Genomic DNA, 121,896 nt, shown 5'->3' on the forward strand with positions numbered 1-121,896 from the left:
ATAAGACAGATATTCCCATTCCAAAATGAACAAATAGAAAAGAAGGAAGAACTGATGAATCCCAAGTAAGTCGAAAACCCACCAAAACAAACTTCATGAGAAATCAAGACTAAAGAGTAATCTTTGATTCAGTGTTCTGCTCTCCAGTGCCCCTGGGGTGGGGGTCCTGTCTGAGTAAGCCCATTGAGGTGGCAGTCTTGCCCATGCAATTTTGTTAGCAGAGGTTGGTTCCCCATAGCTTTGTGTGGCACTTCGGTACAGCTTTGGGCAGAGGCCATCTGGTCTGCTAAAACCCAAGTAATTGGTCCCACTTTGTACATTAAATAAGCAATCCTGAGGACCTCTGAATACCTTTGGGGTCTTTCTTCCTTTGTTTTGAAGAACATGCATATTTGCAGCCAAATAGTTCTATGAGAGTACCTCAAAAAATTTATAGATTTCAAAAATGTTTTACCTAAATAAACTTATCTACTAATTCCATTTTTCCTTGAACTTTTTGAAGTACCATAATATGGTCCCATCCTGTATAATCTAAGAAGTCTAACAGTCTGTCTTCATTCTTTCCCATCTCCTTTCCTTTCAGTTCAAACTGGCAGTTTTCCTGCTGTGATGGCTCGTTGAATCTATTGTTTATATCCACACAAATAGCCTTATTAAAGGATCACTTTGTGTTTTCTTTTGAATTACTCTCTTTTTTGTGATATAGGTAGGCTTAAAAGTTTCTCAAAAGTTTTAATACATTTTTCCATAATAATTTCATCTTCAAGTCATTTCTCTCTTTTCATATTTTACATAAGCAATCAATAAGATGCAAGCTGTTCTTTCAACATTTTACTTAGAAATCTTGTCAGCAAAATATCTAATTTCATCACTCACAAGTTATAAATTCCACAAAACACAAGAATATGAATACAATTCAGCCAAGTTCTCTACCACTTCATAATAAGGATGTCCTTCTCTCCAATTTCAAATAACACCTTCCTCATTTCCATCTGGGACCTCACCAGAATTGCTTTTACTTTGCATGTTTCTATCAACATTCTTTCAGGATTACTTAGGTATTCTCTAAGAAGACTGAGCCTTTTCCACAGCTCCACTATTTTCTTTCTGAGCTCTTATCAAAATGGTCCCCAACATCCCATTCACGACCATGTGTACTTTTTCTAGCATGTACCTAAAAACTCTTCTAGCCTCTACTCATCACCCACTTCTTAAACTTCCCAGGGGCTAGCGTTGTGGCACAGCATGTAAAGCTATTGCCTGTGATGCCAGCATCCTATATGGGCATTGGTTCGAGTCCCAGCTGCTCCATTTCTGATCCAGCTCTTGGCTGATGGCCTGGGAAAGCAGTGGAAGATGGCCCACGTGCTTGGGCCTCTGCATCCATGTGGGAGACCTGGAAGAAGCTCTGGGTTCCTGGCTTTGGCCTGGCCTAGCCCCAGCCATTACAGCCATTTGGGGAATGAACTAGAGGATAGTAGATCTTTGTCTCTCTCTCTCTCTCTCTCTCTGTCTCTCCCTCTCTCTATATATAACTCTGAATTTTAAATAAATAAATCTTTAATAAAATAAAACTTTTTACACATCTGTAAGTATTTTTTGAATAGTCACAGCACACTTCTCAATGCCAATTTGGTTTTAGTGTAAGCTGTTTCAACAAACCCTCAGTTTTTCTTTCATATGTAAAATGTGTCTCTTCTTTACTCATCTCATCAAATTCTCTCAACACTGCTATAGTAAAACTGAAATTTTGAAAGATAAAAAGCATTACATATATGCAAAATTATATGTGTATTATATAGTTGTTATCTATATCATATTAATCATACTAATATTAGTATTATTAATTATACTAATATAGTTTATTATAAATCATTATTAATCATAGTAATATTATAGATAATAGTATATAGATAGCATTAGAATTTCTATATTTGAATATAGAACACTGTGTATATCGATTGAACTGAGTAAATATTTGATAAATGCAGGGAAAAAGAAAGGAAGAAATAGATGAGTAAATGTACAAAACAAACTATAGAGTTACATCGATCATCAAAATGTTCCTAAAATACAGATTGCCAATATTACTTAAAAGAATTACCAACCACAGTTAGAGGAAGGCATTTGGTGCAGCAATTGGGATGCTGCTTGGGATACCCACATGCCACATCAGAGTGCCTGGTTGAAGTCTTGGCTCCACTTCAGATTCCAGCTTCCTTATAATGCTACTCTGTATGTATGGCAGTGGTGTTGGCTCAAGTACTTAGGTGCCTGACACCCAAATGGGAGTCCCAGATTCAGTTCCCCATTCCTGAATTTAACATGGCCTAGCCATGGCTGTCAGTCTTTTGGGTAGTAAGCCAGTAGATGAGACTTTCTCTGTCTCTGTTTCATTCTGTATCTCTTCATTCAAATAATATGAAATTAAATTTTAAAAAATAATACAGCTAAAATACTGATATTTCTACTTCTGACATGAATGACTATTTCAACAAGGACATTTAATATGTTAAAATGTCATGGCTTCAGTATCTTATCAAATTTAGAACCATCCTTCCCATTCATCCATTTTTAGTGGCAAAAAGCAGCCAGTAGAAACTATTATTCAGAGTCCAGTTTGTGGGCAGTCGGATATGCCCTCTCAGATACCAAGATTAATGTAAAATCATAGAAATTAAGACAGTGAGATATTAACATAAAGAAAGGTAAGTAGGTCAATAGGCTTCTATAAAGTGCACAGAAACAGACCAATGCATATGTGGAAACTTGATATATGTTAGAGACAACATTACATGATGCTGAAGGAAAAACCTGTTTCCTAAGTCTTGCTAGGATAATGTGTTTTACATATGGGTGAAAAAAATGAAATTGGACTTCTACCTCATGCCATATAAAAATCAATTCCTGATGCTTTAATTGTAAAAGGTCTAACTTTAACACTTTAAAAAATAACAGAGAAAATATATTTATGATGTTCAGGTAAGGTAAGATTCACTAAAGAAGATACAAAAAAAAACCCTAAAAACTAAAAAACTAAACCATACATGATTAGCATATTTGGCAATTTTATATTAAGATTGTCTAGCTAAAAATAAAAAAAATATTATAAAGACATCAACTAAACAACCCATAACCTGGAGGAAAATATTTCCTGTTCATATAGCTGAAAATGGTTGGAATGGGGAGGGGTGGTGAAGCTTAAAATTAGCAAAGGAATACACTCACATACATTAGTAATCAGGGTAATACAAATTAAATTCACAGTGATATACAATTTCTTCCCATCATAATGGTCAAAACTAAAGTGTTTTCTTATGCTAAGAGACAATTGCTATGTAGAACCAGTGGGATTCTCCTACATCACAGGTAGAAATAAAAACTGCTATAATTTGGAAAACAATTCGACAATGCCTAGTTACATATGGGCATACTTTGTAAGCCAACAATTCCTCACCTAGATATATTTATAGGTAACATTCAGTTATTTAAATAACAGCAAGTCGTGGGCATTTAGTCCATTTTCTCTTGTTATAACAAAATACCTGAGGCTGGATGATTTATAATGAAAAGGGGTTTATTTAGCGCACAGTTCTAGAAGTTCAAGAGTATTAGACTGGCATCTGCTCTCTCTGGTAGGGACATCATGGAGGATGGCATCACAATGGCAGGAGCATGTGTGAGTAGCAAGGCAAACATGCAGAAGAGGGATTTAGAGGAAGTGCTAGGTTCCCTTATAACAACTCATTCTCATTGGAATTAATCCAGTTCCAGGAACCTGTATGAATCCCTTCCAAGGGTTATGCCTCCAAGAACTAATTACCTTCCACTAGGTAGCATCTCTTAAAGGTTCCACCACCTCAACACCACCATACTGGGGATCAAGCCTCTAGCATGTGAACCTATTTGGGACAATCTCAAACTATATCCAAATAATACTAGATACCAACCAGTTAAAGTGGACATCAGCTTGTATCCAATACTAGTGCAGATGAATTGACTATCTGTCTTAATATTCTTGATAGAAATTCTTGGACATGAGTACTGAAAGACATTTAAAAGTTATTTCCAACATCATTTTTGTAGTGTCCATCAACAATTAAAGGATGACTACTTGGCAAGGTATAAAAATGAATAAATTACAGGCACATGCATTAATATGGATTAATTTCAAAAACATGAAATCAGTTTAAAGAGGTCACTCTCAGAAGATAGATAGATAGATAAAAGTATTCTATTTATTTAAAGACCAAAACCAGGGAAAACTTCATTTCAACCCCTGTTTCCCAGGAAACAAGATCTAGTACTTGACCTCTGCAATGAGAGGGTAAAAACTTATAGACTTGGGGCTGGCGCTGTGACACAGTGGGTTAAAGCCCTGGCCTGAAGTGCCAGCATCCCATATGGGCACCCTATCCAGTCCCTGCTTCTCCTCTTCCAATCCAGCCCTCTGCTATGGCCTGGGAAAGCAGTAGAAGATGGCCCAAGTGCTTGGGCCCCTGCACCCATATGGGAGACCCAGGGGAGGCTCCTGGCTCCTGGCTTCAGATTGGCTCAGCTCCAGCTGTTGTAGCCATCTGGGGAGTGAACCAGCAGATGGAAGACATTTCTCTCTTTCTCTGCCTCTCTCTGTAGCTCTTTCAAATAAATAAAATAAATCTTTAAAAAAAACTTAAAGACTAGGAGTTTCCAACTTATCCATGGAACAGGGGTTGTAGATGAGGAGGAAAATGGGTTAAGGAAAGTATTTGGGATTAAGGAATGAGTTTCAGACTTTAAGTCATAAAACTTGGATTCTAGCCTTTGCTTTCTTTTTTTTTTTTTCTTTCTTTTTTTTTTTTTTTTTTTGGACAGACAGAGTGGACAGTGAGAGAGAGAGAGAGACAGAGAGAAAGGTCTTCCTTTGCCATTGGTTCACCCTCCAATGGCCGCCGCAGCTGGCGCACTGCGGCCGGCGCACCACACTGATCCGATGGCAGGAGCCAGGTACTTATCCTGGTCTCCCATGGGGTGCAGGGCCCAAGCACTTGGGCCATCCTCCACTGCACTCCCTGGCCACAGCAGAGAGCTGGCCTGGAAGAGGGGCAAACGGGACAGAATCCGGCGCCCCGACCGGGACTAGAACCCGGTGTGCCGGCGCCGCAAGGTGGAGGATTAGCCTAGTGAGCCGCGGCGCCGGCTTAGCCTTTGCTTTCAATGTTAATAACTTATGATACTGGAAAAGCTACTTGAATTCAGAGGCTAAAAATAACTATCTTCCTTATAACTACAATTATAAATATGAGATAATGCTATAAAGGAGATATTATTGACTGTGATTATTTTTAAATTTTATTAAATATTTAGTAACTTCTTTGATATTATAAAGACATCAGTAATTACAGTAAATTAAATGTATGTATTTACAGATCCAAAATGTACACATGGGTCAAGCCTTTCATGCAGTGGCTAAGATACCACTTAGGAAGCCAACATCCCATATCAAAGTGCCTGAATTTCAGTTATTGCTCTGGTCCTGATTCCAGCTTTCTGCTAATGCATACTCTGGGAAGCAACAGGTGATGGTTCAAGAACTTGTGTCCAGTCTCCTACATAGGAGACCCAGATTGAGTCCTGGGCTCTTGGCTTCAGCCTGGCCCATCCCTGGCTGTTGTTGGCGTTTGGGAGTAAACTAGCAGATGGAAGATCTTTGTCTGTATCTGTCTCTCTGCCTTTCAAATAAATAAATAAATAAATGTTGTGAAAAAGGTGTCCGCATTGTGACTTCGCGGGTAAAGCCGCCACTCTGATGCCAGCATCCCATATGGATGCTGGTTCATGTCCTGGCTGCTCCATTTCCCATCCAGCTCCCTGCTAATGACTCGAGAAAAGCAATGGAAGATGGCCCACATGTTTGGATCTCCATCACCCTTGAAAGAGACCTGGATGAAGCTCGTGGCTCCAGGCTTCAGCCTGGCCCAACACTGGCCATTGTGGCCATCTCAGGAATGAACCAGTGGAGGGAAAATTCTCTCTCTCTCTCTCTCTCTCTCACTAATTCTGACTTTAAAATAAATACATACATCTTTACAAAGTTTTTAAAAAGATAAAATTCACACATGACCAATTTTGAAGGTATAGGCAAAGAAATATCTTTATAAATGAGTTAAAATGAATTCATGGACATTCTGATGGCAGAGCTGTTTGATCTCAGACAATTCTTGCTAACAGATGAGGAAGGCAGAAGCACTGCTGAGAAGAGGTAATATTCGGTAAGAAGATGGTATATCAAAATAGGAAAGGTCTTCATCTAAGGCATGCTAAGGGGGAAAAAACAAGGGGTAAGGTCAAGGCCACAACAAAGAAAATGGCATCAAGCAGCAAACTCTAAAGTTTACAGCTCTCATTTCCACGAGAATTTGATCCTAGACAGACATAGGTACATGGAAGGAGGCAAAGAAAATTATTCTAACCTAAGCTAGGAAGAACAAGTGTAGATTGGAGCCAGGCAGTGTTGTATCCCTCAGACACATAACATAGTCACTTCTTGTACTAGTTAATACACAGCTGTATAAAAGTCTTCCTGTCACTACTTTCACAGAAGTAACACTAGCAACTGGCAGGCTTAAAGCTGTGTTGTTTTCCCACCAAAGAAATGTCCTAAATCTAGAGAAGATTCAGTCATTAACAACCAACAACCATAATAATACATAGTACCTGGCCTATATGACTTCACACCCCATGCTTTTTTTTTTTCTTTTTTGACAGGCAGAGTGGACAGTGAGAGAGAGAGAGACAGAGAGAAAGGTCTTCCTTTTGCCATTGGTTCACCCTCCAATGGCCACTGTGGCTGGTGCGCTGCAGCCGGCACACCGCGCTGATCCGATGGCAGGAGCCAGGTACTTCTCCTGGTCTCCCATGGGGTGCAGGGCCCAAGCACTTGGGCCATCCTCCACTGCACTCCCTGGCCACAGCAGAGAGCTATCCTGGAAGAGGGGCAACCGGGACAGAATCCAGCACCCCTACCGGGACTAGAACCGGGTGTGTCGGCGCCGCAAGGCGGAGGATTAGCCTAGTGAGCCGTCACCCCATGCTCTTAACTACTATATGCCACCTCCTAATTCTTGCCAAAATGTTACTTTTTGTAGCCTCACACTACCACTAACAGCCCCCTTACCATGTGCTAATTTTAAATTGGATCAAAATCAGTTACCTTTTTCAATTTCAACTGAGGCAAATGCAAGAATATTAATACTGACAGTGAGATGTTTTGCTAATTATGCTTTAGCTTAATAGAGTAAGCATGGCGAAAATGTGAGCTCAACTTGTCTTTGCAGGTCCTCTTGTGGTACAACTCAACTACTGCACTTTGGATCTACTAGGTACCTTATAATTTTGGAGATTTTTTAACAGTGAATTCTAGAAGATTTTTTTAAAGTGTCAGCATTCAAAGGCCAGAGAACTTTAGTCTGAGAATTATATTTTCGAAAGAGTATTTTGTTGATTTCCTTTTAAGTGATTAATGGCATGAAATATTTCATAACAGACCTGTCTTCCAGATAACATTTATATCTGACTTGCAGTTATAAATACCATGTCATAAAGCCAGCACCATCGAATACAGTAACCATGAGTCACGTGTGTATATTGAGCACTTGAAATGGGCTTGGTGTGACAGAGAAACTGGATTTTAAATTTTATTCCAATGTAATTCATTTTAATTAATTTACCTTTAAAAACTGAGGTAGGGTAAAATATTTTTCAATTTTTTATTAATCTAATAGGACTACTTTTTCACTTTAATCTTTGAAAATTTTACATCTGAAATAAGATGTTCTATATATATATTAAATGTACCCTAGATCTCAAATATTTAATATACAAAGAATATCAATATCTCATTAGTAGCTTAATATTGACTGCACATTAATACATTCCAAATACATTTCTTTAAATGAAGTAAAATGATAAAATTAATTTTACCTATTTTGTCTTTCTTTGTTAAGCTAGTTTGTAGAAAATTTAAAATTATATTTGTGCCTCACATTATACTTCTACTGGACAAGGCTACTATAGAGCCTTTAAATGTTAATGCATTCTAGCAGAGATGCTGTTTTGCAGAGACAATCTATAAATGGGTTATTATACATGCAGTAATGGTCATAGGCCTAACCTTTCTTTTTTTTAAGATTTATTTATTTACTTGATAGTCAGAGTTATGCAGAGAGAGAAGAGGCAGAGGGAGAAAGGTCTTCCATCTGTTGGTTCATTCCCCAGTTGGCCACAATGGCCAGAGCTGCGCCAATCAGAAGCCAGGAGCCAGAGCTTCTTCCATGTCTCCACACAGGTACAGGGGCCCAAGGACTTGGGCCATCTTCTACTGTTTTTCCAGGCCATAGCAGAGAGCTGGATTGGAAATGGAACAGCTGGGATTCGAACCAGGGCGCATATGGGATGCCAGCACTCAGGCAGTAGGTTTATCCACTATGCCACAGCACCGGCCCCAAGGACTAATCTTCATTTCAGCACAAGCAGCAGCTCTTACAGACCACATTACAACTGGTGGGCAGCTGAACACAGTGTGTAATGGCATGTATTGTCAGGATAGGAGCAGAGCAGCCTCCAGGCAGAGGTTTCTGGCTAGCATATCTGCACTCACTGGTCCCAATTTCTGTCATCACATGTATTAAATGTTTTTATTCATTTGTGACTGACATGACATTTTAGGGTTGTCTAAGCTAGCTGCATATTGATTGCTCTCAGAATGCCTAGATGATCAGCATTACTTTAATAATTTCATAATGAAAATATCCAACTGAATAGCAAAATATACTCATTACAAAAGTCAGTATTACATTTGTCAATGAAATAAACGAGGTGTTAAAATACTTATATAGTTTCAGTTATTGTACATTTCAGTTAATGTAAGCAATGATTTTGCATTCTAAGTGGTTTCTCAATGGTAACTAACAAGAACTTAAGGAGATTATCTATTTAAAAGTTTTGGTCAGGAGTTGGAAGGAGCTGTTCAACCTTAAAAACTTCTTTACTCCTACCTTCCTTTAACAAATATTTATTGTGTACCTACTCTTTACTCTGAGCTATTCTAATGCATGGACTCTATCTGTGAACAAAACCAAACCCCCTGCCTTAAGAATATCAAAGGTTGTAGGCTCAGGGACTATAGGCCACCTCTTGTAAATGCACTTCTGAACAGCAAACTCACTCTTTTATAATATATTCTACTCATTCTAGAAGCAAGGGGACTGAACTCTATTTGCCATTTGGTGAAGATTCATCTCATTACGACTTAATATTCCCTAGAATTAGGATATTTGTTTCATTGCTCCTGGATCTCCACCTAGGGATCTGGTTTTCTTCCCCCACTCCTCTACCCCGGGCACCCAGCACCCATACATCCCTCAATGAAAAATAATCAATTCTTATTCATAAATGCCATTACATTGGGAATTACCTACCCTGGATTAGGAAAAGCTGGCAATTTGATGGTAATGACATATTGTTCCGGAAAGATGCTGGATTATGCTTATTTATATGAAAACACTTTTATAATCTCAAGTCACTGTTTGTGCACTGCTCCTCAGTCATAATGGTGAGTTTTCTGTCTTCCCCAGGGCACCTTTTCTGAATGTTGTGCTCGAGCCATCACTGCTCCCTTACAAAGTCTGCATTGGCCAAAGCTGGAGTCAGGAGCAGAGCTGGGAATTAAACCCAGATGTTCCACTGGGTTAAAGTTGAGGGCACTGGGGACATTAAAAGACAATTGTTTAAAAATATACCCCTTGGGTCCAGCACTGTGTAATAGCAGGTAAAGCCGCCATCTGCAGTGCCAGCATTCCATATGGGCGCCTGCTCAAGTCCCAGTTTATCAGCTTATCCACTTCCTATCCAGCTCTCTGCTATGGCCTGGGAAAGCAGTAGAAGATGGCCCAAGTCCTTGGGTCCCTGCACCCACATGGGGGACCTGGAAGAAGCTCCTGGCTCCTGGTTTCGGATCAGCGCTGCTCTGGCTGTTGTGGCCATCTGGGGAGTGAACCAGCGGATGGAAGACCTCTCTCTCTCTGCCTCTCCTTCGTTCTCTGTGTAGCTCTGACTTTCAAGTAAATAAATAAATCTTTAAAAAAATATATACGCTATATTTATGTTATAAAATCATGAAAATATATTTAGAAAAATAAAATAAAATAAATAAAAATAAAATCCCAAGCATTACAGAAGAAATTAAATATTGAATTTGAGGGAGATAATGAGAATGCTAACCTCTTTTGTAAATATCATTTTGCATCTTCTTTGCAGCAAAATTGGTCAAAAGAGTTGTCATTACTCTCCTCAATGGCTCCACTTTTGATTCTAATTCCTCTTCTTTCCTAAGTTTGTTATATTTTGTCTGTCCCATCTATTCAGATCCCAATGCCTCCCCACACTGCCCATAGGCAGCTATGTGCGTTGTTTTCTTTTTTAACCTTTCAGTGTTTTCTTAGAAAATAAAACACAAATAAATGAGGACTATTCAAAAAAGTCATGATAATGTGTATCATGAAAAATCTATGCGTGGATTTCAATTTTTTTTGCACTAAAATAGACTTATGTTTTAGTTCCATTTTCTACAAAGCTTTTGAAGTTCCCTCATATAGTCTTATCCTCCTCCACTATTTCTTATTTTCTTACACCAAAGATAGCATGCACTGTTTTGTACATTTCTCCATACACTTAGAAAAATATCCTAGAAATCTGAGATTTTTTAATATAACCACACAGATATCATCCTCATTGTTTTTTCAGCTGCATCCTATTCTAGCTTGTGGGTGTTTTACAGTTTATTTAAGTAGCCTACAATGGCAGAACTCGGTGCTCTTTCACTACTATACATTTATGCATATATATACATATATATAATCATAAGGGGTATGACTGTACATGCGGTGTTGTAATTGATGAAAAGATATCGAGTACAGAAATCTGATTGGGATACCCCATACACTGTTACGCATCACACTAGCAACCTATGACATTATCTATTTTCCCATAGCCTTTTTATTATTCCTGAACTCTTCTCAGACAAGAGTCTATGTGAAAGAATAGCATTTAAAAATGTTCAGAGGCAACAGTAAACTTAATGTAATAAAATCCTTAAAATAATGCAATATAGTTATAGTATGGGAGACAGGGAAGCAGATGTAAACATGAGCGGAGAGATGGGATTAAAAGCAAGAAATTGGGCAGCAGAAATATGCAAACACAAAGGTACATATAGGGCAACCTCAGATAATTGAATATAACCAGGGCCGGCGCCGCAGCTCACTAGGCTAATCCTCCGCCTTGCGGCGCCGGCACACCGGGTTCTAGTCCCGGTCGGGGCGCCGGATTCTGTCCCGGTTGCCCCTCTTCCAGGCCAGCCCTCTGCTGTGGCCAGGGAGTGCAGTGGAGGATGGCCCAGGTGCTTGGGCCCTGCACCCCATGGGAGACCAGGAAAAGCACCTGGCTCCTGGCTCCTGCCATTGGATCAGCGCGGTGCGCCGGCCACGGCGGCCATTGGAGGGTGAACCAACGGCAAAGGAAGACCTTTCTCTCTGTCTCTCTCTCCCACTGTCCACTCTGCCTGTCAAAAAAAAAAAAAAAAGAATATAACCAGAATATATGTGTAAGGTAGAGGAGGGCAGGGAAACAGATGCAAACACATATGTGAGGATGAGGTAAAACCTGAGTAGACATAATGCATTTTTAAATGAAGGTATGAACCAGAGAGAAATACGAAAATGGTTATGTGTGAGGATAAAAGCTCACTACTCTGAATATACCTTGCTTTGTAGATTAGATTTTGGAACTGCAGTACTGTTTTTATGTAATTATCAGTCAAAATCAAATTTTTTAAAAAGGCAACTTGTAAAATTCTAAAGCAAAACAAAGCAAATGAATACAACTGTTTTACTGAGTTGGTGGCATAACTTCACAAAGATGAACTATACTATTCTATTCTCGTCTACATTGAAATTTTCCAGGAGAGGGAGATGGAGAGGGAGATGGAGTACATCAGCCAGAAAGATAGGAAGAAAACAAAATTTGTAGAGTCACAGAAACCGTTCTTTAAGCAAAAGAAAATAATCGAAACAGTCAAATGCTACTTAGAGGTCAAATAAAATAAAGACTGTGAAGCATCTATTGTATTCATTATCACTCAGAGAGTTGATTAGAAAAACATTACATATGGTTTGAAAAGGGCAAATGTGCTTACAGAGACAAATGACCAAAGGTGAAATCAAGACTAACCTGCATAATCCAGGATGTGTGGATGTGGTTCTCCCACTTGTGGCTTTCCATATATTTATTAAACTAATGAATGAATGAAAAATCAAATTATCCTAGCCTTCATTTCTTAGAGACTGCTACATCATTTTTCCATGCAGAGAAGCACTGAAATGTTGGCTAACGGTATGTGTGGGTGTGTGCGCACATGTGGCTGTATACATATGCCCATGTATGCATTTTTAAAGCCATGCTGCATTCCTGTCTACATTCTTTTTACACAAGAAAAAGATTGTTGCATCCATTTAAAAGCTTTCAGTAAAGAGTTTTTTCTGCAGCAAAAAAATAAAATCAAGGTCAGATACTGAAGGAACAGATTTTTGGGAGCAGTCAGAATTGGCTTGAGGCTCTTAAGAAAGTTGACTAAATAGTCCAAACACTAAAGAGAAAGCTACATGTCAAGCTCTGCTGTTGATGGATTCAATTAAATAGCTATTCCTCCAGGCTGTACATGAGTTTGTTAAAGCATTCTTATACACATTTGCTTCTGGATCAATCAACAAATAATTAAAACTTGAATGTCCCCTCTTTAAAAATTCTCCTATTAAATTATTGAGGTCAAAGAAAAACATAGGAGCATCATGGCTTAAGTAAACTGAAATTCAGAAAACATATATATTTGGAGATTATTCATGTTATAAAAAATGTGCAATGAATGCAGAGTTCCTTTAAATAGCTTGCTCCCTCAGTGCCCTTAAGATGTGACTGGATTTTCCAAAACTGTATCTACACAAAGCTTTTCAGGAAAACACACATTTTGTAAAGTGAGGTTCCTCTGTATTTAATATCAGTTTTAAGCTGCCACTGTGTGTTCATTAATTTTAATGGTTATTTAGACTAAAACATCACTTTAAAGAAGTAAAAAGCAAAATATTCCCATTGGAAGCTTTCCAGGAAACACACTACAGGAAGTTCATATAACCTAGGGGAGGGGGGCATTCCAAAGTCAGTTGCATTGAATACTTGTTAATGTTATTATAGAAGAATTGAATTTTATTCACAGCCATCTATTAGTTTCTGGGTGATATTCTCCATGAGTACAGTTTGGTACAACTACTTCTAGTTTCTATAAGGAAACTCTTGGAAAATCCTCTTTGTTCTTCATTAGTTAATTCACTTTTAAAAAATTTTACCCAAAGCAGCAGTCATTATTCTTAATATATCGTGGGATTTCCCCCCTTTGTTGTATATGTGTACTACCTAGTTTCTGTTACAGATTTCTCACAGAAAAGGAGTTCTGAATTTAACCTGTGTGCAGTAGTGGGGAAGAGAAAGAGGATTTAAAGCAGGAACATTTGAAAATCAGAAGCAGAAAAAGTGGTGCTCCTGAGGGAATAGTCTTTCTTGTGGCACACTGCCCAGAAGCTGCTTTGCTTCCTGGCTAAAGCCACAGGGAAGATAAAAAGCGAGTCCAACAAACAGAGCCGAATTGTGGTGGGAAACAGAGCTTCATGGAAGTCAGCAATTTGCAAAGCTGGGATGTGCAGTGTGAAAGCAAGTGCTATACTGCTCAGTCGGTGGCACCTGGACAGAGTCGCCTGAGAGTCAGGGCTGTCATCCAAGCCGAAAGCAGTGTTCCCCATGGGCTGGGGGGATCTCTGCGGTCATGCAGCCAAGGGTGGGGCTTCTCAGGAAGATCATGAGATCTAAAGCTCGCCTTTAGGGGAGACAGTGTAACAGTAAGAGTATGTAGACAAAAGGTGGAAACAATAAAATTTGAATGGAAAAGACAGTACAAGCTACAGATGTGCAGAGGCCCAAATAGTGCAAACAGCAAGAGCAGAACTGATACATAAAGATTAGGATTTTGTACCTGGACTAGGACACTGGAAAAATGCAGAGGAAATCTGGACGACCCAGATGTCCACTAGTAAGTATTAGCGAGATCCAAAAGAGGGATAGCACATGCCCACAAGGGGGGAAAAAAAAAGGATAAAAAGCAGAATTGAGAGCCAGCCTACCATTTTAATATTTCATGATGTGAAAGAATACGAAAAAATTAAGTCCAGTGAGATCAGGTAGAATAGACAGAGCCAGAACCTAGAACAAGGTGTGCCTGCTGCAGTGGGGGCATGGACTTCCTTACCAAACACATTCCCAAATAATTTTTCAAAGGAGAAATTCTCCAACAGATACTGACTGCTCCCTTAAACTAGCCCCACCCCAGCTGGCTGTGCTGGGTCAGGATTCCAGCTGAGGGGCCACTTCAGGCATCTCCTGCCAGCAGTTGAACTCACTCCAGGCAAGTTGGTGCCAGCAATTAACCCTAGAGGTCACAATTCTTCCCCAACTCCCCTGAGGGAGTGACACCTGGCTCTGCAGTTTAGCAAGATTCCAGAATGAGTTCCCCTACATTCTGCTGACTTGCTTATTAAGCCTCCCATTTACTAAACTGTCAATCTTCAAGCTCATTTCTCATGACTAAAAACATAATCTTCTAATCCTTGAAAAATATTCTGCACAGATAACTCAGTATGGTATAGTATCTGACACAGCCAGGCACCTGCAGGACGGCCCATCCCCCAAAAAAGCACAAACTTCCTCACAGCAGTCCAGTCTAGTTAGTGCCACCCTCCCACACACACACCCTGCCTGTAGTTAACCCTTTCATGCCATTAGAATCCTGATCATCCCTTGAAACTATAATGTCTTTAAATCTTTCAAGCGTTCAGGTTACATGCAAAGAAAGAATAAATAAATAATGTTGGATGGAATCACTATTAATTTTCAATCAAGAATATTCTCAGTTTATATAAGTGCCTTAACAATGTACTTTGAAAGTGATATTTGCTTTTGTTATTAACGTTGTATTTATGAAATGCATAAAGTTTTTATACTTAAATAAAAGGTTTTTAGGTAAAAAAAATAATAAATCTTTAAAAGTCTAAAAAAAGAAAAAAGCCTAAATGACTTATTTTTGGATAACTAAAAGTTTAATTCAAGAGTCTGAATTTTAAAAAATAATCTTGTATTTAGCAGATAGCTTGGGGGTCTGTCTAGGTGAATTTAAAAAAAATAAAGTATTCAAATTTGATCCTATGTGGTTTTGAAAGTTCACACATTTCCCTGAAGGAATATTACTGAGGAAGCAAAATTTATAATTTAATATGGAATTAGGAAAATATGCCTATTGCCTGAGAGTAAAATGTTCAGAAACTTTAACAGAAACTTGAAGTGGGGGGGGGGGGGCAGTGTCGTGGCTTAGCAAGTTGGGTTGGGCTGACACCTTCAGTGCCGGCATCCCATATGGACACCAGTTCCAGTCCTGGCTGCTCCACTTCCAATCCAGATCCCAGCTAATGTGCCTGGGAATACAGTAGAGGATGGCCCAAGTACTTGGGCCGCTGCACCCACATGGGAGACCCAGATGAAACTTCTGGCTCCTGGTTTTGGACCAGTCCAGCTTTGGCCATTGCAGCCATTTGGGGAGTGAATCAGCAGATGGAAGACCTCTCTGTTTCTCCCTTTCTCCCTTTCTCTCTAACTCTATGAAATAAAAATAAAATAAATCTTAACAAAAAAAAAAAAACTTGAACTTGACCTTGAAAGTAAGAGCTGACGCCGTGGCCAGCGCTGTGGCTCACTTGGCTAATCCTCCACTTGCAATGCCAGCACCCTGGGTTCTAGTCCCAGTTGGGGCACCGGATTCTGTCCCGGTTGCTCCTCTTCCAGTCCAGCTCTCTGCTGTGGCCTGGGAGTGCAGTGGAGGATGGCCCAAGTGCTTGGGCCCTGCACCCGCATGGGAGACTAGGAGGAAGCACCTAGCTCCTGGCTTCAGGTCAGCGCAGCCCGCAGGCCCTAGCAGCCATTTGGGGGGTGAACCAATGGAAGGAAGACCTTTCTCTCTGTCTCTCTCTCACTGTCTATAACTCTCTCTCTGTCTCTCTCTCTCACTGTCTAACTCTGCCTGGCAAAAAAAAAAAAGTGAGTGAGAATATCCCTGAGTTTCTAATAAAACAGTTGTTAAAAAATGCCATGCACTTTACTAGGTAGAAGGTGAGAAAGATACTCTTTGGCTTTTGAACCATGAACAATTATTTTTGAATTCTGTGTGATATTTAACCAGTCTCCTTATCTGATAACCTTCCATTCTTCTGAAAATTGCAGTCACAATAGGAAGACCAATGGGTGGAGGAAGAACATTCTAAGAAATGGATTCCCTGAAAAATGAACCCCAGAGAGAGAAAACAGGGAAAAAGCACTATAGGAGTCATTCATGCCTAAGCCAACAACTCTCCATACCTCACCGGGCTTTGAGTCTCCTGAAAGGGCTACAAATACAATACAATCCAGGATGTTCTAAGGAGCCACCAAGAAAGGCTTTAGTCAAGTTTGAATAAAGCTCAGAAAGTACTGGAGGTATTTTAGAAATGTTCCAACTTTTGGTCAAAAGAATAAACTATGGAAGTATGTAGTCACAGAAAATATCCCATCCCTTCACAAAGAATGCCCATTTCTATAGAGAATCTCCTATTTGTTCATATAGAATAGATATCCCACCCTGTAGAGCCCAGAGATTAACAACAATAATGGTTCTCACTTATTGAACACCTTCACTCAGTTTGTGCCTGAGCTTGTTGAAATCCAGAATTGTCAGACTCCAAACCCTTCTCAGTAACCAACAACCCAAAAAGGAGAAAATCTGATCAAAAATGAGCAAATGGGGGCTGGAGCCATGGTGCAGCAGGTTAAGCTGCCATCTGCAGTGCCAGCATGCCATTTGGGTGCTACTTCGAGACCTGGCCGCTCAACTTCTGATCTAGCTCCCTGCTGATGCACCTGGAATGCAGCAGACAATGGCCCAAGGGTTTGGCCCCTTGTACTCACGTGGGAAACCTGGATGAAACTCCTGGCTCCTGGCTTCTGTCTGGCCCAGCTCTGGTCATTGTGGCCATCTGGGGAGTGAACCAGTGGATGGAAGACCTCTCTGTTTCTCCCTCTCTCTGTGTAATTCTGACTTATAAATAAATAAATAAATAAATAAATATTTTTTAAATGGGCAAATTATTTAATTAGACATTTCTCCAAAGAAGATACAGAAATGACCAAGGGGCTAGTAAAAAATGGCTCAACTTCCTTAGTTATCATAGGAATACAAATCAAAACCACAATGATACGTGACTTTATACCTAAGAGTCTCCATTTATATTTAAAACCTCCTCTGCAAAAATGAAATTGAAGTTTCTGTAGTATTTATTCATTCTATGTAACCCTAAAAGAGAAAGAGTTATAATCAAAAAGATAGATAATGAGGTGGGGGTTGGTGAGCTGCCACCTGCTGCTTCCCAGGCTGTATATTAGCAGAAAGTTGGAATTGGAAGAGGAGCCAGAACACAAATGTTGGGGGAGGGGGTACTACAGTGGTTGAGAGGTTGCATCCCATATCCAAGGGCCTGGGTTCAAGTCCCTGCTCGGCTTCCAATACAACTCCTTAATAAGCACCCTGGGAGACAGCAGGAGATGGCTCAGGTGCTTGGGTCCCTGCCATCCACTTTGGAGACTCAGATTGAGTTCCAGGCTCCTGGCTTTGACTTGGCCCAGCCATAGCAGTTAGAGGCATTTGGGGAGTGAAGTAGCAGATTAAATATCTGATCTCTCCTCTCCACTCCTCTCCCCTCCTGTACACCTCTGTTTTCAAATAAACATAAAAGTAATTTTTAAAATAACAAGTTTTGATGAAGATGTGGATAAAGTGGAACCCTCATGCATTACTACTGTTGGGAAAATCTAAAACAGTGCAACTGTTTTGTATAATAGTGCTGCAGTTCTATAAAATATTAAACATAGAGTCACTGTATGACTCAGAAACTCTACCCCTTCATAGGAATTGTAGAGTAGTGAAAATAACTATCTAGGTAAAAACTTGTACATAAATGTTCAGAAATATTATTCATAGCCAAAAAGTGGAAATAATTCAAATGTTCACCCACCAACTGATGAATGGATAAACAAAATGTAGTATATATAAATGCCAGAATAATATTCAGCCATAAGAAGAATGAAATACTGATATATGCTACAATAGGAACCTCAAAAACATCATGCTAAGTAAAGTCAGTTAGTCACAACAAGCTTTTTGTTGTATAATTCCATTGATAAGAAAACCCATAAGAAAAAAATTTGTAAAACCAGAAAGATCAGTGGTTACTGGGGCTGGAGAAGTTGGGAGGTGGGAGATAGAAAATGGTGGGTAAGTGGCACACAAGTTCTTCTGTGGATGTTGAAAATGTTCTAAAATTTATTGTAGTTATGGTTTTGCAAATCTCTGAATACACTGAAACCCACTGAATTTTACACTTTATTTTTTTACAGGCAGAGTGGACAGTGAGAGAGAGAGAGAGAGAGAGAAAGGTCTTCCTTTTGCCGTTGGTTCACCCTCCAATGGCCGCTGTGGCCAGCGCGCTGCGGCCGGCGCACCGCGCCTATCGAAGGCAGGAGCCAGGAGCCAGGTACTTCTCCTGGTCTCCCATGGGGTGCAGGGCCCAAGCACTTGGGCCATCCTCCACTGCACTCCCGGGCCACAGCAGAGAGCTGGCCTGGAAGAGGGGCAACCGGGACAGAATCCGGTGCCCTGACCGGGACTAGAACCTGGTGTGCCGGCGCTGCTAGGTGGAGGATTAGCCTATTGAACCGCGGCGCCGGCCAGAATTTTACACTTTAAATGGGTGAACTATGTGATATGTGAATTACATCTCAATAAGGTTGCTTATGTAGAGGCTTGAAAACATGAACAGAATATGGAATGAAAAGATAAATCATTTTGGCGAAAAAATATGCTAACATTTCCAAGTACAGCTTTTTAATAACATGTATTTCCATGAGTTTTTTGAAGATCTTTCATACATGAAGATATGATTTTTTCTTCAGCCAGTATATATGAAGGACCCCTCTAAATTTTATTTATCTATTTATGACACAGAAGGTGCAAGACAGAGTTCCTATCTACTGGCCAACCCCACAAACACCCACAACAGCTGGAGCTGAGCCAGGTCAAGGCCAGGATCAAGTAATCTAATCCAAGTGTCATTCATGGCTGGCAGGTACTCAAGCATTTGAGCTGCCACCTGCTGCTTCCCAGGCTGTGCATTTGCACAAAGCTGGAATTGGAAGAGGAGCCAGAACACAACACAAACTCAGGCACTCTGATATGGGATACGCACATCCAAAGTGGTATCATAACTGCTATGCCAAATACCTGTCCCTGAAGGACTCTTTTTAAAAAGAATTTACTTATTTATTTATTTGGAAGGTCAAGTGACACCCACTCACACCCACACCCACAGAGAGAGTGAGAGAGAAGAAGGAAGGAAGGAAGGAAGGAAGGAAGGAAGGAAGGAAGGAAGGAAGGAAGGAAGGAAGGAAGGAAGGAAGGAAGGAAGGAAGGAAGGAAGGAAGGAAGGAAGGAAGGGAAGAAAAAATCTTTCATCCACTGGTTCATACTCCAAATACAATAGCCAGGGCTGAACTAGATTGAAGACAGAAGCCAGGAACTCCATCCGGTCTCCTACATGTGTGACAGGAACTCAAGGACTCAAATCACCATCTGCTGCCCTCCAGGGCGTATATCAGCAGAAGCTGGATCAGAAGTGTAGTAACTAGTGCTCAAATCAGCACTCCAACATGAGATACAGGCATCTCCCTGAAGGATTCTTAACATTCAGTTTATTTACCACTGAATTTTTAAAATTTCTTATGAAATACTCTTGGTTTTGGAGCTGCAATTAGCAATGTACTTTTGCTTCTTTGTGTTGTACATGCTCTTCTAAATGTTCTGAGTAAGAGTCAAAAAATATTTAGCAATTATAGTTCACAGTATAATGTGTTTATACTAAGGTAAGAAGGAAAATATATCTTGGCATGTGGATTTTTATTTATAATTTATAAAATTATTTCCCCAATATAAAATAATATGTAATCAGCATAAAAATAAGGAAAATGCAAAAATCAGAGGAAGAAAGTCAATCAACTCTTTTCCCACATACAATATCACAGCTGTTAATAGTTTGGATTATGTTTTCTCTTGTTTTGTGATGAACTTTTTTCATATAATTGTGATCATGTGGTATACTTCAGCATTTCTCCACTATCTACTATCACTATTGCTTTGAGGAATGAACCTAGTGAAACTTGGACCAGAACACTGATCTGTTTTTCAAGCTTCCTAATCCCTCCCCTTTTCTTTTTCCTAGAGCTCGGAACCATCCTCAACTGAGCCTGAAGACAATGAAGCCATTAAGAATAAATGCTACAAAACAAAGCTTGAAGTGCCCATCATCTTGAAGTACCCATCCATCACCAGGAAGCTTACTGTTGTCTCTCCCAATGTTACATAGAATGAATCAATACCACAGCAACAATTCAATGTCATCTTTGAAAAGAGGGTCATGAATACAAATGGATACTCTAAGGAGACTCAGCTCTCTTCTAATCAAATATTTGACTCCTTTGCCATCTCACAAGGGATCTACCATGCTATTACATTCTTCACAATAGATGACCATTTATTGTCATTAATAGAATGACACACAGAGTGACCAGTTCTCTTTAAAGTGGAATGATGCTTTTCTATCATTAGGGAATGGTTATTAATAGTGTAATGTAATCCCAGGTCAAATATTGTATTTTAAAAGCCAAAGATATAAATTGCACCTATAAGTCACATGGAACCTGCTTAAAGCATCAGAAAACAAATTCCATCTACCAAGTCCTCAGCTGACAAAAGACAGATAAGTCCAGAGCTTGTAGATATAGAGATATAAAAGAATTCTTGTAAAACGAATGTTCATCAAAGATGCTGTGCCTGGAGAATGTGCACTCACTGCACAGATGTTCTCAGTTGCAGGAAGCATCATTTGATCCAACAAAACCCAGAGCCACATAATTGAAAATGCTTGGTTCACTGTAAGATATATCAAGGCAGCACCTAGAGAAGCTGCTGAGATATTTGGTAGACACTAGACAAAAGGAAACCTGTTGCTAATACCCTTGTGAATCATAAATCTTATTTTTCTCTATTATGTGCTCATTATTAAAGTGTCCTCTTGTATACAGATGGAAATAACATATTAAAAGTTACCTTAAACCAATTGTTGTTTGTATCTAGCTGTGATAGAAAGGACTATTATCATAAAAGCAGAAAGAAACAAATTATGCAAAACTTGTAACATGCAAAGAAAGCCTGTTACTAATAGCATCCCGTGGGAGAACTAAATGTAATAAGATGGGTACATAGTAATGTCAAATTAACCTATCTTTTCACGGACTATTGTGCTAAGAAAAGCAAAGTGAAAATGTGTGTATTTGTGAATCCAAAGATTAAAAAATTATAAACAAATTTGTCAATTCACACAATTTACTGAACTGACCTAAAGTTAAAATAGCCAGTCCAATAGACTGGAAAATAGCAGATTTCAAACATCTGAGGAAGGAAGTAGTGAGTATTATGAAATACCAGTTTGGGAAGAAATAATTACTTAAATGCCTCTTTTTGCAGCTTTCTACCTTTATCTTGATGATCAAGTCCCTCAGAAATGAACTGAAGTCTTAATGAACAGGCAGCATGTGCAACAAATGATGACTACAGTTCAGTAAACAAGTTATTGAACTCAAAGTTATCTTTTAAGGCTAATATTCATCAAATACCCTTCTACTGCTTATCTATTAATTTATGTCAAAGTAAAAGTACACTATAATAGATCCAACAAAGTAAAAACAATTTGAAGATAGAGAAATATCATGTTATCATATAATTATTTTCCCACAGTAAGTCTTGCAGTTTCAGAATAAATGTAAAACACCACAGTCACACTGTTTTTTTTTTTTTTTTATACTAGGGGATGGAGATATACAGGTCATTCTTTAGTCTACTCTGTAGTTTTCATTTGGTATACAGAAAAAATAATTTGGTAAATTAATTATCAATTTCAGTTTGTCATTTTCTATATCAAAGACGATGGGATTGGATGCAAACATATGGGAAGATTTTTTAAAAAACTAAAATTTCTTGTATATTGTATATTTTCTCACTATTATATGGGACTGGGCTGTTACTTGGCTTTCACCTTAAAGTAATTTCATCTGGAACATAGAGAGCACTCAGCCCTAAGTTAATCTCACTGTAGGAAAAAAGCAGAATATAGAATACAGTTTCACTAAACAGCCTGATTTTTCTCTACCCTTCATAAAAACAACTTTTAATGAATGTGCTGAGGGCAGTTCCTACTACATTTTCCTGGTGCCTTTCTCTCAGCAATCTTTGGACTCTATATCACATTTACAGTGCTTTCCATTGGATCAATTGTTTGCAAAATCAATCTCTTCTGTTTTCTTTTCATTTGTATGTTCATATTAACCTCTTATATTTTAAATTGAACTTGTATATTTGTTTTATATTCTGTCCCATCAGCATTTGAGCTTTGTTTTCCACAAAACATTTAATGCAGAGTCTACCTCATTCAGCAGCCACCACTACCTACCAGTAAACATTTTAGCAAGAGATCATTTCTTACTTGGTTGGCAGTTCTGGCTTGTTTTTCCCATGTTCAAGTACATATTAAATGTGTTCCCTGTTTTTCCTTTGCACTCACTTCCCAGAATCATTCCTTTACCATTAGATGTAAGAAGACAAAACAGGTACCATTTCAGCTATTTTAAAAAAATAAAATGAAACAACGAAAGATCAAAAAGAAAATGAGAGAGAATATATTTTTTTCTGAATGAACTAAGCTTCTACAAACACAAGAACAAAAGAAGAAACCACAAAATGAAAGCTCTATGAACATAATTTAACAATGTAAATGTTCTGTATGTTGAAACAAAATTAGTTTGCAAATGAGAAACTGGGAAAATGTGTTTGCCAAACATATGTGACATAAAAAGGTCAATAGATAAAAAGATAACTGTGAGTTAGCCAATCCAGAGTGCATGGTTATTTCCCTATTTATCTATTAGAATGTTTGTCTTTTTAATATTTATTTGTAAAAGTTCTTTGTATATTAACTATATTAACCCTTTTTCTCTGTCACTGGCAAAATGATTGAGTGGAAGTGGGTAGAAATATTACACAATCTTATAACAAAGAACCTGCTGAAGGAGAAGACTATTCTAGGAAGCCTTATTTCCTGAATTGAAAGTACAGATGTCACATATATTCCTTCATTATTGCTGCCTTGGACAAGGATGGGATAGCTGAAATTGGAGCAGTCATCTTGTAAACATTATATCGTTCAGCAGTTGAGCCAATATCAGCAGCTGCTGCTTACTTCAAGACACCCAGTAAGAAAAATTCTTATGGAAGATGGCGGAATAGGGAGAGAGCTTACTGATAGTCCAGGAGAAGATAATTTCATAAAAGTGGAGACAATGTAGTCTCAGGGAAGAGTTAGGGGGAAAATGGCAGAGGAAACTCTTCCTTAATTAGAGGGACACGGTGGAACTATGTGGAGGGCATGTCCGCCCACCGCTCAGGACTCTAGCTGCCAAGCGCCTCCGCACCACCGCTGGAAAGTGAGGCAGTGCTTCGGCGATTGGGTTCCTTGTGCATGAGGCATGTCCAGCTGTGAGTGGTGAGCCGGCTCACAAGGTGGAAGAGGGCCTGGAGCTGCAGCCATTTCTGTGGGGTTCGTGTGGCTTCCCTGGGCGTGGGGGCTCCAACACACTCCTGAATCCACTGTCTCTTCTTCTCTCCTTCACTGTCTCTCTTGCTAATTTTGTATGGCTTTATTGAGGTATTATCGATATACAGTGAGCAATGGAAAATGTAGGTTGGTGAGTCAGCCACCACCCTCATCACAATGAGAATACTGAGCACAGGCACCACCTACCCAAGCTTCCTCATTTCTTAGTTAGCCACTCTCTCCCTGCCACGCCCACCTCCACCCTCTCTCCAGGTAGCCACAGATCTGTTTTCTCATCACAAGACTAGTTTGCACGTTCTAGAGCTTTCTGTAAGTGGAATGATACAGCACGTCCTGTTTTCGGCCTGGCTTCTTTCCGCACAGTTATTCTGCGGTGCATCTACTTTCTGTGTGTGTCAGTAGCCATTCCTGTTTATTGCTTGGAGATACTCACATTTATAGCCTATGCTGATCTACAATGTATTTATCTACTCACTGTTTATAGACTTTAGGTTGTTTCCAGTTTTTCAATATTACAAATAAAGCTACTATAAATACTGGTAAAAAATATTCTTATGAGTCTAAGCCACTGATAATTAGGTTTTCTCACTATTTGAACGCAAGACACTTCTCATGGATACTCTTCATGTGATTAAGCAAGACACAGATGGACAATAAGCATAAATACTGTTTCAGTTCTGTGATGGTTAATTTTATGTGTCGTCATAATTGGGCCAAGGGAAGCCCAGATGAGTGGCAAAACATTATTTCTGGGTGTGTCTATGAAAATGTTTCTGGATGAGATTAGAATTTTGAATCAGTATGTTGAGTAAAGGTCACCCTCACCCATGCAAATAGGCATGATACAATCCTGTTGAGGCAAAGGAAGAGTGACTTTGATTCTGTTTGAGCTGGGACATTCATCCTCTCCTGCTCTGGGACATTGGTGCTCCTGGTTCTAAAGCCTTTGACTTTCATATGTCTCCAGTTTGTATAAGGCAGACCACGAGAATTCTAGCCTCTGTAATTATGTGAGCCAATACCTACAATAAATTTCTTTATATATACTCTGATATAGATTTCTATGTATTAACATGGAACACACACACACACACACACACACCCCACAACTTAAACATTGAAAATAAGACAGAACTCTTGAAAACATGCTAAGTGAAAAGTCATTCACCAAAGGACAAATACTGTCATTCAAAAAAGAACACTGTATGATTCCACTTATATGAGCCTGAAGTAGTCCACTTCATAAAGACACAAAGTAGAATGGTGGAACTAGGGACTGAGCGAAAGAGTTGTGATGGTGGCATAACAATATGAGAATAATTCATTCCACTGAATTGTACACTCAAAAATGGCTATTATAGTAAATTGTGTGTATATGAACACACAAAACCACAATAAAAATCAGGGGCATATATTTATTCTATGATTACGAAGCCAATCAAAATGTCCACATTCCATACTAGAGTACCTGGGTTCAACTCCCAACTCTGACTCCTAACTTTAGCTTCCTGTTAATGTAGACCCTGGGAGACAGTAGGTGATTGCACAAGTAGTTTGGTCCCTGCCACCCACATGCGAGATTGTGGACTGAGTTCCTAACTCCTGGCTTCAGCCTCTGTTCCACCCTGGTTGTTGGAGATGTTTGGAGAATAAACAAGCAGATGGGAGTGCTCAATCTCTCCATCTCTGTCTCTCTCTCTCTTTCTCAAGTAAATAAATTATTTTAAAAAATATTATTACATTGTTTTTTTCCAACTTTAAAATTCACTGTATTTTAATGCTTTATTAATTTTGCTAATGATGGTCAACAGTATTTATGAATGCAAGAAAACAGATTCTAACATGATACTGGAGGATTCTAAATTGGCCAAGTCATGTTAAAGGGACATATAGGCAACTGTCCAAAATTCTTACAAATATTCATATACTTTAACATAGTGATCCAGAATCTAGGAATATAGTCAATAAAATAGAAATGTAGACAGTAATTTTGTACAAAGATATTCATAACAGCATTGTTTATAATAACAAACAATTTGTAACAACTTATGTGTCCTGAAAGGGGTTGATTTGAATTCATTTCTGCCCATTCCTTCCAAGGAATACTAGATTGGCAAGAAGAACAATGGGATAGTTTGGTATCTCTTAAATTTTGTTGCATATTTGGATCACCTAGGGAGATTTTATAATTTCTAGTTCCAGCCTTACCTCATACCCATTAAATCAGGACTTCTGGAGGTGGGGCCCAGGCATCAGTACTTTTTAAAGCTCCCCCTACCCCCACCACCTACTGTTTTCAATGTGCAGCCAAGTTTAAGAATCACTTGTGTAGATTTCTATTTATTAACATGGAAAAATATAAATATTCACTAGAATTTGATGACAAAAGTAGATTATAGAACAGTCTATAAAATGAGCTCATTTAAAAATAAGAACGTGTGGGACTTCTGAGTAAAGATGATGGATTGAACACCCACATTTGCTTTTACTTCCTCCTGAAACTCCACTAAAACAAGAGTAAGGAGTTTTTAAAAGATGCAAACTGACAAGGAAAAAATAACTGGAGGGGGAGAAAACACCAACACAATTTTGGAAACTGGAAAGCATTTGAGTGGTAACTTAGCAGAACCAAGAAGGCTAAATCCTAAAACTGAGAAATAACTCAATATACAATGCAGAACCTTGACTCCTGTTGACAAACTAATTAGTGGAGGGTAGTACCTCTAGAAGGGATGAAAGAACAAGCCCCTTGAAAGTTTACTTTGGAAGCAGTTAACACCTTAAATGCCTTTGCCAACTCTAGCAGTAGTTGGAGGTTTATTTTCTGGAGAAGGTAAAACAGAGAATCAATAAACAGGCGAGCATCAACACTGTTGTGGGTTGAGGGTATTCTACTGAGTGTATGTATTCACTTAATGTTGAGAGTCCCAGTTGCTTTCTGCTACTCAGTGCCCAGAGTTTTGGCAGCCAGGTTATACTTCCCAGGAGGTGATTTGGAAGGAGTGGATGGGCTCAAGAAGAGATACCTGAAGGTATTTGTTATGGGCTGTTGGATCCCCTGAAACTTACATGTTGAAGTACCAAGTACTCAGAATGTGACTGCATTTTGAAAGTGACTCTTTAAAGAATTAAGGTAAAATGACAGGGCCGGCACTGTGGCGTTGCAGGTAAAGCCGCCGCCTGCAGTGCCAGCATCCCATATGGGCGCTGGTTCAAGACCCAGCTGCTCCACTTCTGATCCAGCTCTCTGCTATGGCCTGGGAAAGCAGTAGAAGATGGCCCAAGGCGTTAGGCCCCTGCACCCACATGGGAGACACAGAAGAAGCTCCTGGCTCCTGGCTTCGGATCTGCGCAGCTCTGGCCACTGCGGCCATCTGGGGAGTGAACCAGGGGATGGAAGACCTCTCTCTCTCTCTCTCTCTCTCTCTCTCTCTGCCTCTCCTTCTCTCTGTGTGTAATTGTGACTTTCAAGGAAAATAAATAAATCTTTATAAAAAAAAAGAATTAAGGTAAAATGAAATCCTCAGGAGAGATCCCCCTGTTCCATATGGCTGGCGTCCTTGTAAGAATAGGATTACACACATACATATACATTGGGAAGATGATGTGAAGATACAGGAGGACAATCATCTAAAAACCAAGGAAAGAGGTCAAACTTGTTGACAACTTGCCTTGGAATTCTCACCCCAGAATAGTGAAAAAATGCATCTGTTATTTTAGTCACCCAGTCTGTGCAACTTTGTTATGGCAGCTCTAACTAATACAATACTAATACAAGAATCACCTCCAAAACAGCCCACAAACTACTCTGCAATGAAACACTAAGTTAACAAAACTCACACATATTCACTTTCCAATTAATATTTGGTGCCCCAATCTTAAATGTTAGCTCACACATAAGTTTATCAGACATCTGTGCAACATCTCTAGCATGAAATATAGAATCCAAAGCAAATAAATACTTGGAGAAATCAGGGGTTCTTCATAAAGAATTGATCATTCCATTTCTAAAGTACAAAGGTGCTAGAAAAGGTTCATGGACAAGTGGAACTAAAGCATAAGTTTATCTTGATGCAAAAAAAATGAAATTCTTCCATACTTTACTCATAATACACATTTTCCATGACCTTTGAAGACCCATCATATGCAATAGATTTAAAAATATTTTGTAGTAAAATAAACTTAGCTTTTAATTCCATTTTCCATGAATTTTTTGAAGTAACTTACTACTGATGCATACTACAATAAGGGTAAGCATTGAAAACATGTTAAGTGAAAGAAACTAGACACAGAAGGACACATATTGAAATGTTCCACTGATGTGAAATGTCCAGAAAAGGCAAGTCCAGAAAAACAACAACAGATTAATATCAAAGGGATACAAATTGGGAAGGCGAAAGTCAAACTATCCCTATTTGCAGAGGACATGATTCTATATGTAAGGGATCCAAAAGACTCCACTAAGAGACTATTGGAACTCATAGAAGAGTTTAGTAAAGTGGCAGGATATAAAATCAACACATAAAAACCAATAGGCTTTATATACACAGACAATGCCAAAGCTCAGAAAGAACTTTCAAGATCAATCCAATTCACAATAGCTACACAAAATACCTTAGAATAAATTTAACCAAGGATAACCAAGTTCTCTATGATGAAAATTAAAAAAACACTAAAGAGGGCCGGCGCCGCAGCTCACAAGGCTAATCCTCTACCTTGCGGCGCCGACACACCCGGTTCTAGTCCCGGTTGGGGCGCCGGATTCTGTCCCGGTTGCCCCTCTTCTAGGCCAGCTCTCTGCTGTGGCCCGGGAGTGCAGTGGAGGATGGCCCAAGTGCTTGGGCCCTGCACCCCATGGGAGACCAGGAGAAGTACCTGGCTCCTGCCATCGGATCAGCGCGGTGCGCCGGCCGCAGCACACCGGCCATGGCGGCCATTGGAGGGTGAACCAACAGCAAAGGAAGACCTTTCTCTCTGTCTCTCTCTCTCACTGTCCACTCTGCCTGTCAAAAAATAAAAATAAAAAATAAAAAAATTTAAAAAAAAAGCACTAAAGAAAGAAATAAAAGAGGACACCAAAAAATTAAAACATTTTCCAGGTTCATGGATTGGAAGAATCAATATCATCCGAAAGTCCATACTACTGAAAGTAATTAACACAGTCAATGCAATACCAATCAAAATATCAAGGACAATCTTCTCAGATGTAGAAAAAGTGATGCTGAAATTCATATGGAAACACAGGAGACCCCGAATCGTTAAAGCAATCTTATACAAGAAAAACAAAGCCATAGGCATCACAATACCAGATTTCAAGACATATTACAGGGCAGTTATCATCAAAACAGTACCAGGTACAAAAACAGATGGATAGACCAATGGAACAGAGTAGTAATGCCAGAAATCAACCCATGCATCTACAACCAACTTGTCTTTGACAAAGGAGCTAAAATCAATCTCTGGAACAAGGACAGTCTCATCAACAAATGGTGCTGGAAAAACTGGATATCCACATGCAGAAGTATGAAGCAAGACCCTACCTTATACCTTACACAAAGTCCACTCAAAATGCATCAAAGATGTAAATGTATGACCCAATACCATTAAATTATTAGAGAAAATTGGGGAAACCCAGCAAGACATTGGCATATGCAAAGAGTTCTTGGAAAAGACACCAGAGGCACATGCAATCAAAGCTAAAATATTCAAAGGGGATTGTATCAAATTGAGAAGTTCTACACCGCCAAAGAAACACTCAGCAAAGTGAAGAGGCAACTGACAGAATGGGAGAAATTTTTTGCAAACTATACAACTGATAAAGATTTATAGCCAGAACATATAAAGAGATCAACAACAACAAAACAAGCAACCCAGTTAAGAAATTGGCAAAGGACTTAAACACACAATTTTCAAAGGAGGAGGAAATCCAAACAGCCAACAGACACATGAAAAAATGTTCAGGATCACTAGCCATCAGGGAAATGCAAATCAAAACCACAATGAGGTTTTACCTCACCCGAGTTAGAATGGCTTACATACAGAAATCTACCAACAAGAGATGCTGGCAAGGATGTGGGGGAAAAGGGACACTAACCCACTGCTGATGGGGATGTAAACTGGTACAGCCACTGTGGAAGATGGTATGGAGATACCTCAGATATCTGAATACAGACCCACCATATGACCCAACCATCCAACTCCTTTGAATTTATCAAAGGGAAATAAAATCAGCATATGAAAACATTATCTGGACCTCCATGTTTATTGCAGCTCAATTCACAATAGCTAAGATATGGATGCCCATCACCTGAAGACTGGATAAAGAAATTATGGGATATGTACACCATGGAATACTACACTGTGGTAAAAAATGAAATCCTATCATTTGCAACAAAATGGATGAACCTGGAAAACATAATACTTAGTAAAATAAGTCAATCTCAAAAGGACAAATAACATATGTCCTCCCTTATCTGTGGTACCTAATAGAGCACCTAAAAGGTAATCTACAGAAGTGAAATTGACACTTTGAGATGCAATGACTTTGAATAGCCCATCTTATTGTTGAGGAACTTTTTTTTCCATACAATTTTGAACTCTTTATTTAGTATAGAGTTATTCGTATGTGTAAAAAGTTAATTGAAAATAGATCTTAGTAAAAAATAAAAATGGGACTAGTAAGGGAGAAGGAGGAGGGCTGGGAGTATAGGTGGGAAGGTGGGTACAGCGGGAAGAATCACTATATTCTTAAAGCTGTATTTATGAAATGCATGAAGTTTGTGCTCTATAAATAATTTCTGAGAAAAAACAGCTACTTACTTGATAATTATAACATAATTTAAGATTTGCATGTGAAAAAATAGAAGGCAGAAAATTTTGTGTAATTATGATTCTTTTGTAAAATTTATTTATTTATTTATTTTTAAAGATTTATTTATTCATTAGAAAGAGTTATAGAGAGGCAGAAAGAGAGAGGGAGAGAGAGAGACAGAGATAGAGAGACAGAGAGACAGAGAGAATGAATCTTCCATCCACTGGTTCATTCCAAATGGTTGCAACAGTGAAGGCTGGGCCAGGCCAAAGCCAGGAGCCAGAACTCCATCTGGGTCTCGTGGGTGTGTGCAGGGGCACAAACACTTGGGCTATCTTGTGTTTCTTTCCCAGGTACATTATCAGGGAGTTGGACTGAAAGTGGAGCAGCCAGAACAAGAACTGGTGCCCATATGGGATGCTGGTGTCACAGGCTAAGGCTGAATGTGCTTTGCCACAATGCCAGCACAATTAAGATACTTTCCAGTTCGGTTCACAATTGGATATGTTCTAATTTTGGTATAAATAAACAGTACCCCAGGAGTATATATTATCTCACTACAGTACTTCAGAGGAAAGAAAGTTTTCAAAATCTGTTAGATTTACCTTTGTAGTTTAATGTTATTGTGTCAGTTAAAAAGGATTTAGAGCCATCAAAATGCTTAATCAAGATTTTAAGTTTTTTTAATCTATAACAGTATTTCAAGTTTATGGAAAATGGAGTTAAAATTATTTTATTTTTGTGCAAAAATTTGGTGCAAAATGTTTTTCATAATATGTGAAAATGTGTAGTATGAAAAATATGCATGGATTTCAAATTTTTGCACCAAAATAAGCCTATACTGCTAATTCCATTTTTCCATGAACTCTAGAGTGTTATTCATCATTGAGAATTTAGGCTCAATAGGGTTCTTCAGGGGAGTTAAAAAATATATAGTAGTCTAATCCCCAGATCATGATTTTCCAGAATTAACATTCAAAGGAAATAAAATACATGAAATGTATTGGTTTCTGTCACTATTTTATAAGTTAAAAGAAATATCTGAAAGGATAGTTTCCGATGATCTATATAAGAACTATACATTTTTCATCTCAGATGCTGCTTAAGTGCTTTAAATATTCCGACACACTTAGTTATCATAAAATACCATGTCATAACAGTTATTACAATTCGCATTTTTGAAGAAAGAAAACAGAGGCACAGAGTTAAGTAATTTGCCAAAGGCCTTACAGTTAGTAAGTAGAAGAACCAGAATTGAACCCTCTAGCACTATGACTCCACAGTCTTAGCCATCCCTCACTAGTGCCTACAGCTCAGAAGACTGGTTTGAAAATGCCCCCTGGAAATAGCTGATCAGTCTTCAGGAAAAAAAAAAGCTTAATTCCATACTGTCTGAAAACCACAGATACTTAATATGAAGTTTGGAAACACGAGCCACCTTACAAAATAAAAATTCCCTCTGGTCAGTAAACAAATGTTCAGATCACTCTGAAGAATGCAAACTATGGGGAAATTTTATTGTTATAAACATCCAATCGATGAAAATACTAGTATCTATAAAAATAATTTGTATGTTCATCTTCAAAAAGCAATCAAATGTACTCTGCCCACATTCTGCTAAGAATGAACTATGGTAATTTAGGCATATTGGATTATCAAAACACGTAACAAAAAGCAGCTGTCCCTACTTTCATTTTTATCACAGGAATGTGTAAATGGTAACAAACCAAAAGGTACAGAAAATCCTATGACAAAAGCCTACAGACTTTCCCACCTCACTGTTCCCCAACTCTGAATCTGCTCCTCAAATATAAACTTTTTTTTTTTTTTTTTTTTTTTTTTTTTTTACAGGCAGAGTGGACAGTGAGAGAGAGAGACAGAGAGAAAGGTCTTCCTTTGCCGTTGGTTCACTCTCCAATGGCCGCCGCGGCTGATCCGATGGCAGGAGCCAGGAGCCAGGTGCTTTTCCTGGTCTCCCATGGGGTGCAGGGCCCAAGCACCTGGGCCATCCTCCACTGCACTCCCTGGCCACAGCAGAGGGCTGGCCTGGAAGAGGGGCAACCGGGACAGAATCCGGCGCCCCGACCGGGACTAGAACCCGGTGTGCCGGCGCCGCTAGGCGGAGGATTAGCCTAGTGAGCCGCGGCGCCGGCCCAAATATAAACTATTTTTATTGTTTCTCTCTTTTTTAAAAAATGTATTTATCCTCATTTATTTGAAAGGCAGACAGAGACAGACAGACAGTTTCCATCTACTGGTTCACCAACATTCCCCTGTACCCATGCCTGCAACAGCTGGGACTAGGTTGGGGCCTAAGTTGTGAGTTGGGAACTCATGTGATAGACAGGAACCCAATTACTTGAGCTGCTGCCTCTCGAGGTCTTCATTAGCAGAAAGCTAGAGTCAGGAGCCAAAGCCAGCAATCAAACCCAGGCACTCTGATACAGTATATCAGGCTTCCAAGGAGCATCTTAACTGCTCTTTCTCTTTTTGAACTCTGGAAGTATAGATGACATGTTTCTTGATTTCTATCTGTTGACATCCTCATGTCCTTGATATGAAAGACAAGCCCATAATTCACACAATTTCTCTGGTCTTCTTTCATACTTCCTGATTTTGATCTTTGTTATTTTTAGTTCTCTCCTAGTTACCTAGGTAACTTTAAATACTGTACTTAAAGCTCTGTTTCGAGTTCTATCAGTTTTTGATACTATCTCTTCAATAGAATGTAATTGTGAGCAATATTGACAACATACAAGATGGGATGTAGACACAGTCAACTTCCTAGCTGTGAGACATACGCAGTAATACAGAGCCATATGCTTGGAACGGCAAAACATTTGTATTAATGCCGTGTTATCATTGTGTTGAAATCCTTAAGACATTCAAGACATTTTAAAATGGAATGGGATGTCTTGTTCATGGATAAGTAATCCCTAATTCAATGTACTTCCAACTATAACCTGAATAGATATTTTTAAAGGACTCAACAAGTGCCTTCTTAAATTTATATTCTTGAGAATATCCAAGGTTTGCCTTTGCTGCACCAGATGTCAAAACTTATTATAAAGCAATGTTAATGTGATATCGGGATATGGATAAAGAGTTGAAAAATGAAACAGAATAAAGTATGGAAAATCAGATCCATGAATATTTTGAAATCATGTATTCCAGAAGTGGTATTGGCAGAGATAGGTTAGCTTTTTCAATAAATAATTTTGGGACAATCGCCATATGCCCTACTCAAAAATCAGTTGCTGGTAGATTAAATCTTCAATATGAAAACAGAAAACTTTAAAAAATCAAAATATATTATAGGATAATATTAAACTCAATACTTAAGTATTTCTTAAATAAGACAAAAATAAATTAAATAATATTGATAAAATTATAAATAATATTAAAATAATTATTAAAAGTTTTAACTTTTCTTCATCAAAAAAGAAAAAGACAAACCATCAACTGGGAGAGGATATGTACAACAAATATGCCTGAAAAATATTAATACCTATAACACATGAAGAACTACAAACCAATATGACAATCAAACCAAACAGAAAACTGACCAGAAGACATGAACAACCATCACAGAAGACCAAATGTTTTTCAGAATGCAGATCATTGTGAACAGCTTGGTGGGAATATGAAGTTATAAACACTTTGGAAAACAATTTGCCACTATGTTGTGAAATTTCATTCACATACTCTGTGAACTAACAATCCTACTCATAGGAATATAGAACAGGGTATACATGCATAATGTTCTAACATACATGAAACATGATCACAGTTTATAATAGAAATAATAACAGAAAAAAATGTCCAACAAGTGATTATAGAAAAATGGGGGCATGTTAAGATAACTAAATGTTGTAACGTACAGAAAATGAATTCACTGTGACTATCTCCAACAATATGAATTAATCTTGTAAACAAAATATTGAGTGAAAAAAAGTCGTAAGACTACTTCAGTATTACATTTCTTTAAAGCTCAAAAATAAGCAGAACCTTGTGTAAACAAAAATACAAAATTTGGGGATAATAGTTACTCCTAGGACCAGTGCCGTGGTGTAGTGAGTTGGGCCGCCGCCCATGGCAACAGCATCCCATATGGGCACCAGTTAGTTCCCGGCTGCTCCTCTTTTGATCCAGCTCTCTGCTGGTAGCCTGGGAGAACAATGGAGGATGGCCTGTGTGCCTGGACCCCTGGACCCATGTGGAAGACCTGGGGAAAGCTACTGGCTTCTATCGGCCCAGCTCTGGCTGTTGTGGATGAAGGACCTTTTTCTCTGTCTCTCCTCTCTCTGTAACTGCCTTTAGAATGGGTAAGTAAAATCTTGGAGAAAAAAAGATAGTTACTCCTGTGGAAAGGCTAAAGGATGGGAAAGAGAAGGAGTATATAGGTGGCTTCACAAGACACTTGCTGTACAAACAAATGTTTTTGTTCTCTCCATTTCCAGGAAGATGAAATTTTTCTAGTTCAACTTTTATTTAAAGTGCCCCAATTTTATGTACTATTCCATAGACTATCACCTGCCCGGCTACAGTCATTGTATTTTAAACCATTTCTTACTGAGATTGGCAGGCATGACAGCCATAGCTTGACCCTCAGCTCCAGCTCACCCCAGTGATCTTCAGCTTCATTAGGTTTTTCTGTCTAGGAATTGCCTTTACTTTCTTTTGTGCTCAGAAATGCTTTTGAGAGGATACTTATAATATTTTGTCAACACTGCCCAGTTTTTGCCATGGTATACATTAAATCAGTTTTCTAATTTCTTCTATGAAATTGATATTTTCCAGTTTTTAACTTCCACTTTGGTCAATATTTGTCAACTCATACTAAAAGGAAATCAGGATTCCCTCTACAGTTTCAGATCTGCTGTCAAACACATGCTTGTGATATTCACTTATAATTCTATCACCATATAACTTATATAAGTTTATGTCTCTTTCGACACAGAAATTTTGATTTTTGCTTTCTGTACACTTTTAAAGGTTTATTTATTTATTTGAAAGTTAGAGTTACACAGAGAGAGAAGGAGAGGAAGAGAGAGAGGTCTTCCATCTGCTGGTTCACTCCCCCAATTGACTGCAATGTCCAGAGCTGCGCCAATCCGAAGCCAGGAGTCAGGAGCTTCCTCCGGATCTCCCACGTGGGTGCAGGGGCATTAGGACTTGGGCCATCTTTCACTGCTTTCTTAGGCCATAGCAGAGAGCTAGATTGGAAGTAGAGCAGCCAGGACTCAAACCAGCGCCCATATTAGATGCAGGTGGTAGCTTTATCGCCTATGCCACAGTGCTGGCCCCTATAGCTTTTTCCTTAATCAATCTTACAAAGAGGTTACCTAACTTAAAGTTATTTTCAAAGAATGAGCTTTGGGGATTTTATTCTATCCACTACAATTTTTGTTTCCTAATTTATTAATTTTACCTTTCGCTTTTCTTAATTGTTTTCTCCTAGTTTCTTGGTTCCTCTCGTTGTACTTTTTCAAAACAATTTCAGATGAATACTTAATTTCTTTAACATTCATAGTATTTTTAAAATAATTTTTAAAAAGATTTATTTAGTTATCCACTTATATATTTTAAAAGCAGAGTTAGAGAGAGAAGGAGAGACAGAGAGAGAGAGAGAGAGAGAGAGAGAGAGAGAGAGAGATCTTATATCTGTTAGTTCACTCACCAAATGTCACAACGGCTAGGACTGGGCCAGATCAAAGCTAGGAGCTTCTTTCAGGTCTCCCACATGGGTAGAGAGAGGCACAAGGACTTGAGCCATCTTCTGCTGCTTTTCCAGGCACATTAGCAAGGAGCTGGATTGGAAGTCAAGCAACCAAGACTTGAAGCTCTGCCCATATGGGATTCTGGCATCTCAGGAGGCAGCTTTATCCACCATGTCACCATGCTGGCCCTCAAAATAAAGATATTTATGACCACAAATTTTCCTCTGACAAAGTATATTTTGGTTTCAGTAATTGTTATTGCTTGCTAGTTTTCCATTTTCTCTTTTTCTTTTATCTAAAGGATATTTAGAAATTTAATAACTAAATATATGTCACTTTAACATTAGTTATTTCTAATTTTATTTAAATTGGATCAGTAAATATAACGTTTAAAGGAACTAACTTTAAAATCCTCTTTCAACTTTCTTTTTGAAGCAACTCATAAATTCTGGGTGTTTCCTCCCTTCTCCCCACAAGGTGGTATGCTCATGAATCCAGACATAGTTTATTGATTAAGTGTATTGACTATAATATTGAAGTTTTCTGTGTGTCAAACAGGAATTGTGTTGAGCTGCTAGAAAGAAAAACAGCACAACAGTACCTTAGACAAAAGAGGGCTTATTTTCTCTTACTCAAAAATAGTAAATCTGACAATAGACAGTTCAAGACTGATATACAAGATTTCTGATGTCATTAATTTTATGGGTTCCTTATATCTTTCTGCTTGTAATTTTGAATTCTTTCCATTTTCAAAGTTGCTTCATGGTCACAAGATAGCTGTTACTGTTTCAGTGATTATATCCAACATTCCAGGCAAAAGAACTAAGGGAAGCAGGAAAAATATTTTCCAATTGAGTCAGCTTCTTTAAAGAGCTTACCTAGAACCTCCACCAAAAGCCTGTGTTCATAAATCACTATTTTATGTATTCAGCTTCTATGTTTTTTACTGCATGTAGGTTTATGCTTGTTTATTATGGCCTTGTCTTATAATTACATAATGTACTTATCTGTCCTCCTTAGTGCTTTTAACTTTAAATCTTTAAATTCCTCTTTGGTTATTTTAAATTTGCATTCACCTAATTTTTTTAATTCTCTTTTGTATATGTGAGTGTGTGTCTCAGGTTTCTTTATTTTTTTTGAGTATTTTTTTAAAAATTTATTTGACAGGTAGAGTTACAGACAGTGAGAGGGAGAGACCGAGAGAAAGGTCTTCCTTCCGTTGGTTCACTCCCCAAATGGCTGCTACTGCTGGCGCTGCGCGGACCCGAAACCAGGAGCCAGGTGCTTCCTCCTGGTCTCCCACGTGGGTGCAGGGTCCAAGCACTTGGGTCATCCTCCACTGCCTTCCCGGGCCACAGCAGAGAGCTGGACTGGAAGAGGAGCAACCGGGACTAGAATCCGGTGCCCATCAAGCTTCTTTATTTAAAAACAAAGTGATGTGGGGATTAGAATCAAGAGGGTCATTGAACTTCACCTTCCTTCCAACTAGTCCGCCCAAAACTCCTTACCCTACCCTTTGTGTTTCCAATTCCTTCCTTAGTGAATGAAGAACTTAATCCTTAAAAACCCTAGTGTAGACTCCACGTTCCCTTTCCCTGGCCTCTCCTCTGGCCTCTGCGCACCCCTACCTTCCCCTCATCCCTGGGAAGGGCAGGCCCTGTTTGAAGGTATGGCAGAGCAGTGACAGGAACAAAGAAAGCTTCTCCCTTAGGGAAAGGGACACCGTACAGAAATGAGAGCTGCCACAGCCTGGGGTATGGAAATGGGGTCCAGGTACCAGAGGAAAAGATGCAGATCCCCCTGAGAAAGGAGATGTGGTAGCCTCCAAGTCCTCTCATTAGGAACAGTTACCGGTTGCTCATTTGCCTTCTGGTTACAGCCCTAGCAGCTGGGTGACGTGGCTGATCTGCTGCAACGTGGGTTCTGGGCACTGCAGGAATATGCTCTTTAAGTTGCTTCTCACTTGGTTCTCCATACTCGTCCACTCTCTCTTCCAGGCCTGCACAGGGTCTCTGCTTTGCTAATCTCCTGAAGGTTCTTCTTGTTTTCACTTTCTTCCACCCACTTCTGCCCCAGGGGCCGCAGCTTACGCAAGTTCTTGAAACTGAGCTGCAAGGTCTTGAATCGGCAGAGGGTCATTTGGCTGAACACCTTTCTAAACACAGCATCAGCCTGGGTTTATTCCAGCATGGTCCCCTTTTGCTTCGGGAGCTTGGCAAGAGTCTGTAGAGCTTTGTCATGCTGGGACTCCTTGGGGTTTTGCTCCAGCTGCTCCTTCTTCAGCTTCACGGCACTGTCCAGGGCAGCGCAGGGCTCAGGGGAGGGCCCCTTCGGACATGTTCCCTACACGGCCCCTGCCTCGCCCTCAGGCTGAGAAGTCTCCAGACTGCCTTCAGGCACCAGGCCCACTGCTGCGAGCTGCAGGGCGCAGTGCGCCATCACTCTGCAGAAGTCACAGGGCTGCGGGTTCTCAGGAATCCCCCACACCTCCCCAACCGGCCCACAGAGAAGGCCTTGGAAGATCAGCCAGGTTCAAGGGTCCACCTAGCTTGGCTCCGGCCTTTCCGGCCCATCACCCCTCACTGCCTGGTGGTGGCAGAAGATGAAGTCTGAAGTCAGGTGTCCAGTCATGGGGGAACAGGTCGCCCCACTCCAGGGGGCCTGGTGAAATGAGGGCTGCGGAGGGACTGCTCAAAACACCAATCTCCCTCCACAATCTTTCTCATCCTCTTAATTTCAATATTTATCACTTTAAGTGTATTTTTAATCTACTTGACCATCTCTATTTTAACTGGAGAGATTTGCCCATTCAAATATAATTTAAAGACCGATGTGCTTTATTTTGTGTTTTGCACCTTAGTTTATATTTGCTATTTATTTTGCATTGCTGCTTGCTGTATTTTTCTTTTCGCTAGTACACATATTTCTGTACTATGTATTTGAAGTAACATATTAAATTCTGCATCCATCAAAATGCTCAATTTATCCACCCATTTCCCCTATGTCAACAAGATGACACATTGAAAATAATTTCATTTCACCCTAACTTTACCACCCCTATTGTTTCAAAGGCCTCGATTTCCACTCACTACCCGTGTTTCAGTATAAACTTTATATATGGTCCTGGAACAATTGAACCTAGTTAAAAAAAAAAAAAAAAAACTGAAGCTCAACTCATACCACCAACCTTACACAAAAATTAAAGTGAAATGTGTTATAAGCCTAAACCTAATAGCTAAAAACTTTAAAACTTTTAGGATGCATTATAGAAAAGTAAACTTCGTCACTGAGGTAAGCAAGGATTTTGTAAGGTAGGATATACAAAGAAAAATCTGTAAAGAATCAACTGAACAACATCAAAATTTAAAACTACTGCTTTTTGAAATACATATTTTAAAATGAAAAGCAAAGCTATAAACTGAGAGAAAATGTTTGTAAGAAACATAGTTAGCAAAGGACATGTATCCAGAATAATAAGAGAAACAACAAACTAATTTTAAAATAGGAAAAATATTTTTGAGCAGTTTATCATAGAAGAAGATAGACAAACACATGAACTCAACATGACTGCTCATTGAGGATTAAAATTTATGGTGATATCACTACATACCTATTGATAAATTCTTTTTTTAACTTTTATTTAATGAATATAAATTTCCAAAGTACAGCTTATGGATTACAATGGCTTCCCCCCCATAATGTCCCTCCCACCCGCAACCCTCCCCTTTCCCACTCCCTCTCCCCTTCCATTCACATCAAGATTCATTTTCGATTCTCTTTATATACAGAAGATCAGTTTAGCATATATTAAGTAAAGATTTCAACAGTTTGCTCCCACACAGAAACATAAAGTGAAAAATACTGTTTGAGTACTAGTTACAGCATTAAATCTCAATGTACAGCACACTAAGGACAGAGATCCTACATGAGGAGTAAGTGCACAGTGACTCCTGTTGTTGACTTAACAAATTGACACTCTTGTTTATGGCATAAGTAATCACCCTAGGCTCTTGTCATGAGCTGCCAAGGCTATGGAAGCCCCCTGAGTTCACCGACTCTGATCATATTTAGACAAGGCCATGGTCAAAGTGGAAGTTCTCTCCTCCCTTCAGAGAAAGGTACCTCCTTCTTTGATGACCCATTCTTTCCACTGGGATCTCACTCGCAGAGATCTTTCATTTAGTTTTTTTTGTTTTTCCAGAGTGCCTTGGCTTTCCATGCCTGAAATACTCTCATGGGCTTTTCAGCTGGATCCGCATGCCTTAAGGGCTGATTATGAGGCCAGAGTGCTGTTTAGGACATCTGCCATTCTATGGGTCTGCTGTGTATCTCACTTCCCATGTTGGATCATTCTCTCCCTTTTTTATTCTATCAGCTAGTATTTGCAGACACTATTCTTGTTTATGTGATCCCTTTGGTTCTTAGTCCTATCATTATGATCAATTGTGAACAGAAATTGATCACTGGGACTAGTGAGATGGCATTGGTACATGCCACCTTGATGGGATTGAATTGGAATCCCCTGGTATGTTTCTAACTCTACCATTTGAGGTAAGTCAGCTTGAGCATGTCCCGAATTGCACATCTCTTCCCTCTCTTATTCCCACTCTTATATTTAACAGCGATCACTTTTCAGTTAAGTTTCAGCACTTAAGAAAAATTGTGTATTGATTACAGTATTCAACCAAAAGTATTAAGTAGAACAAGCAAAAAAAATAGTAAGAGGGATAACATATTAAGTTGCTCATCAACAGTCAGGGTGAGGGCTGATCAAGTCACTGTTTCTCATAGTGTTCATTCTTTTTTTAAGATTTATTTATTTATCTAAAAGGCAGAGTTACAGAGAGAGAGAGAGAGAGAGACAGAGAGAGATTCACTCCACAAATGGCCACAAGGGCTGGGACTGGGCCCGCCAAAGCCAGAAGCCAGGAGCTTCCTTCAGGTGTCCCACGTGGGTTAGGGGCCCAAGCACTTGGGTCATCTTCCACTGCTTTCCCAGGCCATAGCAGAGAACTGTCCTGGAAGTGTGAAAGCCAAGACACTAACTGACACCCATATGGGATGCTGGCACTACAGATGGTGGCTTAACTCGCTGTGCCACTGGGCCACAACACCAGCTCCTAGAATGGTAAATTGTTAAAATGACAATACTAGTACTGGAAAAAATGTTGAGCTACATAAATTGCTGGTGGAAACACAAAATAATAGTCACTTTTGAAAATCAGTTGGCAATTTCTTTTACAATTAAGCACAGTTACCATACAAATCAACAATCCTATTTCTGGGTATTTATACAAGACTTTTCTTCACATACATGTTCCTATGCCAATGTTTATGCCAGGTTTACTCATAGTCTCTCAAAAAAGGAAACAGCATTGTGTCCTCCAAATAGTGGATATATTGAGGTACATATGTATACACACATACATATATATACATATATGCATACATACATATATGCATATAATATACTACTACTCAGCAATAAAAGTAATTAACTACTGATATGTGCAACAACATGAAGTTCAAATGCATTTTACTCAGTGCAAAAAATCAGCCTCAGGGAACCGGCGCTGTGGTATAACTGGTTAAGCCACTGCCTGCAACCCTGTTATCCTATATGGGTACCAAATGGAGTCCCGGCTGTTCCATTTCCAATACAGCTTCCTGTTATTGCAGCTGGGAAGGCAGAGGAGGATGGCCTAAATCGTTGGGCCCCTGCACCCACATGGGGAAACTGGCTGAAGCTCCTGATTTCTGGTTTGCAGCCATTTGGGGAGTGAGCCAGCAGGTGGGAGAATCTCTCTATTCCTCCTCACTATCTCTATAACTCTGCCTTCCAAATAAATAAAATAAATATTTAAAAAATCAGCCTCAAAAGACTACATATTATATGATTTCATTAATATGGCATTCTGGAAAAGGTAAAATTATAGGGAAAAAATACACATCAGTGGTTGTCAGGGGCTGAGTATGGGGGGGGGTGGCCTGCAGTTGTACAAATGTTATCATTTGTCAAAACTCAAAGAACCATACACCAAAAGCAGTAAATTGTACTTTATGTAAATTATACTTTTAAAAAGACAAAGAAAATAACTCAATTGCATATTAAGTAATTATTTACCAAGTTTAAGTGATATGTCATCAAATGTAACCATACCAATAAGCAAAGCCAAACTTACACTATGAGCTGACCCTGTAGCTACAGTAAACAATGATAGTCAATAATCATTTTAAATAATCTGTGTGAAACCAGCAAAGATAAGCAAAATCCCAGGAGACTAGAGAGGATAATATTCTACATTGCAAAAAAAAAAAAAAATACAAACCTTCTAGTTTAATTGGTTCCTAGAAAAACTGCAAATATGATTCTTAATAAACAAATTTAACAGTACTCTAGGCTCAGTATTCTAGCTTTATGAACTCATTCACCATTTCTCTTATATCTAGGGTCCTTAAGGTAACAATTCACTATACCTTAGCAGTTTATCTAGTCCAGATGGATGCTTAAACAAGGTCTATCACAACTTAGACATGTTTCTCTACTCTTTTTTTAAGAGCCCTTCTCAGAGCACTCCTTGATGTGACAAAAATAAATCAGTCATTAGTGCAGCTCTTCAGAGTGAGGCAAAATTCTGTATAGGTTAGGCACTGATGGTGGCAACAAATGCAGAGAACTAGGTCCACAATCCAGTTCTAATACCATTGATGAAAACACTTATTGTTTGCTTACACTGGTTGAGCACTTTACAATTATCCCCATATAAAGAAGAGGTTTTCAAAAGTTCATGGAACATACTTATTACGAAACTAAATTATGAATGGATTTCAAAACATTTTTGCCCAAAATAAATAAATATTTTTTTTAATTTTATTTATTTTTTAAGGTATGCAAATTTCATAAGTACAACTTTAGGAATATAGTTATCCTTCTCACCATACCCATCCTCCCACCCACACTCCCACAACATCTCCTCCTCCCTCACCCCTTCTCAGACCCATTCTCCATTAAGATTAATTTTCAATTAACTTTATACATAAAAGACAATCTATACTAAGAAAAGATTTCAACAATTTGCACACACATACACACACACACACAAAAAAAAAAAAACTTGAGAGCAAGTTTTACAGTTAACTGTTATAATACAACTTATTGAGGACAGAGGTCCTGCATGGGGAGTTATTGCACAGTGAGTCCATCTTCTGCTGCTTTGCCAGGCACATTAGCAGGGAGCTGGATTAGAAGGGGAGCAACAGAGACTCAAACTGGTGCTCCTATGGGATGCCAGTACTTCAGGAGGCAGCTTTACCCACATGGGAGACCCAGAAGAAGCTCCTAGCTTCTGGCTTCAGATCAGCCCAGCTCCGGCTGTTGAGGCAATTTGGTGAGTGAACCAGCAGATGGAAGACTTTTCTCTCTGTCTCTCCCTCTCACTGTCCATAACTCTACCTCTCAAATGAATAAAATCTTTTAAAAACATGATTTAATTATATCATCATAATAAATGAAATAGTTATACATAAGATCAATATGAAGAAAACTATAAAATCTTAGTGAAAAAAATAAAAGATCTGAGTAAATAGACAGATAGTCCTTGCTTCTATTTAGGAAGATACAATATTACTCCCAATTAAAATCTCAGCATGTTACCAGTAGATATTGACACATTGATTTTAGAGTTTATATGAAAAGGTAAAAAACTAGGCTACCCAACACAATATTGAGGAATAAAGTTTGAGGACAGATACCATCTACTTTAAGACTTACTATAAAGCTGCTTAGGTCAGTGTGGTATTGATGAAAGAATAGACAAATAGATCAATGGGAAGAATAGAGAAGCCAGAATTTGACCCATTCGAAAATAATCAATTGATCATTGAAAGAACAAAGGCAATTCAATGGAGGAACTACGGTCTTTTCAAGAAATTGTGCTGGAATAATCAGACATTCAAATGCAAACAAAAATAAGAATCTACACAGGTTTTTAATCTTTCGTTAAAAACTTACCCAGAAGAGGACATTTAGCTTAGCAGTTCAGATGTCAGTTAAGATGTCCACATACCTTCTCAGATTGCCTGGGTTTGATGCCCTGATAGAGCTCCTAACTCCAGCTTCCTCCTAATGCATATCCTGGGATGCAACAGCGATGGCTCAAGGGATTGTATTCTTTTCACCCTCCTGCGAGACCTGGATTGAGTTCCTGGCTCCTGGTTTCATATCTAGTCCTGGCCATTGAAAGCATTTGTGGAATCAATGGGTGGATGGAAGGTCTCTATCTCTCTGCTTTGCAAGTAAATATTTTTCTTCGTTTGCTCAAAATGGGTCATACACCTAAGTGTAAAACACAAAAATATAAAACTTCTACAAGACAACATAAGAACATGATAGATCTAAGATAGTTGAATAGAGGCCCTATATTTGCCTCCACCACAGAGAAGAACCAGAAAAACAAAAGAAGGATCACATTTTCCAGGAGGCTGACTGAGGGAAAACTTTAGTAAAGATGTGACAGGAATTGTAAATAGCACAGAGATTCTAAGCCATCAGAGAGAGGGTGGCAGGAAACAAAGCACACCACAATTCTTATCTTGTCTCCCCAGCTTGGTTGAGGGGGGACATCATCTTGCTGGAAAAAGGTAAGCAGAAAGCTCTGCAAACCCACTACCACCATACTCCAGTAGCCCTAACTACAGGAGAATCCTACAGTTACCACTGGCTTTATGTACAAGTCTAGAAAGATGATTTGGGTCTGAGCAATGGCTTTGCTCCAAAAAAAGGAACTCACTTTGCCTCCCACCCAAAGCCCTAGACATAAGCTACTTCAGCACAGCCACTGTAAAACTCCCTGTCTTACAGGACAGTACAGAGCCCTGTCTCTACCAGAGGTCCAAAGAGTCAGAGCCAAAGACCTACACAATATACTCTTTAGCTATGGCACTGCTGGGCAGGAGTCCTGCAACCATGCTTGCTCACTGTGCATGATCTAAGGAAGCTCACCTCTGCTTCTCAGGGCTTGGTGCCAGCAGCAACTGGTACACAATCCCAGAGGGCCAGACCCAAGGAAGTTTCCTTCCAAACCTATTAGCACATGATGCTGTGTGGCCATTGCACAAACACTATCATGACCCTTGCATGCCTTACGGGATCTGGAGGCAGCCTCTTCTGTGTTCTACACACACTCTTCTGTGTTGGTGCCACAATCCCTGAAGTAACTCATATTCACTGGTAGGACCTGGAGAGCTCTATTTACATTTCTCTGCTTCAGGATGGCAGGTGACAGTCCACAATTCCCAGCATACCCTGTGAGAATGGGGTAAGGGGGCAACTGCATCTTACATCTTTAGCATTGTGATGGTTGGTTCTATAAGTCATAGGGTCACCTGTAGAAGGACCTATCTGCATTCCTCTGCTACTGACCTGTACATACTAGTAAAAAATCCAGAACATAACCTGTGGTTGCTTTGTGAGAACTGGTTAAAGTACCCTTTGAATCCTGTAGATCTGGAACTGTGACTGTTAGAGTTATATACCAAAAAGTTCAGATCAAGGGAACTGGGTAAGTACCACACTGAATTTTGCAATTCTGAGACTGGGTTTGTTTTTCCATATATCCTAGGGATACCTGTGCTCACACTGTGGAGCCTAGGGAAGGCCCTGTCTGTAACTCACTTATGCAGAATTTTACCTGCTGGTGTAGGATACCCATCATAACCTATGATCATATTGTAAGACCTGGCCAAGGTACCCTCTGAGTCCTTCAGCTTTGGTAGTGGGACTACTGGAGCTATATTCCACAAAGTAACCTGATTTAACCTCATGAACCCTAGGTAGAACATTATCTACGTTCTACTGCTGCACATCCATTCCTGTCAGTGCACAATCCTCAGCATAACTTTTTCATGAAACATGGATGCTGGGCAATATCTCCACCACATCCTACAGCTCTGGGCCTATGGACTGTTATCTCCATAAGTACCAGAAACACATGTACCTGCTCCGTGAGACATGGGAAAGGCCCTATCTGCCTTCCAATGCTGCAAGCCCATACCTTCAAGTGCACAATCATAGAATAATCTAAACTTTTCCTATGGGACTTGGGTGAGGAAGCTATCCTGCTCTACTGCCCTGGGACTGTTACTATTAGTACTATATTCCTCACCTGAACCCACACTGTGGGACCTAGGGAATAACCTACATGCACTCCACTATTCAAGGCCCACGTCTGTCAGTGTACATTCCTCAGAATAAACTATATTCACCCATGGGACTTGGATAAGTCCTGCAGTGCTACAACTGCGGATTTTGATGCTAAAACGCTCCTGCACCATCCAGGCCCACCCAACAGGACCTGAAGAAGGTCCCATCCATATCACACATATCCAAGGTAGTAAGTATTGGTGCCCAAAGCTCCAGTATCACTCAGGCTTCCCTGGTGGGACCAGGGAACAGCCCCCTCTATGTCCCACAGCACCAAGTACGTGGCTGCTGCCATCCAAAACTTCAGTGTGATTGACATATAATTTGATGGGACCTAGAAAGACACACCTTTGGAAGCTGACATCCACTTCAAAATCATACCACTACATTCATGAACTGCTGCAGACTAGACAACTGTGGCACTGATAAACACTGCTGATATGGACTGCAGCTGGAGAGATCATTTGGGGGTCATAATTCTGGGATCATATAAACATAAAGCTGAAACAACTACACAAGTGACACCCCCAAAGTCCATTTGAACAAAGCAATCATTTTTAACAGAAACTACACCCCTAAAGAATGAATCATTACACCAGATGTGTAGATCTCAATGTAAAGACACAGGAAACAGGAATAATCAAGGAAGCAGAACACCTCCAAAATACAACGCTTCTCAAGAAATAGATCCAGATTTGAAGAAAATCAATGAGATGCCTAAAATAATTCAAAATGATTCTTTTTTTTTTCAACTTTTATTTAATAAATTTCCAAAGTACAACTTTTGAATTATAGCAGCTTTTCCCCTATAACCTCCCTCCCACCCACAACCATCCCATTTCCCACTCCCTCTCCTATCCCATTCTTCATCAAGATTCATTTTCAATTATCTTTATATATAGAAGATCAACTTAGTATATACTAAGTAAAGATTTCAACAGACTGTACCCACAAAGACACACAAGGTATAGAGTACTGTTTGAGTAGTAGTTTTACCATTAATTAGCATAGTATAACACATTAAGGGCAGATTCTATATGGGGAGCAGGTACACAGTGACTCCCACTGTTTTTTTTTGGAAATGAAAAATATTTTATTCATATATAGAAAACTGTATGATTCTTAAAAGGTGTGCATGAGTATTGTTCAACACAGCATTGACTCAGCACTCTCCTTGATCAAATAGAGACATAGAAAACAAAATCCATAGTTCCTACCTCTAAGCAAATGCTACAACCTAGAATGGCTACCAGAAGCTACTCAATCATGATACTTATATAAAGATAAATGCTAACATACATAAAAAATCTATATGCTCTATAGACCAGAAGGTGATAGAATATATTTGGAATATCTTGAAAGTCTGTCATGATTCTTACATATGTAAAATGTATTGCTTTTCTTCTTTTCAATTATATGTATGCTAATATGTTAGCTATATATATCTACAAACAATTATTTTTTAAGTTTATAAGTTTTCATCAACAGATAAGCTCATTTTTGTTACAGTAAAATTTAATTAACTTCAGTAGAAGGTTTACCAATATTCTCAAATGATTTTTTAAGAATCCAGTAATTCACCTTCAGAAGTACCACGGCTCAATTTTCTTTTTTTAACTTTTATTTAATAAATATAAATTTCCAAAGTAAAACTTTTGGGCTATAGCGGCTTTTCCCCCCATAACCTCCCATTCACTCGCAACCATCCCATCTCCCACTCCCTCTCCCATCCCATTCACATCAAGATTCATTTTCAATTATCTTTATATACAGAAGATCAATTTAGTATATACTAAGTAAGGATTTCAACAGTTTGCACCCACACAGAAACACAGAGTATAAAGTACTGTTTGAGTACTAGTTATACCATTAATTCACATAGTGCAATACATTAAGGACAGAGGTCCTACATGGGGAATAAGTTCACGGTGGCTCCTGTGGTTGATTTAACAACTGACACTCTTGTTTATGGCATCAGTAATCACCCAAGGCTCTTGTCATGAGTTGCCAAGGCTATGGAAGCCTCTTGCATTTGCCAACTCCAATCTTATTTAGACAAGGCCATATTAAAACTGAAAGTTCTATCCTCCATTCAGAGAAAGGTACCTCGTTCTTTGATGGCCCATTCTTTCCACTGGGATCTCACACATTTAGGTGGTTTTGTTTGTTTGTTTGTTTGTTTTTTGCCACAGTGTCTTGACATTCCATGCCTGATACTCTCATGGGCGTTTTAGCCAGATCTGAATGTCTTAAGGGCTGATTCTGAGGCCAGAGTGCTGTTCAGGGCATCTGCCATTCTATGAGTCTGCTGTGTATCCCGCTTCCCATGTTGGATCATTCTCTCCTTTTTAATTCTATCAGTTAGTGTTAGCAGACACTAGTCTTGTTTATGTGATCCCTTTGACATTTAATCCTATCATTATGACTATGAACTGAAACTGATCACTTAGACATAGTGAGATGGCATTGGTACATGCCACCTTGATGGGACTGATGGAATCCCGTCATGTACTTAACTCTACCATTAGGGGTAATCCCGATTGAGCACGGGCCAAACTGTATACCTCCTCCCACTCTTATATTTAACAGGGATCACTCTTCAGATAAATTTAAACACCTAAGAATAATTGTGTGTTAATTAAAGAGTTCAACCTATAGTATTAAGTAGAACAAAAAAATACTAAAAGGAATAAAGTAGGAAGTTGTTCCTCAACAGTCAGGACAAGGCCTGATCAAGTCATTGTTTCTCATAGTGTCCATTTCACTTCAACAGGTTTCCTTTTTGGTGCTTGGTTAGTTGTCACCGATCAGGGAGAACATATGATATTTGTCCCTTTGGGACTGGCTTATTTCACTCAGCATGTGTTTTCCAGAATCCTCCATTTTGTTGCCAATGACCGGATTTCATTTTTTTTACTGCTGTATAGTATTCTATAGAGTACATGTCCCATAATTTCTTTATCCAGTCTACTGTTGATGGGCATTTAGGTTGATTCCATGTCTTAGCTATTGTGAATTGAGCTGCAATAAACACTGAGGTGCAGACAGCTCTTTTATTTGCCAATTTAATTTCCTTTGGATAAATTAAAAGGAGTGGGATGGCTGGGTTGTATGGTAGGGTTATATTCAGGTTTACCACATCCTTGCCAGCATCTGTTGTTGGTAGATTTCTGAATGTGAGCCATTCTAACTGGGGTGAGGTGAAACCTCATTGTGGTTTTGATTGGCATTTCCCTGATTGCTAGTGATCCTGAACATTTTTTCATGTGTCTGTTGGACATTTGGATTTCCTCTTTTGAAAAATGTCTATTGAGGTCCTTGGCCCATCTCTTAACTGGGTTGTTTTGTTGTTGTGGAGTTTCTTGATCTCTTTGTAGATTCTGGTTATAAATCCTTTATCGCTTGCATAGTTTGCAAATATTTTTTCCCATCCTGTCGGTTGCCTCTTCACTTTCCTGTTTCTTTTGCAGTACAGAAACTTCTAAGTTTGATGTATTCCCAACTGTTAATTTTGGCTTTGACTGCCTGTGCCTCCAGGGACTTTTCCAAGAAGTCTTTGACGGTACCTATATCTTGCAGGGTTTCTCCAATGTTCTATAATAATTTGATGGTGTTGGGTCATAGATTTAGAACTTTAATCCATGTTGAGTGGATTTTTGTGTGAGGTGAAAGGTAGGGGTCTTGCTTCATGCTTCTGCACATGGAAATCCAGTTTTCCCAGCACCATTTGTGGAATACACTGTACTTGCTCCAGGAATTGGTTTTAGATCCTTGATCAAATATAAGTTCGCTGTAGATTTTGGATTGATTTCTGGTGTTTCTATTCTGTTCCATTGGTCTATCCATCTGTTTCTGTACCAGTACTAGGCTGTTTTGATTACAACTGCCCTGTAGTATGTCCTGAAATCTGGTATTGTGATGCCTCCATCTTTGTTTTTGTTGTATAAGATTGCTTTAGCTATTCAAGGTCCCCTGTGCCTACACATGAATTTCAGCATTTTTTTTTCTAGATCTGAGAAGAATGTCTTTGGTATTTTGATTGGTATCACACTGAATCTATAAATTGCTTTTGGGAGAATGGACATTTTGATGATATGGATTCTTGCAATCCATGAGTATGGAAGATTTTTCCATTTTTTTTGTATCCTCTTCTATTTCTTTCTTTAAGATTTTGTAATTCTCATCGTAGAGATCTTTGACATCCTTGTTGAAGTTTATTCCAAGGTATTTGATGGTTTTTGTAGCTATTGTGAATGGGAATATCTTAGAAGTTCTTCCTCAGCTGTGGCATTGCCTGTGTATACAAAGGCTGTTGATGTTAGTGCATTGATTTTACATTTTATATCCTGCTACTTTGCCAAACTCTTCTATGAGTTCCAATCGTCTCTTAGTAGAGTTCTTTGGATCCCCTAAATAAAGAATCATATAATCTGCAAAGAGGGATTGTTTGACTTCTTCCTTCCCAATTTGTATCCCTTTAATTTCTTTTTCTTGTCTGATGGCTCTGGCTAAAACTTCCAGAACTATATTGAATAGCAGTGTTGAGAGTGGGTATTCCTGCCTGGTACCAGATCTCAGTGGAAATGCTTCCAACTTTTCCCCATTCAATAGGATGCCGGCCATGGGTTTTTTCATAAATTCCTTTGATTTTATTGAGGAATGTTCCTTTTTTTATGACAGGCAGAGTGGACAGTGAGAGAGAGAGACAGAGAGAAAGGTCTTCCTTTTGCCATTGGTTCACCCTCCAATGGCTGCCGAGGCCGGCGTGCTGCAGCCGGCACACCGCACTGCCAATGGCAGGAGCCAGGTACTTATCCTGGTCTCTCATGGGGTGCAGGGCCCATGCACTTGGGCCATCCTCCACTGCACTCCCTGGCCACAGCAGAGAGCTGGCCTGAAAGAGGGGCAAACGGGACAGAATCCAGCACCCCGACCGGGACTAGAACCCGGTGTGCTAGCACCGCAAGGCGGAGGATTAGCCTAGTGAGCCGCAGCGCCAGCCCGGAATGTTCCTTCTATACCCAATTTGCTTAGAGTTTTCATCATGAAAAGGTATTGTATTTTATCGAATGCTTTCTCTGCATCTATTGAGATAATCATATGGTTTTTCTTCTGCAGTTTGTTAATGTGGTGTATCACATTGATTGATTTGTGAACACTGAACCATCCATGCATACCAGGGATAAATCCCACTTGGTCTGGGTGGATGATCTTTCTGATGTGTTGTTGCATCCTTTTGGCCAGAATTTTATTGAGGATTTTTGTCTATGTTAATCAGGGAAATTGGTCTGTAATTCTCTTTCTCTACTGCATCTTTTTCAGTTTTATCCCATTGTTGATTTAACAATTGACACTCTTATTTATGATGTCAGTAATCACCCGAGGCTCTTGACATGAGCTGCCAAGACTATGGTAGCCTCTTGAGTTCACCAACTGCAATCTTATTTAGACAAGGCCATATTCAAAGTGGAAGTTCTCTCCTCTCTTCAGAGAAAGGTACTGCCTTCTTTGATGGCCTGTTCTTTTCGCTGGGATCTCACTCACAGAGATCTTTCATTTAGTTCTTCTCTTCTCTTCTCTTCTCTTCTCTTCTCTTCTCTTCTCTTCTCTTCTCTTCTCTTCTCTTCTTGCCACAATGTCTTGGCCTTCAATGCCTGTGAAACTCTCATGGGCAGAAACTCAATGAAACACAAGAGAATACAAAGAGTCAATTCAAAGAAATGAGAAAACAATGCATGACATAAATCAGAAATCCAAAAAAGAGAATTCATTAGAAAGATTCATCCTGTACCAGTATCATGGCATAGCTGGTAAAGCTACCACCTGCAATGCCAGCATCCCAGGTGGGTGGTTGTTAATGTCCCAGCTGCTCCATTTCTGTTCCAGCTCCCTGATAATGACCTGAGAAAAGCAGCAGCAGATGTCCCAAGCATTTGGGCTACTGCTGTGACAGCCAAAAGAAACTCCTAGCTCCTGGCTTTGCATGGTTCAGCCCTGGCCATTGCAGCCATCTGGACAGTGAACCAGCAGATGGCAGATTCATTCTCATTCTCTCTCTCTCTCTCTCTCTCTCTCTCTCTCTCTCGTATGTGTGTCCCTCTCCCTATAACTCTTTCAAATAAAGTACAAATCTAAAAAAAGGGAAAGAATCGTCCTGAAATTTTGAATCTGAAAACTTCAAGGAAGTAAAAAACAATTTTTAAAGTTTCAACAACAGAATAGAACAAACAGAAGAAAGAATTTTTGATCATTAAGACAAGATTTTCACATAACCCATCAGGCAAAAATAAAGATGAAAAAATGAATAAGTCCTACAAAACATTTGTGATATAACTAAGCAAACAGGCCAGCACTGCGGCTCACTTGGCTAATCATCTGATTGCGGCACCAGCACTCCAGGTTCTATTCCTGGTTGGGGCGCCAAATTCTGTCCCGGTTGTTTCTCTTCCAGGCCAGCTCTCTGCTGTGGCCCGAGAAGGCAGTGGAGGATGGCCCAAGTGCTTGGACCCTGCACCCGCATGGGCAACCAGGAGGAAGCACCTGGCTCCTGGCTTCGGATCGGTGCAGCACACTGGCCGTAGCGGCCATTAGGGTAGCGAACCAACGAAAGGAAGACCTTTCTCTCTGTCTCTCTCTCACTGTCTAACTCTGCCTATCAAAAAAAAAATAAGCAAACAAATATTCTTATTATAGGGCTCTCTAAAGGAGAAGAGAAGGAAAAAGGAATTGAGAGTGGTTGCTGCTGTGGTATAGCGGGTTAAGCCATGGTGTGCAATGCTGGCATCCCATCTGGGTGCTGATTCTAGTTTCAGCTGCTCCAATTCTGACATAGCTTCCTGCTCATGCACCTAGGAAAACAGCTCAAGATGGTCCAAGTACTTGAGCCCTGTTACCCATGTTGGAGACCAGGATAAACTCCTGGCTCCTGGATTCAGCCTGGCCAAGCTCAAGCCATTGCGGCCATTTGAGGTTTGAACCAGAGGGTAGAAGATAGATATTTCTCTCTCTCTCTCTCTCTCCTTTTCTCTAATTCTGCCTTTCAAGTAAATAAATAAATAAAACTTCTTTTAAAAAGGCATTGAGAATCAAATTAAATAATAGCTGAAAACTTTCCAAGTCTTGAAAGAGATAGTGACATCTGTATAAAGAATCTGAAAGCATCCCAAAATAGACTCAACATAAAAGACCTTCTATAAAGCATATTGCACTCAAATTGTCAAATGTTAAGGATAAGGAGAAAATCCTAGAGACAGAGAATGAAAAACATCATTACAAAATGATAAACTCATCAGAATAACAGTAGACAGCTCAGCAGAAATCCTATGGGCCAGAAGAGAACCGAATAATATATTCAAGGCCTTGACGGGGCAAAAAAACTTTCAAACAATAATACTATTTTTTATAAGTTAAGCAGAAATAAAGTATTTCCCAGACAAACAAAATTATGATAATTAATCAGCAACAGACCAGCCCTACAAGAAATCCTGAAGGAAGTCCTGCATTAGAAGTAAAAGTAGTATTAGAACCATCATGAAAACACACAGCAGTACAAAATGCACTAAAAGAGCAGAAACAAAAAAGAGAAAATAAAGAAAATCAAACTTGTTCATGACAGAAGCACAAAAGTAAATAAAAAAAAGAGATGGAAAGAAACAGAGACTTTATAGTATAATCAGTAAGCAATCTACCAAATGAAAGGAGATAATTTTTATTTATCAATATCAACCTAATATTTATCAATATTAATATCAATATTAATTATTTCCTTTAAAAGAAATGCATTAAATTTTACAGTCAAAAGACACAGATCGGCCAAATGACAAAAAAAAAAAAGCAAAAACACATATGCTGCCTACAACTCACTTCACAGGTAAAAATGCACATAGAAAGTAAATAGCTAGGCGGCACCGTGGCTCACTAGGCTAATTCTCCACCTGCGGTGCCAGCACCCCGGGTTCTAGTCCCAGTCGGGGCACCGGATTCTGTCCAGGTTGCTCCTCTTCCAGTCCAGCTCTCTGCTGTGGCCCGGGAAGGCAGTGGAGGATGGCCCAGGTCCTTGGTCCCTGAACCTGCATGGGAGACCAGGAGGAAGCGCCTGGCTCCTGGCTTCGGATCAGCGCAGTGCTGGCCATAATGGCCACTTAAGGGGTGAACCAATGGAAAAAGAAAGACCTTTCTCTCTGTCTCTCTCTAACTCTGCCTGTCCAAAAAACAAACAAACAAACAAAAACAGTAAATAGCTGGAAAAAGATATACCAAAAATAAGCTAAAAATAAGCTACAGAGTAGGACATTCTATATTGATAAGGGGATATATTCAGCAAGAAGATATAACAATTGCAAATATATGCACCCAACACAAGACCACCCAGATATACAAAGCAAATACTATTAGACCTAAGGAGAGAGACAGGCTGCAATACAGTTATAATGGGGAATGTCAACACCCCACTATCATAAATGCACAAATAATCTAGACATAAAATCAAGAAAGAAAAATGAGAGTTGACCTATACCATAGCGAAAATGGACCTAACAAACATTTAAAGAACATTTCATCTAGCAGCTACAGCATTTATATTCTTATTAGTACATGGAACATTTTCTAGGATAGACTATATATGAGTTACAAATCAAGCCTCAATAAAGCATTAAAAATTTAAATCAAGGTATGTATCTCCTGAGGCCATAAAAGAATAAAATTAGAAATCAACAAGAACATTGAAAATTTACAAACAAATGGAGATTGAACAACATGTTCCTGATTGACCAAGGGAGCAAAGAAATTTTTTTAAAAATTCAAAAAATTTCTTGAAACAAATTAAAATGAAAACATGACATATCAAAATATTTGGGATACAGCAAAAATACTATTAAAAGGGAAGTTTATAGCAATCAGTGCATACATCAAAAATAGATTTCAGATAAGCAATAGAATAATATATGTTAAGGATTGAGAATTCAAGAAAAATACACCCAAAATTCGCAGAAGGAAAGAAAGAAAAAGGATCAGAGCAGAAATAAATGAAATTGAAACTAAAAAAATATAAATGATCAACAACAACAACAACAAAAAGACCCTGGTTTCTGAAAATATAAACAAAATAGGCAAACCTTTATTCAGATGGACAAAGAAAATGAGAGACAAATGAAAGATGAATAAGGTTACATTACAACTGATACCATGGAAATACAAAGGATCAAAAGAAAATACTCACTAGGCTAATCCTCCGCCTGCAGCACCGGCACACCGGGTTCTAGTCCCAGTCGGGGCGCCGGATTCTGTCCCGGTTGCCCCTCTCCAGTCCAGCTCTCTGCTATGGCCCAGGAATGCAGTGGAGGATGGCCCAAGTCCTTGAGCCCTGCACCCACATGGGAGACCAGGAGAAGTACCTGGCTCCTGGCTTCGGATCAGCACGGTGCGCCCACTGCAGTGGCCATTGTGGGGTGAACCAATGGAAAAGGAAGACTTTCCTCTCTATCTCTCTCTCTCTCTCACTGTCCACTCTGCCTGTCAAAAAAAAAATACTATTAACAAATATATGCCACAAATTGAAAAACTTCAAAGAAATGGAAAAATTCCTGGATAAATATAACCTACCAAGATTAAATCAAGAAGTACAGGAAAATTTAAACAGACCCACAAGAAGTAACAAGATTGAAGCAGTAATTAAAAGTCTTTTTTTTTTTTTTTGACAGGCAGAGTGGACACTCCACTGCCTTCCCGGGCCACAGCAGAGAGCTGGACTGGAAGAGGAGCAACCGGGACAGAATCCAGCACCCCAACCAGGACTAGAACCCGGGGTGCCAGCACCGCAGGTGGAGGATTAGCCTAGTGAGCCGCAGTGCCGGCCTAATTAAAAGTCTTTTATCTCCAGGCATGTGGGCCTCTGTTCCCCATGTGGGAGATATGGATGGAATTGATGGTTCCTAGTTTCAGCCTGGCCCAGTCCTGCCATTGTGGCCATTTGGGGAGTGACAAAGCAGATACAAGATCTCTAACTATACTATCAAAGAAAAGTCCAGGTCCTGATGGTTTTATAATTGAATTCTACTAAACTTTAGTGAGGAACCAACTCCAATACACCTCACATTATTCCAAAATATTGAAAAGGATGAAACACTGCCAAACTATTTTTATGAGGCCAGCTTTACTGTGATAACAAAATCAAAGAAAAACACAACACAGAAAGAAAACTATAGACAAATACCCTTGAGGAAAATAGATGCAAAAATTCTCAGAGTATTAGCAAACTATAATCAACACTATATCAAGAAGACCATGCATCATGATCAAGTGGAACTTATCCCAGGGATACAAAAACGGTTCAATATTTGCAGATCAATAAATGCAATAAATGACATCAACAGAATGAAGAAATCATATGATCATCTCAATAGATGCAGAGAAAGCATGTTATAAGATTCAGCATATCTTCACAATCAAAATTCTCAGAAAATTATGTATAAAAGGAACATCACTCAAAATAATAAAGGCTATATATGACAAAATCACAGCCAATATCAAACCAAATGCAGAAAAGCTGAAAGAATTTCCCTTCAAATCTTCAACAAGATAAGAATGTTTACTTTCACCACTCAATACAATATTATAAGCGTTAGAGCAATTAGGGAAGAAAAAAACAGACAAGAAAATTGGAAAATGACAGACTCAAAATACCTATGTTTTCAGATGACATGGTATCACACATAGAAAAACCCAAACACTCCATCAAAAAGTTGTTAGAACTGACAAATTATGTAAAGTTATAGAATACCAAGATCAATATTCAAAAATGGTATCATTTTTACAAATCATAACAATCCTGATCAAAGGGAAATCAAGACAGCAATCCCATTCACAAAAGCTCTGAAAAAAAAAAAGGTAGCATAAATTTAATCAAAGAAATGATAGATCTCTACAAAGAAACTATAAAACATTGATAAAAGTAATCATGAAGCATACATTATCAAGCACCCCAAAATAGAAAGATATTCTTTGTTCAAGGATTTGAATAATTAATGTAACTTAAACATCCACACAGCCTAGAGCAATCTACAGATTCAATGCAATCTGCACGAAAACACAAATGACATTTAAAAAAATGAGAAGAAATAAACCTAAAATTCTTATGGAAACACAGAAGTCCAAGAATAGCCAAAGTGTTTTGAATAATAAATAAACAAATAAATAAAGCAAACTGGAGACATCAAAATATCCAATATATAAAAAAACATACTATAAGGCCGACGCCGTGGCTCACTAGGCTAATTCTCCACCTAGCAGCGCCGGCACACTGGGTTCTAGTCCTGGTCGGGGCGCTGGATTCTGTCCCAGTTGCCCCTCTTCCAGGCCAGCTCTCTGCTGTGGCCCGGGAGTGCAGTGGAGGATGGCCCAAGTGCTTGGGCCCTGCACCCCATGGGAGACCAGGATAAGTACCTGGCTCCTGCCATCGGATCAGCGTGGTGCGCCGGCCACGGCAGCCATTGAAGGGTGAACCAACGGCAAATGAAGACCTTTCTCTCTCTCTCTCACTGTCCACTCTGCCTGTCAAAAAAAAAAAAAAAGGAAAAAAACATACTATAGACACTACAGACCAAATAGACCTAGCAGATATCTACAAAGCCTTCCACCCTACAACCAGAGAATACACATTTTTTTTTCACCACTACATGGAACTTTCTCTAGGATTCGACACATGCTAGGCCATAAAGCAAGTCTCAGCAAATTCAAAAAAATCGAAATCATACCATGCATCTTCTCAGACCACAATGCAATAAAACAGGAAATCAGCAACTCAGGAATCTCTAGAAACATGCTAACATCTGGAGACTGAACAATATGCTCCTGAATGAACAGTGGGTCAAAGAAGAAATCAAAAGAGAAATCAAAAAATTTCTGGAAAAATGAAGATAATACAACATATCAAAACTTATGGGATGCAGCAAAAGCAGTGTTAAGAGGAAAGTTTATAGCAATTGGTGCCTACATCAAGAAATTGGAATGGCACCAAAGAAATGACCTATCAATGCACCTCAAGGATCTAGAAAAACAACAGCAAACCAAACCCAAAACTAATAGGATAAAAGAAATAATTAGAGAAGAAAGAAACAAATTGAAACAAAAAAATACGAAAGATCAGCAAAATGACGAGCTGGATTTTTGAAAAAATAAACAAAATTGACACACCGTTGGCCCAACTAAACAAAAAAGGAGAGAAAAGACATAAATAAATAAAATATAGATGAAAAAGGAAATTAACAACAGACAGCACAGAAATAAAAAGAATCATGATTAATTACTACAAAGAGCTGTATGCCAACAAACTGAGAAACCTAGAAGAAATGGATAGATTCCTGGACCCATACTACCTACTGGAATTGAGCCATGAAGACACAGAAAACCTAAATAGACCCGTTACCAAGACAGAAATTTAATCAGTAATAAAGACCCTCTCAGCAAAGTCCATGACCAGATGGCTTCATTGCTGAATTCTATAAGACATTCAATGAAGAACTCCAATTCTTCTCAAGTTATTCAAAATCATTGAAATGGAAGTAATCCTCCCAAATTCTTTCTATGAAACCAGCATCACCTTAATTCCTAAACATGAAGAAAAGACAACAAAAAGAAGTACAGACCAATTTTTTCCCTGATGAACATAGACGCAAAAATCCTCAACAAAATTCTGGCCAACTGAATCCAACACATCAGAAAGATCATTCACCCAGACTAACTGGGATTTATCTGGTTAAATGTTGAACCAGGGATATTTCAACATTTGCAAATCAATCAATGTGATACATAATATTAAAAAATTGAAGAACAAAAACCATATGATTATCTCAATAGATGCAGAGAAAGCATTTGATAAACTACAACTCTCTTTCATGATGAAAACTCTAAGCAAATTGGTTTTAGAAGGAACATTCCTCAACACAACCAAGGCAATTTATGACTAATCCATGGTCAGTGTTCTAGTGAACGGGGAAAAAGTTGGAAGCATTCCCACTGAGATCTGGAACCAAAAAAAGGATGCCCACTTTCATCATTGCTAATCAATAGAGTCCTACAAGTATTAGCCAGAGCCATTAGGCAAGAAAAAGGAGTCAAAGGGATTCAAAATGGGAAAGAGGAAGTCAATGTATCCTTATTTTCAAATGACATGATTCTATATACAGGGGGTCCAAAAAACTCAACCAAGAAACTAGTGGAACTCATAGAAGAGTTTGGTAAAGTAGCAGGATATAAATTCAATACAAAAAAATCAATAGCTTTTATATACATAAGACAATGGCAAGGCTGACATTGAGCTTCTAAGATCAACTTCATTCACAATAGCTACAAAAAAATCAAATACCTTGGAATAAACTTAACCAAGGATGTCAAAGATCTCTAAAATGAAAATTACAAATCATTAAAGAAAGAAATAGAAGAAGTGACAAAAAATAGAAAATCTTCCATGTTCGTGGATTGGAAGAATCAATATCATCAAAATGTCCATTCTTCTGAAAGTAATTTACAGATTCAATGCAATATCAATCAAAATACCAAAGACATTTTTCTCAGATCTAGAAAAAAATTACTCTGAAATTCATATGGAAACACAGGATACCTCAAATTGCTAAAACAACCTTGTGCAACAGAAACAAAGCTGGAGGCATCACAATACCAGATTTCAAGACAAACTACAAGGCAGTTATAATCAAAACAGCCTAGTACTGGTACAGAAACAGATGGATAGACCAATGGAACAGAAAAAAGAAACACCAGAAATAAATCCAAGCATCTACAACTCTTTGACAAAGGAACTAAAACCAATCCATGGAGCAAGGAATTCTCTTCAACAAATGGTGCTGGGAAAACTGAATTTCCACATGCAGAAGTATGAAGCAGGACTCCTACCTTATACCTTACACAAAAATCCATTCAAAAGAGATTATATACCTAAATATATAATCTGATATACTATAAAATTATTAGAGAGCATTGGGTAAACCTTACAAGACATTGGCACAGGCAAACAGTTTCTGGAAAAGACCCCAGTGGCACAGCAGTAAAGCCAAAATTCACAAATGGGATTACATCAAATTGAGTTTTTGTACTGCAAAACAAATACCCAGACAAGTGAAGAGACAGAATGTGAGAAGCTATTTGTAAGCTATGCAACTGATAAAGGATCAATAACCAGAATATATAAAGAGATCAAGGAACTCCACAACAACAAAACAAATAATCCAGTTAAGAAATGGTCAAAGGATTTAAACAGACATTTTTCAAAAGATGAAATTCAAATGGCCAACAGATACATGAAAAAAATGCTTAGGATCACTAGCCATCAGGGAAATGCATATCAAAACTATAATTAGGTTTCACCTCACCCCACTTAGAATGGCTTTCATATAGAAATCAACAAACAATAAATGCTGGCGAGGATGTGGGGAAAAAGGTACCCTAATCAACTGTTGGTGGGAATGTAAACTGGTAAAACCACTATGGAAGACAGTTTGGAGATACATCACAAATCTGAATACAGACCTACCATACAACCCAGCCATCCCACTCCTGAGAATTTACACAAGGGAAATGAAATCAGTAAATAAAAGAGTTATCTGCACCTCCATGTATATTGCAGCTCAATTTACAATAGCTAAGACGTGGAATCAACATAAATGCTTATCAACTGGAAACTTGATAAAGAAATTAAGGTATATGTACTCTATAGCATACTACACAGTAGTTAAAAAAAATGAAATCCAGTCACTTGCAACAAAATGTTTGAATTTGAAAAACATCATACTTAGTGACATAAGCTAGTCCCAAAGGGCTAAGTACCATATGTTCTCCCCGATCTGTGAGAACTAACAGAGCATCTAAAAGGAAACCTGTAGAAGTGAAATTGACACTTTGAGAAGCAATGATTTGAACAGCCCTTGTCTTGATTGTCGAGGAACAGTTTTTTTCTTCTTCTTCTTCTTAATACCATTGGTTGAACTCTTTACTTAACATAGAATTAATCATGTGTGTATAAAGTCAATGGAAAATAGATCCAAGTAAAAAATAAGAGTGGGAATATGAGAGGGAGGAGGAAGTTTGTAATTGTAAAGCTGTACAGTTCTGCATACATTCCTACTTCTAAGGATACAGCTAAAAACTTGCCATGGGACTCCAAATCCCATTATGCTGGGTGGTAATAATGCCATCTTAAGCGTTAAAGGGATCATATTAAGTGTTAACTTGATCACATAGATAGGATTAAGTATTAAAGGAATCATATAAATAATATCAAGTGTCTGATCATAACAATAGAATTAAAAAGGACAGAATATTCCATCATGGAAGCAGTCCACACAGCTGACTCATAGAATGACAATTGCTCTAAGTAGCACTCTGACCTCAGAATCAGCCCTTAAGGCATTCTGGTCTGGCTGAAAAACCCATGAGAGCATTTCATGCATGAAAAGAATGTCCTATGTGAAAGATCTCTGAGAATGAGACCCCAGCGGAAAGAAGTGGCCATCAAAGAAGGATGTACTTTTCTCTAAAGGGACGAGAGAACTTCCACTTTATTTATGGCTTTGTCAAAACACCAACAGAGACTGTGGACTCAAAAGGCTTCCATAGCCTTGGCAGCTCATGTCAAGAGCCTTGGGTGATCACTGATGTAATACACAAAAGTGTTAATTGTTAAATTATCAACAGGAGTCACTCTGTACTTACTGCCCATGCAGGACCTCTGTCCTCAATGTGTTGTACTATGAAAATTAACTTTAAAACTGGTTCTCAAACAGTTTTTTTTTTATATTTTGTGTGCTTGTGCATGTGTGCAAATTGTTGAAATCACTGATTAGTATAGAGTTGGTCTTCTGTGTATAAAGTTAATTGAAAATGAATGCTAATGGAGAATGGGTCTGGGAATAGGAGAGGGAGGAGGAATTGGGGTGAGAGTAGGTGGTGGGAGGGAGGGTATGATGCGACGAATCACTATATTCCTAAAGTACTTAAGAAATTTGTACTCATTAAATAAAAGGTTTATACAAAAACTATAAAGCTATAGTAATCAAAACATTATGGTACTGCCATGAAAATTAACACAGAGATCAATATAATAGAATAGTGAATCCAGAAATAAATCAACATACATAGAGCCATGTAATTTTTTACAAAGGAGAAAAGAGAGTTTTTTCAATAAATGCTGTTGGTTAAATTTGATATACATATATAGAAAAATGAAATCAGATCCCTACCTCTCTGGGGCTGGTGTTGTGGTATAGCAGGTAAAGATGCTGCCTGCAATGCTAGCATCCCATATGGGCACTGGGTCAAATCCCAACTACTCCACTTCTATCTCCTTGCTAATGACCTGGGAAAGTAGTGGAGGAATGCCCAAGTACATGGACCCCTGCCACCCATGTGAGAGACCTGGATGAAGCTCCTGACTCCTGACTTCATTCTGGCACAGCCCCGGCCATTCTGGCCATCTGGGAAGTGAAGCAGCTGATGAAAGGTCTCTGTCTCTCTGTTTCTTGTAACTCTGACTTTCAAATAAAAAAAATCTTTTTTAAAAAGAAATAAAAAGATCTCTACCTCTCACCATATACAAAAATCAAGTCAAGATGGATCAAAGACCTGAATACAATACCTGAAACAATAGAAATCCTAAAAGAAAACATAGGGGAAACACTTTGAGACACTAGTATAGGTAAGGGTTTTTTTGTTTGTTTTGTTTTTCATTTGTTTGTTTTTTGGTTAAGATCCCAAAAGCACAGGCAACAAAAGCAAAACTACAGAAATGGGATTCTGTAAAACTCAGGAAATTCTGTACAGCATAGGCATTGGCCAACAGCATGAAAAGACATCTGACAGGATGAGAGAAAATATTTGCAAGTTATTTATTCAACAAAAGATTAATATCCAGAATATAAACCCAATAAGAAAAACAGCCAATCCAGTAAAGAAATGGGCAAAAAAACTGAACAGACTTTTGTCAAATGAATACAAATGGATGAAAATACTTGAAAAAATGTACACCATTACTAGCCATCAGGAAAATACAAATCAAAATCACAGTTAAGATATCACCTTACCACTGTCAGAATAGCTATTATCAAAAAGACAGAAAGTAACAAATGCAAGTGAGGATGTGAAGAAACAGGAACTCTTACACAGTGTTGGTGTGAATACTGTCACTACAGAAAACAAAAATGGAGATTTCTTTTAAAAAAATGGAACTGCCATGGGATCTAGTAATTCTACTACAGGGTATATATCCAAAAGACATGAAATTATTTTTTCAAAGAGATACCTGCTCCACCATGTTTATCGCAGCACTCTTCACAAAAACTAAGATATTAGAATTGGATCAACCAAGGTATTTATCATCAGATGAATGGTTAAAGAAAAAGTGTTATATATACACAATGGAATATTATTCAGCTACATCATATTAAGTGAAATAAGCCAGATGAAGCATAGAGTATAGCACAGTGAGTTAATTCGTTGCTTGTAATGCTGGAATGCTATATGAGCAACACTGTGAGTCTGGACTGTTGTATTTATGATCCACTTCCCTGCTAATGCAACAGGGAAAGCAGTGGAAAATGGCCCTAGTAGTTGGACCCCTGCTAACCATGTAGGAGATCCAGATAGAGTTCTGGGCTCCTTGCTTCAGTCTGGCCCAGCCCAAGCCACTGGGGCTATTTGGTGACTGAACCAGCAGATGGAAGATTGCTCTCTCTCTCTCTCTGTCTCTCCCCCTCAACCCCACCCCCATCTCTCTGCAACTCTTTCAAATAAATAAATCTTAAAGAAAAGAAAGCCAAGCACATTAAGACAACTAACGAACACTCACCCTCATATTTGGGAACTAAAAGAAACACAAAATCTCAATCTGAACACAGAATGGTGATTACTATCTACTTGTAGGGATACAGGCAGTTTGGATAATCAGAGCTAGATCAAAATAAGATCCTAGTGTTACAAAGTATAGTGGGAAGACTATACTTCACAATAATGTAGTATATATTTTATAAACAAAGAGGCTCCATGCTTCCAATCATACGGTATTGTCAAATTAAGGGAAATGTTGATTATCCTGATTTGATAAGTGCATATTTGTATATAAGTATGGAAATGTCATAATGTAGATCCTAAATATGTAAGTTATTATTCACAAAAATAATTTTTTAAAAAATTATGTAAGAGCAAATACAGGCAAGCTTGAGTCTAGTGACAACTTTTTGTGTATAATGCCAAAAGTATGATGCATCCTTTTGAAAAAGAAAAAAAAAAAACAACAAATAAGTTTTTATTTATTTTTTAAATTTTTTTAAAAGATTTTATTTATTTATTTGACAGGTAGAGTTACATACAGTGAGAGAGAGAGAGACAGAGAGAAATGTCTTCCTTCCGTTGGTTTATTCCCCAAATGGCTGCAGTGGCTGGAGCTATGCTGATCCGAACCCAGGAGCCAGGTGCCTCCTCCTAATCTCCCATGTGGGTGCAGAGGCCCAAGCACTTGGGCCATCCTCCACTGCTATCCCAGGCCACAGCAGAGAGCTGGACTGGAAGAGGAGAAACCGGGACTAGAACTGGTGCCCATATGGGATGCCGGCGCCACAGGCGAAGGATTAACCTAGTGCGCCATGACGCCAGCCCCAAATAAGTTCTTTAAGTTAAAAACTTCTGCTCTGTGAAAGACACTGGTAAGTAAATAAAGATATAAACCACAAACAGTGAGAAAATATTTGCAAAACGTATATTTGATAAAGGGCTAATATCCAAATTATACAAAGAACTCTCAATACTCATCAAATAGAAAACAACCCAATTAAGAAATGTGCAGGGGTGGGCGCCATGGTGTAGTAGGCTAAGCCTCCAGACTGTAGCACCTGCATCCATATGTATGCTGGTTCATGTCCTGGCTGTTCCTCTTCTTATCCAGCTCTCTGCTATGGCTTGGGAAAGCTGTGGAAGATGGCCCAAGTCCTTGGGCTCCTACACCCATGTGAGAGACCTAGAAGAAGCTCCGGGACTTGGATTAGCCCAGCTCAGGCTGTTGCTGGCCATTTGGGGAGTGAACCAAAGAATGGGAGACCTTTCTCTCTGTCTTTCCCTCTGTCTGTAACTCTGCCTCTCAAATAAATAAAAAAAATCTTTAAAAAAAAAATGGGCAAAATATCCAAACAGATACTTTGACAAAGAATATATATATATAGGCATATGAAAGGATGCCCAAGGCCATATGTCATTAGGGAATTGTAAAGCAAACCAATGAGTTTCAACTGCCCAACTATTTAGAATGGCCAAAATTCAAAACACTGAAAACACCAAAAGCTGGTAAAGATATGTAAACAACAGGAAGTCTCCTTCATTGCTAGTGCGAATGCAAAATTATACAGCCAGTTTGGAAGAGCATTTCTCACTTACTTAACAACTTGAACAGTTTTACCATGTAATTCATCAATTTTGTTCGATGGTATTTACTCAAGTGAGTTAAAAATTTAGGTCCACACAAAAAACTGAACAAAGTTTACAGCAGTTTTCCTCATAACTGAAAAAAAAAAAAGTTGCAATCAACCAAGTTGTTCTTCAGTGGGTGAATGGATAAAAAGAGTGTGATAGATTTTTCACAATAAAAATAGATAAGCTAACAAATCATGAAAAGATATAGAAGAACATTCAATGCTTACTTTTGAGTGAAAAAAAAGTACAAGAATGCTACATACTAAACAGCATTCAGTAGAAGAGAAAACTATAGCCAGTGATCACCAGTGTTAGGAAGTAGAACAGATGAGTAGATAGAGCACACAGAATTTTTAGTACAGTGTAACTATTCTGTATTACACTGTAATGATGGATATATTATGCATATGTCAGAACACACAGTACTACCTTAATGTAAACTACAGACTGGTTAACAGAATGCATCAATTGTAGTAAATATACTACATTAATGCAAAGTGTTAATATGCTGAAATGCTGATTTTAAATTTTTTAACAAAATTAAACTTACCCTTTTCAAAGATGTATTTATTTTGAATTGAACCAGCACTCTAATATAGGATGCTGGTATTGCAAGCAGTGGCTTAACCTGCTGGGCCACATACTGGCCCTAAACTTATTTTTTTTTAAATTTTATTTAGTAAATATAATTTTCCAAAATACAGTTTATGGATTACAACGGCTTTTCCCCCCCATAACTTCCCTCCCACCCGCACCCCTCCCATCTCCCGCTCCCTCTCCCATTCCATTCACGTCAAGATTCATTTTCAATTATCTTTATATACAGATCAATTTAGTATATATTAAGGAAAGATTTCATCAGTTTGCACCCACACAGAACATAAAGTGTAAAATACTGTTTGAGTACTAGTTATACCATTAATTCACATTGAACAGCACATTAAGGACAGAGATCTGACATGAGGAGTAAATGCACAGTGACTCCTTTGTTCACTTAACAACTTGACACTCTTGTTTATGACGTCAGAAATCTCCCTAAGCTCCAGTCATGAGTTTCCAAGGCTATGGAAGCCTCTTGAGTTTGCTGACTTCGATCTTATTTAGACAAGGTCATAGTCAAAGTGGAAGTTCTCTCCTCCCTTCAGAAAGGTACCTCCTCCTTTGATGTCCCATTCTTTCTACTGGGATCTCACTTGCAGAGATCTTTCATTTAGGTCCTCTTTTTTTTTTTCCAGAGTGTCTTGGTTTTCAATGCCTAAAATACTCTCATGGGCTCTTCAGCCAGATCCGAATGCCTTAAGGGCTGATTCTGAGGCCAGAGTGCTATTTAGGACATCTGCCATTCTATTGGTCTGCTGTGTATCTCACTTCCCATGTTGGATCATTCTCTCCCTTTTTTATTCTATCAGTATTAGCAGACACTAGTCTTGTTTGTGTGATCCCTTTGACTCTTAGACCTATCAGTGTGATCAACTGTGAACAGAAATTGATCACTTGGACTAGTGAGATGGCATTGGTACATGCAACCTTGATGGGATTGTATTGGAATCCCCTGGCACATTACTAACTCCACCATTTATGGAAGTCCAATTGAGCATGTCCCAAATTGTACATTTCCTCCCTCTCTTATTCCCACTCTTATATGTAACAGGGATCACTTTTCAGTTAAAGTTCAACACCTAAGAATAAATTTGTGTTAATTACAGAGTTCAACCAATAGTATTAACTAGAACAAAAAAAATACTAAAAGGGATAAAGTATTAAATTGTACTGCACTTACTCCTCATGTAGGATATCTGTCCTTAATGTGTTGTCCAATGTGAATTAATGTTATAACTAGCACTCAAACAATTTTTACACTTTATGTTTCCGTGTGGGTGCAACTGTTGAAATCTTTACTTAATATACACTAAATTGATCTTCTGGATACAAAGATAATTGAAAATGTATCTTGATGTGAATGGAATGGGAGAGGGAGCAGGAGATGGGAGGGTTGTGGGTGGGAGGGAAGTTAAGGGGGGAAAAAGCCATTGTAATCCATAAGCTGTACTTTGGAAATTTATATTTATTAAATAAAAGTTAAAAAAATTAAAGTCTATGAATTGTATTTTTTCTAGTATCAAGTTCAAAGGAAAGGTCATGGCAAGCTGAGATTTTCAGAGAAAGGGTCATAAAAAAACTGAGACTCTAGCTTGGTCCTGAAGCCTACCTAAGATTTCTAGAGCTGGAAAAAGTAGAAGGGACTTCAACTGGAATTGAGGCCAGAAGAAGACTCAGAGGGTTCAGATTATGAGAGAGCAGGAAATAACACAGAATAAATTGATGCAGAGATGATAAGCAATGATTTGACAAAAGGTAATGGCCAAAGTCTAGAAGTGCTGAATATTCATTCCAATATCAGATATAGATATGGGAGCAAATCTGACCTCCACAAGATCCTCAACACATAATTAATCACTCATTAAGTATTTAGTAAACATCTACTATGTTCCAGACACTGTGGCACGCACTGAGGATAAGCAGTGTATAAAACCAATGGAAATATTTGTTTTCACTGAACTTACCTTCTAATGTGGGGAGATAAACAGAACCTGCCTGGTATTTTCAAGCAAGGAAACCATCATGACTTGAATGATGGAAGAAAGTGTAAGGTCTCTGCCTTTCACTTTGAGAGATTTAGGGAGCCGCTGGAGTATTTTGAGGGGCAGATCGACTTGATTGCACCTGAATAGGGTCATTCTGTCTTTTGGGTTGAGAACTGACAGAGAGGACAAGAGTGGCTGCCAGATCAGTGAAGAAATTGTTGCCATAATCCAGTTAAGATAATGGAGGCTTGAACCGTAGCTTTAGCAGTGCAAGTAGTGAGAAACAGATTCTGAATTCTGAAAGGATTTGCTGATGGATTAGATGTGTGAGAGAAAGAGAGGGCCAACATGACTCATCTTAGGCCTGAGAAACTAATTTGAAGACAGGGGCTGCCAGTAACTGGGAGATACAAGAATATGCGAAGAGAAGTGCCATGAACTTGGCTGAACCAGTGTCTATATTCAGCTGAGTTATCTTGAAAGGGGATTTCAAGACTAGAGATCAGAGTGGGGATAATCTGTATCTAGACAGGTAGGCAAGACTTCATCATAGCATATATAAGTAGTGAGGGTAAGCACTTATTCATTCAACATATCTTCAAACTGGCCTATTTTAATGTAACCAACACACCAAGAGAAGTAAGATATCTTTCCTCCCTAGATGAAACAAATGTTCCAATGAAAGAATCAGAAATATAAATAAATAATTATAGTACATTAAGCATCATAGAAGTACTCAGCATTTGAGTCCCTTCTATCTGCCAAGTAGTGTAGTGAGAAAGCAGGAGTTATGCACTATCGAGCATCAAATAGGGAGCAGTTAAGATGCCTGCATCTAACACTGAAGTACTTGCATTTGATTCACACCTCCAGCTCCTGACTCCAGCTTCCTGCTAATGCAGACCCAGGGGGCAACAGTGATGACTCTTGTAGTTGGGTTCCTGCTACTCATAAGGGAGATTTGGATTGAGTTACTGCCTCCTAACTTTGGCCCAGCCCCAGCCCCAGCCATTTCCAGCATTTGGGAAGTGAACCTGGATGGGATGCAAGTTGGGACAGCTGCATCCCATACTGGAGGAGCTGAGTTCAAGTCCTGTGCCAACTCCCATTTTTAGTTTCCTGTTAATGCACACCCTGGGAGACAGCAGGCGTTAGAAAAGTGGTTGGGCCTCTGCCACCCATGTGGATGAACCAGATTGAATTCCTGGCTCCTGGCTTTTGCCTGGCCCAGTCTCAGCCATTTTGGGCATTTGGGGGAGTAAACCAGCAGATGAGAGCTCACTTTCTCTCTCTGCCTCTCAAACAAATGAAATAAATAAAAACTAAGAGTATATTATAAGCCAGCGCCGCGGCTCACTAGGCTAATCCTCCGCCTAGCGGCGCCGGCACACGGGGTTCTAGTCCCGGTTGGGGCGCCGGATTCTGTCCCGGTTGCCCCTCTTCCAGGCCAGCTCTCTGCTGTGGCCAGGGAGTGCAGTGGAGGATGGCCCAGGTGCTTGGGCCCTGCACCCCATGGGAGACCAGGAAAAGCACCTGGCTCCTGGCTCCTGCCATCGGATCAGCGCGGTGCACCGGCCTCAGCGCGGTGCGCCGGCCGCAGCGCGCCGGCTGCGGCGGCCATTGGAGGGTGAACCAACGGCAAAGGAAGACCTTTCTCTCTGTCTCTCTCTCTCACTGTCCACTCTGCTTGTCAAAAAAAAAAATTAAAAAAAAAAAACTATACTATAAATTCTTGCAAAGGTTAATAAAGATATTCACAAGAGTTTTCACCACAATATGACATTAGTGATTTAACAGGAACCTAGATTTCCCATCACTAGAGATATGTATCAGGATAGATTATTGGATATTCAGTAGCACTTAGAAACAAAGTAAGTGTACACATAGCAATGTGGATGTAGTTCAAAAACCTACTATTGAGTGAAAACAGTTGGAAATGGATATTTACAGTCCAATTACCACTTCTGTAAGTGTAAAAGGCATACACAAAACATTACCTGTATTAAATTATTAAGGATCTGTATCAAATCCATTCCAGTTTTTATCTAGAAGAAAGAGAGGGGTTGAAAAAGATGAAGAAAATAACAAATAGAAAAAAAGAGAGGGTCCTTGTAGGAACTGATGACGACCGTGTGCTAAGAAATGAGAGGCAAAGTTAACTCATCGCACCTGAGGTAAAATAACTAGCTAATAGGAATCTAGCTGATAACCTTAAGGGGAGGAGGAAGCAGAGAGACATGAAGGTATGAAAGGTCATCATAGGTTCAGGGAACAGTACCAGGTTGAGTGTGACTTGTGAAAAGCTGATATCTTTGAAAGGTTTGGCAGAATTGCACAACTTCTTAACATGTGGAAGGCATAATCATTTTAATCAATATATCCCTTTTACCTTGTTGGAGCTAAAGACAATCCTCTGCTTGCATCCAGCATACGGTGAAATTGTCTTTCAGAGCTAGTGGTATCATCACATCTCATGAGTACTCCAAATACCGTAGTCCAGTAGGTCATTTCCATTTAGTATAGCCACCAGGAATGTGGTCCTTATCCTACTAGTTTAAAGCTGAAGTTCCACAAGCAGCAATGTTGTTGCTCTGGCTGGGGGGGTGGTGGGAAGGGAATCGGAGGCCTAAAGATGCCTCATTCTGGGGCACCTGCCTGGGGAAGTTCATCTCACTTACCCCAACTAAGTGCTGCCAGTTAACTCGCACCTGTCACACTTCAGCTGAAACCATTTCCCTTTGGCTGCCCGCCCCTCCCCAATCCCAGACTGGGTCAGTTCCAGTATCATAGGGGTGTAATTATTCTTAGCCCTTATCACAGTTGTAACTCCACATTTACTTTTCTGATAATTTGCTTATGTCAATCAACTCCTATAGTTCCAAGTTCAATGTTGGCAGTCTTTTCTTTCTCTTTTTGCTCATCAATGTTTCACTAGCACTTAGTACAGTGCCTGGTACTTGGTAGGCACTCAACAAACTTCTCAGTTGGATACAAGAACTCCAAACAAAGGAAACAGGGAGAGACAGGTTCACACACACAGTGCAGAGGCAGGAATAAGGAATTAGGCTTGGTTTTAATGGAGCAGGGTCAAGGGGGAGAGATGCAAGGAAAATGTGCACTGGTCCCTGTGGACAGGTCGCGAGACTGCTACACACATACCCGTCATCTACTCTAGTAGAGGATGGGCATAAGTAGGAGCAGAAATGAACCATAAAGGAATTAACCAGTGTTTAACACCCATTCTATTTTCACGTATGTCAAATTAATTATGAAACTGAATTGAGGAAAGGCTAACATTTCCAGAGGTCCTGAGGCAATGTGTTACCCATCAAAAGGCACAGGATGCATCCAGGGGACAGTCCAAAGTCTCTTGTGGGAGCAAGGGCGTTACTGTTTGCCCGCTGTTTTTATAGGTTGCATGAGGCTGGATTACCGTTAGCTGCCACTGTTACAAATTCAGTTTTCGCCAAATTCTTCACCTTTATTCTCCTCTGCTCATTCCACTTCCAGCTCAATGCAAAAAAAAAAAAAAAAAAAACCAACAAAAACCACAAACAAATAAAAAACCAAACCAAACGAACCGTTTTGCTCCAGTCATAGCCAGGCTGAACTCCAGTAACTAAATGCAGTCGACCGCTGCGAGCGGCCCTTTCTCACGACTTCCGACTTCACTGGCGCCTCTACAGTAATGGGCGCTGAGGCCTCAGCAAGCACACGAGACGGCACAACCTGTCACCGCCCTTCGCGCCTTCCCGCCCTCCGCCGAGCTCGCGCACGCCCAGCCCGCGCACCCCGACCCGGCATCCGGGCTGGTTCCCAGCAGTGCGCATGTGCGCGCTCCTCGGCCCTTAAGGAGGGAGAGGGCGGGGCCGAGGGGGCCGAACCCGCGGGGGGAGGGGCGGTGTCGGTCACGTGACTCGGTTTCACTGTTTACACGCGGAGCGGGCCGAGCTTTCAGCCTCAATCAGGCGCTCGGCTCCGTTTCGGTTTCACTTCCGGTGAGGGGCCGCCTTAGAGCGGGCGGCGAGCCGACGGCGAGCGCGGGCGGCGGCGGTGACGGCGGCGCCGCTGCCGGGGGGCGTGCAGCAGCGCGGCGGCGGCGGCGGCGGCTGGGCCTGGAGCGCCCGCAGCCCAGCTCTCGGGGGCGGGCTCCCGGCGCGAGCAGAGCTGACGAGAAGATGGAGGAACTGGTGGTGGAAGTGCGGGGCTCCAATGGCGCTTTCTACAAGGTACTTGGTTCCAGGGCAGGGCCCATCTTCGTTCTCCCTTTCCTCCCTTTTCTTCTTGGCGTCGGCAGGAGGCAGGCCTTGGGCCCTCTTCCCGAGTGCCGCGCCCGGGGCCAAGGCGCGCTCGGCGGGATGTTGTTTGGGAGGGAAGACCGGACCTGGGGCCTGTAGGGAGCCCCGCTCCGTCTCCGCCCTGCAGCTTATGGGAAGGAAAAGGAACCTAGGCGAAGTGGGGGCCCTTTCGGGGACAAGACCCGCCAGGGAGAGATGAGGATGGGGCAAAAGCCGGCGGCAGGTACGGGATCCTGGCGGGAAGGGCCGAGATCGGCGCTAAGTGACGGCGACGGCTTATTCCTCCTTTCCTAAATATCCTCTGGGATCCAGGCCTGACGTGTGGGTAGTTGTGGAGGAGCAGGGGGCGCTTCAGCCGGGCCGCCTCCTTCCTGGCCAAAGAGGGTTTAAGGTCTCCTTTGGCTCCTCTTTTCCAGTCCATCATTGGGACTTCGGAGAGCTCCCCTGTTCTGGGCAAGTAAGGGGTGCAGAGACAGAGTAAGAAGTGGTAGTCAGCACTCAATCACAATGGCAACTGATTTTCAGTGGCCTCTTTTTGTGGATTTCAGAGGAGATTTTACACTCAAAAGTTTCAGGAAAACCCTAACATCCGAGCAACAATGCATTAAAGAAGTTGATCGTCGGGAACGTTCACAGTCCCCTTGCCTTTATATAAATGGAGGTAAATTCAGGAATACACACGCTTCAGTCTCTAAAAAGATGAGCCGTTCTGCTGCTTATGTTTTCATGTTTAAGTCTCCAAAGACAAATATATACCACACAGAAATTAACGGAGAGTTTAGGATTACTAGGGAATTTTTGAAGACCGTTTGGAAATATTTGCTCTGTGCTCTTAAGAACTTGACCATATTTTTTTTATTTATTCTCTACCGTTGCAGTGGATCTAACTATTGAGATTTTAAAAAGGCATTCATGGATTCACTGTCTTTTTAAGTTACATCATTGCAGCTCAACTATTAACATTTTTAAAAAGAACATTAAAAGTATTTTCTTGTATTGGTAGTGTTTATTGGGATGCACTTACTGTGTAGATCTAGTAATCTCTAAGTTCTTTTCATCTTGAATGTAACTTCTGTAAATATCCCACATGACAGCAGTATTTTAGCAATAGAAGATGCACATAGTAGTATGAAAAATAGTTATTAAACATAATGTGTTAACCAGTTTTGTGGAAACGTTTGGACTTCAACATGTAAGTGAGTAATATATATCTGTTCTATGCTTTCTGCAAAAAGAAACCTCTTACTGTACAAAGAAGCAAAACTGCACAGCATTTATGTTCTTAATCTCACCAATATAAAGCAGTTTCAGTTGACGCTGCAGTCAAAATTTTAGTTGCATTTATTTCAGTGATCCATAGTTTCTGCTTGTTTGTGTAGAATCTTTCTGGGTCCTGGATTGATAGTTTTAGTCACTTGTTTTGTGGTATTAACTATTAATGTATACATATGTGCATATATCTGTGTATGTATGTATGTATGCATATGTATATATACATATAGTAATGGTTAAGTAGTACCCTAATCTGTAATATCAGCTTAGATTAGCTTTGGCTCTTAACTCTCTTTTAGTGAAGTTTGCTTGCCATAGAGAGTAATTAAAACATCCTGGTCTTGAAAGATTTTTTGGCTCACGTGATTTCGTTTGTAAACTGTCTGGAATATAAGAAATATCCTCTGCCTTTTGTCATTGATCTTCCCTTTCTGGGTTTCATTTTTTAACAGAGTCACTAAATTTGAAGGTGAACAAACAAGAATGGGTTGTCCTTTAGTTCCCATTGGGGAAATATAATACTTGAATGACTATAGGGGAATTTTTTTATGGTTTTTAAATTAAGGTTGATTTTTTTAAGAAAACCTCAAATGGTCTATATTGATGGAAACATGGTTTTGATAAAGAAAAAAGGTTTAAACCTTTATATAACTTATAATATTGCTTTGAGTTAGAAAAGTAAAGCAAAAGTAAAATAAGTTCCTCATCTGGGATGGACAGGAAGGATGGAAAGTAAAGATCAATTTAAAAAATGATCACCTGGAGAAGTGTAAAATTTTTAGAGAAAAATGGAACATTGCTCATCAAGTTGATTTAAAAAAGTCTTCAGAAACTAAATAGATTAAACAACTTCAGGGTAATTTGAATTCAGACGTTGCTGTGCCTGGCAGAACCACCATATTCTGAAGGGCAGTTCTCCATCTTCTGAGTACATTGTCCAAGTTTGCAGTATCAACCACGGATAGATTGTATACTGAAAAATGTTTGATTCTTTCTCTAAAAAATAACTCGAGCTTAGGATTCAGTATTAACAGAACTATGAAATCTAAGCCCCAAGATGCAACTGTTCTATTTCTTTGCCCTTTGGTGTTTATTCTTAAAAACTTTGAAATTGGGTTTGGTAATCGCCAGAGCCACTACTTTTATGCTTAAGTACTTCTCTCACTTAGTAAAAGTTGATTACATGTATCACTCACAGAATCCTATGGGTACCCTAAGATATAAAAACACTGTGGCTTATACCTTATAAAATCTTTATGGAGCATTTCCTAAAGGATGGTATTAATTCTAGGGGTATCTGCCCCAAATTATGTAGTTTTCTTTGGACTGGGAGTTCTGATGTGCTGAGAATGGTAATGAATTAACTCCATTTTAGATATAGTATGTATGTCATTCCAGTGTAAGCACCACAGTAATTTGTCCTCTAAGATTCATAGGTTTTAGTATGTTTTGAAGTTTGATATATGAAGACAGATTATCCTTTCATGAGCATTTTGGTAGCTAGCAGCTAAATATGATAAAAATGTATAATCAAGAGGGAATCTTTTTGATGAAGACATTGATTACTAAACACTGCCAGCTAGAAATCACTGTTTTACTGTCTATAAACTTGCATAAAGTTTGAGTTTAGAAACTTCCTTAAAATGAAAATCAGTTCACATTCACATATGTCTCTGAAGTCTCTTGAGCTAACTTTGCATGCAGATATTATTTTGTGACTCTAGGAAATGAGTTATTCAGGTCAACCACCTTACCCCCCAATCCCTACCCCAAAATTTAAATACCCTTTTCAGTGTTTATTATCTATATGGATTCAGTGCTTGCTGAGATGATTAGAGTCATAATTAAAATCATGGTTAACAGGTGCTAAATGCTTTCTAGGTGGCAGGCACTGTTGTGTGTTTTATCTGTATTAATTTATGGAATCCTCCCCCATAATTCTGAAGTACTGTTATTCCCATTTTTTTAGATGAAGATGTAGATATACAGTGAGATATTTCTTCATACAAATACCTGTTAAGAGAAGGTGAAGTTAGAAATATTTGACCCTGCTAGGGATACTTTCATTACATTTGGATCTCAAAACCTGAATTATTCAAAAGGTAGAATACATACAAGAAAAATTAATAACTTGTTTAATACTGTTTTCTCTGTAGCTGTGTTGTCTTTTGGTCAGGATGAACCAGAAAGAATTGTATTTTTCCCAGGATTTGTGGTAAATGCCCATGTGAAATTAAATATTCCTGGAGATAATGCTGTGGTTGTTAAGGACTGTTGATGAACTTATTGTACTTTTCTCTTTTTGTTCATCCCATTATGTTATTGATGCCCACATACAAAGGGGGACCACATAAAACAACTTGCCTTATAGATGAAGCTTTGGGTTTGAATCTTAACCACATTTTACATGTCCCTGTTCCCTGTCTTTGCATGGTTTTCTTTTGGAGACATATTTTACAGTGTTACAGATTTTCTCTTAGAAGAATTATCATAACACTACATGTTCTGTTGTTAGTGAAAAAAACCTACTGATTATGTAGTAGATGTGTTGCCTAGTGGTCAGGAGCTTACACTGAAAGTTCTATGCACAGTAACCAATCTTGTCATAGTGGCTTCCATTGTAAGATAGTAAGTATGGTTGTGATTGCCTCTTTGGCCCAGTTAACCAGTACACTAAGTGATTTCATAATGATTTTTTTAAGTTCCTGTTTATCCCCCTGGTGAAGAACATATATCTGCTTTGAACTGTATCTTAACATTTTTCTCAAACCCCAGATATTTTATTAACATCTTTTTTCTTCTCGTAGTCTAAATAGCCTTTTAGAATTTAGTATGTTTATGGAAATATACTTTTCTTTTTCTATTCTGATTTTTCCTTTGTTGAGAGGTAACATTCTGTAATGCAAGAGCATCCATGGTACTGCATCTTTTATGATGTATGCCCCCTCTCTACTTTCTTTCTCATTTAGTGCCACTTATGTGTATGATTTCAGTACTCACAGCAACTTCCGAAGTCTGGTCCGATACCTTATGTGCTGATGAGGACTCTGAAGTCCAAAGACCCCCTCTTGGAGACCACGACTATTACGTAGAGCCAGGATTTTGACCCTAGATGTGATTTGCAGTGAAGCTTTTTTTTAAGATTTTATTTATTTATTTGAGAGGCAGAGTTACAGACAGAGAGAGGGAAAGACAAAGAGAAAGGTCTTCCATCTGCTGGTTCACTCCCCAAATGGCCACAACGGCTGGAGCTGGGCCTATCCAAAGCCAGGAGCCAGGAACTTCCTCTGGATCTCCCACACAAGTGCAGAGGCCCAAGCACTTGGGCCATCTTTCACTGCTTTCCCAGGCCATTAGCAGGGAGGTGAATAGGAAGTAGAGCAGCTGGGACTTGAACTGGCACCCATATGGAATGTCGGTACTGCAGGTGGAGGCTCAGCCTACCACACCACACAGCAAAGCTCTTAACTTTAACTGCTAAGTTCACTGACTCCAGTAAGTGCCCTGGCTGCCATCTAATACAGTGAGGCTCCCTTTGTGCATTCATTAAAAACTCATTCAGAAGTTCCTCCTTTAGAAACCTCTTAGGCATTTCCTTATTTTGTTCACAAACTCCAACTGTGCTTGATAGGTAAGGATCATAGCAAAATGTAGTTTCCAAGTTGGTGGTGGGTGGAGTGACAGTGCCCTTGAGGTGTCCAGGAAAAAAGTCTGCTTGATGTGGGTGAAGAAGGGGTAGGGTCAAAAGGAGGAAGCAGTAAGCTGTGGAACCCATGTAGAAATGACAGTTTAAAGGCCTTGGACTCATCTAAGATATTTGCCCTTTGTGTGAATGCTGGTCAGGGCAATTGTTGTATTCTGCTTGTTAAAGCAGCAACCAGAAGGTACTACATGACTTCCATATTCAGATAATATGCAAACAGTGACTAAAAACAACTGATTTTGAAACAGTCACTCAAACATCAACATGCAGATAAGCCTCTTTAACTCAGAGGCAGAGGCCATGTTATGCTATGATGATTAATGAAACCATTTCTGACATTTTCCGCTTGGAATTGCATATAGAGCCTGTGAACACTTTTTTTTTTTTAAATAGTCACAACACTTGGAGATCTTCCTCTTTTGAGGGAATAGTTCGTCTTAGGAAAGAGACAAATGTGATCAATGAGTATGAATAAATGGGGCAATAACTTTTAGGCAAATAGAAAAAATAAAAATATATGACAATATCATAATAAGATTTACTTTTAGGATGATTTTTATAGTGGATGTGAAAGCAGTCTCCAACATTTTTGAATGATTTAAATAAGTACTGCCCTCTACAGTAGCCACTAAGCCATAAGTGGCTACTGGAAATATGGCAAGAGTGAATGTGAAACTCGATTTTATTTATTTTTAATTAATTTAAGTGAAATGGCTACATGTGGTCAGTTGCTACCATAGTGGAAACACAGTTTTATGCAAGGATAGTAGTATTGGATAAATACTGAGAACAGCTCTTTACCCAGCTGGAATAAGGCTCCGTAAGCTGACTAAAGGATTTAACATTTTCAGCATGTAATATACAGAAAGAAACTAATGTTAATTACTGCTAAGGCATGCAAACATAATAAAATTTTAGACGAGGATAAAGACAGAGCAATGGCCTTTCTTGGTAAATAAGGAATCACTCACCTCCTAATAGGAGTCTCATTTTAGTCAGTAATCTAATATCCGTCAAAGCAAATTGTTATTTTGATCTTAGCCGTCATGGAAGCACCAGAGAGACATAAGAGTTGTCCTTCCCGTTTTCTATATTTTTTATGACTTAGTTTATAAAACTAAGAACCCACAAGTGACTGGTTTCCACACCCTTAGCTCAAAATAGGGCCTCTTTTTGCTGAAGTGATGAAGTAATAGTGAGGCAAACAACCCCTTAGAACAAACACTGGGGGCATGCACATTTATGAAATCTCATGTATTCCAAAACATAGTGTTAAAACTAGAGTTCTTAAAATACATTGTAGAAAATGTTGGTAGCCTAAATATAGCAGAGTAAAAATAAGCAAGATCACAATGATAAGAAGAAAATGTAGATTTCTCCCGCCTTGACCCAGCAACTATAAGGATATACTACCCAAGCTTTAAAATAATAATTTAGCTACCTTGGATATAGTAGAGCCATTGTAATCCACCTTAATCTACAAAGAAACTTTTAGTGTAGTTTCACTTTTCTTCATTTAAACATTCTTGGAGGTGTGTGGTTGGTGTCTATCATTTTCCAGGGCCCTGCTTCAGCTTCCATATTTTTTTTCTAGGAGTAGATGATTAATGCTTGATTTATATGCCTTAATTTGGGTTTTGAGGAAGTTTCACTTTTTTTTTAACAAAAAGATTTATCTATTTGAAAGGCATAGTGACACAGAGAGAGGGAGAGAAAATGGGAAAAAGAGAAAAGAGATCTTTTATCCACTGATTTTCTCCCAAATGGCTGCAATGAGCGGGTCTGAGCCAGCCCAAAAAGCTGGGAGCCAAAAACTCCATCCTGGTCTCCCATGTGGCTGTCAGGGACCCAGATACTTGAGCAGTCATCCACTGCTTTTCCAGTTACATTAGCAGGGAGCTGGATTAGAAGTGGAGCAGCTGGGATTCAAACCAATGCATTGTCAGCATGGCAAGCAGTGGCTTAACCTGCTGTGCCACACCACTGGACCCAGGAAGTCTCATTTTTTACAAAGGGATCCTTTTACCTATATCAAGCCTTTGGAAAAATATTTTTTTCCTAAAGATTTATTTATTTATTTGAAAGCAAGGTTAGAGGCAGAGAGAGAGAGAAATCTTCCATCTGCTAGTTCACTCCCCAAGTGTCCTCAATGGCCAGAGCTGTGCCGATCTGGAGCCAGGAGCTTCTTCCAGGTCTCCCACGTGGGTTCAGGGGCCCAAGGACTCGGGCCATCTTCTGCTTTCCCAGTCCATAGCAGAGAGTTGGATCAGAAGTGGAGCAGCCGCGACTCGAACCAGTGCCCACATGGGATGCCAGCACTGCAGGAGGCAGCTTTACCTGCTATGCCACAGCACCAGCCCATGGAGAAATATTTCTTTACCAATATGTTTGCAGTAAATCATTTGTTTACAACATTATCAAGGACCTACTATGTACTAAAAATTGTGTGAGATACTTAGGATACAGAAATTTAATCCAAACTACCTATCTTCCCAATGTGGATATACAGTATCCAAAGTCATATGGATTTGTTACTATGTTTTCTCCTAAGAGTTTTATAGGTTTAACTTACATTTAGATCTCTGATGTGTTTTAGTTGATTTTTACATATGATATGAACTAAAAGTTATTCCAGTTGTCTCAGCACCATTGGTTGAAAACACTGTTCTTATCCATCATTGAATTGTGTTGGCTTCCTTTTTAACAAAAACTTTTACTTTGTTATAGTTTTAAATTTAAAAGCAAAAATTAAGTTGTACAGAGTTCCCATATATGGTTTCCTTTATAACAAAGAATTTATTTCCATCATACTGTAAGCTGTTTCTTAATTCCAAATCTTTGTGTTACTTAGGTCCAGTGCAATGCCTCTCCATCTTCTACTCCCGTTTGTCTAATTCTTGCTTATCTTGTAAGGTTCACTGGAAACCTCACTTTCTTCTAATAGTCTTCCCTTACTAACTGCCACCCAACCCCAACACACACACACACGTTTTCCCTAGGGCTGGGATTGGAACCTCTTAGGTAATGATCCACTTAATAACTATTCACGGAGTTCATACTAAGCACTCTGAAACACAACTGTGAATAAAATTAAGACAGACACCATCCTCGAGAAGCTTACTCCTGGGGAAACAATGGGCAGTGATAATGCAGGGTGAGTCTATGGCGGGAATGGCATAGAATGCTATCAGAATACAGAGGACAAGGATTTAACCTAGTCATCTAAGTTTTCCCATACATGTTGACATCTGAATGGAAACCTAATGCCAATCAGTAGGAGATCGCTAGATGAAAAGAAAGACAGTAAGAAAGAAGGAACAGCATTTATGGAGAGAGACTCTGAAGGTACAGAGTGTGTCACAAGCAGTTTAGCACTCCTGGATTACAAAATCTAAAAATGTGAAAGAGGAAGCCTTCAGAGTCTGGGGATGTGGGTGACTGACTATGAAGAACCTGTTTTTATTTTAAAGATTGATTTATTGATTTGAAAGTTCGAGTTACAGAGAGAGGAAGAGACAGATCTTTCATCTGCTGGTTTACTCCCAGATGGCCACAGTGACCGTGGCTGGACTAGGCTGAAATAAGGAGTCAGGAGCTTCTTCCAGGTCTCCCACTTGGGTAACAGGAGCCCAAGTACTTGGGCCATCTTCCACTGCTTTGCTCAGGCCATTATCAGGGAGCTGGACCAGAAGTAGAGAGGCTGGGACGCCCAACTGGCACCCATATGGGATGCCAGCATTCCAGATGGTGGCTTTACCTTCTCTGTCACAACACCAACCCCCATGAAGAACCTTTTACAGCCAGAGGAGTATGTAAGGTCCTATAGGCAGGGAGAAACCCGTGAAGGAGAGAAAGAAATATGTACAGCATAAATGTGAGTAAAAAGCTTAAATCTCTCTGAGCTATTTTAACATGAATTATGATGTAAAGTCAGTTGAGTTTCTTTATGCTTTGTCCTATTCCTCTAATTGCCCAAACCCTCCTTTTCTGCACCTATTGAAAACTTCATTTTATAGAATTACAGATGACATCTTTCTGTAGGTTGCTAACAGTTGTGCCACCAGATTTAAAAGATTTGAGTCTCTGGACTTTTATATTTTTTTCCTCCAAGTGCCTATGAGATTGAGAATTTAATTAAACTCTAGTAATTGGCCTTGGTGGTATTTACAGCATGTGATTGGAAATTTATTGTACTTGTATATATTGTGTATATATATAGTTTGAAGATTATATTTAATCATTTACTATTCTTTTTTTAAGATTTATTTTATCCATTTGAAAAAGCTACAGAGAGAGGTAGAGACAGAGAGGTCTTCCAACCACTGGCTCACTCCCCAGATGGCCTCTACGGCCGGAGCTGCGCAGATCCAAAGCCAAGAGCCAGGAGCTTCTTCCGGTTCTCCCACGTGGGTGCAGGGGCCCAAGGACTTGAGCCATCCTCTACTGCTATCCCAGGCCATAGCAGCGCGTTGAATTGGAAGAGGAGCAGCTGGGACTAGTACTGGTGCCCATATGGGATGCCGGCGCTTCAGGCCAGAGCTTTAACCCACTGCACCACAGCGCCGGCCCTGAATTCTCCTAAAATTTTATTGAAAGATAGATTACAACAGACCTGTAAGGGCCAACATAGAGCTTTGAAATGTTTCTTAATTTTTAATACTGCTGGCCTAAAGTATACCTCCAGATTTGCACTCAACCACTGCATTGTAATTTTAGTATACCCCTGTTTCTCCTATGAAATGTTGAACTCTGGAGCAAATTTTCTGATTTTAATGTTTGGTTTTACTTATCTGTTTTAATTCTAGAACCTAGCACATAATAGCTGGCAGTGTGCATGTGATAAGTGAATGTACCTTTCATTTGACTCTCCATTTTATTCTTAAACATAAATTGTTTGATATTTCTGTAAAAGTTCACCTAAAAACAAAAATGATCTTTAAGCGTAAAAGTTAATTTAGCTTTTTCTTATAGGCATTTGTGAAGGATGTTCATGAAGATTCAATAACAGTGGCATTTGAAAACAAGTAAGTGTATTTATGTTCAAGTTCTTTAATATTTTCTGCTAATTTTTTTTAACTCTTTCAAAATTTAAGTCTAGAGTGTTTTTCATGAATGGATCTTCATTTTATGAAGAAGTTCCTGAACAACTCATATTAAACCAGTAGAATGACTTTGTGCTGTTGACCTCAGTGTCCCCTTTTGTATAATCTTGATTCTGACATCTAAGTCCTATTGACTGAATAAAAGTTTTTTCCGTATTAGTAACTTGGAATTTGAATAGGCATTTCATGGGTATTAGTAAAAAAGAATCTACATGGGTTTTGAAACATTGATGGCTTTAGTTATCTAAAATTGATAGCTTTAGTTATGTAGTATAATTTTATGAGAAACAATCCTATTTACCTGTTAACTTATTTTTTATATTTTATATTTTTATAATTGGTAATAGCAGTAGCTCGTCTTTTCTGCTTGCTTTTGCTATATGAGAAAATGAAAGTACGGATCTAGATGTAGGACAGCAACCATAGTGTAAATATATTAACATTTTTTAGGGGGTGAGACAAGTCTCTTGATAAATTCTTTGAGTGCCAGTAAAGAGTCTTCATAATGGTCATTCAGGAGTCCAAAGTACAAATAAACTCCTTAATCAAAGTATACAGATGGACGTGATATTATAATTTTACTGAAGTCTCATGAGTGGTTGACAGTTAAAACGTTTTGGCATTTATGTACCAAGAGACTTATAGTATATCAAAAGCAGTCTGCAAATCTGTAGAGACAGAAAGTAGATTAGTGGTTGCTTAGTGCTGGTGGGGGGATGGGAAGGGTCATAGCTAAAGAGTACAGGATTTCTCTTAGAGGTGATGAAAGTATAAACTTGACTAGTAATGATTGTACATAACTGGATATAGTAACCATTGAATTGTACATTGGAATTGGTGGAATCATATGGTATGTGAATTATATCAGTGTATTAAAATATAGTATGTGATGCAGTCATACTGAGCAATAAATAAAAGCATCTTGCTTCTAAAACAGTTTAAAAGCAGACCTGCATTTCAGTGCCTAGATAATAAATTTTGTAATTAGACTGTTAGCATATCATTTGAGCCAGCAACAGGACAAAGTGTAGTATCCTTAGATACCTGAGGCACATTTAGAGTGAGAGAGATAATAGGATTGAGTGTATCCAACCGTTTTCCCAGCTCTAGACTAATCTCAGTCCAAAACACAAGGTTGAATAATAGAATGCATTTCTCTGAATATATTAAGGCAGATGCTCCAGGATTTGCCTTTTTCTGTTTCCAAGTATCCCTGGTTGTACAGGAGGCAAGTTTCATACCTGTAATGGAGGAATCCTTTATAACTTGGAGAGAGTTTTTTCCTTGTAATTCTACTCTGATTTGCTTACTCTCATCACTCAGTGAACACTGTTTCCTATTAAGGGAGAGTTATCTTTATTTGCCACTTTTTTAGTTTCTCCTGTAGTCTGTAATCTAAAGTATTTAGCAATCACTCATTTCCTCTCTGCATGTAAGAATGTGTCTAGTTTATATATTGAATTACGAGATCAGTTCTCTTGTTTTTAATCATATTTCTACCATAATGTTAAAAGTATTCAATCTTTGGGTCATCTTATTTATCTTTTGTATCTGTATATAAGTTTCTTTCCCTGGAAATTTGAAATAAACCAACTGTTTTTCCTTGTGTTAGTGGAGTGTATTTGAAATGCAGCACCAGGATTGAGCAACATGACCAGGACTTGATAGGGCCCTACCAGTTTCTCTGCTGTTTCTTGTGTGTTTGCTTTTTATTTTTTTCTATTGAAAAATATTGCATTTTAGAGAACTTCAGATTTCTAGTTTCTTTTCCTTTCAGTTAACTCTTGTTACCAGTTTGTTTTAATTTAGTGATTTTATTTTTTTCCTTTCATATTTCACATTTTAATATATTTGATGTTTTATCTCTATATACTTGAAACTTAAAATCACTTTTCTTCTTTGAAACCAAGAAAATTATATTATGCATTATATGCTTTATATATCAAGTTTAGCAATGAATTTATCTTAAAAGTCCCCAGTTTTCAATGAGTATAAAAAGGCTGCTTTGAGGTAAAGACTTAAAAATTTTTATAGTTCTTTTTTATTTTTTAAAAAAAAATTTATTTATTTGAGAGGTAGAGTTACAGACAGGGAGAGGGAGAGACAGAGACAAAGTATGGTTTTTAAGTGTGTATAAGTCAGAGAGAAATATGGTCTAATTTAGACCCTACTCTGACCTCCACAGATGCTGACTTAATTATTTGCCCTCTTAAATAATAAAATGTTTTTAAAGATTTATTTATTTATGAAAGTTACAGGGGGAGAGAGAGATATCTTCCATCTGCTGGTTCACTCACCATATGGCTGCAATGGCTGGGGCTGGGCCAGGCTAGAGCCAGGAGCTTCATCCAGGTCTCCCACATGTGAGGCAGGGGCCCAAACGTGTGGCCCATCTTCTGCTGCTTTTCTCAGGCCATTAGCAGGAAGCTGGATTGAAGTGAAGCAGCTGGGGCATGAACCGGTGCCCATATAGGATGCTGGGTGTTGCAGGCAGCAGCTTTACCTGCCACAAGCCAGCCTCATAATAACTCTTCTTTAAAAACAAAAGGCAAATTAGCACTTTCCTCAAAGCCCTTTAGCAAGACATCAGCATTATACATTGAACAAATCTCAGTATTTGCTGGTGAAACACCCTAAGCTTAAAGAACTCAGAGGGCCGGTGCTGTGGCTTATTTGGCTAATCCTCCGCCTACGTCGCCGGCATCCCATATAAGCGCCAGGTTCTAGTCCTGGTTGCTCCTCTTCCAGTCCAGCTATCTTCTGTGGCCTGGGTTAGCAGTGGAGGATGGCCCAAGTGCTTGGGCCCCTGTACCCGAGTGGGAGACCAGGAAGAAGCACCTGGCTCCTGGCTTCAGATCGGTGCAGCACTGGCCATCATGGCCATTTGGGTAGTGAACCAATGGAAGGAAGACCTCTCTCTCTCTCTCTCTCTCTCTGTCTATAACTCTACCTGTCAAATAAAAAAAAAAACTCAGAAATGACTGCTCCAGCAGCTGAATCCTTAAGTGTTTTTGCAGCTTGTCTTTTGATGTATCTTTATGACATAAAAGAGCATTTGTGGTGTCTTTCAAAGTTTCTCCATATCATTTTAAGTTTGAAACATAGGCAACTTAATTGAATTCCTCTAGGCCATCTCTATTGGGTTTCTGTGGTTTAGGAGATCCCCACCAGCCCAGTGCATGCTGATGCATCATGCTGATCAGCAGCCAGCTACCGTGTCAAGAATTGACAGCCTCGTGGGATCTAAAATTTAAAGGGGGAAAAGTGAGTTGTGAATTGCTAATGTGCTGACTGCCCCAGTTTGCTTGGGAACTTGAAGGCAGTTTCTGTGGTTGTTGGAATGTGGTTAAAATTCCTTTGCAAGTGGAGCTATGTTGATGACATTACTAACAATTACTGATACTAACATTTAATGTAAATATTAAAGGTCATTTCTATTGGGGCCTTATGTCTAAAAGTCTTCAGAGTTGAAATTGAAAGAATGACTATTGATCTATTGTTTATAGAAATAATCCACAGTGGAAGTTACAAAGCTGCTGTGCTACATGCAGACTTCATTGAAAATTTTCTGTATTACCATTATGCCCCACTTGGTAAAAACTGACCCTTGTAAAGCATTTGCTTTTTAAGACTAGAAAAAGAGAGTTCCACTTAACCAAACGTTAGTGGCAGCATGGTCATTGTTTCAGTTAAACTCTAAAAGCATGTTACATAATTGTGTGTTTACTTATTTGCAGCTGGCAACCAGAGAGGCAGATTCCATTCCATGATGTGAGATTCCCACCACCTGTAGGTTATAATAAAGATATAAATGAAAGTGATGAAGTTGAGGTAAGTTTCTCCTTAAGCACTGAAGGAATGGGGGTATTTAATTTACCTGTGCTTTTTAAAATACCTTTAATACTACTGAAACTACCTAGAGAATTGTGGTTGAGGCAGATACTCCTTTGGCCCATATTAATGATTTGGAAGTGATACATGATGCTTAAATGTGGTGATCTGAGCAGCACTCAGGGCATAGCTTTGAATGTCACTGCCCCAAGATTTGGCCACTATTGGTATTTTCCCCCTTTCTCTCAGTCTCTGAATCTTTGGGTAACTTATTGCTTGTCTATAGCTGTATTCCTATTTAAAGCAAAATAGATAAGGAAAATTAATTTTACAAAGGAAAGAGAGAATGGTACTTAGAATGGTAATATGGAATTTCTTTTAGTAGCAGTGAATCTTCCTGGTAGCCTACTACTTTCTATTTATACATATATGTAAAACCTCTCACAGGATATATTGTGAATGACTCACTGAAGTTTTTGACCAAAAGGTGATACAGAGATTAAATACATGAACAAAATTGTTGTGTCTCTGATTCTCCATTTTAAATTGTTTTTGTACTTATGACACATGTAGTCTGCTTAATATTACAGTATGTGTACTCTCTTACCTTTTTCACACATTCCATTTTGAGCTGCTTCTCTTTCTTTGAAAAATTCTTAACAATGCCTTGTAAATAGTTCCAAATTTTCTCTGGTAGGTACCAAATGTACAGTGAACAGGACAGTTTGCTGCCTTTGATGAGGTCACATTCTAGTAAGGACAGCTAATACCATGACAAGTGTAAGTCACGTGAAGAAGAAAAAAGGGGATGAAAGGTGATGTAGGGGAAGTTCTGAGTACTGTTTTGAGAGTGGTCATGGAGGGTCTCTGGATGTCCAAGCTGATGTTCTTCTCTCTAGTTTTAAAGTGGAAATAGGATGAAGTATTATTAAATATATACTCAGTACCTAGTAGGTGGAAAAAGCTGGACTTGTTCTTGTAAGGAATTCTGATAGGGCACAGAAATGTTATCTGTATCTCCTAAGGAGAATATAAGCTGTCTGAAGGCAAGGACCAGGTCTTTTGGTCTGTATCAGGATTTCTTAAGATAATTGTTTGGTGGAGGCTAAAGGAAACCCTCCCCCAACTTAGTCATGTGACAAGTGAAGACCAGTGAGACAGCATTGCTAAATGACCCCACTATATTATGTAACAATTAGCTGATGTTATCTCTGGCTACAGCAAAATTAGACAGAGATGGCTGCAGGAGGCAAAGGTAGGTTAAACTGTATTTAGTCCTGGTATTGTGTAATTGTAGAAGGGAGATGAGATTGAGCCCTGACTCACTTGTGAACCTTAGACTCTACCTCTGTCTCCTCTGGGCCTCTCCTCCCAATTCCCCATTTTCTTCACCTGGTCTCCTTTCTGCTTCTGAATGTTTTTGTCTCTTTCTTTATGCATACTATATTGTCTCTCTTCCTATTAACTTTTATTTGCTAGTGTCTTCACTAAGGTTCCATGCTGCATGTCTTTAGTGAATTTTGAAGTGGTCATCAAAAGGGATCGGTTAGAAGAAATGATCCACAATGTATGAGAGAGCAGGTAGATGGTATCCAGAAAGTTGCCAGCATGGAATTGTCCTTTTTAGTGGAAAGGAGGCAGGAGACAACAATCTATCCATTTAGTCCCCAGGAGACGTGAATGTCAGAGTGGTATCCTAAGTGGTCTTAGCCATTTAGTAAGTGAGGAATCAGGCAATAGACCAGTGTCAGTAACTTCCAAATAGTTCTTGCTAAAATGAATAAAAAGGAAAACAAGTTTTTACATGTTTAGATAGCTCACTAAGTACCTAAGAAAATTATGCCCATGTTTATGAATGGATAGCTTGTTCAGAGCACTAAATCTTTCCTGAAGTAGAACAGAGGAATAGGAAAGTTGCTTTATGCAGGGAGTTCCCAGGCAGTCTCAGGTAGTTCCTGATTATATATAGCTCAGAGTACGTAGGCAATCTGGTTGAAGGTATACAGAATGATTTGAAACACACCTGTAGGCATTTCAAGAAAATTGCCTAGACATCTAATCTGTAGATTTCAAAATTGTATTAATCATGAAATATCCTGTGTTGTAATTTTTGTATAGGTTTATTCCAGAGCAAATGAAAAAGAGCCTTGTTGTTGGTGGTTGGCTAAAGTGAGGATGATAAAGGGTGAGGTAAGAAAACACTTTTTTTTTCCTGGCACTATTTCCCTTTTCTGACCCTATGTACTGCATTTCAATCTGGATTTCTATTTTGAAATAGTTTTATCTATTTTAAATTATACTACTAACATTTTCACTAGGTGGTAAACTAAATAGGTACAGCTTCTTACTCTTATTTTTAAAAACTATGACTAGAAATGACTTTTATTTATTTCTCTCAGTTTTATGTGATAGAATATGCAGCATGTGATGCTACCTATAATGAAATTGTCACAATTGAACGTCTACGATCAGTCAATCCCAACAAACCTGCTACGAAAGATACTTTCCATAAGATCAAACTGGATGTGCCAGAAGATTTACGGCAGATGTAAGTGTGCAAGCTGAAAATGCTGAGAACTTAACAACTTTTATGCTATTAACTTAACAAAATTTTTTTAAAATTTAGATTCATTGAACTGTGGCAAAAATGGTTTGAGTTGGCCAGCGCTGCGGCTCACTAGGCTAATCCTCCATCTGCGGCGCCGGCGCCCCGGGTTCTGTCCCGGTTGCCCCTCTCCAGTCCAGCTCTCTGCTGTGGCCCAGGAGTGCAGTGGAGGATGGCCCAAGTGCTTGGGCCCTGCACCCACATGAGAAACCAGGAGGAAGCACCTGGCTCCTGGCTTCGGATCAGCACGGTGCGCTGGCCACAGCGCACCAGCCGCAGTGGCCATTGGAGGGTGAACCAACGGAAAAGGAAGACCTTTCTCTCTTTCTCTCTCTAACTCTGCCTGTCCAAAAAAAAGAAATGGTTTGAGTTGCCAAAGTCGTGGGAAAACCTTCCTTAGCTTTTCCTAGTTATAATCAAGCCAGCCTTGTACTTGTTTACTTATTTGGCTAGATACATGTCTAGTATGCACAATATATATTTACTTTTTTTTTAAAAAAAAAAGGTTTATTTATTTGAAAGGCGGAGTTACAGAGAGACAGAGAGAAAAAGAGAGAGGTGTTCCATCTGCTGGTTCACTCCCCAAACGGCCGCAACAGCCAGAGCTGGGCTGATCTGAAGTCAGGAGCTTCTTCCAGTCTCCCATGCAGGTGCAGGGGCCCAGGCACTTGGGCCACCTCCCACTGCTTTCCCAGGTCATAGCAGAGAGCTGGATTGGAAGTGTAGCAGCCAGAACTCAAACCAGCACCCATATGGGATGCTGGCACTGTAGGTGGTAGTTTTACTAACTGCGTCACAGAACCGGACCCTGTATTTGCATTCTAATAAACTAGCTTCATTAATGAATTTTAAGCCTTTGAAACAGATAAAACAGATGAGATTAATTCTGTCTTAAGTCAAATTCTCCCAGGTTTTTCTTTTTAGCAAAAATATTTTCAGGTAAATATGAGATGATAAATAGAGCTAAAACATAACTTTCTCTGTAGTATCAAATGCTTGAATTGTCTGGTTGTTTTAGAGATAAACAGTGAAGATATCAAACTTTTAAATGGCTTTTAAAATTTTAAAGTAAACTTTTTATGTTATATAAATTTAACATGGAACCATGATTTTTTTTTTAAGATTTTTTTTTTTTTTTTTTGGAAGGCAGAGTTACAGAGAGGCAGAGGCAGAGAGAGAGGTCTTCCATCCACTGGTCCACTCCCCAAAAGGCCGCAATGGCTGATGCTGTGCTGATCCAGAACCAGGAGCCAGGAGCTGCCTCCTGGTCTCTCACGTGGGTGCAGGGACCCAAGCAACTGGGCCATCTTGCACTCCCTCTGAGGCCATAGCAGAGAGCTAAATTGGTAGTGGAGCCGTTGGGTCTCAAACTGGTGCCCATAATCATTTAGTTAATGATGGATATTCTTTCTGTTTCTAGGTGTGCCAAAGAATCGGCACATAAGGACTTCAAAAAGGCAGTTGGCGCCTTTGCTGTAACTTACGATCCAGAAAATTACCAGCTTGTCATTTTGGTGAGTGTTTTTGAGTTGTCTTATGGTGTATTTCATTTGTGGTATTTGTTTTGATAATAATCTTGTTAACTTATATAATTTAGTCCATCAATGAAGTCACCTCAAAGCGAGCACATATGCTGATTGACATGCACTTTCGGAGTCTGCGCACTAAGTTGTCTCTGATACTGAGAAATGAAGAAGCCAGTAAGCAGCTAGAGGTATGACACTTTCCCTAGCACTGCTTTTAAGACTATCTGGAAACAATAACTATACAGTTCCAAAATGAATAGGGGGAAGTTTGGCATTTATTTATCATTTGTTAACAATTCTTTATAGTAGAATATTGTACAAAAGCATAATCATACTAAAGTTTTCATGCCTAAGGTTTCCAGATTAAGTAGAAGTTTATGTATATTAAGGGGCTTCTAATCAGTTCACTTTTACTAGAAGTTAGAGCTGCTAATAAAATGAGGCAATATTTCTTCCATATAATGTTATCATTAAAGTACTAGAGAGTATTTAAATATCTAATCATTCCTTTCATTGTGTATGTTTATCTCTGTTTAAAAGGGTATAGAACTTCATCATTCTAATTGGTTGTCACTCTTTAAAACTCCTGTCTTCAGATTCCTGGCAGAGGCTATTTCCCTAACTTACTATTTCGTCTCTTAAGGTGCATTTTATCTACTTTTATTAATTCTCCAATAATTTCCATCACCATACATTTATTTTCATTGATAACTATCTAGTATGTCCATCCATTGCCATAGAAACTTGATTTAGTTTAATGTGCCAACTGAAGTATATTACTGTCAAACTCAGGAGTTCCTCATCATTCATTTTGATAGAGGAACAACATCATTCAGTTGAAATAGTAAAGAAAAAAAAAGGAGTTCTAAACTGCATTTTAAAGGAGAAGGTAGTCAAAGCTACACTGTAAAATTTTCTGCCTTCCAACTTGATGTGTGAGTGCTGAACTCTTAATAGGAGAGGAAAAATTTAAATCTCCTTTTGCTACTTTGTTTTCCTTCTGGCCATGGGGAGTCTTATTTAATTGTTTTTGCTTTCATTCTTTCTTAATGTCCCTATGTTCATAATTTTGTGGTTTCTTTAGCAATTCTCTCATAACTTTTAGAGCAGAGCAGCCTCTTTGCTCGTTGTGAGTATTAAAGGAAATATATTTCTATGCCTCCTCTTACATATCTAATTCTTAAATGATCTGTAATCTTATCTTTGGCTTATCATTTATCAATGAAGTATCAATGAAAAGAATGAATCAGATTAATGAACCAGGACTCAAAAAATATGACCTTTTGAAATTCCTAGGAGTATTTCATATGTTTTATAGTTAATAAAAAGATGTTTTATTTGTAAAATTGTTTATACTAGATATGTGCATTTATTCAAATTACCAGGTGCGTTGAATAATGAGAGACTAGTATGCATGCCTATCTTTTGTCACTACTAATATTAAAGAGAACCACATATACTTTATGAGAAGTTTGCATTTTTCAACATGAGCCACTAATATGTTTGGTTTTCATTAATAGCATGCTAGAACTAAACATGAAATTTTGATACTCTTGTTAAACATGATTATCCACAAGTTTGGGGTGGCAGTGTAACTTAGTTTCATCACCACTGAATGTTTGAAAGAGCTCATTGTACTTAATCGTGGATCTATATCACTAGGTCTTACAGACTCTGATCTTATTTTAGGTTTCAGATGCAAACTAGGATTCCTTTTAAATCTTTGACATGATCTATGATCATTCATTTTTAACTTCTCTACCAACAAATGTTATGGTTCCTTTCTTGAATTTGGGGAGGAAGAGAGGGTTTTAATGTCATCACTTCATCAGAGAGATGCTTAGATCACAGTACCATTGATAAATTATTAAAAAGCACTTTTTAAAAAACATACATTTATATCCTTTAATAAATAAGAAAAAATTTTATAAAGATGTATTGTGACAGGGAGTCTGTCAGACCAAATGAGCTGGGTTTTATTTGAGCATAATATATTCTGCTTCTTAGTTACTATGTTGTTGATGTCATTACTTAACTAAAGCAGACTTACAAATAGGTTTTTGAAAGTAACTTTGGAAAATTGTCAACAAGCTCTTTCCTATTAACAAAAATTTATCAAATAGTATAGACATTAAGTAACCTAAAAAGTATTTACACTGTGGGAGATAGTTTCCAAAATTAGTTTTCTACTGAAACTAATTTACTGGCCCCTGATATACAGGGTCATGATAACTTACATGGCTGACCTGATTACAATTGTCTTATTAATTGACGAAGCATATTCATCAGATATACATTTCTCTTCAGAGTTCAAGGCAGCTTGCCTCAAGGTTTCATGAACAGTTTATTGTACGAGAAGATCTGATGGGTCTAGCTATTGGTACTCATGGTGCTAATATTCAGCAAGCTAGAAAAGTACCTGGGGTCACTGCTATTGATCTCGATGAAGATACCTGCACATTTCATATTTATGGAGAGGTAATTATTTTGGTAAATAATTTTTTCTACCTCAAATGAGTATTTCAGCTGGCTGATTTTTGTCATCAAACTTTCCCTTGTTTTTATTAGGATCAAGATGCAGTTAAAAAGGCTAGAAGTTTTCTTGAATTTGCTGAAGATGTCATACAAGTTCCAAGGAACTTAGTAGGTGAGTGAGAAATATCTGTTAACATGTACCAGAAAAACAAAATTTACACAAACAATGTATATGCCAAGGAAATTCATTTCCCCTTACTCAAGGGTATTATTTAATTGAAATATGATTTTTAAAGTATGGTCTGTTGCTATAGTGTACCAAAAATGTTTGATCAGTGTAATACTCAAAAGATTATATTTTCAGAAGATGTGCAAAAGAGAGTGCTTTGCTAGATCAAACCTACTAATGCCTGAAAGGATACATTTTACTTATCCTTCTTGCTCTATATATATTTAAGATTATTTATTTTATTTAAAAGAGATACAGAAAGATAAGGGGGAGGGAGAAGAAGAGAGAGAAAAATATCTTTCTCCTACTTGTTTGCTTCCCAGATGGTCCCAAGGGGCCAGGGCTGGGCCAAGCCAAAGCCAGGAGCCTGGAGCTTCTTCTAGGGCTCTTACGTGGATGGGAAGGGCCAAACACTTGGACCATCTTCTGCTGCTTTCCCAGGCCATTAGGAAGGAGCTGGATTGAAAGTGGAACAGCCAGGACACCGAATGGTACCAATATGGGATGCTAGTATCGCAGGCAGTGGCTTTACCCACTTTACCACAATGCTGGCCTCTTTATCTTACGATTTTACAAAATGAATGGAGACTTTCTAATTTGGACTAGATTGGTATTTGATCTCCTTCATGGTGCTATAAAGTGATAATATTCATTTTATGTTTTTAAAGATTTACTTGAAAGTCTGTTATATAGAGGGAGAGACATAGAGGCAGAGAAATCTTCATCTGGTGGTTCACTCCCCAGATGGCTGCAACAGCTAGGGCTGAGCCAGGCTGAAGCCAGGATACAGGAGGTTCTTCCAGGTCTCTCACATTGTGGCAGGGTCCCAAACACTTGGGCCCTCTGCTGCTGCTTTTCCCAGGCTGTTACCAGGGAGCTGGATTGCAAGTGGAGGAGCTGAGACTTGAACCACCACCCATATGGGATGCTGGTGTTGCAGGGGCAGCTTCACCCTCTACGCCACAATGCTTGCTCCAGTAAAAATCATTTTAATTATCTCAAGGTTGAAGATCTGAATGTACCTAATATCAGATGTCTCTGAAACTTCCTGCAAAGCCAATGGCAGTTCTTCATTTTGACTTGAGTATTGTTTCATGACCATTACCACCTTGAATATCAGCAAATATCTAGGAAATTCTCACCAATATTCCCAAGTGGTATTGGTATCTTTAGTAGATCTTGTCAGAATCAGATGTATTTTCCTCAAGAAAGCTACATAGGTTTTATGTTTTTAGTTTATAAATAGAATTGGAATATGCTACCTATACATTTTTAAAGGATTTATTTATGTATTTGAAAGACAGAGTAACTGGATCACTCCCCAGATGGCTGCAGTAGCCAGAGCTGGGCCAGCCCAGAGTCAGGAGCCAGGAACTCTATCCTGGACTTCCAAATGGGTAGCAGGGGCCCAAGTGCTTACATAATCTCCCATTGCCTTCCCAGGCAGGAAGCTGGGTCAGAAGCAGAGTAACCAGGGCTTGAACTGGCGCTCTGATATGGGATGCTGCTGTTGTAAGCAATGGCTTATTTTCACTGCACCACAACACTGACCCCTGTCAATACCTTTTATCTTTTTACTTGAGATCTTGGCTGATTGTAGAAAGTGATGTGTGGTCTTACTATGTATTTTGTTTACATAATTTCAGTGCCACTAAGCCTGCTTTTGGGTAGCATACAAGGGAACTTCATGTAAAAAAATGGAATTAAAAGATAAAAATAAAAAAGTTTTATTTCTTAATGAGTTCCATCAAGCTTGAAACACTTTTGTAAGCAATGGTATCAACCATTTTATATCATCCCTTAAAGAACTGAGGGTACTGAGAATTTAACCATGTCAGTGAAATCTTATATACCTGCAGAGAATTGGATGCCCTTTAAAGATGGTTTAAGATTGGGAAACAAAAAAGTCAGAAGGAGTGAAATTAGGACTGTGAAGTGAATGCCTAATGATTTTCCTTTGAAACTCTCACAAAATTGTCCTTGTTTGAGAGGAATGAGCAGGCGCATTGTCATGGTGGAGAAAGACTGGTCAAGCTTCCAAGGTGTTTTTTTGGCTAAAACTTTGTCTCAAAGCACTCTTAATAAGCAGATGTTGTTGTCATTCTTTGTCCCTCCAGAGAGTTGACAAGCAGAATGTCTTGAGCACCCCAAAACCTGTTGTCATGACCTTTGTTCTTGACCAGTCTCTTTGCTTTGATTGGACCATTTCTACCTCTTGAAAACCATTGCATTGATTGTGCTTTGTTGTCAGAACCATACTAATAAAGCCATGTTTCATCTCCTCTTATGATTCATCCAACAAATGCTTCAGGATCTTAGTGCCACTTGTTTGTTTCTTTTAAAAAATGTATTTATTTGAAAGGCAGAGTTACAGAGAGGCAGAGGCTGAGAGAGAGAGGTCTTCCATCTACTGGTTCACTCCCCAGATGGCCGCAACAGCCGGAGCTGTGCCGGTCCGAAGCCAGAAGCCGGGAGCTTCTTCAGGGTCTTCCACGCAGGTGCAGGGGCCCAAGGAGTTGGACCATCTTCTACTGTTTCCCAGGCTATAGCAGAGAACGGCAGGACAGCCAGAACTTTCACTGGCGCCCATATAGGATTCCGGCACTGCTGCAGGTGGCGGCTTTACCCGCTGTGCCACAGCACTAGCCCTGCCACTTGTTTCATATTTCCATTGAGGGCTCTGCCCTTTAACTTTTGAGTCAAGAGTTGTATAAACTGAACCTTTTTTATTTTTAAAGTTTTGTTTTTATTTTGACGTATTTTGCATATACCTGACCATTATATATAAAAACGTATCAGGAATAATAAGACAAACATCTGTAAAATACCCCATATGTAATGTTTTTTGTGTATAAAACACAGATATTCTTTTTTTTAAAAGCTTTTATTTAATGAATGCAAATTTCATAGGTACAACTTTAGGAATATAGTGGTTCTTCCCATTGCCCCTCTCCTCCCCCCTCCTACTCCCTCTCCCATCCCATTCTTCATTAAGATTCATTTTTAATTAACTTTATATACAGAAGACCAACTCTATGCTAAGTAAAGATTTCAACAGTTTGCACCCACATACACACACACAACATATAAAGTACTGTTTGAGAACAAGTTTTGCAGTTAATTCTCATAGTACAACTCATTGAGAACAGAGGTCCTACATTGGGGTTTAAGTGCACAGTGACTCCTGTTGTTAATTTAACAATTAACACTCTTATGTATGATGTCAGTAATCACTCGAGGCTCTTGCCATGAGCTGCCAAGGCTATGGAAGCCTTTTGTGACCACAAACTCCGGAACTGAACCAATTTAAGTCTGTGGTGTTCGCTGTTGTTTTTGTTGTTCATCATTGATCCTCTAGCTAGAGCATGAATAACATTAATTTTGTCCTCACAAATAAATTGATGTGGATGATTTGCCACCACCGTAGGCTTCATCTTTCAACATCATCTTGTTTCTTCTTAGTGTGAGTTATCCTAGGGAGGATGTTATGGCACAGTGGATTTAAGCCACTACTTCGAATGCTGGTATGAGTCCAGGCTGCTCCACTGCTGATCCAGCTTCTTTCTCATGAATCCTGGTAGACAGCAGATAATGGATTAAGTGCTTGGGTCCATGCCACCCACTTGAGGGAACCAGATGGAGTTCTGGGCTTCTGGCTTTGGCACAGCCCAGGCTGTTGCAGTCATTTGCGGAGTAAACCAGCAGATGGAAAATACTTTTCTTGTCACTCTGCCTTTCAAGTAGATGAAAAAAACATTTTCAAATGAGTTCTCCATTTCCAAATTTCTAATTCTTTTAGGACATTATCCCCACAAATCTTTCATAAAGCATCAGTGATGTCACCATTCTTCCACCAAAAACTTCATCATGAATTTGATGTTTGTATCTCAGTTTTAGCAGAATTCATGTTGCTCTGATAAAGACTCTTTAAATTTGTGTCTTATCCTTCTTAATGCCTCAAACTAAATTCTGATCAGATATTTTATAGCAAGTTAGTACAAATTTATTTTGGTGTAAAGAAGTTGAAGATCTTGCCTAATTTTTAATAATATACATTTTCTATGAACTCTTTGAAGATCCCCTCGTAAAATCATAAACATTTTCCTATGCAATTAGCATAACACCAGAAACAATACTTTTCTCAAAAAAACCTAGCTCAAATAGAATGGATTTTTTTTTAATTACCAACAGACAGAAACTTGTTATCAGTTTTATTGAAGTTTGTAGTATGGCATGATTGTAGAGGGAAGTGCCTGGGCATTTGAGTTAGATCTAGATTTTGGTCTTACTTCATTCATTTTTCAGTATTTGTGCGACTTTTGCCAGTTGTTTTAGCTCCTCTTGGTGTTCTGTTCTTCACTTGTCAAACAAATATGATCATAGCATACATCTCACAGAGTTGTAATAATTAAATGGGAAGATTATCCATGTATCTATTTGTGTAAACTTTTTGTAAAGCAGAATTGTACTAAATTGCCCACTGGGCTTTGGAAATAACTATGTAATGTATAATTGGATTGAATTATTTTTTAAATGTTAAAAGTGGATTCCACCTGGAAAGAGGATCCCAGAATTAATCGGCCTTTCTCCAGAAAGTTTGCTGAAATAAATCATCCTAGTTCCTGTTCAAACCATTGCATTTCTGTTCAGTAAAACCAGAATTCTGTTTTCAGCATCGTCCACTACAATACTGGGAACATCAGGACTTTTTTCAGAATGTGTTTTTCTATAGGATTTGGCAAGCCAGATCTTTATTTATGGAGCTGTCGTAAGAAGTATTGCATGATAGTGAATTACTTTATTCAGTCAGCTGTAGTTAACATTAAAATCATCATTAATTTATGAAAATATGTGTTGTAGACTGAAAGCAAAATATGGGAAGATTCCAGATAATTTCTCTCCCTCTACCCTTTGATTTGAAGAAAAGAGCAGAAATAATTGACAGAAGCACTTAGATCAGTAGTCCTGATTTAGTGGTGTCAGTTCTGTTCACTGACCAGTAACCAGTCAAGAGAAGTTATAAAGGGATTGAACCAGCCATACATGCAAGAGTTCCCAAGTTACATTCTTATTACAAGAGTCACAAGTTACAAGATCCTGTTGTGAGATGGCCTTTTTCACTGGGCTCTTATTTAGGTATATATGATTCAATTTTATAAAATGATAAAATAATTATTTACTTGTTTCTAGTACTTGAAAGCTTTGGAGATTTAAGAGATGTTACTGAAGAATAAAACTGGTTTTAAGCTTTTTCATTGTGATTTTGAGTTATCGTAAAGTCTGTTTTGTCTTTTACTCTATGACTAATCTTCTTACCTTTTAATATTCTGCTATAATTTGTTGCTAATGCACAGGAATAATATTCTGTTAACACATTGGCCTGAGGAATTATGTTCCTTCTAGATCTATGTATAACTACTTAAGCCATTTTAAAATTTAGGCTATCTTTTATAAATGTGCTGTACATAATTTTAGAAATATTTACTGTGGAGAAAGAAGCAGATTTAAATCTGATACATATAGAAATTCAAATTGGCAAATGAACAAACATATTTGCTATTGTATTCCTTTTCCTTAATTCATTTTGTAGAAATTTACAGGAACAGTGATACACATCACAGTACCAGCACATTTAAAGTGTATTTTATGTAAAATAAGACTTTTAGAACTGCATTAGCAGTTAAAAATTATCCAGTTAATTCACAACTATTAATTCTGTACCTTACCAAAGAAGTTTAAACTATGATGACCTAATGAAATAGAAAACTAGTTTAACTCTGTCTTTCTGAACATAGTCTGCTTTGGTATTGAAATTTTATAATTCATTTGTGAGTGTGTATGTGTATCTCTATAAAATTTGTGTATATATGAATGGGTGAATGCGATAAGATAGTTTACAAATATGTTTTTAAAATCAAACATGCATTATTCATTTCCTAGGCAAAGTAATAGGAAAAAATGGGAAACTGATTCAAGAGATTGTGGACAAGTCAGGAGTTGTGAGGGTGAGGATTGAGGCTGAAAATGAGAAAAATGTTGCACAAGAAGAGGTATGTTGCCATATATGTTTCTGGCTTATCTAAAACAAGTTTAGTTGACATTATTTTAGAGGCTTCTGTAATATGCAGATAATGTGAATATAAATATTCTGAACAATCAAGCATGTCTGATGTGATTCATGTGTCCTCTAGTGATTTGACTTTGTATTGGTCATTTTAACCTATTTAAATTACTTTAAAATGGGTAGTCATACATTTTTAAAATATGAAACATACATCATTGAACTGGACATTAGTGACACATTAATGAAATGATACACACAAAAATGTTTTACTGATAGAGCACTTTTCAAGTGTTAATGTTGCTGGCAAAGACAAAGACAAAATTATGACACAGGTTAGGTTTTCTGGCCTTTATCCTTTGGCTTTTTGATTTGGGAACTGTGTGGTATGCATGTTTAAATTTGAGGAGGGGGTGGAAATAATGGATGTTTCCCAAGGTTCTCATCTTTAAATTTTGTAACCCTGACTTTTATTTTCCTGAATATATGCTTTTGGGAATAACCTTAAACTATTTCTGTGAGGTAGAGAAGGTGAAGGTGTGCCTTTCTGTACAATACTTCACTTGTTTAAAATACTATCCCCTTGAAGTGTCATAATTTTCACATATCTAGCCTTCTTTCATGAAAGTTTCTTTTAGATGAGGCTTAAATCCTTAGGGATTCTCTACTGCATTATTTTTGCATTCTTTAATTTTTATATCAAACTTGTTATTTAGTTTCTTAAAATATGACCATTGATACAATAATACAGCTACTCAGTACTTTAAAATTTGAATTTTTTAATTTTTTCTGTTTTTTACCAAGGAAATTATACCACCAAATTCCTTACCTTCCAATAATTCGAGGGTTGGACCCAATACGTCAGAAGAAAAAAAACATTTAGATATAAAGGAAAACAGCACCCATTTTTCTCAGCCTAACAGTACAAAAGTCCAGAGGGTAAGAATTACTTGTCACTTTGAATTACACTAAAAGGAATTTCTTCAACTCAGATGGTACAGTTGGTATTTTTGGTATTTTCTCTGGTTAGACTTACAGGATGCTTATGTTCTGTTTTTTTTTTTCCAAATCTGATGACCAGGTTATGAGATACTATGGACCAAAATAATACATACATTCTAGTTGATTCAGTGACATATCTTATGCTATAAACACAGAATAACTGGGTTGCATATTTTTTTTGAGGGTGGACTTTTTTTCCATATTGTGTCTTAAATTTTCAGGTGTTATAGTTCAAAATGTGCCTTCCCTTACATGTATTAGTTGCTTAAAACCATGCTTTAGAGACTTAATTCACTATTTGAACTAACCTAACTATTTGGAAGTGGGTTTAGAAGTCCTACAGTGAAAGTCCTGCGTTCAGGCTTCTGTGTATCATTTGTTATAGTTAATGACATCACTTGCATTCCTTATACTGCTTTAGGTGTTAGTGGTTTCATCAACTGTAGCAGGGGAATCCCAGAAACCTGAACTCAAGGCTTGGCAGGTAGGAAAATATTCCTTGAAAAATACATTTTAAATTTATATTTTAATGTCTATTCCCCTTATTAAAAAAGACTACAAGTGATCTTCATGGTTGGGACTGGTAGAGGAGTGTTTTTAGATTTGTGAATCCATTGCTGGGGATAAAGCTCAAACACCTTCACTCTGCTTATAAGCCCTATTCTGGTTACTTGTTAAGTGTCATCTCTTCCCCAGCTTTCTCCCTGCACTCTAGAGAAGCTTGAGTCATTCTGACTGAAATACTTGGAGTTCTCTGAACATTATCGTACTCCTTTGCTTCTAGGATTATATATGGGTTTACTCTTTCTGGAGTATTCTTTGTCCCCCACTTGCCACCTCACTTTAACTGTACGCTGAAACTGTTCTGTACTTACCACGGGTCTTCCAACTGGGTTGAGAGCGTTCCCCTTTCTGTGCTCCGATGTGTTCACACCTAACATAGCACTCATATATAGATGTTTACTTGTGGATCTCAACCACATTGTAAGCTCCCTGAGGGCAAGGGCCCCTACCTGACCCTGAAAACTGTTTATGGAGAAGATGCTATGACTCACAAGAGATAGAAAGCAAAACTACCATTTTACAAAGAAAACTTTAACTGCAAGCAAATTGAATATTCCTCTCTGCTGGCAAGTCCAGTTCTTTTTCCAGAACAGGGAATCACTTTTTCTTGGTTTCTGCATTGAAGACCACCACCCTTTCTTCCTTTTGATTTATTGTTCAGGCTCACAAGAATGGTTCCTGAGTACTCCCACAGTTTGGACATACTGAAAGAAAATGATTTTAAAATATTTTTTCCAAAATAAATCTAAGTATTTTAAAGGAGATTTTAGTGATATTTGACCTAGGGGGGAGTATGTGGCATTCATTCCATCATATGGAATGACATATAGCAGAAGCTGAATTGGAGGTGGAGCAGCCAGGTCTTGAACTGGTACCCAAATGGGATGCTGGCACTACAGGCAGAGGCTTAACCTTCTGTGCCACAGAGCCTGCACCCTGTTTTAATTTTTTAAGAAAAGAGATCTGGGGGCTGGCGCTGTGGCATAGCAGGTAAAGCTGCCACCTGCACATCCCACATGGATGCTGGTTTAAGTCCCAGCTGCTGCTTCCAATCCAACTCTGCTATGGCCTGGGAAAGCAATAGAAGATGTCCCAAATGCTTGGGCCCCTGCACTTGCATGGGAGACGTGGAAGAAGCTCCTGGCTTTGCTTTGGCCCAGCTCTGACCTTTATGGCCACTTGGGGAATGAACCAGCAGATGAGAAATCTCTCTTTCTTTCTGCCTCTGCCTCTCTCTAATCCTGCCTTTCAAATAAAGAAAAAAATCTTGAAGAAAGATTGATAGTAACAAATTTTTTTAAAAAAGATATCTGATTCTCAAAAAAAAAAACCTGATTCTTTTTTGTTAAAAGATTTATTTATTTTATTTGAAAGGCAGAGTTAGAGAGAGGGAGAGGCAGAGATCTTCCATCTGCTGGTTCACTCCCCAAGTGGCCATAACTGCCACAGCTGGGCCAGACAGAGCTTCCTCTGGGTCTCCCATGTAGATTCAAGAGCCTAAGCAGTTGAGCCATTCTCTGCTTCTTTCCCAGGCTCGTTCGCAGGGAGCTAGATGGGAAGTGGAGCAGCCAAGAATTGAACTGGCATCCCATATGCTGCAGACAGTGGCCTAACCTGCTATGCCACAGCACCATGTGAAGCCTATGGTTTTTCAGCAGCATCTTATTGTTGTAGGTGGTTGTTGCTACTAGAAGGCAGTGCCTTGCCTGCCAGATGAAGGTCAGCTTATCAGTAGGATTTTTTTTAAAGATTTATTTACTGGGCCTGGCGCTGTGGCGCAGTGGGTTAACACCCTGGCCTGAAGCACCGGCACCCCATATGAGCACCGGTTCTAGTCCCAGCTGCTCCACTTCAAGTCCAGCTCTCTGCTATGGCCTAGGAAAGCAGTAGAAGATGGCCCAAGTCCTTGGGCCCCTGCACCTGTGTGGGAGACCTGGAAGAAGCTCCTGGCTCCTGCCTTTGATCGGCACAGCTCCGGCCGTTGCAGTCATCTGGGGAGTGAACCATCGGATAGAAGACCTCTCTCTCTGTCTCTACCTCTCTCTCTAACTCTGTCTTTTAAATAAATAAAATAAATCTTTAAAAAAAAAAGATGGGATGCCAGCAGTTCAGGCCAGGGCTTTAACCCACTGCACCACAGCGCTGGCCCCTGGTAGCAGGATTTTCTAAGTGTTCAGTTTTATTCCCCATTAATTGTCACATTCACATGAAAGGAAAAAGAAAAACTTGTTCAAGTCCCCACATACTTTTAAGATGTGGTATACTGGTATACTGAATGTAAGCAGGCAAAAGCAGCTCAACTGTAGCCATACCTATCAAATGAAAGGCCATTATTAGGCTTTTCTTACCTTTTAACTTTGCCTAAAAATTATACTATATCCACACTAAAGTTTCCATATGCTTTTTGGTAGTTATTTGTGAATATCAGTAACATTATGCACTTCTTCAGAAGCAAAATGTTGAACTGGTTTCCATTTAGAATGTCTGTCATAGTTGCCAGATATTTACACAACTGTTTAGGCTTCCTTATAACTTGTAACAAGAAATAATTTATTTTGTCATTTATGCTGATGAGCTAAAAAAACAGAGTTTTAGTATATGCCTTTTAAAAAATCTATTTATGCTAAAGTGTAGTACACAGAGAGAAATTAAACCTTCCTTATCTGTCAGCCTTTTAAAACTTTCAGAGTATATTATTGAAATGTTTCTGGGCTTGCTAATCTTTATGCTCATGGATGTTCCTAAATTTTTTTGTCTCAACAGATTAATTATTATATTTTTATTAACCCTGATTCATTTTTGCTTTGTTTGTTCTCTGTTGACAGAAATAACACAATTGTTAGCGTTTTTACTTTTGTATCCCTGGTATCTAATTTTGAATTTTTTAATGTTATAAATAATTTAGAATATTTTAAACAATTTTACTTATATAGATGTATTAAAGCTTGTATAATTCTGAATTATATATTTGTAGTTTTTGCCAACATTTAATAGTAGTGTATAAAACATAATCTGATGCATTTAAAGGGTTACTCTAATGATCTGTCCTTATTCACAGATGTACAAAATACACCAACTACTTTGGCTTTTATGTATTGATTTGTATTTTCAACAAAGTTTTGTGCCTCCTGTTCACCAGACCCTGTGCTAGGGATTTAGTCACTATTTACATTTTTCAGATTAATTTTTCATTAATTTTTTAGATTTATTATTGCAATTTTTTTCAGGGTATGGTACCATTTGTTTTTGTGGGAACAAAGGATAGCATCGCTAATGCTACTGTTCTTTTGGATTATCACCTGAACTATTTAAAGGTGAGAACAGAAAGAACTTTAACTTCTAATCCTTTTGTACTAAAATGTAAATACTCCATAGTAAATCTTTCAGCACTTAGGATTCATTCAGCTTGTGTATAGCAGTGTATGATCTGTAAATAGAAAAAATGCTCACTTTGGTTAGCTTATTTTGCTTCTAAAAACAGTTCAGTTTTTCATCATTACAAATTTTAAGATTAATGTTTCAGTTCTCAGTAAATTCCTGTGTGTCCCCTTATTCTTCTGTTAAACACTTACAATTTAGGTAACCCTATACATAGCCTTCTAACCTAGATGATCCTTTCTAGCTTTCGTGGTTTATTTCCAGGCCAAATCTTGTGTCAGTAACCCTTAACGTTTCTGTATCTTTTATGTCACTTACCAAGGAAATCTCAGCATTTCAAGAAGTTGTCCTCTGTTTACATGTTTGTCCTTCATATCTTTCTATATACATGGTTATTTGAATTGTAAATGATTTGTGTCTTTTATTTGCTCATCTTAGTACCTGTCAGTTTCTCCCTCTAGATTTCTAGATTGCAAACTAGAAGGTAGAAACCAAGAGGCTACAGTGTGTAATCAAAAGAGCACTGGATTGGCAACCTAGTACTTGGCTTTCATTCTTTGGCCATAAACTAGATATGCAATTTAGCCAAGTTACTTCCCCAGACTGGGAGCATTTTGAAATTCTTTGTAGCCAGCATGTTCTAAATTTATCAAAATGGAACCTTACCGATTTCATTTTTGTAACTTCTTTGTATACATACAAGTCAGAATTATATAGCTGATCTAAAATAGTGTTTAAATTGTAATCCAACTTTCTATTTTATTTGTGTTGCTATCTTAAGAATTTTTGATAATTTCTTGAAGAAATAAAAGTAAATGATTTTATCTTAGGCATTTCATTCATTTTTAGGGTAATCAGTTAATAATCAAAGGTGGGAATGCTTCGTCTAGCAAGGTTTGCATGGGTAGGATGCTTCTTTGATTCGCTTATTTGTTTTTTTGTTTGTTTTACAGTGTGTTATGTGTAGTCTCTTGAATTTTTTTCTTCATAGTCTTATCTTAAATAATTATGAAGACCTGGAGAGTTAGGGATGCATTCTATCAAATCCTTTTTTCTTTTCACTGATGTTCTCTCTTTAATCTTTCAATTTTATTGTTCACAACTGTATGTCTTTTGGTTATTAGCAGCTGTCCTGTTGCCATTCTTTCCCATCTGGCATCTTTCACTAGAACGTGACTGCTTTTCCCAGTGGGATAACCTGGAATACCTGTTTTGCAAGATATACCAAATACATGAGCAAATACTGTACCTTTGAAGGAAGGAAGCCACTCATCTGTAGTCTCTCTTTTTCTCAAGTCCTAAGCAAAGCAGATTCTGGTTCACTGCACAGCTGAAACTCAACTGAAATCCTTACCTGACCATTCATTTCTAGATGTCACACCAAGATTTTAGAAACTCAGTTTTACAGGTCCTTCTTCAGTGACTATTCATATATACCAGGAGATGGGAATGTCCAATCTGCAGGCCATTTAAGACCCACAAAATCATTTGGTCTGCAGGACTCAAAATTCAATAAATCTGTAGCAAGCTAATTTTTAAGTTGATAATTTTGTATGGCCCATGGGTGATGATACAAACATCCAAATGGCCCTTGGCAGTAAAAGGGTTCCCCATCCCTGAATATAGGCTGTCATAATGACCTCTGCTTGAGAGAGACACCAGTACTACTGTAGTAGAGGATCTGATTCCATGTAGCCCGTCAATGCATTGTTTATGGTTAGATTGGAAGGACTTTGAAAGGCGATTTCATCTTGATTTACAGAACCCAGTTTAGTGGAAGCAATGTGTGTTAAGAACCTGTCAGTGGACCTCTGATGTATATTTTGATCAATTAAATTTATTCTGTTTGTTATTATTCTTGATCTAGGAGAATTGTGGTCTTTTAGAGGTTTTCAAGGCATTATATAACATCTTGCTGTTTTGGTCAGACACTAAGTTGGTTTTTTTTTCCCCTCAAGTAAGGAATATCAGCGTTTTCAGTTCATGGAAAATAATTGTTCCTTAATTGTATAATCACATCCAAAGATAGTATACCCATATGTTCTTATAAAACAAAAAAAGGGCCCATACTCAATTTATAGTGCTTTATAAATTTAAGATATTATTTGGAAAGTTGTTTTAATTAAGATTACTTACAATGTATGTTTTTTAAGGCTACCTGGTTAAACTTAAATGTTATTTGTCTTTATACATTTTAGCATTGTTTTATTCCATGTCTTCTCATCAAGAAGTCCCAAAACTACCATATCTGCCTTAGCAGTAGAATAATTGGATAATAGTGCCAAATCAAGCAGCTTTAAGTTTTATTCATTATTATTTTAATATAGAGTACTTTTGTTATATCTCTAACTCAGGACATCAATAATCTGTTAGCTGTAGTTATTTTCTTTTTAAGGAGACCCTTTACTTTCCTGTTAATTCTGTGTAACAGTGTTTACTGTAAATTTAGAACTGAAATTGAAGTATTTCCAGTATACTTTTTATCTGATGAAAAGGAGAAAGATATTACTAAGTAAAATGTCAAATTATTTTTACTGTTATCTTGTATATTTTAAATAGGAAGTAGACCAGTTGCGTTTGGAGAGATTACAAATTGATGAGCAGTTGCGACAGATTGGAGCTAGTTCTAGACCACCACCAAATCGTACAGATAAGGAAAAAGGCTATGTGACTGATGATGGTCAAGGAATGGGTCGAGGTAGTAGACCTTACAGAAATAGGGGGCACGGCAGACGCGGTCCTGGATATACTTCAGGTACAAACTAAGCATTTTACTCAGTAACTTTATCTGTTCTAGACTTAATAGCTGCTAATTTCTAATACTCATTAGAACCCCATTGTAACAATTTCTCACTACATGATTTTCAATTCACAGTGGGTCACATTGTGTTACAAGAGACTTACAGAGTGAAAATCTGATAATAACACACATAGTAAACAGGGCAAGTATGAGTTCTGTCGATGTTCTGATTGTGGATAAATCTGCTTAAGCCCTTGTGTGTTGATGGCTTTCTCAAAGGCCTCTCCTGATTTTATTACTGTGTAGCCAAAACCTTTTCCACTTGTGTACTGTGGCTCATTTTTTGTTAGGCATGTGCTGGTCATACTTGTTGATGCACCATGTAAATCAGGGGTCTATATCCTGTGGGTCATAAGGTGATTTTGAGTGGCATGGCCAAAGTCAACCCTAGGCATAGTCAAGAATAGGCAAAGTTTCTTTGCCTTCCCAGCTCTTCTGTCCTTGCTTCTTTCTACTCTCCCAATATCTTTTGGTGAACCAGGTCCCCACCTGCCAGTGCCTACTGTCTTTCTTGCTCAATTGTGTATCTACTATGTAACTTGCTAATGATGGTATAAGGTATAATCCATCTCACAAATATTTGCATTTCAAAAAGGAACTCTTTAAGATGGAAAAGCCTACAAGATCCACAGGAATGAAGCTATAATGATGAAGCTATAATTGGTCATTAGCTCCAACAGAGGAAGAGAGAGAGGTAGTAGAGTGATATTCTGGAGTCCGGGAGAGTCATCTACTCCTATGGCCAACTTTGAACCTAACCCTAACCCCTCTTCCAGCAGTCTATTCTTTTACCTATAAATTTCTACCTCACTGTGGAACTCTTTTCCCCTATTTCCATATCTGTGTCATTAACCTCCTCAGGCACAATAGGTTTATTATAGTAACCCTATATTAATTATCACAGTTGTTTTAGTGGGAGTGGGAGGGAAGGTTGTGAACTAAGCATAAGGCAAACATACCTGTCTTTCAGCAAGGTCCAAACCCTGACCCCACAACAGACCCTTTTTGGAGACAGTTGTCATGATGGCCTTTGCCACCTCCCAAAACCAAAATCCATAGATTACCCTCTGACCATGGCTAAATTTGTTAAAAGGAGCTCTCTTCATAGAGGTTTTGTTTGTCAGGGTATTGCATTTAACTGATGGAGACAACTTTTCCTCCAGAGGGCACAGATGTGTAAAGGAACACAGCTGTTTAATGATCTGTCACATTTGGGTTTGAATTTAGGTGACTATAATAAAATTCTCTTTTTAAAAAGGAGATCCAAAACTGTTTATGACCAAAATTACCCTAAATATTGCAATGCCCTTCAATTTGAATTTAAAAACTTATTTTACAACATGGAAGATGATAATTTTTTGTTTGTGGTGGGCTTATAAATTGGGAAAAGTATTGAATTACCCCTGAAACATCTCTGGAAGCTTCTTTTAACCTTTTTTTTTTAAGTCGGACAATGGTATATAACTTTTAACTCTCGATAGGAACTAATTCTGAAGCATCAAATGCTTCTGAAACAGAATCTGACCACAGAGACGAACTCAGTGATTGGTCATTAGCTCCAACAGAGGAAGAGAGGGAGAGCTTCCTGCGCAGAGGAGACGGACGGCGGCGTGGAGGGGGAGGAAGAGGACAGGGAGGAAGAGGACGTGGAGGAGGCTTCAAAGGTACAGAGATTTTCATTATTAAGAAATAAAGGTGAATAACGCTTGGTGATGCAATGAAATATTATCAAGATTTCATCTTTCCCGTTTTGTGTTGATCACCATAAGGAAATAGTAGGCTCTTATATGGTACATAGCAAAAATATTATACAGCCTTCTTTTATAGTTCATGTAGAATATAAGAATAAACATTGATAATTAGTTCAGCTTCTTTAGAGATTCTAAACATAGCATCTGATTGCAAATTCAGATTGTCCTGCTTTTGTAATATTTGTTTTCTTTGTAACAGTCTAGATTATTAACTATTATATAACTAGACTCACTAAGCTATTGATTATACTTTAGAGCCTGTGATTGGTCTAAATAGAAGATGGTAAGTAAGCATTTCAGAATCAGTAACTGTTGAACTTTTAAAAACATTGCTATAGGAAACGACGATCACTCCCGAACAGATAATCGTCCACGTAATCCAAGAGAAGCTAAAGGAAGAACAGCGGATGGATCTCTTCAGGTAAACTCTCTGTGCTTCGTTTCACCTAAGTTATTTCAATGTGGTAGTTTGAGATTTGTGAGTCTATTTTTAAGCATGTACAGAAATTATAAGTTTTGTGTGTAACATATTTTCCCTTCAGCATTACAATTGTGGGTAATCTTAGACCTTAATGACAAATACATAGATAAAGTTTCTCTGGGGAACATGCAGTCTACGTATTTGTGAAAATTTTGACAGCCACATTATGATTTTTAATAACCCATTTGTGAGCCCACTCGTCCCCCAAAAAACAGTCATCCTGGAATATATTAAGAGATTTGAGAAAACTTTCTGTATCTCTTCTCCCTTAAGTTACAAGGATAGAATATTCCCTTTAAATGAGGAAAAGAAAGTACCTCTCTCACAAATAATACTGAGGGTAGGACTGATGATATTCAGCTGGTCTCCATGCCAAATCAGTCAGCTGCTTATTCACAGACAGGTCTATTCTAAGGATCCCATCTTAATCAGAATTAAACTCACTGTTAAGTGACCACTCAGCATATCCAGGCACCTTTGGCTAAGTGCTTTGTGTATGTTTTATCTCATCTAATCATACAGCAGCTCACGAAGGTAAGTAGTTTTGTTTTATTTTATAGTTGAGAAACTGAAGCTTTAGTCCTTTATCCATAGTCACATAGCTATGGTGGGATGATTTTCAGACCTTGGTGTCTGATTCTCCAGAATGCATGCTTTCTAATTCTTCTGTAACTTTCAGTTCTCAAGCCAAGTAGGGTTCCTTTCTAACTGTAAAATGGTCTAGGACCACACCCAAGGTTAATGATGGATATTTCTTAAGTTTCTTAAGGTAAAAACTTTGATGGCATATTCCTAAGAATTCATAGCAACTGTAAGTGTTAACTGTTGGTAGATTCTTAAGGATTCACTTAGAAAAAAAAGGTCTTGTGCCTAGATGAAAAGATTGGCAAATTTATATACATGTGCTTTACAAAAATAAAAGTTATTTATGTACCACTTTGGTAATTCCCCACTTAAACTGACGTGTTTGGTCTGGGCAACCTGACCATAGTATTTTATAAGTATGCATAGTTATATTTAGAATACTGAATAACACAGTTATGTTTTCCATGTGAAAGTAGATAAAAGATCAAAGCATTGAACCCTTGATGACCAAACACTTAAAACATACATCTGGATCCAACACTTAAACATACTTTTAAATTGCAGTTAACATTTTGGGATATTTTTAGCGTTTGAACCTGAAGCAAGTGAATACTGTCAGTTGTTTAAGGTCCATTGGTCAAGGTCTTCTTTGGAACACCATCTATAATTCTGTTAGCAGTGTTCAGTGTTAGCCCTTAAAATATTTTGTAACTCTTAGAATATTATTTTTTAAACTATGTTAATCTTTATACTCTTCTAGGATTACCTTTTCAAAAATTATCTCCAAACCTAAGTTTGTGGAGAATGGAATTAAAAGATCTTCATTTTGCTTCAAAAAACTCTGAAATCCATGCATCCCTTTTTTTCATACAATGTATTGCCCATGAACTTTTTGAAGATCTGTCATACAAGCTAGAAACCAGTGTTCTCATTTTTCTACTCTAAGACAATGGAGTTCACAGTACACAGAGAAATTTAATCATACTTATAATGAGATATAAACTTTTGAACTAAAGGCTAACTAATAAGTGATTTAGTTGAGTTCTTAACCTGGGAAAGTCAGAATAAGAAGACATTATTTTGTGTGTCTCCTAGGTTTCAAATTCTTTGAAGAATAATCTATTCTTTTTTGAGCTCTAGTGTTAGAGGCATGTGTAACTCCTGATAATCAGTAATAGCAATTGATTTTAACTGTTTGTTTCTCACTGTTCTATTCTGCTTAGAAGAAGACACGGTAGGATTGTTAGTTTGTCTCTTTGGATGCAGTAAGATGACCATTTGTGTTCCAGTTAAAGAAGCAGAGTGTTTTAAAATCAAACTCAATAAAGACCCAATCTTACCTTATCTTTGCACTTCTTGTATTATCATCTCCAGTTCCCTTATAACGTGTAGAATTTACACTTCAGACTTGCATTTCTTGTCAGGCCAATTACAGTTACAATAGGATATGATCTGTATATATAACAACTATAACTTGTTTTAGATCAGAGTTGACTGCAATAATGAAAGGAGTGTCCACACTAAAACATTACAGAATACCTCCAGTGAAGGTAATCGGCTGCGCACGGGTAAAGATCGTAACCAGAAGAAGGAAAAGCCAGACAGCGTGGATGGTCAACAACCGCTCGTGAATGGAGTACCCTAAACTGCATAATTCTGAAGTTATATTCCTATACCATTTCCGTAATTCTTATTCCATATTAGAAAACTTTGTTAGGCCAAAGACAAATAGTAGGCAAGATGGCACAGGGCATGAAATGAACACAAATTCTGCTGAGAATTTTTGTTTGTTTTTGGTATTGGCCATAAGCAACAATTTTCAAATTGGCACAAAATGGTCTTGAAATTTGAAATTTTGCTTTTAAGTATACTTAGCACTTCAGGGCAGGATTTTTGTTTTATTTTTTAAAGTACTGAGCAGTGATATTCTTTATTAATTTGGGCCATTTTCTTGCATTGGGTGAGAACTCACCGGTACATTTAAGTTTTTTTAAATAGTATTTATGGTAAATCTACTAGACTTCTATTTTCACTCTCACAGAGAAGTCTCCATGAAATGCTATGTCATTTCATGTCCTGTGTCAGTTTATGTTTTGGTCCACGTTTCCAGTATTTTTGTGGACCCTGAAATGTGTGTGATGTGACATTTGTCATTTTCATTAGCAAAAAAAAAGTTGTATGATCTGTGCCTTTTTTATATCTTGGCAGGTAGGAATATTATATTTGGATGCAGAGTTCAGGGAAGATAAGTTGGAAACACTAAATGTTAAAAGATGTAGCAAACCCTGTCAAACATTAGTACTTTATAGAAGAATGCATGCTTTGCATATTTTTTTTCTTACATAAACATCAGGTTAGGCAGTATAAAGAATAGGACTTGTTTTTGTTTTGTTGCACTGAAGTTTGACAAATAGTGTTATTGAAAGGGATGTGTAATTTTTCTGTATAGACAGAAGAAATAACTATCTTCATTTCAGAGAGGCTAAAATGTTTTCAGCTGGGAACAATTCTTCCTGGTTGAAAGTTAGTAGGATATGCCTGCTCTTTGGCCTGATGACCAATTTTAACTTAGAACCTTTTTTTATTTGTCCTCTCCAAGTTTTGTGAAGTTTTTCATATTTTGATTTCAAGCTTATTTTGGTGAGATGCAAAGGTCATTTCCATGTATGCATAATAATCCTGTGCCGTACAGGTACTTTGTCTAAGAAACTTTGGAAGCAGGTTAAATGTTTTGTAAACTTTGAAATATAAGGTCTAAACTGTAAGCAGATCGAAAAGCAGACTAGGGTTGGTTAACAAATAACACAATTTTTTAAAAATTTTTTTTCCCTTTTGTTTTTTGATGTGTTGGGTTTTGGTATTGTTTTTGAGTTTTTTTTTTAATTAATGAAATTTACTGAGGAAAAATATGTGAAGGACCTTCACTCTTAAGATGTTATATTTTTCTTAAAAAAAACTCCAAGTAGGGGTACCACTGATTCTGTACAGAGCCGTACAAACCGAAGTTCTGCCTCTGATGTGTTTTGTGAGTTTGTTTCTTTGAATTTTCATTTTACAGTTATTTTTCCTTGCATACAAATAAGCATATAAAAATGGCAGCAAACTGCACATGATTTCACGAATATTAAAAAGTCTTTTAAAAAGTATTGCCAAACATTAATGTTGATTTCTAGTTATTTATTCTGGGAATGTATAGTATTTGAAAACAGAAATTGGTACCTTGCACACATCATCTGTAAGCTGTTTGGTTTAAAATACTGTAGATAATTAACCAAGGTAGAATGACCTTGTAATGTAACTGCTCTTGGGCAATATTCTCTGTACATATTAGCGACAACAGATTGGATTTTATGTTGACATTTGTTTGGTTATAGTGCAATATATTTTGTATGCAAGCAGTTTCAATAAAGTTTGATCTTCCTCTGCTAAATGATGTTGATGCAATCCTTACAAATGATTGCTTTTAAAATTTTAAGATAGGAAAAGAAATCTATAGAAAGTGTTCTGTTACAAAGTGTAACTGTTACCATTGGAAATGTCACATGTCATAGGAAGTTAGCTGTTATCTACCAACTTTCAAGAACTTATATCTTGTTTAATAAAACAAGTGAAAAATCAAAATGGTACAAAAACACTATGTACCATATCAATATGCACTAAGTCTCTTTTTTACGAAGGCTGAATTCAGCAAGGCGCTAACTTGCTTAAATGTGAATTACTAACTTCTAAAACTGTAATTTGATTCACATGTTTTCAAATGGAGTTGGAAGTTGATTCATATTACAATATTTGTGTGCTAAACGTGTATGTTTTTCAGTTCAAAGTCATGATGTTTTTAAAATCTTTAATTAAAGTTTCAGAATCTGAAGATTGTTTATCTAGATGTAAATTTTTATTAAAAACTTGCACTTATGAAAAAGCAAAAAATTAGTCTGACAGATGTTTGCTCCTGGCTTTAAATTTCTAACTATGAAAAAAATTAATGATATGTGGGGGAAAAGTTATTTATCATGCAAAGCAAATGTGTGTTGCAAATCATCTTTTATATGCCCTTAAAAGGCAAAAATGAACATATTTGAAACTAATTCTCCATATTCTCAGTTACAAAAGTTACACCTATGGCCTTAAAAAAGGATATAGTGTAGAAGTGACAGTGTCAAATCTCCACCTGGTGTTAGAACCTGAAATAATGCAGGACCACCTCATACATTGAATTTTTTTTTTTTTTCTGAAAAATGCTTCTGTTTTCAGCTTTTCTAGTTTTTCACCGTGGTTCTTTGGTTCTCTGCTACACATTCTGCCAAGCTGGGCATAATCCACTAGAGGCAGATGGGTAGAAACTGTTCTCAAGTAACGTTGGATTTTCCTTGTTTCTTGATCATTTTTAGCCTGTTAGCAGCAGCCAGCCCAACACCCACCTTGGCTAACTCAGAGGTACTTCTTTCATCTGATGGTCTTAGAGCTCCTAGTGGTGTGGAGTGTGGTGGTTTTGGAGCTGATTTTACTGGTTCTGGTCCCTGTAAAGGTAGTTTCTGTGGTGTGGCCATAAACAACATCTTTCCCTCATGGCCCGAAGATGCCTCTGATGACCACTTACCCTGAGAAAACCAACACCAAGTGCTAGTCTAGATTGCCCCAAAGGCTTATTGGATGCCAGGATTTAAATCTTGAGTATCTTTTCCTTTGTTTTTCTGGGCCAGTTTAAAGTTTTTCTTTCAATTTCTCTCAGAATTTTGCACAGTGAGATCAGGAAAAATCTGTTTTGTTTTTTTTTCCTATGCTAAGGTGTTAGTGGGGAGGCATTACAAATCTTTGGAAACTGCATTTGCTAAATGATTGAAGTTTGTTCTTTGAAACTGAGTGCTTAAAGATCTTCCCACAAATACCTGTATACCATATACTTTATTACAGAGATAAACTGAAAATTGGAAGGAAGATTGTCAACAGAAGATGATTTCAAAGAATCTTTGTAATTATATTATCATTATGCAGTACCATACAGAACTAAAATTTCTTATGCTAAGAGAGGAAGGGAAAAAATTGTATTAGTTATAAAGCTCTTTTGGTAAACACCATGACATGTTTGTCAGATTTCCCTGAGATCAGGACCTGCAAAACAATTTATCAAAGAACAGATTATTAGAGCGCTTTAAAGAACTTGTATCGTTAAAAGTTGGGAGTGCAGCCCAGATACCATCGCTTAGAGAAATATGCTGTGGGAAAGTGGGGGGAAGGGGCAGATGAGCAAGGGCTTTCACACTTGGCCATGCCGTAGTATAGCCCTGTGATACTGGAGGAATCCTTTCAACTCTTTGGATTTTGGTTCCTTCATGGATCAAAGTAAGTGGTTGTTAAGGGTCCTAATGGTAAGTTATATCCACATTAGTAAAGTATCCATGTTTTATATGGGAAAAGTTAGACATGAAGTAGTAGTAAGGAACTGCCAACCTGACTTCATCGGATATTCTCATTAAATATTTACTGAACATGCACTGTTGCAGGTACTTCAAAATCAGAGATAGAGAGACAATACTGGGAGAGCTCAGTAAGTCAGTGGGCAATTCCAGTATGAGGATATTTCAAAAAAGTTTGTGGAAAACAAGATTAAAAGATAATTGGTACAAAAAAACTTTACAAAATCCATGAACAGTTTTTTCATAGCATGTTATTTCCTTGAAAGCTTTGAAGACCCCCTTGTATATAGTATGGTAAATGCCAAGATGTACAGGATGAAGTGGAATGCATGGGAGAAACACAATCTAGATTGGCTGGTGTGGAGTCACTGAAGGGCTGAATGAAATGAACTCTTACCTCAGACACAAAGTGGTTAGCCAAGAGAAAAACAGGACCTGCTGGGACCACTGGTCTAGGTGTGAAAAAAAAGTCTATCCATGAGCTTTCTAAAAGCTCAGTATGGCTAGAGCAGTTAGAATTTGAGACTGGAGATACTGTTGAAGAGGGTGTAAGGTGCCTTGTTACAGAAGTTGGACTTTAGCGAGCCTTTGAAGAGTTTTAAACAGGCGGGTGTACACTTAAAAGACATGTGGAAGGATAAAAATTGACCCAAAGAGACTTGACTCCAGAAACCCCTCCTAAGTTGCCATATGAGCAGCTAGCAGAAAGGGCAGTGCCCAAACTAACTTTCTGGCCTGGCTGGCTGGAGGATTCTCCGCCCTGTAGTCCAAGTCGCATTTCCCATAAGGTCACAGCTGCTAGTGGCTAGTGTTCCCAGACAGCACTGCTAACAACTGACATCTAAATGCGGGCTGCTTGCCATTTAAGCTCTGATTTGATTCTCTGCATGGAAGGCTGCTATCAGGCTTTCTGTATAGAAAAGACTCAAGGACGATTCTGCACCCCAAGGTGCACCCGCCAGACGCCTGGACAATAAGGTATCCATGTGCCTCTTGCTAACCGCTTGCTAAATGTTTTCCTTTTATATGAATACTGTGATTTGCTTTAACCCACAATTTCTCAGATGGTGCCCAGCATGAGCCCAACTCTGTTCTGGCTTTTGGAAATTACAAACAGGATCAACTAAGTCATGTACAAAGATGGATGGTATCCTAGGGCTGATGGTAGCAAACCTGTCCTAGCTAAAATCACCAGTGAATATGTTACTGCAATGTTCTTTTATTTCTGTGTGCCACAAAGGGTAAACACCTTGTAAGGTGGATTGAGACAATTAGATCTTTTGATACTACCTTACAAGTCTGCCAGCCCTTGTGAGCCGCAAGTGGAGAAAAGAGCCCTTGGTCCCTAAGTACTATTGGAAGTATTGATGCAACCTGACCTTTTCAGTTTGAGACCTGTCATTGTGCAGTGTGTGACCCCACGGGCCTTTAGTGGGTATTGAGGTACAACCACTGGGGCCTCAATACACTATGGAGAATTGGACTTCAAATGCAATCACAGAAGGCCCTTCAGGTTTGAATTGCTTATGTGATGAAGAGGCCACACCCATGAAGTAAGTACAGCAGGATAGCGAGCATTTTGAAATTGATTGTGGAATTCTCTATGTTGTTTTTGATTTGGGCACACAAGGAAGTGAAATTCACATGGCCCCCCAGAAAATTCCTGAGACACTGGAAGTCCAGGAGACTCCGCTGAAGTCAGAGCTGCTTTGTGACACCCTGGCATTTTAGCATAATTTTGTGAAAATCTTGAGCACCTGAGAATACTTGTGACCAAATTATCTTAATTCAGAGAATGTTGGGAATATTGGTAGACTCTTACACGATGACACCCCTTAAGTTGCTCCTTCTGCCACAGGTAAGGAATGAGTTAGTCCTTTTGGGCTGATTTGTGCCCCTCCCAAAAGAAGACCTGGGTCAGCAAAAATGAAAGGGAAAGGAAAGAGCATCACTGTAGACTTCTGAGGCTCCCTCAGGCAGTGCATTGTAGCTCTGGATCTTGAACAAACTAGCTTTATCACTAGCTAAGGAGATAGATGGGAAGAGTAGAGAGGCGGTGTTAATGAGAATCTGACATTCCATCCCCAAAGACTTGTGTTAGCAGTTAATGGATTAGTGGCTGGTGGGTTAGGGTAGAGGCTTGATCCAATTATGGTGCCTGAAGACAGAGCCTTTGGGAAGTGATTGGATTGGATTAGGTTGTTAGGGTGGAGCCCATGTCATGGTTAAATCATGGCATTATAAAGGAGAAGCCACAGAGAGAAGATGAGGAGTAAGCTCCTTGAGTTTCTCTGCTTCCTGGCTTGCTGTGTAAACCCTCCACTACCCTTCTGTCCTCACCAGATGCCTGATGAGACTTCCCCAGTCTTGGACTCTGGACCCCAAACTAAGCAAAATAAACCTTCCTTCTGAAGAAACTCCTCTAAGGTATTTTAGTTAAAGAAAACTGACTAATGCAGGCTGGTAGGTTGAAAAGCAACACAAATCAGTCTGTGGAGATTGCAGGGAGAATATAAGGGTGTAGGAAACAAAAAGCTGGTTGTAGAGCAGCATTCTGGACCCTCTTGGTGGAGAGATGGTGCAAGTGGATCCTGGATGGGAAGGTTCCCTCTGGAGATGGAGGCCTTTACCTGTCCCCACTACCTGGCCGGCAAAGCTTCAAAGCATCCTGTGTCCTTAGAGAAGTTAAACGGTTAACTAGGCACACCTTAACAGTCTTGCAAGAAGACTCAAAAGGCATCCCCCACCCACACAGTCTGACACCTGGGAGACTGGTTTTCTGGACTGCTACAGGGCCCCTCAATCCATATTTAAGTCTAAGCCAAAAGCAAAGTTGGCCCAGATCCCAATCCTGTGCCTCTTCAGGGGATTCAGCTTTACACTACAATACGTGTAGCCTGGAACACAGGTGGGGATGGGATTCAACAGACTTATACCTACCAAACACTGCCCCCAAGAAAATGCCATTCTTGAATATGCTCTACTCCACAGTGAATACCTTCCCTGGCAGGTTTTGGGACTAATGTTTCTTAAAACTGAGACTGCACAATTACTGCAGATGCTATGGGCTTCTTTGTTGAGGCAGTGTTCATGGTCTTTGTCAAACTACATATTTGGTATGGACATGTTGGGTACCCTTGGCCTAGCATATTATGTATAGTGATATCCTGGATGGGTACAAACATGGCGATCCTAACTGGGGATACTATACATTAATGCGTTTGAGTCTGTGAAGCTGCTGGTACTTCCAAAATCTGCTGTGATTGTGCATTTAAAACTGTCACAGGGGTGGGTGTTATGGTGAGGCAGATGCCAACACTTGGGATGCCTGCCTGTGTTAAGGAGTCCTGGCTCCTCTGTGATTCCAATCCAGTGTACTGTCAGTGCACACCCTGGGAGGCAGCAAATGATGACTCAAGTAATTGGGTCCCTGCCACCCATGTGAGAGACCCAGACGAAATTCTTGGTACCTGGCTTTGCTCTGGCCCAGCCCTGGCTCTTGCAGGCATTTGTAGAGTGTACCAGATGGAAGATCTCTGTTTCTCTCTGTGTTGCTCTGCCTTTAAAAATAAACAGAAAAAGCCATATACCACGAAGTGAGAAATAAAACATTCCCCTCATATAAGATTGATTGCCATTGCCAGGAGGGGGCAGTAGGCCACACTACTTCCAATTCCACAGACCTATTTAGGCAGTGAACAATTCCAGTGCCCTTTTCCCTTAATAACAGATCATTCTGGTTTTAATAGTGGCTACCAGGGCACTCACAACACCTGATTCATCAACAGATGACTGAACTGATTACAGCCATTACTGGCACTTGGTATGCATTCCTAGAGCTGTGTGCTGTCAGTTCTTTAGGCATTAGCCACATGTGGTTTGTGAGTGCTTGAAACATGGTTGGTCTGAATTGAGATGCACTTCAAGTGTAGAATACACAACAGATTTAGAAGATCATATTTAAAGAAAAGCAAAACTATCACTTTAATGTCAGAATGTCAGTATTTGGGATCTACTGAGTTAGCTAAATATGTCATTAATTATTTGTACCTATTTCTTATTTTTTAGTGACATTAATTTAAAATTACATATGCAGGTCCCATTATATTTCAACTGGACAGAAAGAGGATAGAGAACAGAGGCAGGCCATTCAAGTATATACCTTGAGGACTATATGAGCAGCACCCCAAAGAGATATTCCATAGCCTAATAAATGAAAATTACAGGTCTCTGTGATACTATAAAAGGGGCTATGGCCTGTTTGGCCTCTGAGTATTATAGACAGCACATCCCACACCAAACAATACTATTCAAGTATCTATATGTAACAAAACACCAGACTGGTAGCCAAAGAACTGACTCTGTGATCCAACATTCCCATCGTGCAGTGAGTTCACTGTATCAACTCTGTAGAATGACTGTAACAGTGATGATCCCGTTGGAAAAACAGAAATCAGACTACTAATGTTAACAGTTTAATACAGAGATTAGTTAAACAGATATTAAAGGACTGAAAATCTGATAGAGGGACCTTAAGGTAACACAAAAATAGAGTCTTCAGGAAGAGTCTACTATCTTGAGGCCTGGGAAAGTGAAGGGATGAGGGTGGAATAATGAGATCCCAAAAGCTCAAAGGAGACCACAGAATTGAAACCCAGATCTCTAAGAAAGGGACACTATTTAATTGGTACTGAAACTTTTATAACTTAAAGGCAGAATCCCATGAGGCTGGAATTTAAACCACTGAGGAGAAAGTGCCAGCCAATTGGCTGATGCTGATGTCTGAGGAGGTGTGATGATGCTGGTTTGGATAGTGTGGAGGAAAAAATCTGGAAATTGGGTTCAACTGCTGCTTCTAGAGCATGTTTCTTACCAGAATGAAGAATCACCATCTTCCAACCTTCAAGCACCTTTAAGCAGAACCTAGTATGGAACAGCTGGTGAAGGAGAAATGTGATACAGAGTCTCAGTCCCAGCATCAGAGACTACAGAAGGATGGTTTGGAACTGAGATAGTAGCTTAATAATTGCTGAGTGTGGCAAGCAGAAGAGAGATGAGGTGCGAATGGTATATTAAATTAATTGCAAATCAAGCCAACTGCAAAGATAGGTAGTTGCCCACCAAGTGGGTACTGAGATGGCTCTACTGCCCACTATGAGTCATGTGCTCAGTGGGAGCCTCAGTGTCAAGAGTTTGTACCAAAGAAATCTGTTTCACTGATGGAATAAACTTCCATGTTATCAACTCAATGGAATTCTAAGCCATCCGTAATGATGGTAAGTGTTGACAATCCATGGCATCCACTGCTCTACATAAGAGTATAAAACTTCAAGTGCTTTTGGTGATAAACCATTCTGCTCCTTGATGAATGAAACATACCTTTACATAGATTCATGGGCTTCTGCTAAGGGCCTCACTCCTTGATCAGGCCATTAGGCCACCAAGCATGAAACTGTCAAAAACATCATATGCATATTGGTCTCTCTATGGAAACAGATATACCTCATATACAAGCTCAATAAATAAGTCACACATGTATTTTTCTCCTAGAAAGGACTACATCCTGATAAAATTATAGCATCTGGAATGACCAAGTTAGTTCAGCCTGTGAGCCATCCTATCCAGAGGATAGGATGAGCTATTGTATCCATGTTCAGACCTACCACAGTAACAAAAATGTCATGATGGGCTGTGATTTGATGTACAGAGAAACTATTGATAGATCTTATGCTCCTTGGCTACTTCATAAGCTTGTGATTCCAGGTAAGCATGCCATAATGTAAATTGAGGACTGGCTCATGCTGGCAGATTTACTTATAGGCCCCTTGCCCCTACACAGGGCCATACAGTAGGTCCTGACTGCTTTGGACACTGTAGAAATGGGGTCGTGTAGTTGTCCACCTCCCCCAGATAGCATACATATAGTTAAAGCTCCAACTGACTACTCTTGCTATGTTTTTAGATTTTCTTAATGATATGACAAAGATGAAAAATTACCTAATTATCTATCTCTGATTTGAACTTATTATGGCCACTGTCAAGCAGCAATGGGCCAATGACTCTGTCAGTGTGTGGAACTCACCGGCACTCCCATGTTCC

General features: G+C 38.7%; 1 protein-coding gene and 1 pseudogene across 19 annotated transcripts; one reads left to right on the plus strand and one right to left on the minus strand.

The window, feature by feature from the left end:
- Positions 1 to 23,773: 23,773 nt before the first annotated feature.
- On the minus strand, positions 23,774 to 71,886 carry LOC100354637 (POU domain, class 5, transcription factor 1 pseudogene; annotated as a pseudogene).
- A 750-nt stretch (positions 71,887 to 72,636) lies between these two features.
- FMR1 (fragile X messenger ribonucleoprotein 1) lies at positions 72,637 to 114,310 on the plus strand. 19 transcript variants are annotated; one of them, XM_008273450.5, is made up of 17 exons: positions 72,637 to 72,949; positions 82,965 to 83,017; positions 86,833 to 86,926; positions 89,045 to 89,116; positions 89,326 to 89,474; positions 90,952 to 91,045; positions 91,129 to 91,245; positions 93,365 to 93,535; positions 93,626 to 93,704; positions 99,702 to 99,811; positions 100,627 to 100,761; positions 101,246 to 101,308; positions 104,616 to 104,702; positions 107,326 to 107,521; positions 109,048 to 109,230; positions 109,656 to 109,738; positions 111,867 to 114,310. In XM_008273450.5, the coding sequence occupies exons 1-17, from the start codon at positions 72,899 to 72,901 to the stop codon at positions 112,026 to 112,028; spliced, it is 1,899 nt and encodes a 632-aa protein (XP_008271672.1). In that variant the 5' UTR covers positions 72,637 to 72,898; the 3' UTR covers positions 112,029 to 114,310. The 19 variants fall into 19 exon arrangements, with proteins under 19 accessions (XP_008271672.1, XP_008271674.1, XP_008271673.1 ...); XM_008273452.5 differs by having other exon boundaries at positions 72,718 to 72,949; positions 111,918 to 114,310; XM_008273451.5 differs by having other exon boundaries at positions 72,718 to 72,949; positions 109,084 to 109,230.
- The last annotated feature ends 7,586 nt before the right edge of the window (positions 114,311 to 121,896 follow it).

This window comes from Oryctolagus cuniculus, chromosome X, assembly GCF_051225735.1.
Source record: "Oryctolagus cuniculus isolate XC-2025 breed Fujian yellow rabbit chromosome X, ASM5122573v1, whole genome shotgun sequence".
NCBI lineage: Eukaryota > Metazoa > Chordata > Mammalia > Lagomorpha > Leporidae > Oryctolagus > Oryctolagus cuniculus.

Excerpts from the sequence above, each read along its gene's own strand:
- FMR1 (XM_008273450.5), top strand. The coding sequence starts at position 72,899 with ATGGAGGAACTGGTGGTGGAAGTGCGGGGCTCCAATGGCGCTTTCTAC. Across the intron at positions 99,812-100,626 it reads AAAATGTTGCACAAGAAGAG|GAAATTATACCACCAAATTC; the intron begins GTATGTTGCCAT and ends TTTTTTACCAAG. Across the intron at positions 101,309-104,615 it reads CTGAACTCAAGGCTTGGCAG|GGTATGGTACCATTTGTTTT; the intron begins GTAGGAAAATAT and ends AATTTTTTTCAG.